General features: G+C 40.3%; 1 protein-coding gene across 4 annotated transcripts; it reads left to right on the top strand.

Moving 5' to 3' along the window:
• Nucleotides 1-29,851: 29,851 nt before the first annotated feature.
• On the top strand, nucleotides 29,852-133,864 carry c20h18orf21 (chromosome 20 C18orf21 homolog). 4 transcript variants are annotated; one of them, XM_059945559.1, is made up of 8 exons: nucleotides 29,886-29,972; nucleotides 54,379-54,954; nucleotides 55,248-55,386; nucleotides 57,502-57,599; nucleotides 64,716-64,738; nucleotides 64,826-65,025; nucleotides 113,480-113,703; nucleotides 127,994-133,863. In XM_059945559.1, the coding sequence occupies exons 3-8, from the start codon at nucleotides 55,354-55,356 to the stop codon at nucleotides 128,145-128,147; spliced, it is 732 nt and encodes a 243-aa protein (XP_059801542.1). In that variant the 5' UTR covers nucleotides 29,886-29,972; nucleotides 54,379-54,954; nucleotides 55,248-55,353; the 3' UTR covers nucleotides 128,148-133,863. The 4 variants fall into 4 exon arrangements, with proteins under 4 accessions (XP_059801543.1, XP_059801542.1, XP_059801540.1 ...); XM_059945557.1 differs by lacking the exon at nucleotides 55,248-55,386 and having other exon boundaries at nucleotides 127,994-133,864; XM_059945558.1 differs by lacking the exon at nucleotides 54,379-54,954.
• Nucleotides 133,865-144,179: the final 10,315 nt, after the last annotated feature.

Below are 144,179 nucleotides of genomic sequence, written 5' to 3'. Positions count from 1 at the left end.
GCAGCCATCAGCTCTTTAAGGTGCAGAAACCTTTTTAATGTATTTAAAAATGTACTTTTTAACGCAGTTGCTTCCTGTAATTCATACTTCCTATGAATATAGTGTTATAGAACATTCAGAGGCATCTCTCATATAGATTTTTATAATGAATCAATAAAAATAAATTGACATTTGATACACTTGCAATTCTCCATCCCTATTTTCTTAACTCTGCACCCTTCCCTAATATGGGGATACCCAATATTCACCAGACAGTTCCTTTATCAAGCCAGTTTGGGTGGATGAAAAGAGCTTAAGGCTTTCAGTAGTGTCATTTCTTACTGAGCTTTTAAAACACAATAAAAAAAAGTATCAATGCTAAAATCCAGCATTATCGCCTAGAGGGAAGCATTGTTCATTTTCAGGTTCAAGTCAAATGGGAATTATTTTAAGAGGTGCATGTGCAACAGCCTACAACATCCTGATGCTGCGATGTTTTTTGAAATGCTCTGAATCTTTCAACTGCATCATTTCCTTTAGGTCTGTGCCAGCATTTTAATGCAATAATAATGACAACAAGATGCCCAACCTGCATCAAGATATATTTTATGAAAGGGTGCTTTGATATTTGCAGATATCTTGTTTGAAATAAACTGATGTTACAGACTCTTCCAGAGTACATTTTGACTTTTCTCATCTAGCAATGTTTAAAGGCAAAGCAACACTGGTTTTGTTCCTTTACTTCCTTCTCTGGGTTAAAGTCTGTTCTGAAAGCGATTTATATCTTTAATGTTCACAGGAAGTCTAATAAGAATGAAACATTTTTACCTGTTATATTGCAGTTTTATAGAATGGTGCACTCCTCCATCACCAGAACTGTGTAATATGTCTTTGTTGCTTCAATGAGGGTCTGATCGTCCCTGTCACCTTGGTAACAGCAAAAATCAAAGGAAAAAAAGAATAAAGCTCCTACCATTCAGAGACTGCCCGTGACTTGTCCTCCTTTACTGCAGCTCGATAACCTTCAAATAGTGACTAGCTGAGATAGTAAGGAAGGGTTAAGTGAACCTGCTTCAGGCTGCAGACAGTTCACACCCAACCTAACTGGTGGCATAACAATGATATTCTATAATACAATCCACAATCTGGAGTATGGCTAATCCCAAAACAGGAAAGGAAAACCAGCCACCATAACAGAGTAATATGACTCTACAAAGCACTCAGGTGGATGAATATATATCACCTCCCAGGTGCAGTACCTTCAGAGACTGCAGCAGCAGCTTCTGACTGAACAAAGCTATTTATAACTCAGAACCCAAATTCTCAGATATGAAACAGTTACGGAATGTAGAGCAGATAAGCGACTTCTGTTGATGGATTTATTTTACAATAATATATAAAAATAAACAAAGAAAGATCCTATGCCAACTTATCCCCAACAGTAAAGACCTACAACAAGGCCCTGAAAAGCACAGACTATTTGCATTTGTCAGGAGCCACCTCTCATTGAAGGCAGACGTGTTGATGAAGGAGTTCACCATCGCTGCCATACCACCATCTGGCCAGCTGAGGACCTCCAACCCAGCCCATAATCTATGTTCAGGCACTCCTCAAATATCCAAATCTTGGTTCCAAAACATGACCTCAATTAGTGGAGTGGACCAGAATCTTTAAAGGGACTATGACAGCAATCCGTAATCCACAGAATTGGAGCGTCTAAACCCCAGAGGCTGCATGGTCGGGTGCCTTGTTCGTGACCCCTCAAATTTGAAAAGGAGAATTTGGGAAGCACTGACAGCCCTGAGTGTCTTTGTCACGTGTATATTGAGAAATACCTCCCAAACTCTGTCAGGCACCGACTGCTAGAGTCTGGTGGCCTTATATTGGCCTGATCAACTAATACCACAGTCTTGGAGTGGAAACAAGTCATTCTCCATCTGGAGACACTGTCTGAGAAAGAATAAATTTCTCTTTAACTGGAAGATAGCATTTTGTAGTATGTAGTTATTATCTATAAATTGCTCATTTTGCTGTCAAATAACTCTTTACAGCAATTTATAGATAATAATGCGTAAAAACTCTGAAGTCAACATCAGGTCAGTCTTTGTAGTTGGAGCTTGGCTCTCATTAAACGGAGTCTATGTCTGTTTATTAATCCTCAGACAGAATTAGGTCTTCACAAGATATTCAAATTACTTTGTTCAGCCACGTGGATGAATGAGCCTATAGCAATGCATACAGAAGACAAGGGTTCATTTCTGAAGGGAAGAAATGAAGATAGGGGAAATTATATTTAGCTTGCACACAACTTGCTCAATCTACAGTATCAGGTAGACCAAGAGAAAGTACTTCCTCTTCTGGGAAGACTACACTCAGGGAACATAAATAAACAATGTTTATTACAAAATCTAATTGGGATTTAGGTTTAAGCAAAGAGTGGTGAGAATGTGGATCATAGAATATAGGACAGTACAGCAGAATGAACTGTCCTTCAGCCCACAATGTTGTTCTGAACCAAATAAATGAGTCATCAAATGGCCAACTAAACTAATCCCTTCTGCTTACACAAAGTCCAGATGTCACAAGAAGTGTAAACATAAATGCTTGTAGGGAAAGAAAGATAAGAACATGGGCAGAAGAGAATAGTGAGGCATGGTGATTGGTTTATATGGAAGACAGCATGAGATTTCTGGGAGCTATCAATATCCCGAAGTTTCACCATAGACCTGTTGGCCAAAGGCTCATGTTCTTTACACCGGGGAAGACTGCTTTATGGACTAAAATTGATTCCACTCACTCAAGCAGGAACTCTCCTAAGCATTCCAGTTTCCACCAAACTTTCCAAAAATGCTGATAGGTTGCTCTAAATTACCCCTAGAGTAGGTGGATCAGGAAGAGTGGGGTAACTGATGGTGATGAGGGAAAGATATTGCAGTGGTGAACCACCCTTCCAGCTGTGCTCTGAAAGGCAACACAGACTTGATGAGCTGAATGGCCTACCCCTGCCTTATAAAAAAAAATGGAAGTGAGAAAAAATCACCATGTGGTTGATTTATAAGCTGAAACGTGACATAATACAAACAATACAGGCGTACCCCGCTTTACGAATGTTTGCTTTATGCCACTTCGCTTTTACAAAAGACCTACCTTAGTAACCTGTTTTCGCGTTACAAAGAGGATTTTTTGCTTTTACGAAAATGTTTCCCATATAAATTAATGGTTCTTCGCTTTACACCATTTTGGCTTAAGAGAGGTTCCATAGGAACGCTCTACCTTTTGTAAAGGGGGGAAACACCTGTACATGTTTTCCTTTGGTGTATATCTTCTATGCATCTTTGCCTAAGCTGAAGCTCCTTTGAGATTCTTCCCCTGAAGCCATGACATGGGTACATAAGAGGACTTGTTCTCAAGTGAGCTGCTTGTAGATGGCCCAGGAAGGTGAATTTAAGCTGTTCTAGACCTAGATAGCCCAGCTTCAGACTGAACCTCGATGGCAGGAGCTTGGACTGGTTGGAATATGCAGGGATACTGATTGGTAAATTGGTAAAATGGTTTATGATTGTCACATGCACTGAGGTACTTTGTAGTGGATGTAGACTATGCACATAATTTCATTACAAAAGTGCTTTGAGCTAGCAGAAGGGAGAACAATAACAAGATGCATAACTAAGTGTTGCAGTTACAGAGAAGGTGCTGTGTATGTAAGGTGCAAGGCCATACATAATGAGTTAGATTGTAAGATCGGGTGTCATGTATTAGGTGACTGTTCAATACTCTTTTAAAAGCAGGAAAGAAGCTGTCCTTGTGCCTGCCAGTATGTGCTTTCAGGTTCTTGTATCTTCTGCCTGATGTGAGAAGGAGGAAGAGAGAATGCCTGTGGTGGGTGGGGTCTATGATTGAATGACAGATGTGCAGTCTTCTGGTCTCTGCTCTATAGTGTCAAGGTTACTCTCTCAAGGACCTGGAGAACAATATGATGGATACTATGATGTCCTGAACCAGGATAGTGGCTCTCCAATTCTGTACTGCATGGAAACTGCAATGCAAGAAATTGTATAAAGTTTGATTCCTCTGGAGTGTTGATGGAGGTATCCACATTGGAAAGGATGGACTGCCCGCTCCATGCCAAGTCTTGTGCCCGATGGATGGTCTTCCATCCTCCTTGGCATTACTTAAAGTCATTGTGTCAGGCTTTCTTGCTCACCAAGCATTGGCTGGACACATTCATCAGACCCTAACAAAGCACTCAGCTCAGTCTCTGCAACAGAACTAGTGTGCAACCTTACTGAGTGATAACAGGCATATGAAGTATCTATTTCCCCCACCTGAGCTCCTACCAAACCATAACCTTCACCCATAGTGCCCGACCAGTTGTAGATGTCTTGTCTCACCTACCTGCAATTGTTTGGCCTGATGGTGAAATATTGAGCCTCTTTATTTTCAGTGAAATAAATTCTTCACTTTCCACTGTTGATTGGGAAGGTGCCACTTCGAAGGGACCTTAAAAGCAAAAAGGATATATTTGGGATGTGCCTTCCTACACCAGCTACAGTTTGTAATGCTGAGGGAATTGAAGGATGGGGATTGAGAGGATGAGCACTAGGACTAAAAATAGAGTGGGGAAAGGGCTGAAACGGGATCATCACAGGGAGGCAGATGAGACTGCAGATGCTAGAATCTGGAACAAAAGATCCCAAAGAAGTGGTATCTGAAGCAAAAGAAAACCAAAATGCTGGAGGAACAGCTGGTTTGTTCTGCAGCACCTGCTCCCGCAAGGAAGAGGGAAGCATATCAGTGGATGGCCTGCACTTTGCTTTGATAATTGTTGAGTGTGTGAACTCTGAGCTGTGGTTACTAGGCTTGTGACTGTGTCAGATATATAAGGTGAAATATATGAATCATAGAGCTCAGTGTTGAATGGTGGAAATGATTGGCAGATGTACAGAGATTGGGGCTTATGGTGCACTTGATTGTTGCTGGGATCATTAACCTCTTGCTGATGCCAATCATATTCTTGAAGTAACAGTAATGACATGTCCCTCCATCTTCACTTGTTCCTTTTGCCACCACTACGCACATCTAGAAGACATCCCACCATTCACAAAGCAATCCACCTCTGCAGATACAGAGCTTCTCCCTTTCTGCTGTACAGTGTCTACAAACCTTCAACTTGCTCTGTCATATTTTTGGCATTGCTCATTGAATCACAGACCAGAAAACTTTAGAAAACAGATTCCCACCTTAGTGCACATCTCCTTTAAGAGGCTTGGGCCGCCTTTAAATAGCTCCAGGCATTGTGACATTAGAGCCTGCTGATAAATGCATTCATGAACAGAATGAGAAGCACTGGCTCTAAGTGGCAATCACTTTAAAGTGTAGGCTGCACCCATTAAGCATGTTGCCTGTGATACATTAACTGGCCACAACGATCCATATCCCTGTTTCTGAGGATTATTCAAAATCTCTCCCTGTGTAACTATGTAATTTAAAGTCATGAAGATTTACACTTCAGGCCCAGGTTTTAATCTGCTATCAATGGATCCAACATCATAACCACATTATATCTTTCATCTGAGGCCACTAAATATTTATACCATATGTTGTTTAAAGTCGGTCATGGTCAAAAGCACATATTGGTGCTACAGGCAATCAAGACTGATTGCATCTCTGGAGAACATGTCTAATTTCACATGTGGAGTTAAAAGCATTACCCATCAGCCAATTTAATTGGTCAGTACAAGTAATACATTATAACATTTTTAAATTTTATCTGTCTTTATTCATTGTCAAAAATAAGATGAGAATCATTGAAAGCTTAATTGGAGTTTTGATGAACAAGAGTGTGGGGGATGTAAGAAGTCACTTTGAATATATTAAAAAATGAGTAGATTTAATGTAGAACTTTTATCGTGCAATTCTCGTTGGATGAATTTAGAATTAGAATTTCATTTGCCTTTCAATGTTTGATTGTTGTTATTAACAGCTGAGAGTGACTGGACATTAATGAGTGCTACGGTAGTGTAGAGGTGAGCACAACACTTTACAGTGCAGGGGACAAGGGTTCAATTCCTGCAGCTGCCTGTAAGAAGATTGTACGTTCTCCCTGTAATTGCATGGGTTTCCACCAGGTGCTCCAATTTCCTCTCACAGTTCAAAGCTCTACTGGTTGGTAGGGTAATAGGTCATTGTAAATCATCACATGATTAGGATTGGATTAAATCGGGGATTGCTCAGTTTAGAGGGCCAGAATGGCCTATTCTGCACTGTATTTCAATAAATATATAGTCCCCACTAGATAATGATTGGAACGCTGATAACAACCACTGTCGTAACTATAATCATTTTCAGTGATGGTAACACCATTTATCAATGATAGTAAGTGCCACTGTTCAGTTTGAATCCAGTTTGATGGAAATCTATAATACTATAAAATTTATATTCTACAAAGCACTTCAACCAGCAAATTACAAAATCGTTAGACATTACCTAGTGCACCTGCAGAGTGAGCTAATGAAAATGTGCTAGACTTAAGCCAATGGGAAAAGAGATAAGGGAACTATAATAAAAGACAAATACACGATGCAAAAATGCATCATATACACATAATCACATACACCATCATTAGTATGAATTATTCATAATCTCGTGACCCTGCTCGAACTTCGATTGCCAAACTGGAAGTCACTTAACTTCTTGTGATAAATGTGACAAAGACCATAGGTGCAGAGTTAGATCCAATGGGATATCTGATGCATGCACAGACAGTTAGGTTGCAAGTTGCTCTGGAATCAGAATTAGGTTTAATTGTACCAGTATATGCCATGTAATTTGTTGCCTTTGTGGCAGAAGTACAATGTAATACATAGTACTAGAGAAAAAAATGTGAATTATAGTAAATATATATAGAATATATTAAATATGCAGGCCAGGCAGCATCAATGGAAAAGAGTAAACAGTCAATGTTAAAACAGGTTTGATGAAGTGTCTTGGCTTGGAACATCAACTCTACTCTTTTCCATAGATGCTGCCTGACCTGCTGAGTTCCTCCAGCATTTTGTGTGCATTGTTTGGATTTCCAGCATCTGCAGATGTTCTTGTGTATATATAAAATAGTTTAATTAAATAAGTAGTGCAAAAATAACAATTAAAAAGCAGTGAGGTTGGGTTCATAGGTTCAATGTTCATTCAGAAATTGGATAGCAGTGGAAAGAAACTGTTCTTGAGTCGCTGAGTGTGTCTTCAGTACTACCTCCCTCCTGATGGTAGCAATGAGAATAGTCTGGATGCCAGTTTAGTGCCTTTGACAGTACAACCTGTGGAATGCAGGGCAGAGTTTTAAAGCCAGTCAACTTGCAATGCTATTGGATGTCAGAGTGATCGTTTTGGAGCTCAACTTACAAATAACACACTCATTTAATCCCCCACAGTTGTATGTGTGTTCTGCTGCAGGGAGGACCTCTCACTTGTTTAATTACAAAGATCATCAACTGTTTGCACGTTAGTTGATGAATTATTTCTATTGGTGGCTGCTATGACTCTACAAATATTTAGCATATCTTGGAGTTCCATAATGTTGCTAATATCTGCAGGAAGTAATATCCCAAGGGCAGGACCTCGTTGACTTCAAGCTTTTGGAGTCATAGAGCTTTATGCATACTTGTTGCTCCTGGGCATTAGTTCATAGTAGGTGCTTGCAGAGATTTTGCAGAAGATGAGAAAAGCAACACGGTCTCTGGGGAATAGGAAGGAGAGACGGAAAGGAGTTTTCAACAGGCATCCACATTGATCCAGAGTGTCCAAGGAGCATCTTTCCCGCCTTAGCTTTGACAAGGGAAAGTACATGAGACATCTACACTTCAAGAATGTAAGTCCAGTTTACAGGGAGTCTTGCACCTGCTATTGAGGACAGTTTAACCAATACAGCGGGAAATGGGGCACAGAGTAGATTTGCAGTTGGTGCAAAGGTGTAGTCAAATATAGAGGAAAAACTAAGTCAACTGGGAGGCAGAACAGATGTGGGTGCGGGTGTTAAAGCACATGAGAGGAACTGAAGACTAAATTGTAATTATTTTAATGCAAGAAACCTTACAAGTAAGATGAAGTTAAGAATGTTGATTAGTGTGTGAGAATATGATATTAATGTAAATAGTAAGATATGATTGAAAGAAGGTCACCACTACCAACTCAACATTTTAGGGCATGGAAGCTTCAGGTGTGATAGGAAGTAAAAGCAGGAAGAGCATTTGTCAGGAGACCATCACTGAAAGAATGAAGGGGGATGTTGATGGCTCTTCAAATGAGGCTGTATTGAAAGAGACGAGAAATAAACAATGGGATGATGTTGTTGTTGGGATTATCTTACAGGCTTCCCAAGATTCAGCCAGAGTAAGAGGAGCAGATGTAGGCAAATCAAAGAGTTAGTGTGAGATTTCAACTTCCTGAAATTGGCTTAGCCTGAAAGGAATTATCCTGTGGATAATTCTACAGGAGAAGCGATTGCACTGGATCTAAATCTAGGGAAGGAAGCTGGGCAGGCAGTTGAAGTGTCTGTTGGTGAGGACTTTGGGGACAGTGACATTATGAGTTTCAAGGGAATTATGGAAAAGGATAAAGGTAGTCTGGAAATTAATGTCCTGAAATTGGGGAAAATAAGATGGGAGCTAGAAAAAGTAGAGTGGGAGCTGCAACATGTGGCTGATGTGATCTACATGGATCTCAGTAACATATTTGACAAGATACTACATGGAAGATGGACCAGAGTGTTAGACCTCATGGGATTCAGAGCAAGTTGGCAAATTAGACTCAACGTTAGCTTAATATGGTTGGGAAGGGCTAAGGGCAATGTAATCCCAATGAATGAGAAGTAATGGGGTTTATGAGGAAAATGGGAATAGACAATAGACAATAGACAATAGGTGCAGAAGTAGACCATTCGGCCCCTCGAGTCTGCACCGCCATTCTGAGATCATGGCTGATCATTCACTATGGGAATTAATGGGACATTAAATTTTTTTAGGGTGCATTAATAAACAGAGGGACCTTGGTGTATGTCCCTATCTCTCAAGCTGACAGCACAGATAAACATGGTGATGAACGACAACAGCCTACAGGATGCTTTCCCTCGTTAGACACTACATACAGTAGAATGCCAGTGTATGGATGCCTTGCAACAGTTTTTAAAAACTTGATTCAGCCACAGCGTGAATACTTTATGCAGTTCTGGTTACCACACTATGGGAAGGATGTGATCGTACTGGGTAGGGTTCAGAAGAGATGGACCAGGATTTGGACTGGAATGGAATGTTTCAGCTTTGAAGAGAGCCTGAAGAGGCTGCATTTGTTTTCTTTGAAGCTGAGAAACCTGATGGGGACTGACAGTGAAGAGGGGCATAGAACAGGGCAGATAGGAAAATTTTACTCAGACAGAAGTCAATCACCAGACTGCATTCACTTAGGGTAAGGGGTAAGACACAGAAAGGGTCTCTGAATTTCTTCACCCAGAGGGTGGTTGGAATCTGGAATACATTGCCTGAGGGGGTGGTGGAGGTAGATAGCATTACATACTTTCAGCAGTTTCTGGAAGGGCAGTTGAATCTCCAAGGCATCAAAGGCTGTGGAACAAGTACTAGTACAGGTGATGAGTGCAGGTGGATATGGTGGATTAAAGGGTCTACTTCTCTGTGCTATAACTCTGCTCAGAAGATCTCTATAATGTACTCGAGTTGTTGGATGTAGATGTGGCAGTGCAGTAAACCTTTGAGTTTGAATCCAAACTAATAGATAATGGAGAGAGTGTTGTCTGAGCATTTTTGAGGCTTGCTGTGAAGCTGGTGGGATTTTTTTTATGATGCTAAAATTTAACAGAGGGCATCTTGAAAAGACTAGTGTAGTAGGGAAACTCAGCTTCAAGTCATACACAGCATCAAGATGGCACACTCTGTGGGACAGTTACCAACTGTTGCTTGAGAAAGGATAGTCATGGATTTGTTTTTGTGTTGGAGAATAAATATAATAGATTCAACCTTCTTGTTATTTATTTTAAGGAAATTTCTGCTCTTCAAACATTGGGGGCTGAATATTGACTTAATGTTATGAGTTTATAAATAAAATACATGATGAGGTGGTGAGTTTTGTTAATATCATCAAGGTACAGCATAAAGCAGAGAAATTAAAAGATGGAAAAGAGAGATCCTGAGGGCATGATACAGGAGTGGGAAAGAAGTCGCTCCTGCCATAGTTTACACTATGCATGGGAAGTGTTGAGGAATTATTCATACTTCAGCATCAGTATTCACCCAAGGCTGCTCCAGAAATGGTATTATACACTCTAATTCATAGACTGCTGCACTTTGTAGTTACCCTCTGACTTAGTATATGCAACATAATGAGAAACACCCCACTCTTCAACAGCTATAATCACTCAGGTATGTATGTGTTATGTACTGTATCCTTTACTTCCTTCTTGTAAGTGGTTCATTAACCCAGCTCTGAAAGGACATTCCCCAAGGCACGATTGTGTCACTTCTATCATTTCCAGTAAAAGTCAGTTTCTGGGGTTCATAAAAAGTTCTGAATGGTATTGGCACATTGTGAGAGTGTGTATTGAATTGAAGGTACAATGAATATACAGAAAAGTAAGCCCTATTTGCAGTTGCTACACACATATACATATATTGAATAAAGTATATTAGTGGAAAAAAGTTATTCTGTGTTGTTGCCATACAGGTATTGGACTGTGACAATCAAGATCCAATCTTTCAAGATTGTTCCCAATGGCCTATATCACCATGACATCTATTCTCTTCTAAAAAAAAACATTAACTTTTTTGAAATCATAAAATGAGCATTAAATTCTCCTTATGGAATAACAGACCAATTCTAAAGTTTTGAAAGAATAAACTGAATTTAACAAATGGGGGAACTACACTAAATGTTAGAAAACCCCACCAGGAAGTTCACATCCTTTTCTAATTGGCATCAAATTCTGTATAATGTTTTGTGTATTTCAAATCAGAGCGGAAACACTCAGGTTGTCATAAGTGCACAACACTGCCCCCTTTAACATCCCAATTTAGTATAGCAAGGAAACAGCGGGAGGAAAATTTCTTCTGATCATTAACAGAAAACATGCACAAGATTGATGGCTGTAGATTACACTTCATGATATATAATTTCATTTCAATTGAATGTTTGGAAGTCAGCACAACTGACAGCTAGGAATCTCTTGTTTTTAGTGCAAGAAACTAAAGATAAATGCCTCCCTTGCTGCATTTATTAAACTACCTTTCCCAGAGAGTCATATATCATAGAAACAGAACCCAGAGCCCACCAAGCCCACAAACATCAAACACATATTTTCCATTAAGCCAACGGTAATCCCACTTTTATTCTCCTGTTGTTACCATGACACCACAGAAGCAGAATCAGGCCATTAGGCCCCCCCCCCCCCGAGTCCACTACACCATTCCATCATGGCCGATCCGTCATCTCTCTCAACCCCATTATCCTGCCTTCTTCCCATAATCTTTGATGCCCTAATTAATCAAAAGCCTATCAACCTCTGCTTTAAATACACCCAATGTCTGCATGGCCATCAGTGTGTCAGTGCCTCCAGTTGAACTCTGCCTTTTTATGGGTTTCTCCCTAGCCGTCAGTCTGGGTTTCTATTGCCATGTGCTCTTGTTTGTTTTCATTCCCCATATGCTCCTGTCCCCGCTGCTGTTCTACTCCAGCCCCTGTATTACTGAGTACTGTACTCTGCCTCTCATCTGTTTCTTATTTTTATTGTTTTTTCTGCCACCTGTGTCTCATTGTGCTCATCTGCCTCTCTGTTTATTGCTCAGTCCTGCGTTTTCACCTGTTTGTTGCCAGATTGTGCCAGTGAGTTTCCCTGATCCTTTCCAGCATTTGTATCTGAACTCTGTCTGAATATTGACTCTGCCTGATTCCTGATTCTGGTTTTTGGATTTCTCTGGAACTTTTGATCTCCACCTGAACTTTGATGCTGACTTTGTTGCCTCTCTGGATTTGCTACTCAAGAAATACCACAGTGCGCACAGTACTTGGTCTACGATTGGGTCCCTGCTTCAAGGTCCTGACAGAGTGGCAATGAATTCCACAGATTCCACCTTCTGATTGAAGAAATATTCCCTCATCCCTGTTCTAAATGGATATCTCTCAATTCTGAGGCTGTGCCCTCTGGTCCTAGACTACCCCACTATAATAAACATCCTTTTCACATCCACTCTATCCAGATTTTTCAATATTCAATAAGTTTCAATGGGATTCTTCTCTCCTACACCCCCCATTCTTCTAAACTCCAGCAAGTATACACCCAGAGCCATGAAACGCTCCTCATCTGTTAACCCCTTCATTCCTGGAATCATTCTTGTGAACCTCCTGGACCCTTTCCAACGCCAGTACATCTTTTCTTAGATCAAGGGCTCAAAACTGCTCACAATACTCCAAGTGCAGTTTGACAAATACCTAATAAAACCTCAGCATTACATCCTTTTTTTAATATTCTAGTCTTCTCAAAATGAATGCTAACATTGCATTTGCCTTCCTTACTACCGACTCAACCTGCAAGTTAATCATTAGGGAATCCTGTACAAGGACTCCAAGTCCCTCTGCGCCTCTGATTTTTGAATGTTCTCCCTATTCAGAAAACAGTCCACTCCTTTATTACTTGTGCCCAAGTGCATGACCATACACTTCCCTACATTATATTCTATCTGCTACTTCTTTGCCCATTCCCCCAATCTGTCTATGTCCTTCTGCAGACACCGTGCTTCCTCAACACTGCCTACCCCTCCACATTCAAATCATTGACATACAATGTGATAACAATGGTCCCGACACCGACTCCTGCGGCACACCATTAGTCACCGGCAGCCAATCAGAATAGGTCCTGCCAATCAGCCGTTCCTCTATCCATGCTAGTACTTTTCCTCTAATACCATGGGGTCTTATATTGTTAAGCAGTCTCATGTGCAGCATCTTGTCAAAGGTCTTCCAAAAACACAGATAAACAACATCCACCAATTCTCCTTTGTCCATCCTGCTTGTTATTTCCTCAATGAATTCCAACAGATTTGACAGGCAAGATTTCCCCTTTAGAAAACCATGCTGACTTTGGCCTATTTTATCATGTGCCTCCAAATACTCCAAAATCTCACCCTTAATATTAGACTCCAAGGTCTTTCCAATCACTGAGGTTGGGCCAACTGTCCTATAATTTCCTTTCTTCTGCCTCCCCCATTCTTAAAGAGTGAAGTGACATTTTCAATATTTCAGTCCTCAGGAAGCATTCCAGAATCTAGTGATTCTTGAAAGGTTTTTACTAGTGCTTCCACAGTCTCTTCAGCTACCTCTTTCAGAATCCTGGGGTGTAGTGCATCTGGTCCAGGTGACTTATCTACCTTCAGACCTTTCAGCTTCCGAAACACCTTCTCCTTAGTAATAGCAATAGCACTTCTGCCCCCGACACTCTCGCATTTCTGGTATTCTGCTCGTGTTTGTCTCCCATTACTACCTCTCCAGTGTCATTTTCCTGTGGTTAAGTATCCACACTGTCTCTCCTTTACTCTTTATATATCCGAAGAAACTTTTTTGCATCCTCTTATATTATTTGCTACCTTACCTTCATATTTTATCTTTTCTCTCCTTATGGCATTTTAGTTGCCCTCTGTTGGTTTTTAAAATTTTCCCAATCCTCTGCCTTCCCACTAATTTTTGCTATATTATATGCACTCTCTTTTGCTTTTATGCTGTCTTTGACTTCCCTTGTCAGTCACAATTGCCTCATCCTCCCGTTAGAATACTTCTTCATCTTTGGGATGTATCTTTCCTGCGCCTTCTGAATTTCTCCCAGAACCACAAGCCATTGCTGTCCTGCCATCATCACTGCTAGTGCTGGGTGAATTCTATCATATTATGATCACTGTCTCCTAAGGATTCTTTTACCTTAAGCTTCATAATCAAATCTGGCTTATTACACAACACCCAATCCAGAATTACCATTTCTGCAGTGAGCTCAACCACAAGCTGCTCTGAAAGCTATTTTATAGAGATTCTACAAATTCCTTCTCTTGGGATCCAACATTAACCTGATTTTCTCAATTTACCTACATATTGAAATCCCCATGATTATCACAACATTGCCCTTTTTTATGCCTTTTCTATCTCATGTGAAGTGGTTCATTTCAGTAGGTCAAATTTGAAGACAGACTATAATATTAATGGTAAGACTTCTGGCGAGATCTTGGGGTCCATGTCCATAGGACACTCAAAGCTGCTGTGCAGGTTGACAGTATTGTTAAGAAGGTGTATGGTGTGTTGGCCTTCATCAACCATGGGACAGAGTTCAAGAGCCATGAGGTAATGTTACAGCTATGTATAAGACCTTAGTTAGACTTCACTTGGAGTACTGTGTTTGGTCTGGTCGCCTCACCAGGATGTGTATACCATAGAGAGAGTGCAGAGGAGATTTACAAGGATGTTGCCTGGATTGGAAAGTGTGCTTTACGAATAGATTCAGTGAACTTGGCCTTTTCTCCTTGGAGCGATGGAGGATGGGAGGTGACATGATAGAGATGATGATGAGAGGCATTGATCATGTGCATAGCCAGAGGCGTTTCCCAGGGCTGTTATCGCTAACATGAAGGGGCGTAGTTTTAAGGTGCTTGGAAGTAGGTACAAGAGGGGATGTCAGAGGTAAGTATTTCATACTGAGAGTGTGAATGGAATGCACTGCCAGCGAAGGTGGTTGAGGTGGATAAAATAGGGTATTTTAAGGGACTCTTAGATAGATACATGGAGAATAGAAAAATAGAGGGATATGGAATAGGGAAATCCTAGACAGTATCTACATGGTTGGCACAATATTGTGGACTGAAGGGCCTGTAATGTGCTGTAGATTTTCTATGTTGTTATTTGTAGCCCACATCCTAACTGCTGTTCAGAGGTCTGTATGTAACTCCCATCAGGGTCTTTTTTACCCCTATTCCATGACTCTACCCACAAGGATTCTACATTTTCCGATCATATGTCATCTCTTTCTAAGTATTTAATTTCATCTTTTGCCAACAGAGCCACTCCAACCCCCTCTGCCTACCTCCCTTGTCATTTCAATAAAAGGTGTATCCTTAGTTATTAAGCTCCCCACTATGATCTTCTTTCAGCTCTTTCAGCCACGAGTCAGAGGTGCCCACAACATCATACCTGCCAATGTACATCTGTGCAACAAGACCACCTACCTTATCTTATATTCTGAGTGCATTCAAATATAGGACTTTCATTCCTGTATTCATCACCGTTTTTGATTTTGGCCCCCTGGTGTATTTTAATTCATCCCCTTGACTGTAGTTTTGCCCTATCAATTGTCTGTCCTTCCTCACACTGCATCTAGTTGTATAACAACTGCCCCATCCTCAGCCCTATACCCCTGCCAGATTAGTTTTAACCCTCCCAACAGCTCTGGGAAACCTGTCCACGAGAATATTGGCCCCCTCAGATTCAGATATAACCTGTCCTTTTTGTACAGGTAATTCCTTCCCCAGACAAAGTCCCAATAATCTGCCAAATCATCTTATTCTTATCTTCTGTGGCACATGACACAGGCAGCAATCCAGAGATTACTCTGTAGGTACTGCTCTTTAGCTTTCTGTCCAACTCCATTTATTCTCTCTTCAGGACCTCCTCCCCTTTCCCACCTATGTTGTTGGTACCAATGTGGACCAAAACATCGGGCTGTTCACTCCACTTCCTTTAAAATGTTGTGAACCCCATCCAAGATATCCCTGACTCTGGCATCTGGGAGGCTACGCCCCATATGGGTGTCTCTTCCATATCCACAGAATCCCCTGTCACTATTGCACTCCCCAGCTCCTCCTTTTCTTTCTGAGCCACAAAGCCAGACTCAGTGCCAGAGACCTTGTCGCTGTGGCTTCACCCTGGTAGGTTGACCCTCCCCTTCCCCAACAGTATCCAAAACAGTAAGTATACTTATTATTGAGGAGAACAAACAGCTGCAGGGGTACTCTGCATTGGCTGCCTATTTCCCTTCCCTCTCCTGACAGTCATCCGGGTACCTGCATCCTGTAACCTAGGGGTGACTACTTCCCTGTAGCTCTTATCTATCACCTCATTTTCCCTTATGGGCCAAAAATCATCACGATGTAGCTCCTGTTCCTTAACATGGTCTCTAAGGAGCTAAAGCTCAAAGCACTTTGTGCAGATGTAGTTATCAAGGGAGACTGAATGTCTCTCAACTTACCCACATCTCACTCAAGAAACATACCATTACCTCGGCATCCACTCCCAGCACACTGGGTATGTACTATTAGAGAAAATAAAACTTCTCGAAACTTTGTAAAATATTTTGTAAAATATTTGTACAATATTTGTAAAATATTGACCCAGAGTTTGCAGTTAGAAATGAATAAACGTTCTCTGATAGTCATTACACTTCCTGGTGTCCACAGAATTATTATGAGATCTTGTCCTGGAATTTGCTGTGACCAAACAGTTGTATCTTGTTGTGGACCACCAGGACCACTTGGCTCCATGTTTTCTAGCTGCTTTGCTCAAAACATGGAAGAAACACCTGAATTCCAGAGATGAAAGGAAAGTGAATTCTTTTGACTTATAGACAGCAATTGTTTCAATTTGCCCCCAAGCAGCCTGAGTAAATCTGAAATCAATGATAATCAAGGCAAAAACTTCCCAGTGATTGGAATTTTTACTTTGCTCGAAGGAAAATGGCTGTCAAGGAGTCATGCAAAAAGAAAATAACTTTCAGCCTACCAAATCCACTCTGACCACAAACACCTATTAACACAAATCCTACACTAATTCTAGTTTATTCTCCCCATATTTTCAATGGAACATATTAGATTCTGAAGGGGAGGTTAAAGTCCTTAAAAGCTGACTCTCTCCAGTGAGACCAACTCTATTCAGAAATTGAAAGTTGCTAGTTTACTTGCAGGAATTTATGAAGGCTGACTAACCAGAGTTGGTGTAGGGCAGTTTAACTACTTCAGAGCCACCCATGTCTCATAAAAGAAGTAGCCTGCAATGAAGCAAAAATGGCAAACTTAATTCCAAGCTGCTTGGACAGTACTTACTGTGCCTTAAGTTCAAATCTACAAAGAAGAAGGAACAACAAAGAGGCAAGGAACTTTGTGCTCTGAGATGTCTTCTGAAGGAAATGTATTGGCAGCTGATGCCTGAAATCTTCACTCGATATGCACAATGTTTTCAACTTGTTTGACCTTAGAGCTAAAATGAAAGTTCTGATCAGAGAACTTGCGTTTTCCAGTATTCATGATGCTGCACTAGAAAACTTCGAAGGTTCAGGAATCATTTTTCCTATACCTGTACAATGCACCCCTTGACATACACTGCCATAGTTATGAAACATTGTGTCATCCTTGGTCAGATTCAACAACACTACACAAGAAATAGAACCGTATGTATTGTTAATTATGGGTACTTTTTGACAGGTAACATTTGTTTTGATGAAAAATTCAATATGTGTATTGCAAAGACAGCCACTAACTTGGAACTATGTAAAATAGGCACGTAAAATAGCAAACTCACCCTTCAATCCAAGATTTCATAAGATATGAATTTAGAAATATCCGATTCAGCAGAACCAGACTGAGCTGGCTTTTATGCTGCACAAAAGCCTCTGTTCATCTTTCCTCATCTAAATCTAATGGGGTATTCCTCTGTCATATGTGTCCAGCTTCCCCTTAAATACATCTACATTATTCATTTATTTCCTTCCTTTGGGAGCAGGTTCTATGTTTTCTCTTGAATTTCCCATTGTATGTCTTCGTGGTGGCCTGTAGTATACATTTACTACAAATGGAAACATTTCCTCTGTGCTCACACTGTCAAAACCTTTAGTCATTTTTGACCTTATAAGGTCATCTCTCTGCCTTCATTTCTCAACACTCATTCTGCTTATCTATTCCTGATAGATAAATACTTGCGTCATTAATATCTTTTTTGTTTTCTCTGCACTCTCTCCAGTTTTTCCACATCCTTTGCTATCTGTGGTTTAATTCTTCCTTGTAGGAAATGAACAGACAGATATTGTTTCGGGCTGACGCTGCCTGACCTGCTGAGTTCCTCCAGCATTTTATATGGTTGCTCTGGATTTCCAGCATCCGCAGAATTTGTCGTGTTTGTGATTTAATATTTACTACATGTTTACCATCCCTTAGTTACCTTTCAATGCCTTCTCTCTGGATATAAAGATGCTAATCGTCAATGTCTGTATTTTCAGAATGCCACTGTATAGCGATGAAAGCTGCCAATACTCAATGACTTTTGCCTTCAATGTCTCTGATATATGTTTGGTAAAAGTTTCTAATAGTTCTCTTCACAGTAACAGTGCCAATTATCCCAGTGCCCATTGAACATGTGCACAGTTGGCAAACTCTGTCTTTCTGGAATTTCCTTATATAACCAGCAATGAAAGTCAGTACAGTATATGAAATAGTCTTGCTGAAGCGGAAAAGCCACCTAAATTAAACCATGTCGACCAATCACATACGCAGATATTGGACAACGCCAGGGTACTTGAGGCACGAGAAAATAGGCTAAAGTCAACCTAGTTTCCTTCAGGAAAACCTTCCCTGACAAATCTATTGGAAGTCTTCAAGGAAGTAAATGGCAGAATAGTGTTAGTAGATTTTTTTTTAACTTGGATTTTCAGAAGGCCTCAGACAAAGTGCTGCACACGAAGCTGCTAAACAAGAGAGCACCCCGTGGCATCACAGGAAAGATACTTCAATAGATCCATCTGGCAGAACCCAAAGAGTTGGAATAAAGGGGGCCTTTTCTGGTTGGCTGTCGGTGGTTCGTGGTGTTCCACAGGAATTCGTTTTTGGGGCCACTTCTTTTCAGGTTATATGTCAATGATTTGGATTATGGAATTGAAGGCTTTGTGGTGAGGTTTGAGAATGATATGAAGGTAGGTGGAGCACCAGGTAGTCTTGAGGAAGCAAAAATGTGAAGAAGGATATGGACAGAGTAGGAAATTGACAAAGTAATGGCAGACAATGTAGGGAAGTGTACGGTCATGCACTTAGGTAGAAGGAATAAAAGCGTAGACTATTTTCTAAATGGGGAGCAAATTCAGAGAAAATGGTGCAAAGGGACTTGGGAGTGCTTGGGAGTTAACCTAAAGGTTAACTTGCAAGTTGAGTTGGAGGTAAGGAAGGCAATTTAAATGTTAGCATTAATTTCGAGAAGCCTAGAATATAAAAGCAAGGATACAATGCTGAGGCTTTATAAGGTATTGATCAGACCACCTTAGAAGTATTGTGAACAGTTTTGGACCCCATATCGAGGAAGGACATGCTAGCATCAAAAAGGGTCCAGAAGAGGCTTACAGAAATGATCCCAGGACTGAAAGGGTTAACGTATGAGGAATGTTTGATGGCTCTGGACCTGTAATCACTGGACTTTAGAAGAATACAAACCTACCAAATATTGAAAGACCTGGACAGAGTGGAAATGGTGAGGACTTTTTCCACATTGGGGGATTCTAGGACCAGAGGGCATGGCTCAGAATAGAAGAATGAGCCTTCAGAACCGAGATTAGGAGGAATTTCTTGAGCCAGTGGGTGATGAATCTATGGAATTCATTGCCAGCAAGTCATTGGGTAGATTTAAAGTGGAGGTTCTTGATTAGTAAGGGCATCAAAGTTTACAGAGAGGAAGTGGGAGAAAGGGGTTGAGAAGGAAAATAAATCAACCATGATCAATTCTGGAGTAGGCTTGATGGGCCAATTGGCCTAATTCTGCTCCTATGTCTTATGTTCTCAGATCATTAGAGAGGATTCTTGGCACAGCAAGAACATTTTACTCGATGAAGTTTAATGTTATGTAAGTTGCATTTGGTGACAGTGATGTGATGGCTGATGCTGTGTGATGTAGACACATATGGCAACAAAAAGTTCAGGGTTTCATTTATTATCGAAAACTGGATCCATATACAACTTCGAAATTTGCCTTCTTCAGGTAGCCATGAAGCAAAGAAAAACATGAAAATCGTTCAGAGAGAAATGAGAACTATCAAACCCCTCCCCCGCACAAAAAAGGACATCCCAGTCATCAACTCCACCTCCCCCTCACTCACCTTGCACAAGACAGAACAGGAACATGAACATCAACCCTCACAAACAACGTCTCCCTCGCACAAATAAAATCAACAGGTTTGGGGCCTCCTCCATGGTGATTGGAGGAGTTGACTCTGGGACTGCAGGAAGTGGTTCTGACAGCTCTGGACACCTTTCTTCTCTGACAATCGACTCTGTTCTTCTCAATTAATCAATGTGTCATCTCCGGCTAAAGTCAGAGTCAATCTCCACTGCGTAGGAGAGTGGTCCAGTTCTGTCCTTAAGCTTTCCAAATACTCAATTTTGATCAGCTCTGTAGTCCCTCATCTGAACTGTTTGTCTAGGAGTGAAACGTCAAATCTCCTTGTTTGAAAAGCCTTCAATTTGTCTCAGCTGCTTGTCCTGCATGCCCCTTCTGATATTGGGTTTGAGGAGATCAAAATATGAATGCAAGAGACAATCCAGGAACAGCATAGCTGGTGGGTTGATGGTTGTGGTGGGTGCTGCATTGCGATATGCAAGGAGGAAATTGGCGAGCTTCTGATTCAGTGTTAGTGTTGTGTGTTCTCTGAAAATGCTCGAAGTGTATTCTTTAGGCTCTGGACAAACCCTTCTGCCAGGCTGTTTGTAGCTGGGTGGTATGGTGCAGATGTAGTATGTCATATTCCATTCATTTTCAGTAATGACTGAAACGATTCCACAACAAACTGTGGTCCATTGTCACTGACTAAGTGTTCTAGAACAGCAGTTTTAAAGAAGAGGCTTCTCAACAAGTCAACAGTGTGCAAGGCTGTAGTGGAGGCTATTGGAAATACTCTTGGCCACATTGTAGCTGCATCCAGTACTACCAAGAAAACTGTGCCCATGAGTGGTCCAGCAAAATCTTCCAGGGAAATGCAGGCCATTCCTCGGGATGGAGAGGTGCTGCTCTTGGCAACTCCGGATGCATTGGCATCCTGAACAGTGCATGCCAAGCTGCTCGACCTGCCGATCTATCCCAGGCCACCAGAGAAAACCACGAGCCACAGCTTTCGTTTTGACCAGCCCTGATGACTGGCATGTAGCTTCTTCAATACTTTAGCTCTGACCTTGGATGTTACAACAACTCTCAATTCCCACATCAGACAACACCCGTCAAGGGCAAGTTCACCCAGGCACTGGTAAAAATGGGGGAAATAGTAAGATAAAGAGCCATTTGTCCAACTTAAGAATGTTGTGTCAGCCATTCAGGTTTGTTTTGGTAATGCATTGTGACATTCTGCCCAGTGGGATGCTATGGAGGATTTGACAGAGCTGGGCAGCATCAGATTTCTAAAAGAAAGTAGTCTTCCTTGGGGTTTTTTTTTGGAGAGGAGGTGTGGAGGAGAGCACAGGGGAAGATTCTTGGAGGATCCCACTCATAGCGGAGACCCTATTGCAAAGAGTGCTTTGTACAGATAAATGGTTTCAAGTGGGAAGTACCAAACTTTTGTTCAGATGTTCTTCAAGAGAAGTTCAACTTGTGGCTGGTGATGGGAGTTCAGTGTTGTGAGTAAAACGATACACCCAACTACTACAGAAGCAAGCTCCAACATTTACATGCACATTTAGACTGGTTTAACTATAAAGGGCCCTTTTTCTTTTCCTTTTCAGTTAGCTGTTTGCTCAAATTGAAATATTTAAAAATATACTTCCACTGTAATTTTATTCTGGTGTATGATCTGTTATTTCCTGGTGAATGATAACTTTGCATGGAGCAGTATCCACCACAGTTCCTGTTCCCTCACTGGAACATTCCAACTTCCCTGTTTGGGTGAACCCAATCATACCTGGATGTGTGTTGCTTATTGAAAGTGACCTTCTCACCACTGAATCTCATGGCTGTTAACGGAGATAGTAAATGAGCGAAGCTTGTTACAAGCCATGAGAGGGTTTACATGCATTAGGGAGAATATGTCAAGAGGATTGTCTTTTGTAAAATTTTCAGGTATTTCCTTTTTCATGGATAAATGGGACAATCTGGCAGCATTTTTATGATTGGTCGTCCTCTTTTTATTTATTTATTACATTTTTAGAGAATTACATAGAAAATGAAATATTAGAATAATGAAAAAAAATTAATATTGACCCCCCCCTTAACCCTCCCCCCTTAAACCCTTATCTAAGAGAGAAAAAAAAAGAAAGAAAAGAGAGAAAGATTGCCTGAATATCGGAGGATCCCCACATACTCGATGGAGTTCAAAATAATTTTAATTTTTATTTTTCCCAATTACTTCGTAATTTTATCTTCAAAGGACCTATATATTTAGTCCTATCTTTTGTAGATATGGGTGCCAAATTTTCAGAAATATATCATATTCATTTCTTAGATTATAAGTAATTTTTTCAAGTGGAATACAACTATATATTTCATTATTCCAATGATCCATAGTTAAATATAAGTCAGATTTCCAAGTATCTGCGATAACTTTTTTGGCTACTGCCAATGCAATTTTTATAAATTTTTTTTGATATTTATTCAATTTAAGTTTTGGTATTGTCCCTTCAATGTCTCCTAATAAAAATAATATTGGGCTATGTGGGAGTTGTACTCCAATTGGTCGTCCTCTTGAATTTGATCTTGTAATTGTGTCTCCAAGAAACAGAGCCTATCTCTGCAGTTGTGGTGCTGCTGTTAGAGGAACACCCTTCTGTGGATTGAAAATGGACACTTGTGGTTGATGATAATGAGGGTTAACTCTTTCCTATAAAGGTACTGGATGAAATGTTTTACATCACAAAACAGACTCAAGGCTCCTCTGTCAATCTGTGTGTAATGTTTCTCTAGAGCAGTAAGGGAACATGTTTCAATGGCTATAGGGTGTCCACTTCCATCACTCATGACATGTAACATGACTATCATAGGGCAAGGTATCACAGGCAAGTTTCACTGGACAACGTACATCATTATGTGTGAGTACAGTGTCTGATGTCACCATTTCCTTTACCTTTCTGAAAGCCAACTCACACTGCTTTATTTATTACCATTTCTTCCCAATCTGTATTAATGAGTTCAAGGGGTGGAACACAGTAGCCTGTTATAGTAATAGACAAATCATGTAAAGGACAACAACTGTAACACGCTCTTTGTAGTTGGGGCATCCAGAACTATTTAAATTTTCTCAGCACATTTGCCTATTCATGTGCAGTGATGGTGTGACCACAGAAAGTAATGCTTGGTTTAAAGAATTCACACTTGTTGCATTGTTCTCTGAGCACATTAACACTGTCTTGAGATTTTGGAGATGTTCCTTGTTATCCTCACAAGTAACAATGATGTCATCCAGGTAACACTGAGTGCCTACGCAGTCCTAAAGCACCTGATCCATAGCTTTCTGTCAGATGCAGGTGCAGATGATACTCCAAACATAAACCTATTATAGTGATAAAGCCCTTTGTGAGTGTTTATGGTGAGAATCACTTTGGACTCTTCTTCCATCTCCATATGTAGGTATACCTCAGCAAAGTCCACCATGCTAATGTGTTTCCATCCAGAAAAGTTTGCAAAGATACCTTCTATCCTAGGCAGAGGGTATTGATCTACCTTCAGTATTGGATTAATGGTGACCTTAAAATCACCACAGATTCTGACAGACCCTTCCTTTTTTGCTACTAGAACCACTGGCATTGCCCATGGGCTCCAATCAGCCTGAGTGGGAGTTCCTTCAGCCACCATGCAATCTAGCTCATTGGCTACTTTATCAAGGATGGGATAAGGAAGCATACAGGCTTTTCAAAACTTGGGTGTAGCATCTTTATTTAACACTGTTATACCCTTGATATATTTGAGATTTCCAATGCCATCTATGAACACAGCTAGTACTTTCCTTAATTCACCTTCAGTTGACTCTATTACAGGAAATGTGGCAAACATTGTGGCATACAGGGAATGGCAGAATGGCAGATGGATCTACAATAAAGTTGTAGTTATCTCAGCCAATCACAACTCCACAATGCTGGCCCTTCTGGTTTTACTGCTGTATTTCACTGTTACAAATGTCATTCCCACAGAACTTATCTTTTCTCCAGTATAACGTCATAGTTGGATACCTGTAAATCTCAAGACTACCCAAACCTGTGCCACTTAGATCATTATCAAATTTTTTGTTAAATCCATACAGATTAATACTCTTTTTGAAACTGCAACTTGACTTTATATCTTATTTCCTCTCCCCTGTGTAGTCCATTTATTTTTGCCTGCATGACATGCTCTTTGTATGTGTACTACTTTGTTGCATTTTCTGCAAGTTCCTTCTTTAATCTTGAGTTTGTGAGCCCCTGCCACAACAGTAACACAATCTGTTCATCTCTTTAGATGTTGTAATTTTGTTCACCCTCACTTTCATTCCTGACTGCAACTGCTTTTTAAAATGTTCATTTGCCAGGTGGTGTCGTAGTGACAACAGTGCCAGACTTCAGAGCAAAGGCTCCCGAGTTTGAATCCAGCTAGCTCCCTTTCATGCCTTCCATCTGTGCTGGGTTGATCGTCGAGCTAGCAACTTGTCCTCATAAAAAACAAGAAGGCCTGCTAAAAAGAAATGCCATCACAACTCCACTTGGAGTTGTGGGCTTTCTTCTTCTTAAAACGTTAAGTGTAGCTTCAGTTAGGAGCCATTTTTGATTGCTTTCTTGTAAGATTCCACAAACTAAATGATCTCTCAGTGCATCACTAAGCCTATCACTGCACTGACAATGCTCAGACAATCTCTTCAATTCAGCCATGTATGCTGAAATGAATTCCCCTTCCTTTTGCTTCTGCTTTTGAAAACTAAAGTATTCTGCAACCAACAATGGTTTCCATTCTAATTGTTTCTGCATTACTTTCACAATATCAGCAAAGCTCATTTTGGCTGGTTTGGTTGGAGCAGTTAAACTTCTAAGCAAACTGTATATTTTTCCAGCCAATGCGCTCAGCAAAACTGACACTCACTCCTCAAAGGCTATTTAATCTGCTTTAAAATACTGCTCAATTCACTCAGTAATACATGAGTCTGTTATCTTTTATGCAATTGAACATGTCTATCTTACCAATATAGCCAACCATTTTTGGTCTTTTATTAAACTTATGATTATCATCACCCTGTACTCACTGTTGACAAACCCATAAACTTGTCTGTTTTGTTAAAGGCTAAAGTCTTGCTGAGCTTCAACAGGTAGGTAGTCATCTCAGATTCAGTTTAAAATGACCTTGTTAGACCATAAGACATAGGAGCAGAATTTGGGCATTTGGCCCATCGAGTCTGCTCTGTCATTCAATCACAGCTGATCCTTTTTCTTCTCCTCAGCCCCACTTATGGTCTATGGTTTTTGTCAGTGTTTATGCCATGAATTTTTGGATTGCACATCTTCCTGAAAGCAAAATCTAAAACTAAATATCAACTTTACCATAACCAATAATGTTGATCGGAATTTAAATGTTTTGTGTTGTTTAGGTCTGGGCTGTAAATTTTCCTTTTTGCGTAATTGAAGAGACCTTCCTACCAGTTGAAATTTTTTATGTATATCGATAGTCCTTTTCCTTGAGATGTGATATAATCTCATTGCACATTTTTTTTCAAAAGAGAGTATAATCAGAGCTTGAAGAACAAGAAATACAATAAATTATTCTGAACATCATGTTCAAAGATGGAAAGAGAATTTTACCTAGATACTTAATACACCTTTAAGTCTAAGCAGTTCATGGGCACCTGATAGCAGTGGACCTAAAACAATCTTTAAATATCCTTCAGTTAATATTCCTGAAGCATAGATTTATGCAGTCTTTAACACATCCTGACAAGTGAGTTATGAATTTTCTGTGACTTAATATATGGACTTTGCAAAAGAGCAAACTGAACTCAATCTGATAAAGCAATAATCTAACATAAGAGAAAAATACATTTTTGTGAAAGTGGTTGTGAAGAGCGTAGCATAGTTTAGGATAGAGGAAATCTAAAGTGATGTTTACAGAGACTTTGAAAGTAGAAATAATGACTGATGATTGTTGCAATATTTCCAAGCATGGGTATGCTTGGAAAGGCAACAGTACAATTTGTCATTTATTAGCTTAAGGACAGATTTTCCAGCACTGCCATAAAATGTTAATGTTGAACTTAGAAAATCATCCTCTGATGCAAATTTGAAGAACATGTCTGTGAGAACACCAGCCTGATTATATAAAACAATGAAAAGAATCTAAAAATACAGAATGTTGTGGAGCAGGAGGTAGGACATGAGCCAGGTTATCAGAAAGGTTTCAATTAGGATCATTATTTTTAACACTTGTTTCATCCTCTCATTTATAAGGCCATGAGATACAGGAGCAGAATTAGGCCATTTGACCTGTTGAGTCTGCTCTGCCACTCAATCATGACTGAGCCTTTTTCCCCTCCTCAGCCCCACTCCCCGACCTTCTCCCATAACCTCTGATGCCATGTCCAATCAAGAGCCTATCAAGTTCTGCCTTAAATATACCCAATGACCTTGCCTCCACATCTGCCTGTGGTAATAAATTCCACAAGTTCATCTAAGAAATTTCTCCACATCTCTCTTTTAAATGGACAACCCTCTATCCTTAGACTATGCCCTTTTGTCTTAGACTCCCCTACACTGGGAAACATCCTTTCCATATCTACCATCTTTAGGCCTTTCAACATTCAAAAGGTTACAATGAATTCACCCCCCCTTCCTTCTAAATTACAGTGAGTGCAGATCCAGAGTCATCAAACATTCCTCATATGATAACCCTTTCATTCCTGGGATTATCCTTGTGAACCTCCTCAGAACCCTCTCCAATGCCAGCACATCTTTTCTTAGAAGTGGAGCCCAAATCTGTTCACAATACTCAAGGTGAGCCTCAGCATCACATCCCTGCTCTTATATTATAGATCTCTTGAAAGGAATGCTAACATTGCATTTGCTTTCCTCACCACCAACTCAACCTGCAAGTTAACCTTTAGGGTGTTCTGCACAAGGATTCCCAAGTCTCTTTGCATCTCAGAGAACAGCCTGCACATTTATTTCTACTACAAAAGTGCATAACCATGCATTTTCCAACACTGTATTTCATTTGTTACTTTCTTGCCCATTCTCCTAATCAGTCTAGGTCCTTCTGCAGCCTATCTGTCTCATCAACACTTCCTGCTCCTCCACCAATCTTCTTATCATCTGCAAACATGGCAACAAAGCAATCTATTCTATCATCTAAATCATTGTTGGACAGCATAAAAAGAAGTGCTCCCAACACTGACCCCTGTGGAACACCACTACTCAGTGGCAGCCAACCAGAAAAGGATCCTTTTATTCCCACTCACTGCTTCCGACCAATCAGCCAACACTCTAACCATGCTGGTAACTTTCCTGTAATAAAATGGGCTCTTAACTTGATAAGCAACCTTATCTGTGGCACCTTGACAAAGGCCTTCTGAAAGTCCAAATATTCAACATCTTCTGCATCCCGTTTATTTATCCTACTCATAATCTCCTCTAAGAATTCCAATAGGTTCATCAGGCAGGATTTTCCCTTAAGGACACCATGCTGACTTTATCCTATCTTGTCCTGTGTCACCAAGTATTCCTTAACAATTGACTCCAAAATCTTCCCAACAACTGAGATCAAGCAAACTGATCTATTATTTCCTTTCTGTTGCCTTCCTCCCTTCTTAAAGAATGGAGTGACATTTGCAATTTTCCAGTCCTCTGGCACTATGCCAGAGTCTAATGATTTTTGAAAGATCATTGCTAATGCCTCCATAATCTCTAAAACTACCTCTTTCAGTACAATCTCCCTATCAAATTTCAAGTTGAACGCAATCATATTGTGATCACTAGTTTCTAAGTGTTCTTTTACCTTCAGCTCCCTAATCGCCTCTAGTTCATTACATAACACCCAATTCAGTATAGCTGGTCCCCAAGTAGGCTCAATGACAAACTGTTCTAAAAGGCCATCTCATAGGCATTCAACAAACTCATTCTCTTGAGATCCATTACCAACCTAATTTTCTCAATCGACGTGCATATTGAAATCTCCCATGACTGTCATAACATTGCCCTTTTGACTCGCCTTTTCTCTTTCCTGTTGTAATCTGTGGTCCACATCCCACCTTCTATTAGGAGGCCTGTTACAGATTGAGTCTGTGGTAAAAAAGGCAAATGCAATATTGATATTTATTTCAAAGGGAATAGAATATAAAAGCAATGAGATAATGCTGAGCCTTTCTAAGACACTAGTCAGGCCACACTTGGAGTATTGTCAACAGTTTTGGGTCCCATATCTCAGAAAGGATGTGTTGTCACTGGAGAGAGTCCAGAGGAGGTTCACAAGGATGATTCCGGGAATGAAGGGGTTGACATATGAGAAGTGTTTGGCAGCTTTGGGCCTGTACTCACTGGAATTTAGAATCATTGGGGATCTCATTGAAACCTATCGAATGTTGAAAGGACTAGATAGGGTCGATGTGGAGAGGATGTTTTCTATGGTGGAAGTATCAAGAGGTCGAGGGCACAGCCTCAATATTGAGGGGCGACCTTTTAGAACAGAGACACAGAGGTTGGAGGTGTTGTGGATAGTGTGGAGGGCTGTTAGAGGTTACAACGGGACATCGATGGGATGCAAAACTGGGCTGAGAAGTGGCAGATGGAGTTCAACCCAGATCAGTGTGAAGTGGTTCATTTTGATAGGTCAAATATGATGGCAGAATTTAGTATTAATAGTAAGACACTTGGCAGTGTGGAGGATCAGAGGGATCTTGGGGTCCGAGTCAATAGGACACTCAAAGCAGCTGCGCGGGTTGACTCTGTGGTTAAGAAGGCGTATGGTGTATTGGCCTTCATCAATTGTGGAATTGAATTTAGGAGCCAAGAGGTAATGTTGCAGCTATATAGGACCCTGGTCAGACCCACTTGGAGTACTGTGCTCAGTTCTGGTCGCCTCACTACAGGAAGGATGTGTAAGCCATAGAAAGGGTGCAGAGGAGATTTATAAGGATGTTGCCTGGATTGGGGAGCTTGCCGTATGAGAATAGGTTGAGTGAACTCAGCCTTTTCTCCTTGGACTGACAGAGGATGAGAGGTAACCTGATAAATGTGTACAAGATGATGGGAGGCATTGATCGTGTGGATAGTCAGAAGCTTTTTCCCAGGGCTGAAGTGGTTGCCACAAGAGGACACAGGTTTAAGGTGCTGGGGAGTATGTACAGAGGAGATGTCAGGGGTAAGTTTTTTACTCGGAGAGTGGTGAGTGCGTGGAATGGGCTGCCGGCAATGGTGGTGGAGGTGGATACGATAGGGTCTTTTAAGAGACTTTTGGATAGGTACATGGAGCTTAGTAAAATAGAGGGCTGTAGGTAAGCCTAGTAATTTCTAAGGTAGGGACATGTTCAGCACAACTTTGTGGGCTGAAGAGCCTGTATTGTGCTATAAGTTTTCTATGTTTTTAATTTGCTTTTTAGCCAGTAGTGAATCTGTGGAATGCTCTGCTAGGGACTGCGGTGAAGGCCAACTCCATGTGTTGATTGTTTCCTGATTGATCAGGGCATCGAGAACGCAAGTGTATGGGGTTGAGCGGGATCCGGGATCAGCCACGATGGGCTGAATGGCCTAATTCTACTCCTGTGTCTCATGGTCGACGCCAGGATTTACTACTCGCGTTACAGAACTTGATCTTCCGCTGATGGGCTGACATTTGGACAGATGCACAGAGCACCGACAGACAACGCTCCCAGCAACGTCATCCCAGCGCGCGAACCCACGCCTGAGCGGACGTCACTCAGTGTGCGCCGCTGAGCGGGAGATTCCGCCTGGAGCCCAGCGTGTTGTGCTGTTGCAGTGGCTGGGTGTCCTGTTCGTTTGGGAACTGGCGAGGTAAGTGAACGAGTAAGTTTGCCAGTAATCGATGCCGTGCCTCTGCGGTTAACGCCTGAAGCAGTCTCATCCTCCCGCTGCCAGGTCAGGACTTCAGGTTAGAGGAGCCTAACAATGGAAGGGTTAGATTGAAGGTGAGTAGGGAACTGAGAGGCAACTTTTCCACACAGAGGGTGGTGGATACATGGAGCGAGCTGTCGGAGAACGTTGAAGCAACAAAACAGCGGAAGAGTTCAGTTCCTCCACGGAGATTACATGGCATCCACGGAGGGAATTAGCCGACGTTTCCACTAATTCTCTGTTGCTCTAGATTGCAGCATCTGGAATCATTGTATCCCCAGAGAGTGCTGTAGAGAGGTACAGTTACGATGATTAAAAGGCATTTGAGCAAGTACTTGGGAAGGAAAGATTCAGAGAAGTATGGCTCAAACGTTGGGACTTGCTTAGGTAGACAACTTGACCTTAATCATTTGAGGGCAACTGGCCTGTTTCTATGTTTTGTAACTGCTGTTTGCATCTGGAGCGGCCCATGCTCTGATCTAAACAGTGTTAGAATTTGAACTTGAGTAATTGAATGGATAACATGCTGCATTGTGTTTTGTTTTGGAAAGTGTGCAGCAGCATTCTTATTTAATATATTTTATTTTTTTCCCTTACAAACAATAAAATACAGCACATCCACAAAAACCAAGACCTTAACAAAATCAAATTAAATATTGAGCAGCAAAAGGGAGAAAAATATAGAGGCAAAAGTAAACATACACAGCAGAGGTGCACCGCACCAAAAAATCTCAGTGCTCACCCTGTAAGAAAGTCCAATACAGGGCCCCATATCCTTTCAAAGATGTCCTCTCTGTCCATAGTCTCAGTCTTTCCAAATGTAAAGTGTTTGCCAGTTCTCTCAGCCGCAGATCGTACGTAGGCACAGAGTCCATTTTCCACATTTGCAGGATTAACTTCTTAGCAATCACCATTCCAAACAATACAGCTATTTTTTCATACTTATTAGCTAAAGATAGGGAACTTGTTGCTCCAAGGATGGCTATGAGCGGGTCCGGTTCCCACCACTTCCCAAAAGCCTCAGAGAAACAGTGAAAAATACTTCTTCAGTATGCATAAAGCTTACAACATGACCAGAATGAATGTGACAAGTTACTGTTCTCAGACTTACATCTATTACAAACTGGTGAAAAATCAGGATAGAAGCTGTGCAACTTTTCTTTAGAATAATGGAGTCTATGTATTGTTTGAAACTATAAGTCTGTCTCTGACATTGACTGAACAATCATGTATACTCTTGAAACACTCATCCCAGACCACCTCTGTCAGTTCCATACCCAATTCATCCACCAATGCCTGTTTAAGACCTGCAGTATTCACCTGAGCTCCATTATGTAGGATCTGATAAAAATAGGGTACGACACTACAAGTAACCGGATGAAATTTATTTATTGCCTCCAGGGACTCATGTTTGTCTAAAACTTCGAAATTAGGTATATATTTCCTAACATAACCTCGAATTTGCAAATATCTAAAAAAAACTAGATGCAGGGATATTGTAAACTGCTTGTAACTGCGCAAATGAGGCAAAGTTTCCATTAATATATAGGTCACCTACACTACAGATGCCACTCTGTTTCCAGGAAGAAAAAACAGTATTGTTCAGGCTAGGCAAAAAGGAATGATGGTCACAAATCGGAGTGTAAATACAAGTCTTTGGGGCCTTAATGTGTAGTTGAATCTGCTTCCAAATTCTTATAGTGATGACAACCACAAAACTGTTACTAAAATGTGACTTATTAACTGCAGTGCGGCTATTAAGGAGAGCTGGTAAGGAAGTCTTCTTACAAAGCACTCGCTCTATGAGTAACCATGCTGGGCACGAGTCTGAGGTAGAGGGTGGGCCTTTTTTCCACCATGCAAGAATGAATAGGTGGGCAGCTCAGTAATACATTTTAAAGTCCGGTAGGTCAAAACCACCTGCTTCCTTGGGCTTTGACAAGTGTTTTTTTAGTAATTCTAATGGCTTTATAATTCCAAATGAAGGGTATAATAATTGAATCCAATTGCTTAAAATATGATAGAGGAATAAGACATGGAATTGACTGGAAAAGATGAAGAAATTGTGGCAGTACAATCATCTTGACTGCGTGAACCCTCCGCAGCAAAGAAATTGGAAGGGTTTTCCAAAAGTCAATATTGCATTTAACCTGCTCAACTTTGCTTTGCCAATTCACTTGCAAAAGGTTACCTGTTTTTTTTTAACCTGGGCATTCTTACATTTATAATTTAAACATTGTTGCATTTATTTATTTCAAAATTAATCTTGCATGTTTGACTTAAAGTTTTGTTGTTTTAAAATTTCATAGAGCTCACCCAGAAGTTTGCAATCTTTGTTAAGTCCTGTGAAATTTTACTTCAGCACCAGAAGATATGTAAATTATTGTGTGCACTATTATCACTTTATATCAGACAACACCATTGCCACTGCAACTTGTACTGTGTGCCAGTGTTCAACTATGAGGTATACTAAGACAATGACTGCTTTTGACTGGATGCTGTCAGAAGATCAACTGATTTACACTTGTTTCTCTATTCACTTAAAGTGTCAGAGTGTTTGGTACTTTTTTTTTAATCTAGTGCTGCACCTTATTGTTTATATTGACATGTGGAAAACCTTGTTGAATACAGGCAGTCCCCGAGTTACGAACGTCCGACTTACGGACAACTTGTACTTCCGAACGGCCTGCCATAAAGCCTATTATATTGAAAATCTGAGTTACTGTAAATACAGTACAATGGGTCGTAGTAACGAACACATGCACTACGTTGTGACGCTCATGAAAACGTTGCGCAGCTTCAGCAGTTTGTCACCTCACGGAAAGCTGTCCCGCCATTTTAAGTCAGATCATGTTACTGTTGACAGTGTGCTGAGTGTGTGACTTTGTATTTGGCTTAAATTTTTCTCGTAATTATTCTTGTAACCATGTCTTCAAAGCGTAAATCCAATGGTGATGCATCAAAGAAAAGTAAAATGATCACGATTGAAAATAAAGTGGAAATAATAAAGCAAATGGAAAGAGGTGATACGCCATTGGTCATTGGAAAAGCATTAGACTACAGTTGGTCAACTATCGGAACAATTTTAAAGGATAAAGTGAGGATAATGGAGCATGTGAAAGGCCCTACCCCGATGAAAGCTACAGTTATTACTAAGCAATGCAGTGGTTTGATTATTGAAATGGAAAGGTTATTTTTAATTTGGTTAGACGATCAAAATCAGCGTAATATTCCTATTAGCCTTACTTTACTGCAAGAAAAGGCTCGAAGCCTTTTCCATGATTTAAAAGCTGCATGTATAGCAAGTGAAGGTGCTTATGATAAAGAATTTGTTGCGAGTAGGGGTTGGTTCAGTCGTTTCCAAGTTAGGGCAAATTTACATAATATTGAAGTGTAAGGTGAAGCAGCGAGTGCCGATGTAAGTGCTGTGAATGATTTTCCTGAAATGTTTAAAAAAAATTATTGAGGAGGGAGGTTATTTGCCAGACCAAATATTTAATGGAGATGAGACTGGCTTATTTTGGAAAAAAATACCTGAAAGGACCTACATTTCAAAAGAGGCAAGAAGTGCACCAGGGCATAAGGCATTGAAGGATAGGCTGACTTTATTGCTGGGGGGTAACGCACCCGGGGATTTCAAGCTCAAGCCTTTGCTTGTGTATCACTCCCTAAATCTGAGGGCACTTTGCCATATCATTAAGGTATCTCTTATTATTTGGAAGGCAAATTCAAAGGTTTGGGTTACGTTTGCCGTCTTTGAAGATTGGTTCTTGAACTATTTTGTTCCTGCTGTTGAACGTTATTGCTTGGCCAAGAAAATTCCTTTCAAGATTCTCCTTGTGCTTGACAACGCATCTGGATATCCAAGCACTTTAGATGACCTTCACCCCAATGTAAAAGTCATATTTTTATCCCCCAACACCACATTGCTACTTCAGCCCATGGATCAGGGAGTCATAACCTCCTTTAAGGTCTATCATTTACGGCGGACCTTCTCACAAGCAGTCAGGGCTACCCAAGATATGTGATGAGCTCAGGGGACTTCTGGAGGGATTATAACATCTATGATGCCATCAAAAATATTGCTGATTCTTGAGATAAAGTGAAGCAGTCAAATATGAAAGTAGTGTGGTTTAAATTGTGCCCCCAGTTTGCGCATGCTTCTCAGGGATTTACAGCTGACCAAAGCCAGGCAAGCTGTGGTTGATATTGGTAATGAACTGCAGTTTGACATCAGTGAAAATGATGTTTCATTTCATTTTTCAATCTTTTCATTGATTTTCAAATAAAGAATATATAAATCAGAGGAGGAGTTTAGCAAACAGATAATGTAAAAGACATAAACAGCAATAATAAAAACAAAGTATATAATGTCATAATCAAATAGATAAAATATTATGCAGTTATATATACAATGGTTAAAAAAAACTACAACTCCTCATAGCAATCATGAAAAAAAGATTGGAAATTTTATTGGTAAAGGAAAAAACCCTACTAAACTGAAACAAAAAAAGAGAAAGAGAAAAAGAAAAAAAAAAGAAAGATTGGGCAGTCCAATTGAGAATAAAATTTAAGAGAGAGAAAAAAACACATCCTTCCAGTCATCTCCGAACCTTCACGGACAAGGATTTCCCCCAAAGAGAATAAAGAAAAATAAATAAAAAAAAATTAAATCATGTGGGAATATTGAATAAAGGGTTGCCAGACTTGTTCAAAATTAAAGGATGTATCAAATGTCTGGCTTCCAATTTTCTCCAAGCTTAGACATAATGACATAATGGAGGAGAGCCAATAGAAAACAGTAGGTGGATTAGATTATTTCCAGTGTAGCAAAATAGCTGTCCTAGCCAGTAAAGTTGAAAAAGCTATCCCCTGTTGGGCGGAAGCAGACACTTTGCTTCCTTCCTCTGGAATAATCCCAAAAATTGCAGGAAGTAGATTAGGTTGAACATCCACATCTATAACTTTAGATAATATTCCAAACACATCCCTCCAAAAATTGTTTAAATTTACACATGACCAAAACATATGGGGTAGAGTAGCGACTTCTGCATTACATCTGTCACAAATAGGGCTTATATTAGGAAAAATATGCGCCAATTTATCATTGGACATATGGGCCCTGTGTACTATCTTAAACTGAATTAAAATATGGCATGCGCAGATAGATGTATTATTGACTAATAAATTTTATTCCATTGTGTAAAGTGAATGTTGTTCAACTTCCCAGCTGCGTTGAACCCTATCATTAGGCGACATGCGGAGCATTCATTAACTGTTTATAAATCCTAGCTATTGACTGTTTTTGAAAAGGTTTAAACTGAAAAATAGCATAAGCCAAATTTAAAGAGCAGGCCGAGGGGTAATTCAGTAAAAAATCACATAAAAAATTCCTAACCTGTAAATATCTGAAAAAATGTGTATTAGAGATATCATATTTATCCATTAACTGTGAAAAAGACATTAAACAGTCTTGTAAAAACAAATCTAAAAAAGTTTTTATTCCCTTAATTTTCCATGTTAAAAAAGCCTTATCCAAAGTTGATAGTTTAAAAAAGAAATTAGAATAATAGACAAATGGTGCAGAAGTAGACCATTTGGCCCCTCGAGTCTGCACCGCCATTCTGAGATCATGGCTGATCATTCACTATCAATACCCAGTCCCTGCCTTGTCCCCATATCCCTTGATTCCCCTATCCATCAGGTATCTATCTAGCTCCTTCTTGAAAGCATCCAGAGAATTGGCCTCCACCGTCTTCTGAGGCAGTGCATTCCACACCTCCACAACTCTCTGGGAGAAGAAGTTTTTCCTCAACTCTGTTTTAAATAACTGACCTCTTATTCTCAATCCATGCCCTCTCCCAACATCTGGAACATATTTCCTGCCTCAATCCTATCAAATCCTTTAATTATCTTAAACATTTCAATCAGATCCCCTCTCAATCTCCTCAGTTCCAGTGTGTACAAGCCCAATCTCTCCAATCTCTCTGCGTAAGACAGCCCTGCCATCCTAGGAATCAACCTAGTGAATCTACGCTGCACTTCCTCAATTGCCAGAATGTCCTTCCTTAAACCTGGAGACCAAAACTGTACACAATATTCCAGGTGTGGTCTCACCAGGGCCCTGTACAAATGCAAAAGGACATCCTTGCTCTTGTACTCAATTCCCCTTGTAACAAAGGCCAACATTCCATTTGCCCTCTTCACTGCCTGTTGCACTTGCTCATTCACCTTCATTGACTGATGAACTAGGTCTCTTTGCATTTCTCCCTTACCTAACTCTACACCGTTCAGACAATACTCTGCCCTCTTGTTCCTGCTTCCAAAGTGGATAACTTCACATTTATTCTCATTGAATGACATCTGCCAAGTATCTGCCCACTCACCCAGCCTATCCAAGTCTCCCTGTATTCTCCTAACGTCCTCTTCGCATGTCACACTGCCACCCAGTTTAGTATCGTCAGCAAACTTGCTGATATAGTTTTCAATGCCCTCATCTAAATCGTTGACATAAATCGTAAAGAGCTGTGGTCCCAATACAGAGCCCTGTGGTACCCCACTAGTCACCTCCAGCCAGTCCGAGAAACACCCATTTACTGCTACCCTTTGCTTTCTATCTGCCAACCAGTTTTCTATCCATGTTGAAACCCTGCCCCCAATGCCATGAGCTCTGATTTTACTCACCAATCTCCTATGTGGCACCTTATCGAAATCCTTCTGAAAATCTAGGTACACTACATCCACTGGCTTACCCTCGTCTAACATCCTTGTTACACTCTCAAAAAACTCCAACAGATTAGGCAAGCATGATTTGCCCTTGGTAAATCCATGCTGGCTCGGCCTAATCCTATTACTGCCATCAAGATATTCTACTATTTCATCCTTAATAATGGACTCAAGCATCTTCCCCACGACTGACGTTAGGCTCCGTTTTCTCCTTCCCTCCCTTCTTGAAAAGTGGGATAACATTAGCCACTCTCCAATCTTCAGGAACCGATCCTGAATCTAAGGAACATTGGAAAATGATTACCAATGCATCTGCAATTTCCTGAGCCACCTCTTTTAGAACCCTCGGATGCAGACCATCTGGACCCGGGGATTTATTAGCCTTCAGTCCTATCAGTCTACTCATCACAGTTTCTTTCCTAATGTCAATCTGTTTCAATTCCTCTGATATCTTATGACCCTGGCCCATCCATACATCTGGGAGATTGCTTGTGTCCTCCCTGGTGAAGACAGATCTAAAGTACGCATTAAATTCTGTTGCCATTTCCCTGTTTCCCATAACAATTTCTCCCAATTCATTCTTCAAGGGGCCAACATTGTTCTTAACTATCTTCTTTCTCTTCACATAGCTAAAAAAGCTTTCGCTATCCCCTTTTATATTCCTGGCTAGACTGAGCTCATACCTGATTTTTTCTCTCCGTATTGCTTTTTTAGTTAAGATCTGCTGTTCCTTAAAACTTTCCCAATCATCTGTATTCCCACTCATCTTAGCCCTGTCATACTTCCTTTTCTTTAATGCTCTACAATCTCTGACTTCCTTTGTCAACCACTGTGGCCCCTTCCCCCTCTTTGAATCCTTCCTTCTCATTGGAATGAACTGCTTTTGCATCTTTTGTATTATCCCCAAGAATATCTGCCACTGCTGATCCACTGTCTTTCCTGCCAGGGCATCCGCCCATTTAACTTTGGCCAGCTCTTCCCTCATGGCTCCGTAGTCTCCTTTATTTAATTGCAACACTAACACCTCTGATCTGCCCTTATCCCTCTCAAATTGTAGATAAAAACTTATCATGTTATGATCACTACTTCCTAATGGCTCCTTTACTTTAAGATCACTTATCAATTCCTGTTCATTACACATCAAGTCCAAAATAGCCTCGTTCCTGGTTGGCTCAAGCACAAGCTGTTCCAAAAATACATCCCTTAGACACTCCACAAACTCCCTATCCTGGGGTCCAGCACCTATCTGATTCTCCCAGTTCACCTGCATGTTGAAATCTCCCATAACGACTGCATTACCTTTAGCACATGCCAATGTTAACTCCCTAATCAACTTGCACCCAATATCCATGCTACTGTTTGGGGGCCTGTACACAACACCCATTAGGGTCTTTTTACCCTTACTGTTCCTCAGCTCAATCCACACAGACTCTACTTCCCCTGTTCCTAAGTCACCCCTTGCTAAGGACTGAATCTCATTTCTCACCAACAGGGCCACCCCACCCCCTCTTCCCATATTTCTGTCTACAATAGCACGTATACCCTAGTACACTCAATTCCCAGGCCTGATTCTCTTGCAGCCATGTCTCTGTTATCCCAACAATATCGTAGTTCCCCATTTTCATCTGAGCTTCAAGCTCATCTGTCTTATTTCTGACACTATGCACATTCAGGTATAGAATTCTTAGCCCATTCCTCCTCTCTTTGCTTAAAACACTGTCTGTTGTACCTAACCCAGCTCCTTGAACTTCCATCGGGCTAATTGCACCTTGAATTTTGATGACCTTCTCAAGATCACCCAAACCTTCTACACATTTAACCCCATGCTCTTTCTGACCAACCCTCTGTACATGTAACTTTTCCAACACATGTTCTGTCTCACATTTCTCCTTTACACAATTAATATTTGGTAATATTTTAGTAATAAATATTACTAGAAAGTAGAAAATTATTTAATTAAAAAAATCTACAAAATTGAAACCAAATTTTTAAAGTATGTTTAACAATAGGGTTGAGAGCTTGTCTACCTGTTCTGGAGAGCGAAAACGGAAGAGGAGCTCCTAATGAAGAAGCTAACGAAAACCCATTACTGAATTTTCCTCCAGCTGTAACCATGAAGGCCGATCTTGGTCGTCTATATCATAAATCCAAAAAGTAATATAATGAATATTAATTGCCCAATAATAAAATCTAAAGTTTGGTAAAGCCAGTCCTCCATCTTTTTTTGATTTTTGCAATAAAAGTTTATTCACTCTAGAGCTTTTATTATTCCAAACATAAGATAAAATCAGAGAATCTATTTTATCAAAAAATGTTTTTGGAACAAAAGAGGGAACTGCTTGAAATATATATAAAAATTTCGGTAGAATAACCATATTTATAGCATTTATTCGACCTATCAATGATATCGACATAGGTGACCATTTGGAAAGTGCCTGTTGGGTATATTCAACTAAAGGGAAGAAATTATACCTATATAGGTCTTTAAAACTTTTAGTAATTTTGATACCAAGGTAAGTAAAATGGTTTTTGGCAATATTAAAAGTTATTTGATCATAATAATCAGAATAATTATTAATAGGAAATAAATTCACTTTTATGTAAATTAAATTTATATCCAGAAAAAATACCAAATTCCATAAATATAGATAACATAAAAGGAATAGATTTCCTAGGATTTGAAATGTAAACTAATAAATCATCTGCGTATAACAAAACCTTATGTAATTTATCCCCTCTCCTAATACCCCGCACAGAATTAGAATCCCTAAGAGCAATAGCAAGTGGTTCTAAAGCCAAATTAAATAATAAAGGACTAAGGGGACAACCCTGACAGGTACCTCTATATTATCTAAAATAAGGAGTCTTTTGTTTATTAGTTAGAACCGCAACTACCGGGGCATGATAAATCAATTTAATCCAGGAAATAAATCCTGGACCAAATTAAACCTCTTCAAATCCTGAAATAGATAAGGCCACTCCACCCTATCAAAGGCTTTCTCTGCATCTAAAGATACAGTACATTCAGATTCTTTGGCTGAGGGGGAATAAATGATATTTAACAATCTTTGAATATTAAAATGTGAGTACCTATTTTTTATAAATCCTGTTTGATCGTTTGAGATAACATTAGGCAAGATATTCTCAAGCCTATTTGCTAGAATCTTAAAGAGGATTTTAAAATCTACATTCAGTAAAGAAATAGGTCTATAGGATACACATTCCAGTGGGACTTTTCCTTTTTTTGGAATCAATTAAATTAATGCCTCATAAAAAGTTTTAGGAGGGTTCCCAGAGGATGTAGAATCGGTAAACGTTTGATGAAGATGTGCTATAAACATTTCATGAAAAGTCTTGAAAAATTCCTAATTGCATAGAGGATATAGCCTTGGCTATCTCCTCTTGTTTAATAGATGCATCTAACATATCGACATCTTGAATCAGAATTTGAGATATGTTTAACCTTTGCAAAAATCTATTCATAATAATAGTGCTATCAGAGAATTCAGATTTATAAAGAGAATAAAAGTCCATAAATATCTCCTTAATATCATAAGGATCTAAAGTTTCTGTTCTATCTGGTCGGCGAATTTTTAAAATCTGTCTTCTGACCATCCCAGCCTTTAACTGACCAGCTAAAACTTTAGCAGACTTTTCCCCATATATATATAAAATAAACTTCTAGATTAAAAAATTTGCTGTTCAATGGGAAAGGTCAGAAGCAAATCATACTGTGATTGAAGTTCGACCCTTTCTTTATATAGTTCTTCAGTAGGTTTAACCGAATACGTTTTATCTATCTGTTTAATGTTATTAATAAGCTCTGACAATTCCGCTTTAGCTTTTTTTCTCAAGGCTGCTGAATATGAGATTATCTGTCCCCTAAGAAAAGATTTCAACTTGTCCCATATAACCAGATTTGACATTCCTTCAGTCGTATTAAATTAAAAATATATAGAAATTTGCTCCTTAATAAAATTAACAAAAGCTGGATCCTGTAACAATATGGGGTTCAGTCTCCACTGTGAGATTTTCAAAAATCTATCCGAAAGCTTAAGGGTTAGTTTTAAAGGTGCGTGATCTGAGAAAACAATGATGTCATACGCACATTCAACAACGGAATTTAATAGACATGTATCTAAAAAAAAGTAATCAATTCGAGAATACTTGTGATGGACATGTGAGAAAAAAGAGAAAGCTTTATCATTGGGGTGTTTATATCTCCAAATATCGACAAGGCCATATTCTAATAAAAAAAAGAGTTAATACAAGCTGCCACTTTATAAGGAAGTGACGGATTGGTTGATGACCTGTCAATTGCTGGGTTTAAGCAACAATTAAAGTCACCACCCATGATCAGTTTATATTCATTGAGATTCGGTAACTCAGAAAAAGTTTCTGAAAAAAATCAGAATGATCTACATTAGGTGCGTATACACACACCAGAGCTACCTTTTGCTCTCACAGTAAACCAGTAACAATTAAATATCTTCCATTCGAATCAGTAGTAGTATTAAAATGTACAAAAGGGATTTTGGGACTAAGAAATATAGAAACGCCTCTTATTTTACTATCCAACAGCGAGTGAAATAGAGATCCTTTCCAGAAGAGGAAAAATCTGTCCTCATCCTGTTTTCGTATATGATTTTCTTGCGCAAAAATAATATCTGCATTGTGTTTTTAATTTCTTAAAAATATTTTTATGCTTAATGGGGTGGTTAACACAGTTCCAATTCCAAGAAATTATATTGATTTTATTAACATTCATGTTTAAAATTGAATTTAATATTATATAAAAGGAATGTTACACAAGTACAGATTAAACCAAAAGGCGCAGGTACAACCAGAAGGAGTGATGCATTTAGGAAAGAGAAATCCATCAAAAGAATTGCCCAATCAAGAAAAGAACCTACTCTGATAGACCCCTCCCCCCCCGCCTCCCAAAAGATAAGAATTAAGGAATCGATAGGTTGATCCCATGCTAACTAATAACGCTTAACCCTGTTCTCCATCTTGCAGCTCCGTATATTAAAATAAAGCAAAAATCCCACGGAAGATAGCCATAATAAAAGGCACATACAGAATTCAACTACTATAATGTTATGTCTAACATTAATAAAAACATAATCAACAACGGCCGTCTTACAATCAGCTAAAGTAGCTTAAACACACATTCAAAAAAAGGAATAAATTGGAGCAAATAATATTACAAACAATATTCATTCTCTCGAAAAAGAAAAGTAAATGAATGTATATATAAAAGACCTAAAACTATAAGTATTGAAACAGATAAAAGAAATAAAAAGATTAATACACAACAGGTCCTACACAGACCATTAAATTACAATACTATAGAGGTTCCCTACAAAACAGTTATATATGTACTAATTATTAATAAGGTAAATAAAATTAAATCAGCCACGTCCCATACCAAAGAATGAAAAGGTATAGAATGTACTTAGAAGATCCAGAAACAACTCATACAGCAAATATTTCAAAATTGCCTATTGAGTAATCGGAATAACTTTAATATTTTATTCAGTAGACTTAACTTCAAGGTTTTTAATATACTCCCATCCCTCCTGAGGAGAGTAGATTCTCAGTGACTGAGATTTTTCAGGAAAAATGATCAGCTTTGCTAGAAAGCGAAGGGAGGGATTTAAATCTAATTTATACATTTCACTCATAACTTCTCTATTTCTTTCTTTCGGCAAAGATTTTGGGAGGATAGTCTTCGACTATACGAATCTGTGTTGAATTAAAGAATAATTTCCGCTTCTTTCTTGGTTCTTGAGGAATAGCTTCTTTAGTCGTATAATAATGCAAAGAAAGTACAACTGCTCGAGGATGTAATTCGGATGAACGCCGAGAAAATGGAATTCTGTGAGCTCTGTCAATTAAGGGGCTAGCTTTAAGGGTCTTATTGAAAAGTGAGTACAACATATCTGAAAAGAATTTTAACAGATCGCCAGCTTCAGTATTTGATGTTGTAGAGTTGCTCGACTCCCATGCCGAAGAACTGGCCAATGAAGACCTTATGGAACTAGAGCAGCAGATGAGAGCGTTTGAGAAAAAAGAAGACTGTGACCTGGGAACACCGGAACCGAAAAAGTTAGCTGAAACCTTTCGTCTCATTGAAGCAGGGATGGCAAGGTTAGAGGAGCAAGATCCTAATACAGAGAGGTTCACCACAGTTTACCATGCAGTAACCGAGAACCTCAGTTGCTACAAGGCCATTTATGACAAAAAAAAGAAAACCTCCCTTGATGTCTACTTCAAGAAATTGACTCCAGTAGTAAACCTGCCCAGCAGAATTAAAACCTGACTCTCCAGCACCTGGTCCATCATAATGTTACCTCTAAAATGCCCCTTCCAGTATGCAAGACATCGATGCAACCATATGTAGTTACTTTTATTATTGCGGTATTATTATGTACAGTACTGTATTATTATGTTTAAGATGTTTTAGTGTACGTCACCGCCCCCACTTGTCCCATTTAACCTGTCGCAGTGCGGTGGATTTTAGGACCTGGGGCAGCTCAGGTCTCATCACCTGCGGTGTACAGTACGTACTGTACTGTATCTGTTCCATTGACAGAAAACGATCACGGTTGAAAATTCAGGTGGAAATAATGAAGCAATTGGAAAGAGGTGAGATGCATTCGGTCATTGGAAAAGCGTTAGGCTGCAGTCGGTCACTGATCAGAACAATTTTAAAAGATAAAGTGAGAATAATGGAGCATGTGAAAGGCCCTGCCCCAATTAAAGCTACAGTTACTACTAAGCAACGTAGTGGTTTAGTTATTGAAATACATACTGTGTGTTTCTTATGTGTTTTATATGCATAGAAAGGTAAAATATATACTATATACCAAGACAAATGTTTGACTAACTGACACTAAATAATACCGGATGTACCTATTCCGACTTGCGTATAAATCCGATTTAAAGACGGGCTCAGGACCGGAACTCGTACGTAACCCGGGGACTGCCTATATTTTAAAAACAACACAGTCAGCTTAAGAACCAGTGGGTTGAGTAGCACTGGGAGAAGGAAAGGAGTTCTCAGTGTTTTGATTTCTTCCTTTACTCCTGGCACTTTCCCACACCCCGCAGCAGATGTAGCACTTGTCCTTACAGTTCCTCTCTCTTCATCCAGAGGCCTAAGTCAGTCAGACTTGGGTAACTGTTTTGCAGAACACCTATGCTCAGTTTGCAATGCCACCTCGAGCTTCCAGTGCAGGTCATTTTGACTGCTCTCTCCACACTGAACTCTCTGTCCATTCTTTGCCTTCTCTACCACCAGACTGAAGCACAATGCAGACTGGAGGAGTAACACCTACCTAATGACCAATTTTAGGTAAACTCTCTCTCTTCACCCCCCCCCCCCCATCTCCTTTTAACCCTGTGGTCCTTTTTTTTGCTCTTTCTCCCTCTTCCACCTATTTCTTTAACAGATCCCTACCTGGTTCCAACTGTTGTTAATCTCTCCCTTAATCTTATTGTTTCCATTCTCACTTCTAGTACTGGTGTTCCTACTTATCTCACCAGCAGCTCTCGCCATCGTTATACTCCCCTTCCCTCATTTTTCTCCATCTTTTTTCTTTTTTCCTCTCTCTTTGCATTCATCCATCATTCACCTACACAGTTTTCCAACTCCCATCTCTTCTACCTGGCACTAACTACCTATCATCTTACACCCCTCCTCAGTTGACCTATCTTCCTTTCTTGCCACTCCCCACCCCCTTGTTCCACCCATCTCAACTCTTCACTCTCAGTCTTGATGCAGTTTTAATAGTGACAGCTCCCCTCCTCTCTGCTGCTTGACCCCTTCCCCAACCCCAACTGAGTTCCTCCAGTAGATTGTTTTTCCCCAGATTCCAGGTTCCGCACACTAATGCGCCTCTTTGAAATTGTATAAATTGCATTAGGTAATCCTGTGTGCACCTCCATCTGAAGTTCATGAGGTAATGGGTCCATTAATGTTTGTTGATTTTGTTTTAATGAGTGCTTAACTCATCATCATCATCATCATCATCATCATCATCATCATCATCATCATCGTATGTGTCATGACATTGGCGATCTTAGTCGTTTCTAGCACATTTTCTACAGAAGTGGTTTGCCATTGCCACCTTCTGGTCAGTGTCTTTGCAAGACAGGTGACCCCAGCCATTATTATTACTCTTCAGAGATGATCTGCCTGGCATAACCAGAACTTGTAAGACAGTCATATATCACTTGGTCCCATAGATTCACTGACCTATGAGGGGCTAAAAGTTTTTAGGTAGAGACATCTCCAGCCCACCACCACTTAACTATTAGCTCCAAAAGCTCTTTTATTCCTTCCCTGCTCAGAATCAGGTTTAGAAACATAGAAAACATACAGCACAATACAGGCCCTTTGGCCCACAAAGCTGTGCCGAACATGTCCCTATCTTGGAACTACCTTGGCTTTATCCATAGCCTTCTACTTTTCTAAGCTCCATGTAGCCATCCAGGAGTCTCTTTAAAAGACCCTGTCATTTCCGCCTCCACTACCAGCGCCGGCAGCCCATTCCTCACACTCACCACTCTCTGCATTTAAAAAAAATCTTGCCCCTGACATCTCCTCCACACTGCCAAGAGTCTTACCATTAATGCTATATTCTACCATCACATTTGACCTACCAAAATGACCCACCTCACACTTATCTGGGTTGAACTCCATCTGCCACTTTCAGCCAAGTTTTGCATCCTATCAATGTTCCGTTGTAACCTCTGACAGCCCTCTACACTATTCACAACACCTCCAACCTTCGTGTTGTCAGCAAACTTACTAACCCATCCCTCCACTTCCTCATCCAGGTCATTTTTAAAAATCACAAAGAGCAGGGATCCCAGAACAGATCCCTGAGGCACACCACTGGTCACCAGCCTCCCCGCAGAATATTACCCATCTACAACCACTCTTTGCCTTCTGTGGGCAAGCCGGTTCTGGATCCACAAAGCAATGTCCCCTTGGATCCCATGCCTCCTTAGGTTTATTATGACGTTTGTTATCTTGAGGCAGTATTACAGTGTAAACATTACTGTAAGTTATAAGTTTTGCAGAAAAAATAGGACAGTGTTCATGGACTGTTGAGAAATCTGATATCAGTATAGCTGATAAAAGGATGTGGGAATTGTGTGTTTTGTCTAATCTTATTTTTAAGGGAATTTTTTTTGTCATATAAGATTTTAGGCATGAGATAAAGGGATAGATAAAGGATTATCTGGATTTTCCAAAGTTACTGTAAGGGGTTTTGAATAAATAGCAACAGGGTTTGGGGAATGAGGAATGGTTACCGGAACAACAGACTCCAGAGCGGGGTTCCCAAACTTTTTTTAATGCTGTGGACCCTTACTGAAGGTTATATTGCACTCAGGTTGGGATCCCTACTCCAGACCAATTCAGCAGCTTGTTGCTGCTGACTTCAGTATCTGCAGTCTCCTGAATGGATACAGGATTGACTGAAGAACAGACTGCTGAGTAAAAATTAAAAAACCTTTTTTCAGTTTGGCACATTTATCAGTGGGAGGCTTTTAGATGAAAGGACATGATGTACCAGCCTGGATATTTGTTGATCTGGGTGCTTATGCAAATTACATGCAAGTTGAGGACGTGCTGGTAGAGGGCAGACTTTGTTAACAAAGTATGCTCTCACTGGTTAAGTTTAAATGTGATTTGCCAGGTGGTGGTGGTGGGAGATGGTAGGCAAGAGTGAAATGAGGTGGGAGTCCTTTGCTGCCGGCACGGCTATGCCAGCAAGGTCAGGGTCTGTTTCTCGAAGTTGCCTTTGATACAAAGCTGAGTGGGAAAGTAGTTGTGAACAGGATAAAGAAATGAGGGATATAAGAAAACTGCTTAAAGAACTGAGTAAGATTGGTGTAAGTGCAGAGCCATGTAGGAAAAATATGATTTGGACTTCGATCAGAGGAATTACAAAGCACGTATGCTTTTAAATTATTTAATTCTACACTCCATCCACTCCAACGCTGCTACATTTTACATCAGGGAGAGGACAAAATTACACAGTTAACCCCAATGTGGAATAACTCAACAAACTTCTCTATATTTGTACTCCCTTATAACAAGTCATTTATCTTCATAGTTTCTTTACATACCAATATCTTAAACTGGCTGAAAATATCAAATATATTTTCAGGGTCAAATAAGATTGGTCTAGTAATAAATATAATTAATGCATTAAAATTATTAATTTGTGATCTAGATTATTCATTCCTGCTGTCAGTAATTAATTGACAGTGTGGTATTAAATAACTTGTATTGAATATGCAAGCACAGAAAGTTGACAAACAGCACTTTTCAGCTTCTAATCGACTGGCCAGGAGAAGGATTGTAGCATCATGTTGTGGAGTAAAATAAGAATGAACCAAAATAAGACTGAGTAACCAAATATACTTCCATTTTAATGAAATGGTAAGTTCACTTCAGAGTATACATTTTGTTGACATCACAAAAAGAAAAATAAAAGAAACACTAAAGGTACAGATTTATAATTGTATCCAACATAAAAATGTCCAAGTCTACTCAGTGGATCATTAACAAATATTGAGAGTTGTTTGAAAGTTTAGTCTAATACTGTATTTCAACATGTTATAGACGGTGCTTTAAAATGAGTAGTTCAGGGCTGCAGGTTCAGAAGTGGTTTATGAGCTGATATTCTGGTTATTCAAAAGAGTTTTAATGTTGGGTGCACGTACACTGGGCTTAATTCTATTCGTATGAAGAACAGGCAGCACAATTACTACATCAAAAGAGTGCAATAAAAGGAAGTATAACAGTGTGCAGTATAACAATGTACATTAACTCAATAGGATATCTTAATGTTCAAAATCAATTTATTATTAAACTATGTACCGTACTGTACAAAAGTCTTGGGCATCCTTGATTTTTTTAAATATGCATTTTATTTTTGTTGTGTTTTTTCTGCATTAGTGTATGAGTAGAAAAGAGCAAATCTTAGATTTCCAAACATTCATTTTCCAAAAAATTAAATGTTAAGAGTAATATTTGGTATTTTGTTAGGGTTGGAGTTGAATGAAATAAACTGATGAACTGAAATGAAAATGGGTATAGAAGGAATCAAACTGGGAAAGAACAATCAATCTAAGGGTGTGCCAGTTTAACCTTCATATCATCAATTCTTATACCATGGCAAGAATGAGCACAGTAACAAGACACAAGGTGGCCATCCTGCAACAGTAAGGACTCTCCCAAACGGAAACTCTGAAGAAGCACAAAGAAGAGGGCAAGGTTGAGGATCAGAAGCACAATGGTTGGCCATGGAAACAGCGCAGCAGATGAGAGATTGGTCAAATTGGTGTCCCTTCTAAATTGGATGAAATCCAGCACTGCTGTCAACTTTAGACTCACTGGAATCCAAGTACACCCTTCTACAGTCTGGTAAGGTCTTGTCAGAAATGGTCTTCATGGAAGAGTTCCGGGGGTGGAGTTTCAAGATGGCGACGTAAACATCTGCCTTTAGGCGCTCTTCATTTTTTCAACTATAATCACCCCTTAATTAAATCTTTTCGAATTTAATCACATGGGTTGATACTTTTGATTAACTTTTTCTTCCTAAAATAATATTTGATCTAATCTCGACAAACTTAAAATGGCTACAAGCAAGAAATCGTCTAAGGAACCTGTATCCATCGACGCAATCTCTACTCTTTTGGACGCTAAACTGGATATTAAACTTTCGAGTCTGGAAGGCAGATTGGATGGTAGATTGGGAAGCAGACTGACAAGTTTGGAAAATAAACTTACCAGGAAAATATCCGAACTTGAAGAAGCTGATAGATTGCTTGAAATTAAACTTCACTCGCAGGCATCGGACATTCAGCGGCATGAAGATAAGATCGCGACTCTTGAAAAATCCATTTGTGCAAAAGTACGTACAATTGAAGCGTTGGAGAAGAAGGTAGAGTCGAATGCTAAAACTATGGATCAGTATAAGTTTAAAATTACTGATCTCGAAAATCGATCTCGTAGACAGAATTTGCGTATCATCGGGTTTCCCGAAAAAGTTGAGTCCGGTGATTTAACTGAATTTTTCTCTAAATTACTATGGGAAACTTTCAGTGCTGAAGGTTTGCAAGCTAAACCTGTTATCGATGGTGTTCACAGAGTTGCGAGATTTTCGGCTCTGTCTGATAAACCACGAGCGGTGATTGTTCGCCTTCATTATCCTCGGGAGAAAGAGCTTTTAATTCGATTAGCTCGTAAAAAAGGCATGATTTCTTATAACACCAATTCATTTCGAATTGTTGAAGATTATTCTTATGATGTAATGAAATCAAGAATCGCTTTTAAACCAGTGATGGCAGAGATTTATTCGATTGGCCTTAAACAAGCTTTAATGTATCCAGCGAAGCTCAGAATTACATTAAACGACAACAGTCAGCAATTTTTCAAAACACCGGAAGAAGCGAAGAAATTTGTTGAAGAATATAGATCTTCTAGTGCAACTTGAACTATGTGTCATGTTGAAGATTCCTCGGAGAGAGGGTGCCATCTCATTTTAAGTAACCTACGAAGTTGGGTTATAACTTTCTATCCCGTTCTACGGGTCTGGCTCTTATTTTTCACTATTATCACTGTTTTATGGATGCTTTCTTAACTTTTATAATATTTTTTTAATTTTTTCTGTTTCAGATATATACATCTATATCTTGTAATAATGATTTATTTTTTTCAAGATGTCGTTTCTTCTTCCCATAAGACTCTGCTTTTTATAAACATTTATTTGTTTGCCTGTACTTAGAAATGGGACGAATGTTTTGATTTTTTTTTAGTTTTTTTTATATATATTGTAGTGTTTATTGAATCTTTTTTGATCCTATTTTGGTATTTTTTTTTATTATTAAACTTTTTTAATAGATTGTTGAATCTACATTTATATTTTGTAAGATGGCTTTTTCAAAATGTCGTTTCTTCTTCCCATAAGTCTTTGCTTTTGAAATGTCATCTTTCTTGCATTTATATATGAAATTTTTTTAAAGGTATATTACACTCTTAAATTTTGATGTTTATTTTTTTTGTTAAAGATTGTTTGTTTTATTATATTAGTTTTCTCATTCTGATTGACATATATTTTCTTTTTGCAACCCTATATTTAAATATGGGTGTTACATAGTTTTTTTTAAAAAACTTTTTATGGAGCTGCCATCTTGAAATGGGGGTAAGGTTAGTGTTAGATTATGCGCCTGCCGCTTGGCTTTTCTTCGAAGGGTGGGGGGGGGGTGGGGATCTTTTTTCACGCTTTTGCGTTTTTTTCTGCTTTTAGTTTATGGGCCAACTTTAAATTATTAATATTGTTAAGGTGTCATGTTCTCCGGTTGCTCCTGAATCTATTTTCCTTTTTCCTAAATTATGGGTTATGTGTCTTTTTAACCTATTATGATATACACAACTAATATTGGCATGATGGATAACTCTATTAATTTTATCTCTTGGAATACTAATGGTTTAAATCATCCGATTAAACGTAAAAAAATATTTAAGGTATTCCATAGATTGAATGCTAATATTATTTTTGCACAGGAAACCCATATTAGGAGGGAGGATAATCAACGTTTTTTTAGGTTCTGAAAGGGTCAACAATTTCATTCGAATTGTACCGCTAAAATTAGGGGTGTGTCTATTTTTATAGACCCCTCAATTTTGTTTACACATCACGAAATTATTTCTGATCCACAGGGCAGATTTTTGTTGATAACTGGTTCACTTTTCAATCGGAAAGTGGTTCTAGTTAATATTTATGCCCCAAATTTTGACTGCCCTGAATTTTTTAAACGTTTATTTACTTCCCTTCCTAATCTGAATGAATATATGTTGATAATGGGTGGAGATTTTAATTGTTGTTTGAATCCTTTGATGGATAGATCTAAACCTATTCGAACTCTTCCGAATAGATCAGCCTTACTTATTAATTCTTTTATGGTTGATTCGGGAATTACAGAAATATGGCGGTTTTTGAACCCTAAAGATAAAGAATTTTCATTTTTTTCACATGTATATCATAGTTATTCTAGAATTGATTACTTTCTTATTGATCATCGGTTATTAATGGATGTTATTGATTGTAAATATGATTCTATTACTATTTCGGATCATGCACCTTTGAAGTTATCTATTAAGATTCCGGACTTTTTCAATAATGTTAGATCTTGGAGACTTAATGTTACTCTGCTTCAAGACCCAGAATTTGTCACCTATATAAAACAGCAAATTGATTTGTTTTTCTCAACAAACTATACTGAAGAAATTGACAGAGGAATACTTTGGGACTCTTTTAAGGCTTTTATCTGTGGACAAATTATTTCGTATTCCGCTGGTAAAAGGAAACAAAGATATTTAGATATTGCTTTATTAGTGGATAAAATTAAGGAAATTGATAAGATTTATTCCGTGACTCCTACCATAGAACTTTATAAGAAGAGAGTTGAGCTTCAAATGGAACATAGTTTATTATTATCTTCTTCAATTGAAAATCAATTAATTAGGACTAGAGCTCAATTCTATATTCACAGTGATCAAACTGGTAAACTGTTAGCTAATCAATTAAAAGCTATTTCGACCAGGCGACAAATTATTAAAATTCGTAAACAAGATGGTAATTTAACCACTGTTCATAAAGAAATCAATAATACTTTTCAAGATTTTTATAAATCTTTATATCAATCAGAATTTGATGGTGATCTGTCCATGATGGATAATTTTTTTAACAATTTGAATATTCCTAAACTGATTGGTGAAGATCGTAGCTTGTTTGATGCTCCTATCTCTATGGCCGAAATAGGTGAGGCTGTCTCATCAATGAATTCAGGGAAAGCTCCTGGCCCTGATGGTTATATTGTAGAATTTTTCAAAACTTTTTCTTCTTTGCTTTCCCCTTGGTTATGTGAAATCTTTAACGATGCATTTGCTAAGAAGAGATTACCTCAGTCTTTTTATTTTACTATCTCTCTAATTCTTAAAAAAGATAAAGATCCTACTTTATGTACATCTTATCGCCCTATATCATTATTAAATGTAGATTCTAAGATTCTTACAAAAATTTTAGCCACTAGATTAGAAAAGGTATTACCACAGATTATTTCAGAAGATCAAACTGGTTTCATTAAGAATCGGTATTCTTTTTTTAATGTTAGAAAATTGATTAATATAATTCATACTTCATCACCCACAGTCCCAGAATGTGTTATCTCATTAGATGCTGAAAAAGCCTTTGATAGAGTTGAATGGACATATTTATTTAATGCATTGAGAAATTTTAATTTTAGTCCTAATTTTATATCATGGATTAAACTAATATACTATAAACCTGTTGCTTCTGTTCTTACAAATAATTATAGATCCTCCTTTTTTCAATTATCTCGTGGTACGAGACAAGGTTGTCCTTTAAGTCCTTTATTATTTAATATTGCGTTAGAACCTTTAGCCATTGCTATTCGTGAATCTCCTAATATTTTTGGTATTACTCGTAATGAGAAATTATATAAATTATCACTCTATGCTGATGATTTGCTGTTATATATTTCTGATCTTGATAGATCTATTCCCACTATTTTATCCTTGTTGGCTCAATTTGGTAGTTTTTCTAGTTATAAATTAAACTTAGAGAAGAGTGAATTATTCCCTTTAAATGCGCAAACTTTATTGAATGACAGGATTCCATTTAAAGTTGTTACTGATAATTTTACCTATTTAGGTATAAAAATTACCAAGAAATATAAAGATTTATTTAGACTGAATTTTTTACCTATGCTTCTTCAAATACAACATCTTACTACAAGATGGTCTCCCTTATTCTTATCATTAGTTGGTCGGATTAATGCTATTAAAATGATGATTTTACCGAAATTTTTATATTTATTTCAAGCCTTACCAATTTTTATTCCTAAATCCTTTTTTGACAACATTGATTCAAAAATTTCCTCATTTGTGTGGCAAAACAAAAACCCCAGGTTAAGTAAAAGGCAATTACAAAAATCTAAAAAAGATGGTGGTTTAGCTTTGCCTAACTTTAGATTTTATTATTGGGCGAATAATATTCGTAACCTAACGTATTGGAAATTAGATTTGGACTCATTATTGTGTCCGCAGTGGGTAAATTTGGAATGCAATGAAGTAAAGGGATATTCTTTATTCTCTGTTCTTGGTTCTTCTCTTCCTGCTGATTTAGTTAAATTTAATAAACAGATATCTAATCCTGTTATTAAACACACATTACGAATTTGGTTTCAATTTCGGAAATTTTTTACTTTGAAAAACTTTGTGCTTGATAGCCCTATTTTATTTAATTTTTTCTTTAAACCTTCCTTGACAGATCAAGCCTTTAGCATATGGAAAAGGAAAGGTATAAAATGTTTTCGTGACCTTTTTTTTGAAGGTACTTTGATGTCTTTTGACCAACTTTCCAATAAATTTAAATTACCTAAATCTAATTTCTTCAGATATTTACAAATCAGAAATTTTTTACATAAAGTTTTACCATCTTTTCCCAACTCAACTTCAACGGATTTCTCAGATTTGATTTTTACCTTAAATCCTTGTCAGAAGGGATTAGTTGCTTTTATTTACAACATGATTATGAAGATACAACCAGAGATGTCTGATAGAATTAAACAACAATGGGAAAAAGAACTTCGATACAATATACCAACAGATAAATGGGAAAAAATTTTACAAATGGTTAATTCTTCTTCTATATGTGCTAAACATGCTTTAATACAATTTAAAATTGTACATAGAGCTTATATGTCTAAAGATAAACTTGCTCGATTTTATTCTCATATTAACCCTCAATGTGATAGATGTCATTCAGAAGTGGCTTCACTGACCCATATGTTTTGGTCATGTCCTACTTTACATAACTATTGGAAGGACATATTCGTTACCATTTCCTCAATTTGGAACATCGATTTACAACCTAACTTTATTACTGCAATCTTTGGTATACCAAATGAGGATGGTAATCAGTTTTCTCCTTCAATCAGACGAATGATTGCTTTTGTAACATTAATGGCCAGAAGGTCTATATTACAAAATTGGAAAGAAGTAAACCCTCCTACCACGTCTCAGTGGCTTTTTCAAACTATTTCTTATCTGAGTTTGGAAAAAATTAGGAGCACTATTTTTGACTCGTCAATTAAATTTGAAGAAACTTGGGGACCGTTCATCCGACATTTTCATATGAATTAATTTGGCCTTTCCCAGACCTTCTCTTTGTTTATTCTTGTTCAGGTATGGAGTTCCGGAGTTCTTTGACACTATCATATACTTATAAACTGTTATTATTGCCCATGTTAGTTTTAGTTTAGTGTTTGTTTCATATATATATTTTCTTTCACACATTTCTAATTTTTTTTTCTTTTTCTTTTGATGATTAGTTTTGTTTGTTTTCATATATAATTATATAGACTTGATTGATTAATGTACTTTTTTGTTGTTGATGTTTAATAGGATATCATTATCCTATTATTAATGTAATCTTAAGTCTATTGTATTCATAACCTATTCATTATTATGTTATGTTTTTTTTATATTTATATGAAACTCAATAAAAAGATTGAAAAAGAAAGGAAGAGTTCCTGCCAAAAAGCCATTCCTCTGAAGTTTAAACAAAGCCCAGAGCCTCACCTCTGCATAAAAACACAAGGACTGGGGTGCTGAACAATGGCAGCAAGTGCTCTGGACTGATGAGTCAAAGTTTGAATTCTTTAGCTCAAGTGGAAGACAATTTGTCTGTAGGAGAGCTGGAGAGTGCTACATGGATGAGTGTCTGCAGCCAACAGTGAAGCACAGTGGAGGTTTCCTGCAGGTTTGGGGCTGCATTTCTGCAAGTGGAGTTAGTGATCTGGTCAGAATTAATGGAATCCTCAATGGAGAGTACAAGCAGATTCTCATCCATCACACAATACCAGCAGGGAAATACCTGATTGGTCCCAACTTCATACTGCAGCAGTACAATGACCCCAAACACACGTACAAGGTCATAAAGAACTATGACCTTGTGTGAAAAGAAAAATGAAATTCTGCTGTAGAATGGCCTCCACAGAGCCCTGGTCTCAACATCGAGGCTATCTGGGACTACCTGGAGAGACAGGTGCAAGTGAGACCACCAGAGTCTGCAGAAGAACTTTGGTAAGTTCTCCAAGATGCTTGGAACAACCTACCAGTCAATTTTCTTATAAAACTGCACAGCAGTTTACCTGAGAGAACTGATGTAGTTTTAAAGGCAGAGTAGCCACAACAAATATTGATTTGATTTACTTTCTTACTATTTAATGCTCTTTATAGTAAATATTTTGATATTTGGAAACTTTTCATTATTTTTGAAAGCATCTTCACTTTACAGAATTTTTTAACAAGTGCCTAAGGCTCGCACAGTATCATGTATGTCACCATGTACTATCGTGAGATTCATTTTCTTTCAGGCATTCACTGTAGAATAAAGAAATCCGATAGACTCAATGAAAACTACACACAGACTGACAAGCGCCTGAAGAAAACAAACTGCAATAACAAAAGAGAAAACAAATAATGAATAGTAGTGAGAACAGGAGTAGTGAGAAAGTGAGTTCATAGGCTGTGTTCAGTGATCAATTCTTTGCTGAAGTGAGTAAAGTTATCCATGTTGATGGTTCAAGGGTAATATTGTTCCTGAACCTGATGGTACGGGACCCAAAGCTCCTGCCCCACATTCCTGATGGGGGCAGTGAGAAAGGAGCATGGCCTGGGTGATGGGTGCTGCTTTTTTGTGGTAACACACTTTGCAGATGTGCTCAGTGGTTGGGTGGGCTTTACCGGCAATGGTCTGGGCTGTATCCAACTCTTCTTGGCAGCTTTTCCATTCTGGCCATTCCATACCTTTCTGGTAATTAATAGTAATTCATAATAGCTGCTAATTGCAATCTAATGATTTAATGATTGCAATTAGCAGTTTTGAGACATTTAAAGCTGAACAAGTGATATAAGTTGTGAAATAATCTTTGCTCACATTAGATTCATATTACCCCACTTTCAAATTGTTCGTGATCGTTCTTCGCCTAAGGTTAGTGCAAGTTGACTCTTGTGTAGTAATTTTTTTTTAAAAACTGATTCATTAACCTACACAAATTCTGAAAGGGTTGAATGTGATTTGCATGTAATAAAAGGAGAAGAGTCTGGACTTGTGGAACTTGTCTGTGGAGGTTGGTTGCAAGAGTTGACTTCCTCATTGCTTTCCAACCACAAACACACCCTTTACCAGTGCTGGGAAGTGTGTTGCAAGTTCTTGGTTGTGAAACAGTAATGTACAATAAAACTGATAAATGACTCTGAAGTCTGATGGTTTGATGGGTGCCACAGGGCTCGGTATTGGGACCACAGCTGTTTACGATTTACATCAACGATTTAGATGAAGGCATTGAGAATAACATCAAGTTTGCTGATGATACTAAGCTGGGTGGCAGTGTGACATGTGATGAGGATGTTAGGAGAATTCAGGGTGACTTGGATAGGCTGGGTGAGTGGGCAGATGACGTTTAATGTGAATAAGTGTGAGGTTATCCACTTTAGGAGTAAGAACAGGAAGGCAGATTATTACCTGAACGGTGTAGAGTTGGGTAAGGGAGAAATACAAAGAGATCTAGGAGTCCTTGTTCATCAGACACTGAAGGTGAATGAGCAAGTGCAGCAGGCAGTGAAGAAGGCTAATGAAATGTTGACCTTTATTACAAAGGGAATTGAGTACAAGAGCAAGGAAATCCTCTTGCATTTGTGCAGTGCCCAGGTGAGACCACACCTGGAGAATTGTGTACAGTTTTGGTCTCCAGGGTTAAGGAAGGACATCCTGGCTGTAGAGGAAGTGCAGCGTAAATTCACGAGGTTAATTCCTGGGATGTCCGGACTGTCTTCTGCAGAGAGGTTAGAGAGACTGGGCTTGTACATGCTGAAATTAAGGAGATTGAGAGGGGATCTGATTGAAACATAAGATTATTAAGGGATTGGACAAGATAGAGGCAGGAAATATGTTCCAGATGCTGGGAGAGTCCAGTACCAGAGGGCATGGTTTGAGAATAAGGGATAGGTCATTTAGGACAGAGTTAAGGAAAAACTTCTTCTCCCAGAGAGTTGTGGGGGTCTGGAATGCACTGCCTTGGAAGGCAGTGGAGGCCAGTTCTCTGGATGGTTTCAAGAAGGAGCTAGATGGGTATCTTATGGATAGGGGAATCAAGGGATATGGGGACAAGGCAGGAACCGGGTATTGATAGTAGATGATCAGCCATGATCTCAGAATGGCGGTGCAGGCTCGAAGGGCCGAATGGTCTGCTTCTGCACCTATTGTCTATTGAAATCATGAATTTGAACCAGGGCGTATGGGGTGTCTGGCTGGAGATGGATTTCTCTCCTGTGGATTTGGGGTCAAGAATGCCAGCGTCAGGCAAAATTTCTCACTTTTGAAGCAAACTGTATCCTACGTGTGGACATTTTGGTCAGATTGGAAATCAAGGATAAAAGCCATTTCTTTGCATGGCTATAACAAAGCTGCAACTACTGGTTCCAGGCCAAATACAGTGGTGTTGCAAGGAGGTTCAGTCCCTTGTTATTGGCTCTTGTTACATTTTCTTGTTTCTCATTGTTTTCTTGAGCTTGGTGTCTAAATAAACTTGAGATTAAATAACTGATGCTTATTAACTCTCCCTTTAGCTCCCTGTGATAATGGACAATTTAAAAAGGCTGCAGTTTCTCAAGAATTCAGCTTTTCAGCTGAAGGAGACATGCCCAGCAGTAGCAAGCTTCCTCTTGTAAGTAATGCATTTTTTTATTCACCTTCATTTCCAGCTACTGTTTTCCTGAAACTGATCCGTTTATTTTAATGTGGTGAAAAGTGCCTCCGCATCCAGCACATAATTCTGTGTATCTTCTGCCATCTCCAAAGGGATCCCACCACCAAGCACATCTTTCCCACCCAGCCCCCCACCCCCTTCTTGGGATCGCTCCCAACTGACTCCCTTGTCCATTTCTCCCTCTCCACTGATCTCCCTCCTAGCACTTATCCTTGCAGTGGAACAAGTGCTACACTTGGCCCTACATCACCTCCCTCACTACCATTCATGGCCCCAAACAGTCCTTCCAGGTGAGGCGATACTTCAGCTGTGAGTCTGTTGGGGTCATTTACTATATTTGGTGCTCCCAGTGTTGCCTCTTGTATATTGGTAAGACCTGACACAGATTAGGAGACTACTTCACCAAGCACCTAAGCTCTCCGCCAGAAAATGCAGGATCTCCCAGTGGCCACCCACTTTAACTCCACTTCCCAGTCCCATTCTGACATGTTAATCCATGGCCTCTTCTACTGTCATGGTGAAGCCACACTCAGGTTGGAGGAGCAACACCTTGTAATCCATCTGGGAGGCCTCCAACCTGATGGGCATGAACAGTGATTTCTCGAACTTCCAATAATGGCCCTCCTTGCCTGTCCAGCGCCTCTGTCTGGGGCTGTTCCCCCCCCCCCCGCCCTTTCTTTATTCCATGGCCTTCTGTCTTCATCTGTTAGATTCCCCCTTCTACAGCCCTTTATCTCTTTTACCAATCAACTCCCCAGCTCTTTATTTCACCCCTTTCCCCCCCCCCACCGCCCCCATCCTAGTTTCACCTATCACCTTGTGTTTCTCCCTCTCATCCCCTGATTGACTCTGACTCCCCATCATTTTTTCTCCAGACCTGCTTAAGGGTTTTGGCCCAAAACGTCGACTGTACTCTTTTCCCATAGGTGCTGCCTGGCCTGCTGATTTCCTCCAGCATTTTGTGTGTGTTGCGTAAACTAAATCTCAGCTATTTTAATGGTAGTTATTTAAAACCCAATGATAAAATAGTTTCTGGCAAAATCCTGATCATATAGGCAGGAGAATGGAAGCATTTTTTTTCCATTCGAGAGGAGAACTTCCATAACTCAAAGATATTGTTCACTGCACTGCTTAGGCACTTAACTGCAATCCATTTTAAACACCTTGCTTTTTTGTCAGAGACTGTGTTGAGGAATTTTTTTCTATCTGACCTGAAGGGGACTTTTGAGCATTACTGGGGCTTATGATTAAATTATCTCTGATTATTTAAGCTGATTTTCTCTTTTTGCTAAGATTAAACAATCTTGCCATTTGTTTGTTCTGGGTATTAAAGAAATTGAAACCTTCAATTGCCCCTGAAAAAAGAAACTTAATTCCGTTCCTATTCTCATTCATTATTCTTTTTCCTTTTGGCGTTGGGGTGAAATGAAAGCCTATGGTTATGTGAGATGCTGATCACATAACTTCTAAAATTACTATTTCCTTGAAGGGTAAGGAGGAATTTAATAGAATGATTGTAAATTACTGCTCATTTCTGTTCAGGTAAATTGCTCTTTTCATTTTATTTATTATATTTTGTATCAAAATGCTGAAACCTTGATTTCATCAAGGTTTTCTAAAGCAACTATTTTTAATCATGGAGTCTCTGAAGCAGATGGTCCTCAGATTTCTGTGAATTTGTTAGTATCTGTGTAATATTGCAACACACATTCTGTGGTTACGGTGCCTTTATTTTCACCTGGCTGGCTAACTGCGTCATCCCATGGTCTGCGCATGTGCTGTATGGACAGTGAATTCCAAAAAATGCCATTATTAGAAGTCACCAGGAGATGGTCAATGTGTGGAGAGGAACTTGGAGAAGGTGTCTCTATAGCAGAAGCTTCTGGTAGCATTACATTACATCTAGATTTCCTAGAGCATGTTAATATCTTGAGCTGTCTCAGGAGGATATAATTGATCGTCAGCTCTCTGTACATAATCAGAGAAGCCATAATACCAGAACAAAAATTCAATGCTTTAAGCCAAATACATTAATGTTTGCAATAAGCTTGTAAATCATGATTCAAAACTAAAAAAAAATACTACTTTACTGTACCAAACTCAAGTTGCAGTGTCTTTTGTAGAATTTTAAAAAAATCCAAATAGCCAAAGAAAGGATATAGTACAACATTCAGTAGTTTAAATATGGCAAAACATAAATCCAGTCCCTGTGAAATTGCCCTATTTTGTGCTGTTGGGACAGTTCAGCAGAGGCCCCACAGCTTGCTCTCTAATTCCAGTTACCAATTTAGACTTTTGACTTCTGGGCTTTCCTTGTTGGGGATGAAAATTGGTAAATTTTGTGGGTTGTTTTAAATTTTAACCCACATTTTTTTCCAAAATTGAGATTTGCATTTATTTAGTATACTTCATGACCTTGGATATCCCAAAATCAATTGCATTCTTGAATGTAGCTGCTGTTGTAATGTAGAGCAACACAGAAACCAATTCAAAATTACACAGCCAGCTACAAATAATCCATGAGCACACAGCCTACAGCTATAAGCCAAACAATGCATCAAGCTTGTAAGTCATACCCAACCTCTGCTGTCACAGTAGATTTGTGAGGGGCAAAAATAGAAATATCGTTTATTCGCCCACAGTGGTTGTGGAATTGTCTTAACAGATTGGAGGTGAAAATCTTTTCAAATTGGTCAGTGCTGTGTAAGAATGCTATAACATTTTTCTTTGAATACTAGTTATAGGGCCATGCAGTTATCAAACTACTCACTGGCTCTCCGGGGAAGTTGGTAGACATTAGAAAGTGTGATAATTTATTTACTTCTCAAATGTGCCCTAGGAACATAAGAAACAGGAGCAGGGGTCGGCCATCTGACCCATCAAGCCTGCTTCGCCATTCAGTAAGATCATGGCTGATCTGGCCATGGATTCATCTCCACTTATCTGCCTTTTCCCCATAACCCTCAATTTTCCTACTATGCAAAAATCTATCCAGCCTTGTCCTAAATATGTTTTCTGAGGTAGCCTCCACTGTTTCATTGGGTAGAGAATTCCACAAGCATAATCAGCATCTTAACATTCATGTTCACATTGAAGATGAAGTAGAAAATTGGATGCAAAAAAAAGTTTTTAAGTTCAGAGTAACTTTTATTATCAAAGTGCATATGTCACCATATACTATCCTGAGATTCATTTTCTTGTGGGCGTACTCAACAGATCTATAGAATAGTGACTATATAACAGGATCTCCTGCAGCCCACAGAACGTCACCAATGATCGCTGGCGCCACCTTATATAAAGGATTTCTAATTGAAGAAACCATCATGGCTATAAGATGCATTAGAAGGCCCATCGACTGAAGCAATATTGATTGTAACAGGTTAAGAGCATATTGTAGATCTCCAGATATTCCATGGGAGATTAATGAGCATATCAAGGGCAGTAATGAATTTCAATTAGCCTAATATTAAGTAGAAAATAGAGTGCAGAGTGTTTCTAAATTACATTCAGTAGAACCTTAGCTAGTATGCAGCAGGAGTAAAGGCAGGGTGGGTGCAATTCTGGAAATCAGCAAAAGAAGATGTATGGGTGGAGCGCAAGTGTCGTTATGAAATAAAATATAAAATATGGAAATCAAAGAGATGGCATGAATCCGAATCAAGTTTATTATCAACATTTCTGAGGATATATCCTGGGCCCCACATATCAATGCAGCTACAGAGGCTATATTTCATTTGGAGTTCAAAGAGAACTGGTATGTCACAAAGACGCTCATAAATTTCTACAGATGTACTATAACTGGCTGTATCACTTTCTGGTATGCAGAGGGGGGCTACTGCACAGGATTGAAATAGGCTGCAGAAATTGTAACTGGTGTCAGCTCCATCATGGGCACTAGCCTCCATAGTATCTGAGACATGCCTCAAAAAGGTGGCCTTCATCATTAAGGACCCCCATCACCCTGGACATGCCCTCTTCTCACTGCTACCAGCAAGGAAGAGACAGACAGATATACTTTATTGATCTTGAGGGAAATTGGGTTTCATTACAGTCGCACCAACCAAGATTGGTGTAGAAATATAGCAATGTAAAACCATAAATAATTAAATAATAAGTAAATTATTCCAAGTGGAAATAGTCCAGGACCAGCCTATTGGCTCAGGGTGTCTGACACTCCGAGGGAGGAGTTGTAAAGTTTGATGGCCACAGGCAGGAATGATTTCCTACAACGCTCAGTGTTGCATCTCGGTGGAATGAGTCTCTGGCTGAACGTACTCCTGTGCCTAACCAGTACATTATGTAGTGGATGGGAGTCATTGTCCAAGATGGCATGCAACTTGGACAGCGTCCTCTTTTCAGACACCACCATCAGAGAGTCCAGTTCCACCCCCACAACATCACTGGCCTTATGAATGAGTTTGTTGGTTCTGTTGGTGTCTGCTACCCTCAGCCTGCTGCCCCAGCACACAACAGCAAACATGATAGCACTGGCCACCACAGACTTGTAGAACATCCCCAGCTTCGTCTGGCAGATGTTAAAGGACCTCAGTCTCCTCAGGAAGTAGAGATGGCTCTGACCCTTCTTGTAGACAGCCAGTGTTCTTTGACCAGTCCAGTTTATTGTCAATTCATATCCCCAGGTATTTGTGATCCTCCACCATGTCTACACTGACTCTTTGGATGGAAACGGGTCACTGGTGCCTTAGCTCTCCTCAGGTCCACCACCAGCTCCTTAGTCTTTTTCACATGAAGCTGCAGATGATTCTGCTCGCACCATGTGACAAAGTTTCCCACAGTAGCCCTGTAGTCTGCCTCATCTTCCTTGCTGATGCATCCAACTATGGCAGAGTCATCAGAAAACTTCTGAAGATGGCAAGACCCTGTGCAGTAGTTGAAGTCCGAGGTGTAAGAACCTGAAGGCACTCACTCAATGATTCAGTAACAGCTTCTTGCCCTCTGCCATCTGATTTCTGAATGGACATTGAACCCATGAACACTATCTCACTACTTATTTTGCACTAATTTAATGTACCTTGATGTGGGTGTGGTGTGTGTATGTATATATCTTGAAGCTGTGACATCTGGACTGGGAGAATGGCTCCAACAAATCCCAGAAGCAACATCTGTGATCTTGGTCCAGAAGAGCGCAATTCAAGGACCGGCGATGATACTGCACTGGACTGTCAAGCTCCCAGGCCTCTGTAGAGGACGAGAGATTGAGGGAAAAATACACACGCGCACCACCCATAAGGGGTGAGGGGAAAAACTAAGTAGTGCAAAAGAGGAAAGGTGAGGTAATGTTTATGGATCATTTAGAAAACTGGTGGTGGAGGGGACAAAGCTGTTTCTTTATTGTGAGATGTGAATATTCAAGCTTCTGTCCCAGCAACACAGTCGTAGTAATGAGAAGAGGGCAGTTCCAGTTGATGAGGATTCCTTGTGAAGGATGCTGCTTTCTTTGAGGCACCATCTCTTGAAGATGTCCTCGATTCTGGAAGAGTTGTGCCTGTGATAGAGCTGGCTGAGTTGACAATCCTCTGCAACTGCTTTTAATGTATGAAATAACATTGGTACATACAATAAAATGCATAAGAAATCAAAATGAAATAAACTCAGTGACAGAAAGTAAACTGTAAGGGTCTTTTCATGACGAAGCCCACTAATGGTGTTCCTCAGAACTCACTGTAAGTTAGTGTTTTAGACAAATGTTCAAAGATACTTCTATGGTAACATTTGAAAGGTAATCCAAAAATTGATGATATAATTGAACAGGAATGTTTGACCGTATCCATTAAGAGTACTGCTGCTACTTGCTACTAGGTGCCCCGGAGATGTATACATTCAATACACTCAAAAACTTCTATAGTTGTATGGTGGAGAGCATTCTGACAGGCTGCATCACTGTCTGGTATGGAAGGGCTACTGCACAGGACCGAAAGAAGCTGCAGAAAGTTGTGTATCTAGTCAGCTCCATCTTGGGTACTAGCATACAAACTACTCAGTGAGCGGTGTCTCAGAAAAGCAGCATCCATTTTTTAGGACCTCCAGCACCCAGAGCATGTCTTTTTCTCACTGTTACCATCAGGTAGGAGATACAGAAGCCTGAAGGCACACAGTCAGCGATTCATGAACAGCTTCTTCCCCTCTGCCATCCAATTCCTAAATGGACGTTGAATCTTTGGACACTACCTCACTTTTTTAAAATATACAGTATTTCTGTTTTTGCAAGTTTTAAAAAATCTATTCAACATATGTAATTGATTTACTTGTTTATTGATTATTATTGTTGTTATTTTTTCTCTCTGCCAGATTATGTATTGCATTCAGCTGTTGCTGCTAAGTTAACAAATTTCACGTCACGTGATACTAAACCTGATTCTAATTCTGAAACCTGATTCTGATTGTCAGTGAGGAGGAAAACAAGTTTGGGAAGATAATTTGCTCATTTTGGGCAGTAAAGTGGAACTTCATCTGTGGAAGTACGAGACAATTCATTTGGGGAGGTTTAACAATGGTTGATTGTGTATTGTTGAAATGGATTGCATGGAAACTAAGAAGTGATCTTAATTGTTCCATTGTGCAAAACCACACATCCTTGCATAATCTGGTTTGGTAACATTGACGAAATATTTTTTAAAGTACTGGGGTAATTACTTTGTTCTTTGGAATAATTCCGGGAAATTCTTACATCCATTTGAGTGCCCAAGTACCCCAATGATATAGCTATAATTTTGTAGCCCTCCAATACTACACTAGTGTCAGTGCTAATTGTATTTAAATCCTTTGAAATAGGACTTGTCTGAATAAGGTAACTGTGAAATCAGGAGTACGTCCAGCCGAGGAACTGATGATATTGAGCACTTTCAATGATACCAGTTTTACCTTTTCCCTTTGTTTTCTTGTCAGCAAAGAAACCATTTTACCAGAGGTGTAACATTTGTATAAATTAGATCTTTGAATTTTAGTGATCTGTTCATGATCTGTTTTGCATAATTATCATAACACCATTTCTGTAAACTATCATTTTAAGATGTGTAATAATTGTAATCATATTTTTCACTTCTTTCCCTTCAGATGGACACACAGTTGTATTCCAGGTCAGTATAAAACAATATACCTACTACATTGCTTGGTTTCATGCAGTTTTTGAACCATTTTTTATTGATCCTTTGTTTATCCTCCAGATGGGAAAATTAAGTCCAGTGGAGTGTGTAAGCACTGCTTTCAGATCCTTCATCCTGAAAACCATCGAGTGCATCTGAAACCCAAAAAAAAGATAACGACACAGACAAGGAAGCTACTACAACATAAGGCAGCCAATTGGAAACTTACCCTCAAACAGCTACGGAAGCTATGGAAATATGAGAAGTCCCAAAACAAATTGGTGAGATCTGTGACAACTTTTCAGCCACTATATATCTAGTTTTGTTTTTCCCTTTTTGTTGTATATGGAGGTTCATCACGAGAGAGAGTTGGATCCCAGATGTTGGCAATTCTGAATTTGTACAGCTAAGTAAGTAAATTAGGACATGTAAAGATCTTGATTCAGGACTTTGTGCAAAATAGTTGTTGTATGGGTTAAATATCCTAAAATTGGATGTTTCTTGCAGTGAATTTAGTCCTCCTGTGGGATTGTATTAAACTTGAGCTTTATGGTGACAAGTGTCATTTCAGTTCATGTTGTTGACTTTTCTCATTTATGGAATACTTTTTCATTAGAAGGGTGGCTGTGTTGTTCTTGTCTTGGGTTCTACTACACTGATTATCTCTTTGAGAGGAATTACAGAGCTACAGTACCTGGGAGATGCCAGTCAAATGACAGAAAATGTTCATTCCATCAAAGCTCCTGTTTTTTTTGCAATATCTTGCAACTACTCGTGTTTGAAGTATGGAAGGATGAGGAAGGGGCTGATAGTTGGTCTATAGTTGGCCTGCTGGTGGAAACTGGTGCCAGCTGTGGGCTATTGCAGCCTTGAAGTGTGATTTCATTTCTTGACCACGTGTTATCTAAACTGGGGCCCAATCACTAATCGAACTTCAGTTCTATGATTTACTATGCAATGTACTAATTGGGTTCCTACAGATGTGCTTTAGAATGTGTGGGAATCAGGCTTAATATCATTCGCATATATTTGCGTACAATACATAAACATACCTATGAATTATATAAATATTTTAAAACTATGTTAAACAAGTAGTACAAAAAGAGCAAAAATAATAGTGTATAGCGTTCATAAGTTCATTTTTCATTCAGAAATCTGGTGGAGGAGAAGAAGCTGTTACTGAAACATTTTTTTTCAGACTACTGTACCTCCTCCTTGACGGTAGTAATGAAAAGAGGTCATCTCCTGGGTAATGGGGGTCCTTAATGATGAATGCCACCTTTTTGAGTCATCACCTTTTGAAGATGTCCTGAATGCTGGGGAGGCTAGTGCTCATGATGGAGCTGACTGAGTTTACAACTTTCTGCAGCTTTTTCTGATCCTGTGCTGTGGCAGCTCCATACCAGACTGTGATGTTCAATCAATTTGAGATTTGCTTCGGTGATGTATCAATTCTCCTCAAACTCAGAATGAAATATTAGCTGCTGTCACGCAGCCTTCAATTGCATCCATATGTTGGGCCCAGGATAGATCCTCAGAGATGTTGACACTCAGGATCTTAACTGCTCACCCTTTCCCCATCTGATGCCTTTGAGGACTAGTGTGTGTTCCCTCGATTTAGCCTTCCTGAAAATCCACAATCAACTCCTTAGCCTTGCTGGTGTTGAGTGCAAGGTGATTGTTGCAGCTCTATTCAAACAGCTGATCTATCTAGCTCCTTTGCACCTCCTCGTCATCATCTGAAATTCTGCCAACAGCAGTTGTGCCATTTCCCTAAATTTGTAGATAGCATTTGAGCTGTGCCTAGACACACAGTTGTGGATGTACAGAGAGTAAAGCAGTGGGCTGAGCATGTGTTGTTGATGGCCAGCAAGGAGGAGATATTATTTCCAATCTGTACTGACTGTGCTTTCCTGGTGGGGAAATCAAGGATCTGGTGGTTGCAGAGGCCTAGATTTTGGAGCTTGTTGATTAGTACAGAAGGTATGATTGCATTGGACACTGAGCTCTAATCCATAAATAGCAGTTTGACATGGGAACTATTATTATACAGGCGATCCAAGGCTGAGTGGAGAGCCAGTGAGATTGCATCCGCTGTAGACCTATTGTGGTGATCAGCAAATTGCAGCATTCCAGGTCCTTCCGTAGGCATGAGCTGATTCTTGCTATGACCAACCTCTCAGAGCAGTAGATGTGAGTGTCACTGTGCGATGGTCATTGAAGCAACTTGCCCTGGTCTTGACTATCGCTCTTTTGAAGCGGATGGAAACCTCCAACCTCAGCACAGAGAAGAAGCAAGTGAAAAAATGAGGGCATTTGGGGAAATGGTTGTGACATTCTTAGGAACACTTTCCCAGTTCTCTCACGAGTCCTTCTTTCAGTATCTTTGTTCTGTCTTCCCCATCACTCTGTAGATAACCTTTTTTAAGTTTCATAGTGTAATAGGGCTTTTGAGCAGCTCATTTGGAACAATATTTATATAATACAATTTTGTTTAAATCACTGCTATTGTAGATGTAAATATATAATAATGGCAGATAAATATATTTCAGAATCTGAATGCCCAGACAGTGATTGAAGCCAGTTTGTTGCAGCAGTTAAATGAGTTTTCTTAAGGTTGTTATAGCTGGGGGTGATGGTGGGGATAAGCTCCCACTCCCTATTAAATATTCCCAAAGCTGTGCCTCTCATAGTCCAGCTCCTAGCCTTCATGTGTAGCTTGGCTATTAAGCCCGGCAGAACAACTTGTACTGAGAGGAGAAAGGGCAAAGGTGGCTTACTGGCACCTTAAAACCAGTCACTTCAGGCAGATGAGGTTCAGTACGTCAGCCGTGGTTGGTAGCTCATCTTGGAGAAAGTAAGCTCTAATCTCAAGCCTCCTCTGCCTTGCGGCTATACCCACTCATGGGGAAGGCTTTGGTAGTAAACCATGAGGGGAAAAATCTGGAGCTGTAGTCCCTAAGGCTTGAGTTCAGTGCTTGCTGGTAACTCTTGTGATGCTGCTGGTGCCAAACTGTGTCAGTCTCTGCCATTCCTTTGGATTCATCGGCTGTGTGGAGAGGGGAGGCCTGCTACATGGACAACAGCTTGCTCTCCATATCGTGCTGTCCTGCGTGTCTCATAGCCAGCTGGGACGCAAGGTAAGTTTGCTGATCACTAGACTAGTTGCTCCATGCCATCTGGTAAAACGTTAAATGCATACCAAATGCCAGAGACCAAAGTACATTGGTGTACAAATTGATATACATGGTACCTCAGATTAGCAAAAGAACTGTTAAAGCAAGCATTGTCCTGGTGATGGCATAGGAAAACAAAGCTTCCCGGTTGTTCAATTTAAATATATACAAAATTGTTGACATGTAATCGGAAGACATGAAGACTGTGTATAGTGAGCCATATGAAAATAGTTAAAGTGTTATGAAGTTGTAGTTACAAGATTGACTGTATAAATTGGCTGGCTTTCCCTGGAACAGCAAAAGCTAAGGGTATTTGTTAACATTTAAGTGGAGCATTTTAAGAGTAGGACAAAGAACTGGCATGACAAAAGTAGACCATAAGATATAGGAGTAGAAGTGGGCCATTTGGCCCATGGAGTCAGCTCCATTCATGGGCTGGTCCAGTTCTTCCAGTCATCCCCATACAGTGATGCCCTTGCTAATTTATCTCTGCCTTAAGTACACCCAGTGACTTGGCCTCCGCAGCCGCTTGTGGCACAAATTCCTCTGACTTACGTAATTTCTTCACATCTCAGTTCTAAATGGACGTCCTTCAATCCTGAGTTGTGCCCTCTTGTCCTAGAATCCCCTACTATAGGAAATAACTTTGCTGTATCTAATCTGAATTGGAATGTTTCTATGAGATTCCCCCCCACCTCATTTTCTTGAACTCCAGGGAATACAGCCCAAGAGCTGCCAGATGTTCCTGATACGGTAACCCTTTCATTCCTGGAATCATTCTCGTGAATCTTCTCTGAACCCTCTCCAATGTCAATATATCCTTTCTAAAATAAGGAACCCAAAACTGCACATAATACTGCAAGTGTAGTCTCATGAGTGCCTTATAGAGCCGCAATATTACATCCCTGCTCTTATATTCAATACCTCTAGAAATGAATGCCAACATTGCATTCACCTTCTTCACAACCAACTTAACCTGAAGGTTAACCTTTTAGGGTACCTTGCACAAGGGCTCCCAAGTCCCTTTGCATCTCTGCATTTTGAATTCACTCCCCATCTAAATAATAATAATAACTACCTGTTTATTTCTTCCACCAAAGTGCATGAGCATACACTTTCCAACATTGTATTTCATTTGTCACTTCTTTGCCCATTCCTCTAAACTATCTAAGTCTCTCTGCAGACTCTGTTTCCTCAACACTACCTGCTCCTCCACTTATCTTTGTATCATTGGCACAAATCCATTAATACTGTAGACCAAATCATTGACATGCATTGTAAAAAGCAGTGGGCCCAACACCGACCCCTGTGGAACTCCACTGGTAACCGACAGCCAGCCAGAATACGATCCCTTTATTTCCACTGTTTTCTGCCAACCAGCCAGTGCTCCACCCTGCTAGTAATTTCCCTGTAATTCCATGGGCTGTTATCTTGCTAAGCAGCCTCATGTGCGAGACCTTGTCAAAGACCTTCTGAAAATCCAAGTACACCACATCTTTGTCTACCCTGCTTGTAAATTCCTCAAAGAATTGCAGAAGGTTTCCCAGACAGGATTTTCCTTTCAGGAAACCATGCTGACTTTGGCCTATCTTGTCATGTGCCTCCAGGTAGTCTGTAATTTCATCCCTAACAATCGATTCCAATAACTTCCCAACCAGTAGGCAGTGTTATAAGCAGTGTTGATGGCAGAAGCATCCAAGTGCAAAATTATGGCATGAATGTCAAGGCAGACAAATTTGATGTCATCCACTTTGAATCTAAGGGGAAACATTAGAGTACTTTATATCTGGTGAAGCCCAAGGTGTGGTGGGAGTTCTGTTGTCTTGGGTTTCAAGCAGAGAATGAAATGCAAAGAAAATCAGAAAGAATGGTTAAATGCTGGCCTCCAGTTGGAGAATTAATACTGTTTAACTGAGGTCCAAGTTCAATATTATATAAAGTACTTTAAGCACTAGAATCTGTTTATCAATGATAAATAGGAATAAATTGTCAATTTACTAGAATAATATCTGGTTTCTAAATATAAACTGAGGGACAATTACACAAACAAAGTTTGTATTCCCTGGAACCTGGGTGAGAACCGATTAGATTCGATTAGTTTAAGGAACTGATTCAGTGGATGGAAGAAGGTACATCTGATGATTCAGGAACCTTGGGCAGTGGTTTGTTGCTCATCAAAATTTAGAGTTAATGAAACTAAATAACAAGGGTATGTGGGCGTCAAAAAGATAACAGCGAGCCCTTGAAATTTTCTGTTGCAAACAAATATGAATAGCTTTTCCTTTAAAACAATTACTTTAATATTAAATCACTTTACGTCAAATACGTTCACAGGTCACAGGATTCAAAATCCTATGTTTTGATGAAAAGCAACAGCTAATATTTGTCCCCTGCTATGAAAAATATAATTCTCATCTGATTGTGATAGAACAGAGAAGACCAATAACATTGAAGCAAGGTATCTAGATGTCCAAACGTTTATTCTGGAGTGCAATAATTGAGCTCTGTAGTGGGGATTTTTGAAAGACAACAATTGCTGAATGTTTTGGGACATAACCCTCTTAACAATGCATTTATGGTAGTCCTGGTATTAACTAAATTTAAATATGTAAATATATGCCAGTAGTGCTTTAGAACTGATGCCATTTATTATCAGATTTACATTATTTTCATCCTTTATAATCTCAAAATAATTTGGTATTTTTGTGTATTCCAATTGCTACAAGATAGGTAATCTACCCAACTCCATGGCCACATCCCACGCAAATTTGTTTGGATTTGAAGATTGTGCCACAAATCTAAATGGTCTTTGAGCATTGAAGAGCTTGGAATACTTCTTGCAATTTGGTCAGGGTCAACCATGGATGTTGTGTCCCAGCAGTCTAGTTGATACACAAGCAAGGGCGGTGAAATATGGAGAGCAAGCTGTTGCCCCTCTCCATGTAGTTGAAGGAATGGTAGAGACCGATGTAGATTGGCACCTGAGGTGTGACAGGAGTTGCCAGCCAGCATTAAATTCAACAAAGGGCTGTTTTAGGAATTCCAAATGCAGATTTTTTCCTTGGGATTCACTCCTGAAGCCCTCCCCTTGCATGGGTATAGCTGCAAGGCATTGGAGGGTTGAGATAATAGTTAATAGACAATAGGTGCAGAAGTAGACCATTCGGCCCCTCGAGTCTGCACCGTCATTCTGAGATCATGGCTGATCATTCACTATCAATACCCAGTCCCTGCCTTGTCCCCATATCCCTTGATTCCCCTATCCATCAGATATCTATCTAGCTCCTTCTTGAAAGCATCCAGAGAATTGGCCTCCACCGTCTTCCGAGGCAGTGCATTCCACACCTCCACAACTCTCTGGGAGAAGAAGCTCTTCCTCAACTCTGTTTTAAATAACTGACCTCTTATTCTCAATCCATGCCCTCTGGTACTGGACTCTCACAACATCTGGAACATATTTCCTGCCTCAATCCTATCAAATCCTTTAATTATCTTAAACGTTTCAATCAGATCCCCTCTCAATCTCCTCAATTCCAGTGTGTACAAGCCCAATCTCTCCAATCTCTCTGCATAAGACAGCCCTGCCATCCCAGGAATCAACCTAGTGAATCTACGCTGCACTTCCTCAATTGCCAGAATGTCCTTCCTTAAACCTGGAGACCAAAACTGTACACAATATTCCAGGTGTGGTCTCACCAGGGCCCTGTACAAATGCAAAAGGACATCCTTGCTCTTGTACTCAATTCCCCTTGTAACAAAGGCCAACATTCCACTTGCCCTCTTCACTGCCTGTTGCACTTGCTCATTCACCTTCATTGACTGGTGAACTAGGACTCCTAGGTCTCTTTGCATTTCTCCCTTACCTAACTCTACACCATTCAGACAATACTCTGCCCTCTTGTTCCTGCTTCCAAAGTGGATAACTTCACATTTATTCACATTGAATGACATCTGCCAAGTATCTGCCCACTCACCCAGCCTATCCAAGTCTCCCTGTATTCTCCAAACGTCCTCTTCGCATGTCACACTGCCACCCAGTTTAGTATCGTCAGCAAACTTGCTGATATAGTTTCCAATGCCCTCATCTAAATTGTTGACATAAATCGTAAAGAGCTGTGGTCCCAGTACAGAGCCCTGTGGTACCCCACTAGTCACCTCCAGCCAGTCCGAGAAACACCCATTCACTGCTACCCTTTGCTTTCTATCTTCCAACCAGTTTTCTATCCATGTTGAAACCCTGCCCCTAATGCCATGAGCTCTGATTTTACTCACCAATCTCCTATGTGGCACCTTATCGAATGCCTTCTGAAAATCTAGGTACACAACATCCACTGGCTTACCCTCGTCTAACATCCTTGTTACACCCTCAAAAACTCCAACAGATTAGGCAAGCATGATTTGCCCTTGGTAAATCCATGCTGGCTCGGCCTAATCCTATTTCTGCCATCAAGATGTGCCACTATTTCGTCCTTAATAATGGACTCAAGCATCTTCCCCACGACTGACGTTAGGCTAACAGGGCGATAGTTCTCCGTTTTCTCCTTCCCTCCCTTCTTGAAAAGTGGGATAACATTAGCCACTCTCCAACCTTCAGGAACCAATCCTGAATCTAAGGAACATTAAAAAATGATTACCAATGCATCTGCAATTTCCTGAGCCACCTCTATTAGAACCCTCAGATGCAGACCATCTGGACCCGGAGATTTATTAGCCTTCAGTCCTACCAGTCTACTCATCACAGTTTCTTTCCTAATGTCAATCTGTCTGATATCAGATCAGAGCATTTCTTCTAGATGAACTGCCAGCGATGGCCTTTGAGCCCCATCTGTCCGAAGTGACTTTTCTAAGGCACAGTGATTTGCCTTTCCTATCAGTAGAAACAGTTCCGTTGTGCTTAATAGCTAAGCCACACATGAAGGCCAGGAGCTAGACTTGGTTGTCAGACGGACATATGTGTCGGGGAGCACTTCGGGGCCAGTGATCACAGTACCATTAGTTTCAAGATAATTATGGAGAAGGTTAGGACTGGACCCAAGGTTGAGATTTTTGATTGGAGAAAGGCTAACTTTGAGGAGATGCGAAAGGATTTAGAAGGAGTGGATTGGGACAATTTGTTTTATGGGAAGGATGTAATAGAGAAATGGAGGTCATTTAAAGGTGAAATTTTGAGGGTACAGAATCTTTATGTTCCTGTTAGGTTGAAAGGAAAGGTTAAAAGTTTGAGAGCGCTGTGGTTTTCAAGGGATATTGGAAACTTGGTTTGGGAAAAGAGGGAGATCTATAATAAATATAGGCAGCATGGAGTAAATGAGGTGCTCGAGGAATACAGGTGCCTGTAAAAAGAATCTTAAAGAAATTAGAAAAGCTAAAAGAAGATACGAGGTTGCTTTGGCAAGTAAGGTAAAAATAAATCCGGAGGGTTTCTACAGTTATACTAATAGCAAAAGGATAGTGAGGGATAAAATTGGTCCCTTAGAGAATCAGAATGGACAGCTATGTGTGGAACCAAAAGAGATGCGGGAGATTTTGAACCATTTCTTTTCTTCGGTATTCACTAAGGAGAAGGATATTGAATTGTGTAAGGTAAGGGAAACAAGTAGGGAAGTTATGTAAACTGTGACAATTAAAGAGGAGGAAGTACTGGCACTTGTCGTGGTTTCTCGTGCCCCACAAATGACTAGGAGACGCAGAAGATTCTTCAAGAAGGGTTAAACTTTAATTTTAACAAAGCTGAGACAGTCATTGAACTAGTCGCTGATTGCCCACCGATCCTTGGACATAGCATGTTTTATAGCAATCTCCTGGTTTAGTTGCATTAGCATATGCAATCGGTCTATAGTTGTGTACTGCACGTACATCCGCCACTATTGTTTCTACCCATTGACTTAATCATGTTCTAATCTACATCTCTTAGCTACCTTTCATTAACACACCATTGTCTTCTACATTCTTACTATTTCATTCTCCTACTAAATTGGGTACATGCATAGCAAATGGCAAACTCAGATTACATAATTTACATCTCTTAACTTTCTCTTATTAAGACAACATTGTCTTCTACATTCTTAGGATTTCGTGACAATCATGTTCTAATCTACATCTCTTAGCTACCTTTCATTAACACACCATTGTCTTCTACATTCTTAGGATTTCATTCTCTAGCAAATAGCAAGTTGCAACTTTTATACTCCAATACACTTTTAAGGAATATAAAAGTGGATAAATCTCCGGTCCTGACAGGATATTCCCTAGGACCTTGAGGGAAGTTGGTGTAGAAATAACAGGGGCTCTGACAGAAATATTCAAATGTCATTAGAAATGGGGATGGTGCTGGGGGATTGGCGTATTGCTCATGTGGTTCCATTGTTTAAAAAAGGTTATAAGAGTAAACCTAGCAATTACAGGCCTGTCAGTTTGACATCAGTGGTGGGTAAATTAATAGTAAGTATTTCTAGAGATGGTATATATAATTATCTGGATAGACAGGGTCTGATTAGGAATAATCAGCATAGATTTGTGCGTGGAAGGTCATGTTTGACAAATCTTACTGAATTTTTTGAAGAGGTTTCGAGGAAAGTTGACGAGGGTAAAGCAGTGGATGTTGTCTATATGGACTTCAGTAAGGCCTTTGACAAGGTTCCGCATGGAAGGTTAGTTAGGAAGGTTCAATCGTTAGGTATTAATATTGAAGTAGTAAAATGGATTCAACGGTGGCTAGGTGGGAATTGCCAGAGAGTACTGGTGGATAACTGTTTGTCAGCTTGGAGGCCGGTGACTAGTGGTGTGCCTCAGGGATCTGTATTGGGTCCAATGTTGTTTGTCATATACATTAATGATCTGGATGATGGTGTGGTAAATTGGATTAGTAAGTATGCAGATGATACTAAGGTACGTGGCATTGTGGATAATGAAGTAGGTTTTCAAAGTTTGCAGAGAGATTTAGGCCAGTTAGAAGAGTGGGCTGAATGATGGCAGATGGCGTTTAATGCTGATAAGTGTGAGGTGCTACATATTGAAGAATGCAGTAGAACAGAGTGATCTAAGAATAATGGTGCATCGTTCCTTGAAGGTGGAATCTTATGTGGATAGGGTGGTGAAGAAAGCTTTTTGTACGTTGGCCTTTATAAATCAGAGCATTGAGTATAGGAGTTGGGATGTAATGTTAAAATTACATGGTAAGGCCGAATTTGGAGTATTGTGTACAGTTCTGGTCACCGAATTATAGGAAAGATATCAACAAAATAAAGAGTACAGAGAAGATTTACTAGAATGTTACCTGGGTTTCAGCAACTAAGTTACAGGGAAAGACTGAACAAGTTAGGTCTTTTTTCTTTGGAGTGTAGAAGGTTGAGGGGGAACTTGATAGAGGTATTTAAAATAATGAAGGGGATAGATCAAGTTGACGTGGATAGGCTTTTTCCATTGAGAGTAGGTGAGATTCAAACAAGAGGACATGAGTTGAGAGTTAGGGGGCAAAAGTTTAAGGGTAACACGAGGGGGAATTTCTTTACTCAGAGTGGTAGCTGTGTGGAATGAGCTTCTAGTAGAAGTGGTAGAGGCAGGTTCAGTATTGTCATTTAAAGTAAAATTGGATAGGTATATGGACAGGAAAGGAATGAAGCATTATGGGCTGAGTGCAGGCCAGTGGGACAAGGTGAGTGTAAGCGCTGGCACAGACTAGGAGGGCCGAAATGGCCTGTTTCCATGCTGTAATTGTTATATAGTTATATGGTTAAGTTGTTTGAGACACTGGCCATTTGGAGGGTTTAATGGGTAGTTGGAGCTTATTCCCCCCCTACCACCCCCAGTTATAAGAACCTTAAGGACCATTCTTACCAAAAAGAACTGAGATTTTCTAGGAGATTGATTTTGGTTGACATTTCCAACATCTTCAGTTTTTTTTAAATTTTCACTTCTTAAAGAAAATAGAGATTGAAGGTAAGTGGTTATAATTTTATCTTTGAATTTTTGTGAAGATTATGTACCTTAACTATTTTCAGTTAAAAGATCAGATTTGCCTTCCACTTGGTAGGCATCTTCAACTCTCAAAATGTGATGGTTAAACTTCAGATTTTGCTTGCTCTGCCTTAACATCATCGAGGAATGAATTTTGATGTTGTTAATTGGTAAAGTAAGTCAACGATGCTACTTGGAATTTCTGAGCAGCTTGTAATCTGGAGTGGTCTGCTATAAAATAACTTCTTTTTTTTAGTATTTAACTGTCACACAGTTCTTGGGTTCTTTTTTATATTGTACTCAACTGAGGAGGTGATTCAATACCATAACCCCTCTTAAGAATTGCTTTCAGGTAGCGCTAATTAAAGTCATTGATATCTTTCTATTTGTTTTCCCTCTTAATCTAAAATTGCTGTATGTTGTGCTGGCCAAAATCAGAAGCATAATTAATGGAAGTGCATTTACTGCCAAAGTCAGACTGAATCAGACTAGACTAATCAGATAAAATTTGACATGTAAATATAATTTGCTAAGGCAGTGCACTCAACTGTACTGAAACTGTAAGGTTACATTTGTAAACATTAATTTCATTGACAGTTCTTAATGAATTTTGCTCAGCGTGAGAGTTGTTTGCTCAGTAAATTGATTTTTATTCCTGATTTAAGTTGTAAGTTGCTCCCCCTAAATGCAGCCAAGATATTTTATTTTAAGGTTCTATTAAATACACTGACAACTTTGAAAGAAAATGTTGTGTTGAAATTGTGCATCTGTAGCCATCATGCATGTGATTCAGACTGTCAGACCTCATTACCATTGTTAACCTTCACACTTATTAAGCACATTTTTATTCATGCATGAGGTGAGGATGGCCATTTAATGGCCATCCCTAATTGATCTTTAACTAAAAAGCTAATGCTTCAGATTCTTTGTTTTATGGGGTTGGTTATTTCAGGATTTTGAAATAGCAGTCATTTAAAATAAAAGTGTACTTCATGCCAGAATGCTGCATGATTTGGAAAGCTTCTTGCTGTTTTTATTCTTCTTGCCAGTAGAGATAATGGGTTTAGAAATTGCTGAAGAAGCCTGGTTTCTGCAGTTCATTTTGTAGATGTAGTATGGTGTCCTATTCAGATTCAGTTTATTGTCATTTATAAACTACAAATACAATGCAGTTAAAAAATGAGACAACGTTCTCTGGAATGATATCACGAAAAAGCACAAAACAGACCACACAAGAAAATCCACATTACGTTTGGTAATCCCCAATCCAGAGTCTGGAGAGGCTGCTGTGTATCGATATCGCGTTACCATCTTAGCATGTTCCGGAAAGGAACTACAAACCCATCAGACAAACCTAAAGCTACAAGACCTACACAAAACCATATAGTTATATATAGTTATAGTTAACACATAGTTTCAACAGTGCAAAGCAATACCATAATCTGATAAAGAGCAGAGTTTAAAGAGTTAAAGAGTTTAAAAGAAAGTCTCAAAGTCCCGACAGCCCATCATCTCATGCAGATTGTAGAAGGAAGAAAAACTCTTCCTGCCATGAATCTCCAGCGCTGCAGCTTGCCGATACAGCACTTTGAGAGAGAGCCCTGACCACAGCCAACTCCGAGTCCGTCCGAAAACTTCGAGCCTCCGACCAGCCCTCCGACACCGAGCATCATCTCTGCCAAGCGCTTCAACCCCGGCACCGGCCACTAAGCAACAGGCAAAGCCAAGGATTCGGGGTCTTCCTCCCGGAGATTTTTCCAATCGCACAGCAGCAGTGGCAGCAAAACAGGCATGTCAGAAGTTTCACCAGATGTTCCTCCGTGCTTCACATGTCCGTCTTCATCAAATCAGGATAGTACACGGCTCTCTACTTGACAGATTACAGATATTCATTCCAAAGTGGCCGCAACAAGCTGGAACTCCAAAGCAACACACACAAAATACTGGAGGAACTCAGCAGGACAGGCAGCATCTACAGAAATGAATAGTCAATGTTTTTGGTAGAGACCCTTCTTCAGGACTGACAAGGAAGGGGGAAGATGCCAGAATAAAAAGGTTAGTGGAAGGAGAGCAGTCTAGCTGGAAGGTGATAGGTGAAGCCAGGTGTGTGGGAAAGGTCAAGGGCTGGAGAAGAAGGAATCTGATAGGAGAGAAGAATGGACAGTAGGAGAAAGGGAAAGAGGAGGGGACCGGGGGGGAAATAAAAGATCTGAGTGGAGAATAGAGGAGGGGAGGTAGAATTTGTTTACTGGGAGGTGAAATCAATGTTCATGCCATCAGGTTGGAAGGTACCCAGATAGAATATAAATTGTTGCTCCACCCCCTTGAGTGTGGCCTCATCTTGGCACATGTCAGAATGGGAAATGGGAATCTGAATTAAAATGTTTGGTTACCGGGAAGTCCCACTTGCGGCAAATGGAGCAGAGGTACTTGAAGAAGGTCTGTCGTAAATTGCCCACCTTTTTATTCTGGCACTTTCCCTCTGCCTCCTCACTCTTGAAGAAACGTTTTGGCCTGAAATGTCAACTGTTTACTCATTTTCGTAGATGTTACCTGACCTGCATTCCCCCAGTATGGAAGCAACATACTTGGTCACTTTGTCTTATAACAACAAAAGATAAATCAAAGAATATTGAAATACTTGGAGTGACTTGATTTTCTCTGTAATTGGGGGTGGGGGGGGGGGAAATAAGGGCGTCTATATGTATAAAAATAGTTTAGTTCATATGGGTGCCCTGATTTCCCCTGTAATCTTTAGTCCTGTCAAAAAAATCAAAGGAAAATGGCTTTTTGACTAAATCTTCAGAGGACATGAATGTAGTTGGGTGACCTGATTTGAGTATTAGAAGCTTGCTAACATTTTGCTCTTGAGGTCCACAAAAGAATAACTACCTGGTTCAGTAAGTTTGGTACACATCCAGCCATAACATGTTGTTGATTTTTCATAGCACTTGAGCATAGTTTGCTTTTTTTTAGTAGTGCACTACAGTGAGCAACAAACAATATGCTGGAAAGTCACCTGGTCAGACAGCATCTCTGGAGGGAAACATGTTTTTTGGTCCGCCAGGTCCCTCCAGCATTTTGTTTGTTACTCCAGATTTCTGCATCTGCAGCTTTTTAGTATTGTTGTCATGGATTAACTGGGCTCTGAAAACTTGCACTCATTCCTCATTCATACTTTATTTTACTTGTGCACAAGGAGAACGACAGGGAACTTGTTACCACAATGTTCTGAGGTCTGAACAGAGAAAATGCTGTTTTTATACATACTTGACTAGCAGTTAATGGATTTTGGTTAAGTGGTAAATTGTGTATGTTTGAATTCTTTACTTGCAAGATTAATCACCATTCAAAATGCACCTGTGGGGTCAATAGAAACTACAAGCTCATTACTAATAATTTGAAGTTAAAAGTAATTTTCCTTTATTTGGTGGTGTGTTCCTTGAATTGCTTATCTGATCTCTGTAAGGGATCTTTAGCAGCCCCCTGCTGAGTGAAGAGAAGTTTTCCTGGGCTGTCTGCACTCTATCTGCAATCTACCCTAGCCTGGACATCGTGTTAACTCTTGCCTTGCTGCAACGTCCACAATAATGATTTTTTATTGTTACATGCACCAAGATCAATTAGAAGAAACTTGTTTTGCATACTGTTTATTCAAATTAAATCACTACACAGTTTATTGAGCCAGAATAAAGTGTAAAAGCTGCCGATTAAGTGCAGGATCAGAAAGGAGAAAGTGAATTCCAGAGTTAATCTTATTATTCAAAAGGTCCATTCCAGACTTTGTCTCTACATTAGACCCTTTGCAAGTTGAGATAAATGATCTGATCTGTTTATCCTAATATAGGTTAGGGACGAAAGTTAATAAGGCCAGCAATGGAACTCCTAAAATACTATTTTTGGAGCTTTTGTATCTGCTTCATTTAGAAGATGGAAGCTTGCACATTCAAGACTTGAATGGCACTGAATATACAACCTAGTGACTTGAAGCAATATTACTGCCAGTTGGTTGCCAGCTTAATGGAGATGCTAGGTGGTCATTAGATTTTTTTTTCACACTGAGCTCCCTTATTTGTAAACATTTATTTGCTCATTTTACTTGCTTGCATTCACTCTATCTATACCCATCATAATTTTATACACCTCTGTCAAAGGTATATAAAATTATGATGGGTATAGATAGAGTGAATTCAAGCAGGCTTTTTCCATTGAGGCTTGGGGGAAAAAAAACAGAGGACATGGGTTAAGGGTGAAGGGGGAAAAGTTTAAAGGGAACATTGAGGGGCTTCTTCATTCAGAGTAGTGGGAGTGTGGAATGAGCTGGCAGTTGAAGTGGTGAATGCGGGCTCACTTTTAATATTTAAGAAAAACTTGGACAGGTACATGGATGAGAGGGGTATGGAGGGATGTGGTCTAGGTGCAGGTCAGTGGGACTAGGCAGAAAAATGGCTCGGCATAGCCAAGAAGGGTCAAAAGGTCTGTTTCTGTGCTATAATGTTCTGTGGTAAAAGATGGCTGGTGGTCTTCTGAATTCAGGAGAACAAAGGAGTAATGCTTTTGATTCAGCGTTGAAGTATGTGATGCTGGAAAGCTAGGAGAAGTGGAGATCTGAAAGGGCGTACAAAGATCACGTGTAAAAGTTTTAAGAGTTAGGATTTATAACTAGTCCTAGGATACAATGGGGAGAAGGTTGTTCTATTACTGCCCTTAGGACAGTCTGAAATGATGCATGTAGTTTTCAGCTACATACCTTGGAAAGGAAATAGTGGCCTGAATAGGATGCAGCACAGTTTCACAAGAATGTTAATAGGGCCACAAACTTTAGACTTTGACAGATTAGGTGAACCACATTTGTATTTGGAGGAATATAGAAACAATGATTTGATGGAATATTAGGGTTTTTAGTATTGATAGTGAATGGGAACAGTGGTGAAGGTGTCATTGATGGCAAGATGTGGCCTTGAAATTGCCTGGTCTTTTCAGGGTAAAATGGGAACTGATTCTCATGTAAAGTCTGATGGGAGAGTGGAAAGTGACTCAAAAAGATGATAGCACAGTTTTAATGCTGGTTAAGTAGATAGCACAAAGAGCAAAAGATTGATATCCACAAAATGCCGGAGGAACACAGCAAGTCAGACAACATCTATGGAAATGAATAAGCAGTCAGTGTTTCAAGGTGAGGTACTCCTTCGGTACTAGAAAAGAAGGGGGAAGGCACCGGAATAAAATGGTGGGGGGTGTAATGTTGGGGTCCCTTATTGTGTCTGATGCTCCCAATGCAGCCTCATCATTGGAGAGATCTGACATAAATTGGGGGACTGTTTTGTTAAGTACCTCTGCTCCATCTGCCAAACCTAGTGGCCAACCATTTTAATTCATAGCCCCATTCCCATTCTGACATGTCGGTCCATGGTGTTTTTTTGTCAGGGAGAGGCCACACTCAGGGTGGAGGAGCAACACCTTATTCTCTCTAGGTAGTCTCCAGCCTGATGGCTTCAACATCAGCTTCTCCTTCCCTTTTCTTTTGTCTCCCCATTTTGCCTGCTACCTCTTCTCTTCACCTGCCTACCCCTCCTGATGGTGCCTCTCCTTCTCCCCCTCTCAAATGGTTCTGTACGTGTGTGTGACTCTCCCCCTCTGTGTTTCTGCCCTCCACCTTTTGCAGAATCCCTTGTGCTTAAAGTTTGATATCTGACAAGTATGGAAAGTGAATGTTTAATCCCATCATAAGATATAGTGTTGCTTTGTAAATTCGAATTTAACCTTGGTTTTGCTTGGCGTTTGTTCTGGATTCAAAAACTCAGATTAGTAGGTGACAGAGTTAATTTGGTTGTCATCCGGTAAATGCAGTGTGGATGAGGTATTGCTGTGCATCTCCATGTCAGCATTGCTAGAAGCACTGTTCTTATCGAGACAAAATCCTACCTTCACTATTATGGTGTCACAGAATTAGAATGCAGGGAAACGGGCTGCTTGGCCCAGTTTGTCCATGCCAACCAAACTGTCTACCTGAGCTCGTCCTGCTTCTCTATTCTTTGACTCGTATATCTCCAAATCTTTCCTATCCATTGTAAATTGGGTTTCTTTGTTTTTGTGGCTGCCTGTAAGGAGACAAATCTCAAGGTTGTATATCACATACTTACTTTGATAATAAAAGTACTTGAACTTTAATGCTAGAGAAATGACCAGATTTAGAATTTAATTAAATCTTACATCTATCCCACAACGTGAAGGAGTAAAAATCTTTGTGTTATGACCCACTTGCAATGTACAGACATGTGAATTTAGAAGTCTAATGGCTTGTAGAAAGAAGCTGTCCCGTAGCCTGTTGGTGCTGGCTGCAGTAGCGTTATCAGACGGAAGCAGCTGAAATGGTTTATGGTTGGGGTGACTGGTGCCCCCGATAATCTTCCAGGCCTCTTTTATGCACCTCCTGCTATAAATGACCTCAATGGAGGGAAGTTCACATCCACAGATGCGCTGGGCTGTCCCTACCACCCTCTGCAGTGCCCAGCGATCAAGGTTGGTGCAGTTCCTGTACCAGGCGGTGATACAGCCAGTCAGGATGCTCTGAATGGTGCCCTGTAGAAGGTCTTGAGGATTTGGGGGCCCATGCCGAACTTCAGTTGCCTGAGGTAGAATTGAAATTGAAACTCAGGAGTCCTCCACTATCCTTTTGGTGGACTGTAATGAAACCAATAGAAAGAGGAGGCTCTAAAAGCAGCTCTGTCCTCTGTGGCCAAGCATGAGTATGAAGTCGAGGTTGAAACATATGTAGTAACATTCAACCAGCAGGTCTGAGTGGATGATCCATCTCTCAATGAGATCCTCACCATCACAACAGCCACAATGCAGTCATCTGATTTACTTCATCTACTATTGTCGTGGTTTCTCGTGCCCCAGAAATGACCAAGAGAAGCAGAAGATTCTTCAAGAAGGGTTAAACTTTAATTTGCAAATCAAAGCTGAGACAGTCATTGAGCTAGTCGCTGATTGCCCACCGATCCTTTGGACACAGCATTTTTTATAGCAATCTCCTGGTCCAGTTTCACATGTACCACACGTATGTCCCATTGACTTAATCATGTTCTAATCTACATCTCTTAGCTGCCTCTCATTAATACACCATTGTCTTCTACATTCTTAAGATTTCGTTCTCCTACTAAATTGGGTACATGCATAGCAAATAGCAATCTCAGAACTGAGCAAAATAATAGCAAACTCAGAACTGACCAATGTTCTAATCTACATCTCTTTAGCTACCTCTCATTAACACACCATTGTCTTCTACATTCCTAGGATTTCATTTTGGTTACATGCACATAGCAAACTGACTACATAGTTTTGGTTACACAGCAAATAATGTATACTCCATAATATTTTTATACTCCAATACTATCAAGGAACAGCTGACAACACAATAAGCTGGTATAATTAGAACACCAGCCATCTGCCCAAAATATGTTAAGTTGTCCAACTATAATGTATCCTCTATACGTTATGTAACTATAATATATCCCCTATAATCTCTCCCTCTCCCAGTGTAGAGTGCCCTCCTGCCTTAAAGCATCCACCATTGTTCTGGTAACTAAAGAGACTAAGGTAACATGTCTGAACAACTGGCGTCCTGTCACACTCAGCTCAATAAGCAAATTGAGGCTGGTCGAGGACTACATCTTCTGCAAGCTACCACCCACATTGGACCCCCTACAATTCGCCTACTGACACAGCTGATTGATGAATGACACTATGTCCTTGCATATCTGAAGAAGAGGAATGCTTATGTGAGAATGCTGTTCTTGGACTACAGTTCAGCATTTAACACGATTTAACGACTAGAAGCTCTGAAACCACAGCCTTCACCCTGCCTTGTGTAGCTGGATCCTGGACTTCCTGTCAGATCGCCAGCAGGTAGTAAGAGTGAACTCCCTCACCTCTGCCCCTCTGACTCTAAACACAGCTGCTCCTCAGGGTTATGTACTAGGTCCCCTTCTTTAATCTCTGTGTATCTGTGACTGGCGCCACCCACAGCTCCAACCTGCTAATTAAATTTGCTGGTGACACTATCCTGATTGGCTAATCTCAAATAATAATGAGGCAGCCTACAGAGAATTCATTACCCTGACCCAGTGGTGTCAAGCAAACAACTTCTCTCTCTATGTCACAAAAACAAAGGAGCTGGTTGTGGGACCACAGGAGGAATGAAGGCAGGCTCACCCCTATTGTCCTCAGTAGATCTGGGGTTGAGAGGGTGAACAGCTTTAAGTTCCTTGGCATAAAAATCATCAAGGATTTCACGTGATCTGTACATATCGGCTGTGTGGTGAAAAAGGCACAACAGCGCCTCTTTCACTTCAGGCGGTTGAAGAAGTTTGGTACAGGCCCCCAAATTCTAAGAACTTTCTATAGGGGCACAATTGAGAGCATCCTAACTGGCTGCATCATTGCCTGGTATGGGAACTGTACTTCCCTGAATCACGGGACTGCAGAAAATGGTGTGGACAGCCCAGTGCATCTGTAGATGTGAACTTCCCACTATTCAGGACATTTACAAAGACAGGTATGCAGAAAGGGCCCAAAGGATCATCGGGGACCCAAGTCAGCCCAACCACAAACTTGTAGTTGCTACCATCTGGGAAATGGTACCATAGCATAAAAGCCAGGACCAACAGGTTCTGGGACAGCTTCTTCCACCAGGCCATCAGACTGCTTAATTCATGCTGATGCAACTGTCTTCTATGTTATATTGACTATCCTGTTGTACGTTGTGGCGACACATTTCCTAGCGTATCCGAACTGACTCACAATTAGATAGCCTACGGGGGTTTGCGAGCACAGAGCTTTGGAGCCTCTGCGCCATGGGGGGCCGGTTGACAGAGGCTTAAAAGTGAGGCTGAAGTTTTCGAATAAAGTTTTTTCCTTTGACTGCAGTTACCGACTCCGTGTCGTAATTTTAGCGCTGCGTGTAGCATACCGCTACAATTGGTGACCCCGACGGTCCAAACGATTTTTGGACCAGAAATGACCGACGCCGCCTCTGTTCATGCGGTTTCGTTGAAACTGCCAGGTTTCTGGACACAGCGCCCGGACCTATGGTTCCAGCAAGCCGAAGCCCAATTCCACGTTCGCCAGATCACCTCAGAAGACACCCGCTACTACTACGTGGTGAGTTCCCTCGACCAGGACACAGCGGCCCAGGTCGCGGAGTTCGTGCAGTCGCCCCCGGCAGACGGCAAGTACACGGAATTCAAAGCCCTACTCCTCAGGACTTTCGGACTCTCACAGCGCGAGCGGGCTGCCCGTTTACTGCACCTGGATGGCTTGGGCGACAGACCTCCATCGGCTTTAATGAATGAGATGTTGTCTCTCGCCGGCGAACACACACCCTGCCTCATGTTTGAGCAGGCATTCCTGGAGCAGCTGCCCGAGGACATCCACCTGCTGCTGTCCGACGCGGATTTCATTGACCCCCGGAAGGTGGCAGTCCGGGCGGACTTGCTGTGGAACGCCAAAAAGGTGAGCGGGGCGTCCATCGCACGGATCTCCCAGCCCCGCTCCCGGCAGCAAACCAGTCCAGGCCCGGCCGCAGAGCCCGCCAACCCCCGGCCCAATGAACACTGGTGCTTCTACCACCAGCGGTGGGGTGCAGAAGCCCGCCGTTGTCGCCCGCCCTGCGAGTTCCCGGGAAACGCCAGGGCCAGCCGCTGCTGATGGCTACGGCGGCTGGCCATCGGGATAGCCTCCTGTATGTGTGGGATAGAAGGTCGGGACGCCGGTTTTTGGTCGATACTGGGGCTGAGATCAGCGTTTTACCTCCGACAAGTTACGACACCCGCAGCAGAGCACCGGGTCCCCCCCTGAGGGCCGTGAATGGCAGCACCGTAAGGACCTATGGCACCCGCCAGGTGCAGCTACTGTTCGGCTCCAGCCAGTTCACGTGGGACTTCACACTGGCCGCCTTAGCCCAACCGCTTCTGGGTGCGGATTTTTTGCAGGCTCACAGCCTGCTGGTTGACCTGCCCAGGAAGAGACTGGTACACGCCGAGACCTTTCAGACGTTCTCCCTGGTTGCAGCCCAGTTGCCGGCCCCTCACCTCGGCTCCATCACGCTGTCCGACAACGACTTCACCAGGGTCCTGGCGGAGTTCCCATCGGTTCTGGCACCGCAGTTCACAGCAGCCATGCCCAGGTACGGCGTACAGCACCACATCCCGACCCAGGGACCACCCCTCCATGCCCGTGCTCGGCGGCTTCCCCCGGACAAGCTCCGACTGGCGAAGGAGGAGTTCCAGAGGATGGAGGAATTGGGGATCAACCGGCGGTCCGACAGCCCATGGGCTTCCCCCCTGCACATGGTGCCCAGAGCGACGGGGGGCTGGAGACCGTGCGGCGACTACCGCAGGCTGAACGAGGCTACCACACCGGACCGCTACTCTGTGCCGCACATTCAGGACTTTGCGGCCAACCTGCACGGCACACGGATCTTCTCCAAGGTAGATCTCGTCCGGGGATACCATCAAATCCCGATGCATCCTGACGACGTCCCCAAAACGGCTCTCATCACCCCATTCGGCCTTTTCGAGTTCCTCCGCATGCCGTTCGGCCTGAAGAATGCCGCACAGACGTTCCAGCGGTTAATGGACGCGGTGGGACGGGACCTGGATTTCGCGTTCATCTATTTGGATGACATCCTCATAGCCAGCGGCAGTCGTCAGGAGCATCTGTCCCACCTCCGTCAACTCTGCGCCCGACTGAGTGAGTACGGTCTTACAATCAACCCTGCCAAATGCCAGTTCGGACTCGATACCATTGACTTCCTGGGCCACAGAATTACTAAAGACGGGGCAACCCCTCTGCCCGCTAAGGTAGATGCTTCCCCCGACCCACCACGATCAAAGGCCTTCAGGAATTCGTAGGTATGGTCAATTTCTACCGCAGCTTCCTCCCTTCAGCTGCCCGGATCATGCCCCCCCTGTTCGCCCTGATGTCGGGTCCGAGCAAGGACATTACCTGGGACGAGGAGTCCGCCGCCGCTTTCGTTCAAACGAAGGAAGCTTTGGCGGACGCCGCAATGCTAGTACATCCCAGAATGGACACCCCTACTGCCCTCACAGTGGACGCATCCAACACGGCAGTCGGTGGGGTGCTGGAGCAACTCATCGCAGGTCGCTGGCAACCCCTGGCGTTTTTCAGCAAACACCTGCGACCACCCGAGCTTAAGTACAGTGCTTTTGACCGGGAACTGTTGGCGCTCTACCTGGCAATCCGGCATTTCAGGTACTTCCTAGAAGGTCGGCCCTTCACCGCGTTCACGGACCACAAACCGCTTACCTTTGCGTTTACGAAAGCATCCGACCCCTGGTCATCCGGCCAGCAACGCCACCTGTCCTACATCTCTGAATACACGACGGATGTCCGGCACGTCTCGGGTAAGGACAATGTTGTGGCGGATGCGCTCTCTCGCCCTACCGTTCATGCCCTTTCCCAAGGGGTAGACTTTGAGGCGCTGGCAGAGGCACAGCAGGCGGATGAGGAGATTCCGAGTTACAGGACCGCAGTCTCCGGTCTGCAGCTCCAGGACCTCCCCGTGGGCCCGGGTGAGAGGACCCTACTCTGTGACGTCGCCACCGGCCAGCCCCGTCCGGTCGTCCCAACAGCATGGCGGCGTCGCGTTTTCGACTCCATTCATAACTTGACGCATCCCTCCATCCGGACAACTGTCCGAATGGTTTCCAGCAGGTTCGTTTGGCATGGACTCCGCAAACAGGTCAGTGAATGGGCCAGAACGTGCATGCACTGCCAGACGGCCAAGGTGCAGCGGCACACCAAAGCCCCACCGCAGCAGTTCCATCCCGCCCACCGGCGTTTCGACCACATTCATGTGGATATCGTGGGCCCCCTGCCAGTGTCGCGCAGAGCGCGTTACCTCCTGACTATCGTGGCCAGAGGCGGTCCCGCTCACCGACACCACCTCCGAATCTTGCGCCCGAGCCCTGATCGCCACCTGGATATCTCGCTTTGGTGTACCAGCCCACATTACCTCCGACAGAGGCGCCCAGTTCACCTCCAGCCTGTGGTCAGCTATGGCCAGCCTTTTGGGGACTCAGCTGCACCACACAACTGCCTACCATCCACAGTCGAACGGGCTAGTGGAGCGTTTCCACCGTCACCTGAAGTCGGCCCTCATGGCCCGCCTGCGAGGAGCCAACTGGGCGGACGAGCTTCCCTGGGTCCTACTCGGCATCCGCACGGCGCCCAAGGACGACCTGCACGCCTCGTCGGCCGAGTTGGTATACGGCGCGCCCCTGGTCGTCCCCGGGGAGTTCCTACCAGCCCCAAGGGGGCAAGAGGAAGAACCCGCAGCAGTCCTGGGCAGACTTCGCGAGAAGCTCGGTAACCTGGCCCCCATACCCACTTCACAGCATGGGCGGCACCCGACCTGCGTACCCAAAGACCTACAGAACTGTAAGTTTGTGTTTGTACGAAGGGGCGGGCATCGGCCACCGCTGCAGCGGCCATACGAGGGGCCGTTTATGGTGCTCCGGAACAACGGGTCCACGTTCGTGCTGGACTTTGGGGGGAAGGAGGAGGTTTTCATGGTGGACCGCCTCAAGCCGGCCCATGTGGACCTGGCGCAACCGGCCGAGTTTCCGGCGCCTCGGCGCAGAGGCCGACCTCCCAAGCAGGTTCTGGCCCAGACTGTGGACATTGGGGGGTGTATCGCCGGTTCTGGGGGGGGGTTATGTGGCGACACATTTCCTAGCGTATCCGAACCGACTCACAATTAGATAGCCTACAGGGGTTTGCGAGCACAGAGCTTTGGAGCCTCTGCGCCGTGGGGGGCCGGTTGACAGAGGCTTAAAAGTGAGGCTGAAGTTTTCGAATAAAGTTTTTTCCTTCGACTGCAGTTACCGACTCCGTGTCGTAATTTTAGCGCTGCGTGTAGCATACCGCTACAACGTAATATTTATTATAAATTACTATAAGTTGCGCATTTAGACGGAGATGTAATGTAAGGATTTTTACTCCTTGTATATGAAGGATGTAGGTAATAAAATCAATTCAATTTGATTCAGTAAAATGCAGGGCAAATCCAATCTTGCGAACAAGTTTACTCTTGAACTTCAGCTAAGTGTTATCAAACAGCACCTGCACTCCAATACCCTACTACTTATTTACTGCCTCTTATGCTCGTGACACTTAGGGTAGCAATGAAGTTATTTTTTGACCAGTCAGGGTTGTTAGCCCTGAGCTGAACCCCTGAACACGGAGGACCAGGTACCATTCTTAGTGTGGCCTCTACCCTTTGACCTATTTGACACGGGTGATCCTACCAAGAATCAAAATACAAGGCCCTGACTCCAAGCAGCATAACTTTTTGTGTTATTGAGGTTCCAAGCCCTAACCATAGATGAAATAGTTGAATTTAAGGTGAGAATGACCAGCCTTGATATAAAGGCAGTTGTTGAGCTGTTGACTGAGTGCTCTGGTAAAACTGAAGTGAGTGGGCTTGAAGGGTGCAACGCTCCATTGGCTAGAATATAGCCAAAATAAATGCTTGAGGGACTTCACTGCAGGAATTCCTCAGTCTCCCAGGGCAGCCATCTTCACTAGGCACTAGAATTACTACAGCACAGTACAGGCCCTTTGGCCCTCTGTTGCATATATATTTTCCTTAAAAAAGAAGTACTAAACCCACACTATCCCGTAACCCTCTATTTTTCTTTCATCCATGTGCCCGTCCAAGAGGCTCTTAAAAACCCCAAATGTTTTAACCTCCACCGCTATCCCTGGCAAGTCATTCCAGGCACCCACAACACTCTGTGTATATAAAACAAAACCTTATCCCTGGTGTCTCCCCTAAACTTCATTCCTTTAACTTTGTACATATGGCCTCTGGTGTTTGCTATTCGTGCTCTGGGAAACAGGTACTGACTATCCACCCGATCTATGCCTCTCATAATCTTGTAGACCTCTATCGTCCCCTCTCATTCTTCTACACTCCAAAGAGAAAAGTCCCAGCTCTGCTAACCTTGCCTCATAAGACTTGTTTTCCAATCCAGGCAACATCATGGTAAATCTCCTCTGCACCCACTCCATAGCTTCCACATCCTTCCTATAATGAGGTGACCAGAACTGAACACAATACTCTTAAGTGCAGTCTCACCAGAGATTTGTAGAGTTGCGACATGACCTCTCCACTCATGAACTCAATCCTCCTATTAATGAAGCCGAGCATCCCATAGGCCTCCTTAACTATCCTATCAACTTGTGCAGCGACCTTGAGGGATGTATGGATTTGAACCCCAAGGTCCCTTTGTTCATCCACACTCTTAAGTAACTGACCATTAATCCTGTTCTCAGCCTTCTGTTTTGTCCTTCCAAAATGCATCACCTCACACTTGTCCGGATTGAACTCCATCTGCCACTTTTCTACCCAACTCTGCAGCCTGTCTATATCCTCTTGTAACCTTCAACAACCTACAGCTGCTTCCACAACTCCTCCAATCTTTGTGTCATCTGCAAACTTCCTTCCGCCTCTACATCCAGGTCATTTATAAAAGTCACAAAGAGCAGCGGTCCCAGGACAGATCCCTGCAGCACTCCACTAATCACCGACCTCCAGGCAGAATACTTGCCTTCCACTACTACCTGCTTTCTTCCTGTAAGCCAATTTTTTCATCCAAACAGCCAAGGTTCCACTGATTCCATGCCTCAAGACTTTCTGGATGAGTCTCTCGTGGGAGACCTTGTCAAATGCCTTGCTAAAATCCACGTGGACCACATCTACCACCCTACCCTCATCAATTTCTTTTGTTACCTCTTCAAAAAAATCAATTAGGGTCGTGAGGCACGACCTTCATTTCACAAAGCAATGTTAACTATCCTTGATTAGACTGTACTTCTCCAAATGCTCACAGATCCTATCCGTAAGAATCCTTTCCAATAGTTTGCAGACCACTGACATAAGACTCATCGGTCAATAGTTCCCATGATTCTCCCCATTACCTTTTTTAAACAAGGGAACTACATTTGCCATTCTCCAATCCTCCAGCACCTCCCCTACAGCCAAAGAGGATTCAAAGATCATAGCTACTGTTCCAGTGATCTCTTCTCTCACTTCCCATAGCAACCTGGGGTCTATCACGTCCGGCCCTGAGGATTTATCAATCTTGATGTTTTTTAAGAAGATCTAACACTTCTTCCTTAATCTCAACATTGTCCAGCACACAGGCCTGTTCTATTTCAACCTCACCCTGATCAAGGTCCTTTTCACTTGTGAATACTGAAACAAAGTATTCATTTAGGACCTCCTCACCCTCCTCCACATACACATAGAACGCCTTGGGGTTCTCCTTAATCCTATATGCCAAGGCCTGCTCATGCCCTCTTTGAGCTGTCCTAAGTCCTTTCTTAAGCTCCTTCCTGGCTACCCTATATTCCTCAGGAGCCCTTCCTGTTTCTTATATGCTTCCTCCTTCCTCTTGACGAGTTGCCTCACATGTTTCGCCAGCCACGGTTCCCTTTTCCTACCATTTTTTCCTTGTCTCAGTGGGACATAGAACATAGAAAATAGGTGCAGGAGTAGGCCATTCGGCCCTTTGAGCCTGCACCGCCATTCAGTATGATCACGGCTGATCATCCAACTCAGAACCCTGTACCTGCTTTCTCTCCATATCCCCTGATCCCTTTAGCCACAAGGGCCATATCTAACTTAACCTATTCTGAACAAGTGGTCCCTAAACTTCCTCCACATTACTTCTGTGCTTTCACCCTTGAACAGCTGTTTCCAATTTGCAGCTAGTTCCAGTTTCAGCTGGACAGCTATGTAAAACTAAAGCCACAAGAGCAGACCACTAGCTCCATTGGTACAACCCCAACAATGTTCAAGAATATTGATACAGTTCAGAATGAAGTAGCCTGCTTGATTGGCAACACTATCTTAAGTTTATTGTTGTTACTGATGTGTTGTAGCTACTGTGTGCACAATCAAAATCATGGAGTCTTGTACTTGTAAGACCACTTCAACAGCATGTCCAAAACTTCTACCACTATCAACAAGATTGGTGAGGCTGCAAGAACAGATACTTCGGCCACCTACCAATTTCCCTTTACATTGCACACCAAAGTTAAAATAGTGGATTCAGCCCAGTACATCAAGGGTAAAATCCTCCCCACCATTGAGCACATCTGCATGAAATGTTGCTTCCATCAAAGATCTTCACTACCCAGGCCATGCTCTTTCCTCACCATCAGGTTCAAGAACAGTTACTGCCCCTCAATCATCAGGCTCTTGAACAAAAGGAGATAACCACACATTTAAGGACTCATGCTCATTATTTATTGCTATTTATTTAGATCTTCATTTTGTACAGTTTGTAGTCCATTAAACCTGCTTTCAGTTACTGTTCTATAGATTTGATAAGTATGCCCGCAGAAAAAGAAACTCAGGGTTGTATGTTGTGACATGTATGTACTCTGTTAATAATTTTTATTTTGACTGAAATATTGGCCTTGCAATGAATTTCCAATGTGGTCCTTATTGGAATTCTGTAAATGGAATAAGAGGAACATCTAATACACAGAAACCTGCTTCCTGAATAAATATCTGGTGTCAGGCAGAATGGTGTTGGAGAAAGGAGTTTGGTTCAGAGGGTGCTGGTACCTGAGGTGGAGAAAGCTTTGCACAAGGGCAGAACCAGTATTCTGCTAGATTGAATAAATCTGGCTCAAGCTAATGCTTTGAGCAGTGGAAACTTGGGTGGAGAGGAGTGTAAGAGTTCAGACTAGGGCGAAATGTAGAAAATTCAAATAAAAGAATGGGGAAATAGTGCTGTTAAAATGTAGTGGTCAGCACAGTTTAACAAGGGGTAATGTGAAGTGTATGTGAAGATATTTATGCAATACTTGAGAGTTTAATTTAAATAAAAAATTCTTTAAATCTATGCTCTCTATGTGGTATTATGATACTAGTCCAGTGATGCTTAATAAATCCTGACTATATAGGATAGCTTAGATAATTGATTCACTGATAATGTGTTTAGGGACTGATCTTGTTGTGCATTAATATATAATTCCTTCATGTGACAGCTGTACATTAAATTGTTTAGTATGTACGCTGCATAGAGCTTATTACACATGATTTATCAGCATCAAGTTGTCTGATTTTTTTTTCGTCCTGCGTCAGTGTACAAGCATTGTCTTTGTGGCTGATTGGATAGTGATCAAGAGAGGAAACAAGACTGATGAGGCACAATATGTCACACATCTTTGGCACCAAAGGAGTCCATCTGTTTCTAGAAATGCTCAAACATGGTAGGCTTATTCAGAAAGTCAGAAGGCATGGGATCGAGGGAAGTTTGGCCAAGGTGATTCAGAATTGGCTTGCCTGCAGAAAGCAGAGGCTTGTGTTGGAGGGAGTACATTCGGATTGGAAGGTTGTGACTAGTGGTGTCCCACAAGGATCGGTTCTAGGACCTCTACTTCTCATGATTTTTATTAACGGCCTGGATGTGGGGGTAGAAGCGTGGGTTGGCAAGTTTGCAGATGACACAAAGGTTGCTGGTGTTGTGGATAGTGTAAAGGATTGTCAAAGATTGCAGAGAGACATTGATAGGATGCAGAAGTGGGCTGAGAAGTGGCAGATGGAGTTCAATCCGGAGAAGTGTGAGGTGATACACTTTGGAAGGACAAACTCCAAGGCAGAGTACAAAGTAAATGGCAGGATGCTTGGTAGTGTGGAGGAGCAGAGGGATCTGGGGATACATGTCCACAGATCCCTGAAAGTTGCCTCACAGGTAGATAGGGTAGTTAAGAAAGCTTATGGAGTGTTAGCTTTCATAAGTCAAGGGCTAGAGTTTAAGAGTTGCGAGGTAATGATACAGCTCTATAAAACTCTGGTTAGGCCACACTTGTGTCCAGTTCTGGTTGCCTTAGTAAAGGAAGGATGTGGAAGCATTGGAAATGGTACAGAGGAGATTTACCAGGATGCTGCCTGGTTTAGAGGGTATGCATTATGATCAGAGATTAAGGGAGCTAGGGCTTTACTCTTTGGAGAGGAGGATGAGAGGAGACATGATAGCAGTATACAAGATATTAAGAGGAATCGATAGAGTGGACAACCAGCGTCTCTTCCCCAGGGCACCACTGCTCATTACAAGAGGACATGGCTTTAAGGTAAGGGGTGGGAAGTTCAAGGGGGATATTAGAGGAAGGTTTTTTTTTCACTCAGAGTGGTTGGTGCGTGGAATGCACTGTCTGAGTCAGTGGGGGAGGCAGATACACTGGTGAAATTTAAGAGACTACTTAAGGTATATGGAGGGATTGAAGTTGGGGGAGTTATATGGGAGGCAGGGTTTAAGGGTTGGCATGACATTATGGGTCAAAGGGCCTGTACTGTGCTGTACTATTCTATGTTCACTAGAAGGTTGAAAGAAGAGGTGCCATTTTCTGGTTTCCCTGCTCTACTCCGCCCCCTCACTTCAACTTAAAGAATTCTCTCAATTTGGTCTGTGCTGTGGTGAAGGTGGGATCACAGTTTTTTAAAAAAGGAAGTGGGTCAGGGATTGCAGACTGGTTGGGAAATCTAACAGTGCTTAGATCAGGGTAACGCAGAGCATGTGTGTGAGTCACAGGATGAAGATAAGTTGTTGACTCACCTATTTGGCATTCCAGTGGTAGTAAAACTGGTTGCCCCAGTATAGACCCATACCACATAGTTGTTAATCATTACAAACAGTGTCGTCAAAAGACCTAGAAAAGTGCTGTCTCAGTTGTACCTCTTCTTGGGCTATGGAGAATGTATGGGATCTTGGAGAATGTATGGGATCTTGGAGAATGTATGGGATCTTGGGCTATGGAGAATGTATGGGATCTGAGGTGGCAAATGAACTGAAAATGTGAAGCTCTTTAGGCTGCTCTCATGAAGTAGTTGAAGGGATGGCTGGATAGTTTAATGTGTTATACAACGGGTTGCCAATAGAGAGGTTCCAAGTTATGCTCAAAGTTTACTTGAAGTGCAACATTTTTACTGGGTCCTGGGACTATCACTCAAAATGGTGAAGGACCGCCTATGGAAATATTGCATTAATCTGCCACCTATGCAGAGTTTCTGTATGATCCTGATGTATTGCATCAATGTCCTCAATACCATCCCAATTGCTTCTCCTCTATTTTGAGTGGAAATTCTTTGAGAATAAATATTGAGCACCTCTTAGAATCACTGTCTCGTGGTCTGTTGTGTAATATAGTGCAAGCAGTGCCATGCAATTACATTTCTCGCCACTGTTTTTTTTCATATCTTTCTCTTTTCTTCACCTTCATCTCTTATGCATTTTCTCTTTTGTCTACAATGTCATTCGCCAGTCTTCTCTGTCCTCATACAAATTAATCCTGTGTGAATTGGCCTAGCAGATGAACGTAATTGAGTTTGCTGTGCTCTAAAGTGCTATTAAAATTGCTATGTATTGTTGCATAACTGGCAACAATATCTGCTTCTACTGACTCAAAGTTAGCTCTCAAAGTATTTCAAGCACAGCCCAGGTTAGGAATTTAATGCTATTAAATATTTTATAAAATGGGTGCTTCTGCATTATGTAAGTGTAGTCAGCTGAGAGAACAATAATTCATGTAAGTGCTTTCTATGCCTTAAAACCAGAAAATTGTTCCAGCACCAAGCATGAATAAATATATTAATGTTTCAAAAAATCAGGGTCATTTTGGATCTTATGTGTAATGCATGTTCACCTTCACATGAAAGGGCATTTGGGGAAGAGTGAGCATAATGTAAAATGTTGTAATGTTTGCAAGTGGTAGAATTCAATGTAAAATTTAGGGTCTTTGTTCCCAAGAAATAAAGGTTGGCTGCGTTTGATTGGGAGGACAGATTGAAATGTAAAATGGTGGGTCGATAATGGATCACATTGAACAGTTTTGTTCAAGCTTGGAAGAAAAACTGAGCTTTAATAGGTACAAAAAAGAAAAAGATTAGCAAAGCTGAAGAAAAGGAAATGATAAAGAAATGGCAGAGGGATTAAACAATTACTTTTGTCTGTCTTCAGAGAGGAAAATATGCAAAGCCTGCTGGGTATATTAGATAATCATGGATTTAGTGTGAGCAAGGAACTAAATACTAGTCAAAAAAACTAGAGAAGATGGTGAGTCTGAAAGTTGATAACTCTCAAGAATCTGATCATCTGTCCCCTAGATTTATTCAGAATGTGCATTTTCAATAGCCGAATGCTCCAGTTGTTTTCAGAAGGCATTTGGTAAGGTCCCACATAGGAGATTGGTGGGTAAAATCAAAGCTCATGGCATTGGGGGGAAGACATTGACATGGATAGAAAACTGGTTGGCAGATAGAAAGCAAAGGGCAGCAGTGAATGGGTGTTTCTCAGAATGGCAGGTGGTGACTAGTGGGGTGCCACAGGGTGCGGTATTGGGACCACAGCTGTTTATGATTTACGTCAACGATTTAGATGAAGGCATTGAGAATAACATCAGCAAGTTTGCTGATAATACTAAGCTGGGTGGCAGTGTGACATGTGATGAGGATGTTAGGAGAATTCAGGGTGACTTAGATAGGCTGGGTGAGTGGGCAGATGATGTTTAATGTGAATAAGTGTGAGGTTATCCACTTTAGGAGTAAGAACAGGAAGGCTGATTATTATCTGAACGGTGTAGAGTTGGGTAAGGGAGAAATACAAAGAGATCTAGGAGTCCTTGTTCATCAGACACTGAAGGTGAATGAGCAAGTGCAGCAGGCAGTGAAGAAGGCTAATGAAATGTTGGCCTTTATTACAAAGGGAATTGAGTACAAGAGCAAGGAAATCCTCTTGCATTTGTGCAGAGCCCAGGTGAGACCACACCTGGAGAATTGTGTACAGTTTTGGTCTCCAGGGTTAAGGAAGGACATCCTGGCTGTAGAGGAAGTGCAGCGTAAATTCACGAGGTTAATTCCTGGGATGTCCGGACTGTCTTCTGCAGAGAGGTTAGAGAGACTGGGCTTGTACATGCTGAAATTAAGGAGATTGAGAGGGGATCTGATTGAAACATAAGATTATTAAGGGATTGGACAAGATAGAGGCAGGAAATATGTTCCAGATGCTGGGAGAGTCCAGTACCAGAGGGCATGGTTTGAGAATAAGGGATAGGTCATTTAGGACAGAGTTAAGGAAAAACTTCTTCTCCCAGAGAGTTGTGGGGGTGTGGAATGCACTGCCTCAGAAGGCAGTGGAAGCCAATTCTCTGGATGCTTTCAAGAAGGAGCTAGATAGGTATCTTATGGATAGGGGAATCAAGGGACATGGGGACAAGGCAGGAACCGGGTATTGATAGTAGATGATCAGCCATGATCTCAGAATGGTGGTGCAGGCTCAAAGGGCCAAATGGTCTACTTCATAATTTAGCAGTATGTAGATCTTAGAATTGTTCCCTTGGATACCCAGGTAAAAAACTGTGACAAAGTATTTAACAAAGGGAAGAAAGAGAGAAAAAACAGGAAATGACTGATTTGTCAATATGATAGTAATGGTGGGGAAAAGGGCTGAATCTATAATGAATAACAAAAACCATGAAAAGAATAATAGGGGTGAGCAGCATCAGTTAAGAAAGGTAAATCATTTTTGACTAATCGGCTGTAGTTTCAAGATGTGACTAATAGAATAGATAAGGAGCTGGAGGATGTGATACATTTGTATTTTTGACATCCCACACAGGAGGTTGATCAAGGTTTGAGCACATGGAATCAAGAGTATTATATTGATAAGATAGAAAAGTAGTTATCAGACAAAACCGAAGGTTGGAGCAAATGGATCTCACTCAACTTGCCAGGCTGTAATTATTGGAACATCAGGGGTATCGGTTTCTGGGCTCTAGCTATTCACATGCTTTGTCAATGTTAAGGAAGAGGGATACATTTTGAAGTTTGCTGATGAAATTGGTTTGTTACTGTCACCATACTGAGATACAATGAAAAGCTTGTCTTTGTGTACTGTTTATACAGATCAAATATTATACTGTGCATTGGGGTAGTACATAACACAAAATACAGTCGGCCCTCCTTATCCGCGGATTCGGCATGCGTGGATTCAACCAACCGCAGATCAGGAAAACCCGGAAGTTCTCTCCAGCACTCGTTATTTGAGCATGTACAGACTATTTTTTCTTGTCATTATTCCCTAAACCAGGGGTCGGCACCGTTTACCACTGAAAGAGCCAATATGGACCCATTTCCCACAGAAAAGAAAACACTGGGAGCCACAAAACCCGTTTGACATTTAAAATGAAATAACACTGCATACAATGGGTTTTTTTGCCTTTATGCTATGTATAAACAAACTATAATGTGTTGCATTTATGAAATTGATGAACTCCTGCAGAGAAAACGAAATTACATTTCTGCATGCAACAAAAACATTTTGAACTCCGAAAAAAAGACGTTGGGTTGAAGGTTACTCCATAGTTAGCCTACCTTGGATCGAAGAATTAAAAGAAAGCGCGCACTGGCGGGTATCAGGCATTGGCAGTGGTGATGTATATTAATAGCTATAAAAAACACGTAGCGGTGTGCTACACGCAGCACTAAAATAAAGACACTGCAGTCAAAGGTAACTTTATTCGAACTAAACAGCCTTGCTTTAAAGCCTCCCTCAACCTGTCCCCGTGGGCGCGGATGCTCCAAAAGACACGTACTCACAAACCCCCTTAGGCTATCTCCCTTAGCCGGAACGGTGGCTAATTGTGAGCTGGTTCGGATGTGCCAGGAAATGGGGTCTCCACGACGTTTTTAGATTGTACAAGATCACCATAATCTTCAAATTTCGAATTACATTTCAAAAACTAACAAACCACGGGGAGCCGCAGCACAGAGATGAAAGAGCTGTATGCGGCTCCGGAGCCGCGGGTTGCCAACCCCTGCCCTAAACAATACAGTATAACAACTATTTACATAGCATTTACATTGTTTTAGGTATTATAAATAACATGGAAATGAATTAAAAGTACAGGCAGTCCCCGGGTTATGAATGAGTTCCATTCCTGAGTCTGTCTTTAAGTCGGATTTGAAGTCGGAACAGGTACATCCGGTATTATTTAGCGTCAGTTAGTCAAATGTTTTTCTTAGTATATAGTACATATTTTACCTTTCTATGCATATAATACACTTAAGAAACATACGTATTTCAAGAATTAAACCACTTCATTGCTTGGTAATAATTGTAGCTTTCATCGGGGTGGGGCCTTTCAAATGCTCCATTAAAATTTTTCTGATTGCTTTATTACTTCCACCTTATTTTCAATTGTGATTATTTTCATGAACAGAAACACTGCGGATTCAGGGCTACGCTGGGTCCTTATGTCCACCACACTGAACATGTTAAATAAAGTCTGGGGTTCTGCTGGGTCCTAAAGACCACTGAACTGATTCAGGTTAAATAAGGGACTTGAGCATCCGCGTTTTTTGGTATCTGCGGGGGGGTCTCGGAACCAATCCCCCGCAGATAAGGAGAGCCGACTGTAAAGTGTAACAGCTACTGAGCATGTGCAGATAAGCAAGATGCAAGGTCTTATAGATTGTGAGGTTGAGCCCATTTCATCATACTAAGGAATGAGAATATCCAGGGTGGTGAGATTTTTGATTATGCTATCTGCTTTACTGAGGAGGTGAGAAGTTGAGGCTGGTGTCCATGATGCGCTGAGCTGAGTCCGCAGCTATCTGCTCTTTCTTGCAGTCATGACTGGAGGAGTTGCCATTCAATAAAATGCTTTCTCTGGTACATTAGTAAAAATTGAAAAGGATAGACAGGGTCATGACATTTAAATTTTGTTTGCTTTTTTAGAAATTCAATGGGAAATGGCCCTTTCTACCCAGCCAGTAGCCCACCTAATCATAGAAACATAGAAAACCTACAGAACAATACAGGCCCTTTGGCCCACAAAGTTGTGCTGAACATGTCCCTACGTCAGAAATTACTAGGCTTACCTGTAGCGCTCTATTTTACTAAGCTCCATGTACTTATCTAAAAGTCTCTTAAAAAGACCCTAATGTATCCACCTCCACCACTGTTGCCGGCAGCCCATTCCACGCACTCACCACTCTGAGTAAAAAAAACTTACCCCTGACATCTCCTCTGTACCTACTCCCCAGCACAAGAGCACCTCTGTCCTCTTGTGGCAACCATTTCAGCCCTGAGAAAAAGCCTCTGACTATCCACACAATTAATGCCTTTCATCATCTTGTACACCTCTACCAAGTCACCTCTCATCCTCCGTCGCTCCAAGGTGAAAAGGCCGAGTTCACTCAAACTTTTCTCTTAAGGCATGCTCCACAATCCAGGCAACATCCTTGTAAATCTCCAATGCACCCTTTCTATGGCTTCCATATCCTTCCTGTAGTGAGGCAACCAGAACTGAGCGCAGTACTCCCAAGTGGGTCTGACCAGGGCCCTATATAGCTGCAGCATTATCTCTCGGCTACTAAATTCAATTCCATGATTGATGAAGGCCAATACACCATACGCCTTCTTAACCAGAGTCAACCTGCGCAGCTACTTTGAATGGCCTGTGGACTTGGACCCCAAGATCTCTCTGGTCCTCCACACTGCCAAGAGTTTTACCATTAATACTATATTCTGTCATCATATTTGACCTACCAAAATGAACCACTTCACACTTATCTGGGTTGAACATCTGCCACTTCTCAGCCCAATTTTGCATCCTATCAGTGTCCCGCTGTAACCTCTGTCAGCCCTCCACACTATCCACAACACCTCTAACCTTTGTGTCATAGCAAACTTATTAACTCATCCCTCCACTTCCTCATCCAGATCATTTATAAAATTCCCAAAGTGTAGGGGTCCCAGAACAGATCCCTGAGGCACACCACTGGTCACCAGCCTCCATGCAGAATATGACCTGTCTGCAACCACTCTTTGCCTTCTGTGGGCAAGCCAGTTCAGGATCCACAAAGCAATGTCCCCTTGGATCCCATACCTCCTTACTTTCTCAATAAGCCTTGCAGGACAGTTTACAGTGACCAATTAATCTACTAACCAGTACATCTTTGGAACATGGGAGGCAACCCAGACCACCTGGGTGAAACCCATATGTTCACAGGGAGATCATACAAACTCCTTAACAGAAAGCATCAGAATTGAACTCTAAATTCCTACACACCAAGCTGTAATACTGTCACTCTAAATGCTATGCTACTGTAGCAACTCTTTTGCCTCCTTTGGATAGAGATACGTGGTAGGCTTTCTTGGTTGTGGCATCTATATGGTTGGTCCAAGACAGGCTATTGCTGCTGGCTACTACAGTGGGTAGGATTATGATTATGGATGAGGATGCAAAGTGACTTCAAGGGGACAAGGATAAGCCAAGTGATAGTGTGAACATTGCAGGTAGAACATAACATTGGAAAATGTAAACTCTTTGAACATAAGAGTCGTTGTTAAGTGGTGAGTGATCAGAGGGTATTAATTTTCAAATATGTAGGTACAGCTGTACAAAAGTCACTGAAGGACAACAAGTAAGTGCAGTGGGAAATTTGGAGACAAATTGCGTGTTAATTGATGCAAGTGATTAAGAAAGATGGTACTTACCACAGAGGTGTACAGCAGTGATTGATTAGACTGGCTCCAAGGATGGTATGATCAACGGAGCTTGCGTGAATGGGACTGCAGTTTCCAAGTGTTTAGAACGATGAGTAATTGTTAAATTGTTTTAATATTGTCACTGAGGTACCATTTTTTTTTAAAAACTTGCATCCAGTTCTTATTGATCAATGCATTACAAAAGCCCATTGTGGTGGTATAAGGTAAAATGATAAACATGCAGAATAAAGTGTTGCAATTACAGATAAACCACTGAATATGGAGGTGATAAGGTATGAGGTCAAGAGTCCATCTTAATGTAGTAAGGGACTGTTCAATAGCCTTATCATTGCAAGGTAGAACATCTCATTAAGCATTCTGCTGGAAGAGAGAATGTCTGGAGTGTATGGGGTCTTTGATGCTGGTTACTTCAAGGAAATATAGACAGTCCATGAACTTTTCCAAAGCTTCCTGCAGTTTTTTGCTGTTGGTGTAACATGAACAAATCACCGCAGAAATGCAGCTGGTAGATGTAAAGTAGTTTTTTATTTGGGACACGTGCAGACAGCCTTTGGAATCATCTGAGAGAGACTCCCAGATCCAACATTGCAGCACTTTTTATATTTTAAAAATCAAAGGTAACAGGACAAATCTTATTATAATGCCCCCATAATGCTTCTTTTGAGTTGCATGTAGTTTTCAAATTCCTCGGTCTTCCCACCAGATGAGTGTGAATTACTGTGGTCTCTGAGCTGTATTCATGCAATGGAATGTGATTGAATTCATGCATATGCAGATACCTCAATCATTTGGATATCTCCTGATCTACAATTTGCTATTCCGAGCTGCATTTTGAATTCAATCCACAATCCATATTCTGTTGAAATTGAATTAATATTTGCTGTATTGCATCTCCAAACTATGCCTTAACCCTGTCACAGGGTGAGCAGTTATTATACAAAGCCAAGGTGCATCTGGATGGGATGCTTTCTTGGCTGTGGTATCTAATTGGTAGGACATGGACAGGCTATTGGTAATGTTCACTCCTGGGAGTTTGAAGGTCTCAGCTGCTGGTGGAAACAGGAGCACTGTCCCCGTTCCTGAAGTCAATGACCAACTCCTTTGTTTTGCTGACATTGAGGAAGAGGTGGTTGTTATGACACCATGTCATTAGGCTCTGCATCTTCTTCCTGTACTCTGCTATTTGAGATTCAGCCCACTACAGTAGTATCATCCACAAATGTGTACATAGAGTTGGAGTAGAATCCGGCCACAGTCATGAGTATATAATGAGTAGAGTAGAGGGCTAAGGAAGCAGCCTTGTGGGACATCAGTGGTGAGAGTAATTGTGATAGATGTTGCTCCCAAGCCTTGCTGATTGTGGTGTGTTGGTCAGGAAGTCAAAGACCTATTTGTAAAGGGAGGTATTGAGTCCCACGTTTAGGAGTTTGTCATGAGTTTGCCTGGGATTATAGTATTGAAAGTGCAGCTCTAGTCAATAATCAGTACTCTCTAATGTAGGTATCTTTACTGTCCAGATTCCCTGGAGATGTGTAGGGCTTTAGAGCTGCTTTAGTTGTTGGTGAATTAGTGGGTTGAGGTTGGAGTTGATGTATGCCATGACTAGCCTTTCGAAGCACTTCATAATGGTGGATGTTAGAGCCACCAGGCAGTAGTCATGTTATCTTGTTTTTCTTGGGTACGAGGACAATGGTGGTCTTAAAGCAGGTATGAACTGCAGATTGAGGGTAGAAGTGTTTGCAAATACTCCACTGAATGACCTGTGTTTGATAAAATTTTTCAAGCATCTTGACAGGCTTGATGCATGAATTTTTTAAAATCCTAACTGAAAAACCCATTTGGGACTGCACATAATGGAGGATCTCTCCTGGTCTCTCAACACCACCTCTGGTTGAGAAAGCACAGCAATATGTCCACTTTCTGAGGAGCTGAAGTGAGAAAGGCTTCTTTCTTGCTCCCATTCTAACCAATTTTTGCAAGAGCACCATTGAGAGTGACCTGGCCAGCTGCGTCACCATTTGGTACGGGAATTGAAAGACATCTGACTGCAAGTCCCTGCAAAGGGTTGTGAGGACTGCTGAGATGATTATTGAGGTCTGTCTTTTCATCCATTAGAGATATTCTACCACTAAGTGATATTGTCATTTAAAGTCAAAATGGCTAAGCATATGGACAGGAAAGGAATGGAGGGTTATGGGCTGAGTGCGGGTCGGTGGGATTAGGTGAGGGTAAGCGTTCGGCAGGGACTAGAAAGGCTGAGATGGCCTGTTTCCATGTTGTAATTGTTATATGGTTATATTTATCGTGATTGCTGTATACATAGGGTCTGGAGTATTGTCAGTGATCCTTCTTGTCCATCAGACACGCTTTTGACCCTCTACCATCAGACAAGGGGCACCATAGCATTAAGACAAGAACTGTTAGGATGGGAAATGGCTTCTTTCCTTTGGCTGCAAGACTACCGAACTCCCTGCCACTACCCGGGTCTTATGATGTTTGAAGCACCAGTACTGTTACACTGTTTACCTTTTTAACCTGTGTCGTAAATGCACCTTATTATCTGTGGTAATATTACTTTGTTTTGTGCGTGTGTGTGCAAGTTACATGTACTGTGTTGTGTGTGCATCTTGGTCTGGAGGACCATTGTTTCCTTTGGTGATATACACATGTACGGTTGAATGATAATAAATGGAACTTGACTTGATTATTTCCAGTTTTAGAAAATTGAAATAGTGGTATAAATTTATTTTAGCATGATAGGTAAATATTCAAATATGTACAGAAAAAGCACAGTAAATGGCATCAGATGAAAATTTACATGACAGTCAGATAGTACTAACTGCACTCGTAAACAGATCATTAAATCCACTTGCCCTACTTTCTGCAGCAGATTATCAAGACTTCAGTATCCCTCGGGTAGGGATCATCATGTTGCTATAACATTAGTTGCTGTGAGCCTGTTCATTTGAAATGATTTTTTTTGTGTGATTCTTCTCACCCTCTTGCCTGCAAACCCACTCCTCCCCAATGTAGCCCTCACCCCAATCCTTTGTATTACAAATTACACCCTAGCCATGAATGACTATGGTGATACATAATTGTCACCTAGTGTAAATCTGCTCAAGGTTGATTTGCTGCATGGTTCTTTGTATGTGTGCGTGTCTCCAGTAATTAGGATACAGACCATCGTGAATAAATTGTTGACCCTCCCTCATTGCAGGGTATTGGTTAAAAATTCTGTGTAAAATATGACAGTGGCTACAATGAGCCCCACCCCATATCAGTACTCCAGTCTCTCTAGAAGCTGGTGCGTTTATCTGTTCTTGTCAGAACCAATGTTCAGTACAATTCGGCTCTACAGCTTGAAAATCATAAATGCTAAGTACCTTATGTTATGGCCGCATTTGTGTCGGTGAGTATTGAGTTTTTAAATTGAACTGTTTCGTTCTTTACTATTACCTGTAGACAGGTTTTTAATAACGCAATCTCAGCTGTAACTAATTAACAAGATACTAAATTGAAATGTATATTTTAAAATCCCTTCGATGTTGTGTGAAAAGGCTTTAAGATCCTTTTCAAGTGATTACAAATGAAAATGTGCTGTTCTGTTTTGGAAAACAGAATTGCACTGACCTTCAGATTTAAGCATGCAGTGCACGCCTGTTCATCCAGAGAAACCTAGTGGGTTTAGATAACAAGAAGGCATCAAAGAGTTTGACAGGATGTCGCAACCATGCTGTGCTCAATAAATTCTTAGCCACAAATAATAATCTCCCACCAGGAGTATTTGTATGCAGTCGCATTTGATTAGTCCTTTAGATTTGTGCATTTTTTTAATTTAATCTCTGCATTATATGTTGTCTCCAAGGCCATTTAATGAATTCAGTATATTTATAGTCGTAACCTAGATACTTTTATTCATTTGACAATGAGTTTTATAACTGATCCTGCTCTATAGCAATGTATTATTTGTTACTGTGACATCTGTTATTTGGTATGCATGCTGCACACAGCTTATTAACAATTCTTCCTCAGAGTCGTGGTGTACCCAATCCACTTTACTACAGGTGAGGGGAGAGTAAGATAGAATCTTCAAATGTATTTGATGCAAACAAGCCATTCACTTCATCAAAATTGCGTGGGCATTTATCTCCCATTGTACTGCAATAGCTCCATATCCTTTGATTTTTCCCTCTTATAAACATTTGTTGTTTAGAAATGGTCGTTCCTTCCACAACAATTTGTGATGAGAAATTCATGCAGTAATTGTTAATGATGCGGCACGGACTAGATAGGCCAAATGGCCTGTTCTTCGCTGTACGTTTCTATGACTCTGACTCTAATTGTCTTTTCTCTGTCAAAACATAACTTATTCCAAAAAGACAGACAATTACATGCTTTCATGCTTTCTGTTCACTTGCATGCTTTCTGTTCACTTTTGAGCTGGTGCACTAAACAAATCCTACCTCATTGTGTTATGAGTAACTGATTTGACTTATGCAACATTTTGTAGGCTGGGCTTGCAGCTGCATTGGGCTATTAACAAATGGTAAAGGTCAGTAAGTTCCAAAATACATTGCCATCTTTGTATATGCATTGATAACATTTCAACAAGCTACTGCTTGAATATGTTACCTGACGTTAGTCATAAATGTTACCGTTTCCACATTTCCAACAGTTTCTCACTGTATCAGGATATTGACCAGTCCCAGGTGCTTTGAGGCCAAGTTGTAATGTTCTCACTTCCATCTCCTTGCGCACTCTCACTGAGATGGTTCATTTCCCACAGATCCTGAGACTTCTATCTCTTTTATCTTTATACCATGTAAACTCAATTTAGCCAATCCTTTTGTGTGTTTTCTTGGAGTTCATGAAAATTTTCTTTCATACACTTGAACTATCAGATGCTGCGATTGAATGTGGAGGATGTTGAACCATTGTGTGGTTGCTGCCTCACTGATAATTAGGCTGCTTCTTCCTGTGCTCCCTATATTCACAACAGCCTATTTTCTTCCATAGCTTAAATTTATGTAACTCCTTTTTTTTTGAAAAAGGAACTCTTATCTATGTTTTATGATGTAATTTTTTGCTTCAGGGACACTGTTAAAAGAATTGGTCATATTTCTCGAATGTTGCAGGAAGCACCTGTGTCTCTAAAATTTTCCTCTCAGCCATTATCAGCAACAACAAATTAATGCGTCATTCACTCATTGATGTTTGTGAGACTGTCCTGTGTATATACTTGTGTACTTCTGATTCAATCAGGAATGTAATGTTGAGTAGTATTTGGTTTGGAAGCCCTGAAATAATAGTACAAATGGCTGTTCTCACTATGACATCATAAGGTCAGATTTTATCTTCAATAACAGCACAAAGCCAGTGAATTGTAAATTAACAATATATAATTGGGCATCTGCAGTTCCTAGCTCTAATAATGCTGATAAGTGTTCACTTAAGTGTTTAATGGTGATGAGCTGCTTTTCACAATTAAAGATTTTAGAACTTGGGTTTTGGAGAAGAATTGAATGGTTGCATGAAGAACGTTAAATTTTACCAGTGTTAATCTGCCTCATACAAGCATTCCAGTTTCACTTATATTTTCCACTCGTAGGATGCGGGTGTTTATCAGCAAGACCAGTATCTTATGTCTGCTGTTAGAGATGCCCCAAGAGAAAGTGGCAGCGAGCTGTTTTCTGGTGTGGCAGCAGTTGACTAGGTGTACTTTCATAAGTGCAATCATAAAAACCTGATCAGATTTCCTGCTTTGCCATTGAACGAGATTTTGCTTTACTATCCAACTCTCTCCTTTTTCTTATGTACTCTGTGGTTCAAAATTCTAGTGTGTTTGTGTGTGTAAATATTCAGGGCAGCTTGCTAGAATATTCCAAAGATTATACTTTTGAAGAAAATTCTTTTTCTAAAATGGCTGACTTCTTGTCCTAAGGTTACGTCTGGTATTACATGCTTCAATCAGGCATCTAGACTGACAAGCCCTCAAAAAAAAAATCTACCTTAAATGAGCTCATCTCTAATTTCTCCACAGAACATAGTCTCTTCATGGAACAGATATCCCAAACCTAAAATCAGTCAACCTTTGTTTCAGTTGCCTCTAGGTTAAATGTGCACTTTGATGAATGTGAAGCCCTTTACAATGCTCCAAATGTGGTGATTTCAAATCTTAAGTATCATGTATACATCAAAACATACAGTGAAATGTATTAACAACCTGCACATCCAAGGCTGTGCTGGGAGCCAATATAACATGCCCATAACGCTCAGCCAAACAATACAGAACACAACAAACAGCAAAGCAAGCCCCACTCCTCCCTCCCACTCACACATACACAGTACTTTAATCTCTAGTCTCCAACTTTCAGCAGACTCTGACTAACAGACTTCAGCTTTCCCAATGGACTTGCAGAGATTTGCAGACTGTACTCTCTATAGAAGTTGGTTTAACAGGAAAGAGAGGAATAGTCCATCTCCATTTTCAGGTTAATGACCTTTCATCAAATGCGAAACTGTTAGAAATCAAGCCTATTTTTAAATTATTTGATTTTTAACTTTTCTTAGTTCCAGTGAAATGACACTTGAGATGTTACCTGTTTATCTCCGCAGATGCTGCTTGAATTGCTGGGTATTTACAATATTCTGTTTTTATTTCAGCTTTTCAGAGTCTGCAGATTTTTGATTTTCTTGTTCTTGTACTTGTATCCCAATAATAGAAGGTATTGTTCTACTCATCTTTATAATTTTTGTTGTAGAGGCATGTTACATTAGTGGCTTCAGACTTTTGACAGAGAAATTAAGGGGCAGTATTTATTCATATGTTTGAATGGGGTCTAACCTGTATTTGATGGTGCTTGTAATAAAGCACGTGAACTTGCCAGATAGTAATGAAGAAACCGTGGTAAGGTACAATAGTATATCTAGTCATTGATACACATTGCGACTATGGTGAGCATAGTATTTTTGAAGATGATGAATAGGTACTAATCAAATGATGGCATTGCTATAGGTGGTGTGTTGTTTAAGCTGCACCTATTCAGCAAGTGAAAGCCATTCTCTAACATTCTTGACTCTGTTGTAAACAGTGGAAGTCGGGAGTCAAAGGTCACAGAATACTCAGACCCATTCTTGTAAGCAGAATTTTTATATAGCTGGTCCAATTAAGTTTATTGTTTGGTGTTCCAAGATAATGGTGGGAAATTTGCTGTTAATATTTTCATGTGTCATTGAAAGGTGATTAGATTCCTGTTGATGTTGATTGCATGGCAGTTGTAAGGTGTAAATGTTCTGTGCCATTTAATCGGCCCCAAGCATGGATGTCGTCCAAATTTTATTATGTGCAGGCGCTGACTACTTCATAATCCAACAAATGATAAAATGAACACATTGCAGTCAGTAAAAATCCCCCTTTTGATATTAGGATGGAAGGGTGAAAATTATGTAAGTTGGCACTTTGGAAAAACATACATAAATATCATGGGGCTGGCTATGAAGTTACCCTGCAGCAACCTCTACTATCTTCTTGTGTCTCCCTATGTTTTCACCAATTGAGATTATTTCCCTTAAATCTCATTGACTTTAATTTCTCTGGGATCTTGTGACCACATTGAGCCCAAGATATTGAAGTAGCATTTAATGGTCACTTCAACCTCCTGTCTGGTATCCAGCTGTTTTGTTGACAGGTCTAGATTGAGTATTAGTGGCAGAATGCAAACCAATCATTTCTAAAAGTGGAATTGGAAGTGCTGCATAATAGCATTGTTATCAGTACCCTCAGTGACTGTGGACTGATGGGGTAGTAATTGACCAGGTTAGATTTGTCCGGTACATAGTGTAGAGGAGGTGAGGGCAGCTCTCCCACATTGTTGGAAAGGTGCCAGTGTTATAGCTGTACTGTAACAGCTTGACTTGCGGCATGTCTGGTTCAGCCAGCCAGAATGCGACCAGAACAGTGACCTTCAATATCTGCTGCAATCAGGTTTTTGGTAGCAAGGTGTGTATTAAATAACTAGAGGCTGGTTTGTTTAAGTCTTAAGATCCTGGGAGAATGTCAAATTCATTATCTTGTCACTTTTGTGAAAAGTTGATTACAAATACCAGCTTCATCTTTTGACCTCACTTGATGGCCTCTACTGTGAAAGGAGATGTTTATGGAGCCGTAGCCTCTCACTAGTTGTTTATTAGTACATTCTCATTGACCTGGTGGTGGAGGAATTGTAAAGCTTTCATCTGAGCTTTTGGTTGCTGTATTAACTAAATGACCTCTGTGTGGTCCTGTTATAGCATAATTGTGTTGGTATCACATTTTCAAGAATGCTTGATACTGCTCTTGATTTACTCTCCTGTTCTCATTGAACCAGTTTTGGTCATCTTCCTTGATTATAATGGTAAAGTGAGACCTATGCTAGATCATGTGGATACAAACTATGTGAATTACAGTTTTGCTGCTGTGGGACTCTATCATTTCACAGTTCTCCAGGCTTTAGTTCTTTGATCTGTCTTAACTTTATCCCATATACCATGGTAGTAATATCATATAACATGAGGCAAGGCTTCTTATTCACTAAGACTGTTTGATGCTCTGTTCTACCTATTGGTATGCACAGATCTATGTGCCACAGCTAACACTGGACAATTCAACACGTACAAAATGCTGGAGGAACTCAGCAGGTCAGGCAGCATCCGTGGAACTGACCTGCTGAGTTCCTCCAGCGTGTTGTATGTGTTGATTTGACCACAGCATCTGCAGTGTACTTAGTGTAACACTGGACAATAATTTTTTCAGAAGTGTTGCTTCCTCAGATTTTTTTTAATGATAGACCACTTGAAACTGAACACAAACATAATTTTGGACTATTTGTATCGCATAGGAATTTGGAGAGACAAGAATTTTTTATTGAATATAATGCATTTAATTGAATGACGGTGCTGATGTTTGTAATACTTCAGCGAAGCTAAAAATGGTTTGTTGATCATTTTTATTTGTTCTTAGAGTTTGATTCTTCTTGCTTAAGCACTGATGGATTCCAGTTGCCCTGCTAATGTCTCTATGACCGCAACGTCCCGGTGAAACCTTTCACCATGCTTGTCAGTGACAGCACCAAGATTTGCAGCAAAGATGTCTAAGTGGGAATGCAGAAAACAAATCTTCAGTGACATGTTGCACTTCATGCTTGAAGCATGTTGTCAACCAGCTGCATGTAGTTTGGTGCTCTGTAGTTTACAAGAAATTTTCAAAAACATTCTTGAATGTCTTCTGTGCAATTTTCTCCGGTCCAACTAGAATTTCTTTGTATTGCCTATCATTGATGACCTGTTTGATTTGTGAACCAGCAAAATGCCTTCCTTAATCTTGGCATCAGCTATTCTGGGAAACATCTATATTAAATATCGAAATCCTTCATGGAAATTTATAGCGTTTCTAAACCCTGTCCTGCCATGCAGCATAAGTGTGTTTAGGCATGCCCGGATAAGATAGAAAACTTTTCAGCTTACATTGTGGGCAACATTTTAATTGACTTAAATTATGAATTGAAATAACAAATATAAGTGATTTCAAAATCAATAGGGAAATTTCATGGTGATTTTCATATCAGCAGCCCAAAATCCATAGGATACACCCAAAAGTGTTCAGGAAGCAAGTTCTTTGTTGTCCAGTGTAATCTGCTGAGGTGCAGTCTTTTCTGTTTGCAGAACTTGTAGGAACACTGCCTCAAAGCTGCCCTTAGCAATAAAGGTTTGAAGTCCCCACCTTGAGTAAATTCAGTGTACTTCCTGCTACATGTACAGTGTGTACTAACTGACGGGCAGTAATCAGGAGAGGAGTTTCTTGTTGATAGAAAGGACTGTAGGCATTTGAATCTTGATCACAGAAAATGGAACATGGGAAGCATTGTGGATCAAGTAGCATCTGGAGCAGAGTTTCAATCTGAAACCTTGATGTACACCTTAGGTCTCCACAGATGCTGCTTCACTTGCTGAGTTCTTCTTGTTGATATTATTTGCAGTGATACCATATGACTTAATTGAGTCTTAAATGACGTTGAGAACTGAGCCACTCCTTACTGTGCTTCCAATGTGTGCAAAATACACCAGTAATGTTGGTGTATGGTTTTGTGATACATTTCTGACACTGTCATTTCACTAATCTGTTACAATAAATTCTCAGATGAGGTCATCATTGAAATTGAGTGGGCCCACATTCCTTCTGTCTGAACCTGGTGTCTCAGTCAGGGCCAAATCATCCTTTTGTAATTTTAGTTGTTCCACTTCAAAGTAGTTCATGTAGCAATGGCTGCAGTGTCATTTCAGAAGCACTTTAAGAATTAATTTTTTTGTTGGAATTGCCTGTGGGCCAGACTGCATAAGAATAGCTGATTAGAATTTTGCAATTATCTTACAACTTAAAAGATTTTATCTTGTAGTGGCACTAGTTTTCTTTTTTGCCTTCAAGCCACCAGCTGCAACTACTCTCAATAGGCCCATACACTTACTGGGAAGCAAATGTTTAGGAGCAAAAGCAATTCCAATAGATAGTTCCTTGAAAACATGTAAGGATTAAAGTTCTGACTTCACTATTGGAAAGCTGCATTCCAAGGGAACCCCTGCAAGAACAGCTCACCGTTGTAAGTACAGAATTATTGCCAAGTATTGTGCACGACCAGAAGTGTAATGTTTGTTGTTCAGCAGTTAGAAAGACTTCCCTACAAATATGCTGAGGTTGCCCATTGTGTCCAGTGCTCCCGATGCGGCCTCTTCTGTATTGAGACCTGTCGTAAATTGAGGGACCATTTCACCGAGCACTTTCACACCATCTGCCACAAGTTGGAATTTCTAGTGGCCAAACGTTTTAATTCCCATTCCCGTTCCAATATGTCAATCCCTGGTCTCCTCTTGTGCTAAGAGGAGGCCACCTTCAGGGTGGAGGAGTAATACCTTGTATTCCATCTTGGTGGCCTCCAACCTGAATATTGATTTCTCCCTCCAGTAAACAAATTTCACAACTTCCTCTATTCCCCACTCTGACTATTACTCACCTGCCTATTATTTCCCTCTTGGTCCCTCCTCCTTTCCTTTCTCCTATTGTCTGCTCTCCTCTCCTATCAGATTCTTTCTTCTCTAGCCCTTGACCTTTCCTACCCACCTGGCTTCACCTATCACCTTCTAGCTCTCCTCCTTCCCTTCCCACTTCCCACCCCCACCTTTTTATTCTGGCATCTCTCCCCCCCCCCCCCCAGTCCTGAAGAAGGATCTCAGCCCAGAACGTCAACTGTTTATTGATATCCATAGATGATCCCTGACCTGCTGAGTTCCTCCAGCATTTTTTGTGTGTTGGTTTGGATTTCCAGCATCTGTAGACTTTCTCATGTTTAGAAAATAAATGTTGTTTTAATGTAACAGCATACCATGGAACCTTATAGAAGTAAATGAATAAAGTACAAGGTACATCTTATAAACACTATACTGCCGAGAAGGAGGCCATTTGGCCCATTTTATTCACGCAGGCATATAGCCCACCAATCCCATTAAACCCATTCCCCCTCACACACCAACATCTTTTTGAATCTTTTACTGATGATCTATACTAAGGGGAAATTTACAACAGTCATTTAATCTATAAGCACATCTTTGGGACGTGGGAAGAAACTGGAGTACTCAGGAAACCCACACAGTTGCAGATAAAATGTGTGAATGCCACTGTGATGATGCCTGAGCACAGGATCGAACACGAGTCCTTGGAGCTGTCTGGCAGCACTTATGAGCAGTGCCGCTATGCTGTCTAGATGTTACAGCTAATGGAGAAAAATAAAATTTACTTTTCAAGAATTTTAGAATTCCTTGGATGAACTGGCTACTTGCTTCTCATGGTTTTTTTATTAAAATTGCTTGGAGGACCCTTGTCATTTACTCAGAAATCACTTGCATTCAATTTTGACCCTGAACAGATATTGTGCTAACAATATTTTTTTCAATCCCTGCAGTTGGTTACATGCTATACATGTAAGGAAACATCAAGATTTAATGGAGCAAAAAGAAGATCTCTGGCTGTAAGGCCCCACATCCCAAGAAGCTTAACCAAGAATAAAAGTGACATAAAGACACTTGAAGGAAGAAGGATGCCCCAGTCCACTGAGAAAGCAACCAAATATTCCCCGCTTGTGAATAAATTGAGTTCAGAAATCAAGAGTCCAGCTACAACCCCACGGTATTTATACTATTTATTTCAATTTCATTTCCTCATGATTTATATCTAGGTCTTAACTGTAATAGGGATTTCATGAGGTGAACCAGTATCCTGAGGAAATTGGGTGTTTAAAATTTCTCTTCTACGATTTTCTGGATTCAATCTAAAACCCTTTACCCTTAATTCTTTCATGTGTGGTCAAATCGCAGAATATCATATGGCTATGAAACAAAACTAAGCACAGAAATAACAATGTTAAGCTATATAAGATCTTGGAGATATTTCAAAACCTATTTGTGTTTTTTTTAATTTTAGCATTTTGTCTTCATAAGCTACATAGATGCATGTTGTAGACCCCTGGGATTTGAATGAGCACAAATCTATGTAGGTTAGAAGTTCAGAGACTGAAAAAGAGAGCACTGAAGTAGTCAAATTTAGATGCCACAGTTTCAGCAGCTGGTGAACTGAGCCTGGTGGTCTGAACCTGTTGAACCTGGTGTTACTAAGACGGAAAAGGCAATGTTACTCTTGGTTCAATCAGCTCCTGGTATGGAACATAGAATAGTACTGCACATTATGGGAGGGCTTGTCAAAGATCTGAGTTGATGCAACAAAAAGCAGTGGCTTTAGTATTTTCTTTGTTTAATTCAAGGAAATGTTTGGTCCTCCTGTAGTGTCTAAATGACATACAATGTATATGACAAACAAAAATTGCTGGAGTGCTCCAGTGAGATGTTTGAAGGAACTGAATGCCATCAGTGTACATGTGGAACCTGGAGGATTTTAACAACTTTATTAAGGGATAGACAACCAAATTACTTAAAGTGACATTTCAAAGGTAACTGGGTGAATCTGGGCAGAAAAAACATTGCAGTTGATTATCTGGTTCCAACAAAGTGAAACCAACCAAGGAGAAGTGTTATTGTACAGCCTTCAACTTTGCAAAGTATGTTATTTGTAACATTCAGAGCCATTTCCAAATAGGGACAATAAGGGATGAAAATCCAAAACTTTAGCAATTTAGAGTAAATCTAACTTCTAAGCTTTCAGCCTTCATTCCAGTTATTAGTACTTCACACCAGCAGGTTCTATTCTCAGGCTGTAGAGAGCATGGTAGTGTTTGTATGTGTGTCACTATAGACTGGATCTATAACCCTCCTACCCCACACCCTTCACCCAGTACTTCTCCCCAAGAGCTGCTATTGACTTGTTCATACTGCAGCTATCACTAGAGAAGGAGTTCACTGGCCTTGTACACTGTAGTGAGAATGTGAGTAGAAATCTATACTAAAGTAAATACTCAGACTTTTACATTTTCCAATGGCAGCAGCACAAGGTGGTGTGCAGTCTAGTCCTTTTAACTAACAACAGCAAACTGATAGAAGTGAGGTGAGTGTAACGAGGAGAGAAATTAAAAAGGGGAAGATCAAAGGGCTAAATGAGGCAAATTGATAGTGATATGGGTAAAGCTGGCAATCAACAAGGCTGTAGTGGAAATGAGAGTGTACCATCAGGATGAGCATGATGTGCAATTATTGCTGTAAAATGCCACTTCGAACTAATCCATTGGAGAAGAACGGTGCCAAGTTTAGTTCATTAAAGAGGGTGATTACCAGGATTTATGATTTTGAAGAAGTCTTTCTGTGAAAAGAGAGCTTGCCAAACAGGTTATCAAGTGATCCTTGATGAATGTGTGAGAGGGCTTTGGTAAAGTTAGGTTTGTAAGAAGCTAGATGTCAATGTTTAGATTTAAAGTATATTAATAATGAAGACAAGTTAGTGTAGGAGGCAGTCATTTGGCAAGTTAACTTTGAACCAGCTCTATATAATAGAATCCAGCTGGTCCTCCTTTCTGCTCTCTTCTCCAGAGTCCTCAAGTTCTTGTCCAGCTCAATGTTGAATACAGTAATTAGAATAATCACCATTATAGGAAACATAAAAATTATGAGCAGGAGTTGGCCACCTGGCCAGTTGATCCTGCTGTGCCATTCAATAAAATCATGGCTGGTCTGTATCATCTCTAAAACCAGTATGTCTTTGCTCAAGTACTATAAGGAGACTAGAAAACACAAGACTTTGGTGTGGCCTCACCAGTATGCTGTGGAGTTACAGTTTAACTTTTTGTTCTGAAATTCAATCTCTCTATGCAGTGAAGGTCAACATTCCACTTGCCTGCTTGATAACCTGTGGTACCTGCAGAACAATCTTTTGTGATTCATTCACAACCACTCCCAACCGCATGATGGAAGTTTTCACCATTTAAACAATCTGATCTATTTTTTCCTTCCAAAGTGGATGATTTTGCATTTACTCCATCTGCCAGACCTTTGTCCACTCACTTAATCTATCTATATCTCTTTGCAGACTTTCTGCATGCTCTGTACAATTTGCTTTTTCATTCAATTTAGTGTCAACAGCAAAAGCTACACTCCTTACCCCTCTTCTAGATCATTAATATATATACAGAACAGTTGTAGGGCTAGCACAGTTCCTCTCGACCTACTTTCTGTATTCATCATGGTTACAAATTCTTCTCTCAGAACGACTTGCAACTCCCCCAAACCTAGGAGAGCCACTTTAGCATCTTCAGTCTATATACATAATTAAAATCCCTCATTCCTTTCTTTCTTTTTCAATCTTTTTATTAAATTTCATATATAAAAAAAAACAACACATAATAATGAATAGATTACAGATTCAATAAACTTGAGATTACATTAGTAATAGGATAATAATATCCTATTAAAACATCCATCAACAAAAGGTACATAAATCCATCAAGTCTATATAAATATATATGAAAAAAAAACAAAAATAATCATCAAAAAAAGAAAAAAAAAATTGAGATTATATATGAGAAAAAATATATATTAAAAAAAATACTAAACTATAACTAACATGGGCAATAATAGTACTTTATAAATATATGAAGGTGTTAAGAAAAGAACTCCGGAACTCCATACCTGAACAAGGATAAGTAGAGAAAAGGATCTGAAATAGGCCAAATTAATTCATATGAAAGTGTCGAATAAATGGTCCCCAGGTTTCTTCAAATTTAATTGAAGAATCAAAGATAGTGCTTCTGATTTTTTCCAAACTCAAATAAGAAATAGTTTGGGAGAACCACTGAAATATAGTAGGAGGATTTACTTCTTTCCAGTTTTGTAATATAGACCTTCTGGCCATTAATGTTACAAAGGCAATCATTCGTCTGATTGAAGGGGAAAGCTGATTGCCATCTTCATTTGGTATACCGAAAATTGCAGTAATAAAATGGGGTTGTAAATCGATATTCCATACTGAGGAAATGACATCAAAAATGTCCTTCCAATAGTTATGTAAAGTGGGACATGTCCAAAACATGTGAGTCAATGAAGCCACTTCTAAGTGACATCTGTCACATTGAGGATTAATATGCGAATAAAATCGGGCAAGCTTATCTTTAGACATATAAGCTCTATGTACAATTTTAAATTGTATTAAAGCATGTTTAGCACAAATAGAGGAGGAATTAACCATTTGTAAAATTTTTTCCCATTTATCTGTTGATATATTACATCGAAGTTCTTTTTCCCATTCTTGTCTAATTCTATCCGATATTTCTGGCTGTATCTTCATAATCATGTTATAAATAAAAGCTACTAATCCCTTCTGACAAGGATTAAAAGTAAAAATCAAATCTGAAAAATCCGATGGAGTTGAATTAGGAAAAGATGGAAGAATTTTATGTAAGAAATTTCTAATTTGTAAGTATCTAAAAAAATTAGATTTAGGTAATTCAAATTTGTTGGATAGTTGATCAAAAGACATCAAAGTACCTTCAAAAAAAAGATCACGAAAACATTTTATACCTTTCCTTTTCCATATACTAAAAGCTTGATCTGTCAATGAAGGTTTAAAAAAAAAATTACATAAAATAGGGCTGTCCAGAGCAAAGTTTTTCAGATTAAAAAATTTGCGAAATTGAAACCAAATTCGTAGTGTATGTTTAACAACAGGGTTAGATATCTGTTTATTGAATTTGGCTAAATCAATAGGAAGAAAAGAACCAAGAACGGAAAATATAGAATATCCCTTAACCTCACTACATTCCAAATTTACCCACTGTGGGCACACAGGTGAATCCAGATCTAGTTTCCAGTACATTAGGTTACGAATATTATTCGCCCAATAATAAAATCTAAAGTTAGGTAAAGCTAGACCACCATCTTTTTTAGACTTTTGTAATTGCCTTTTGCTTAACCTAGGATTTTTATTTTGCCACACAAATGAGGAAATTTTTGAATCAATATTATCAAAAAAAGATTTAGGAATAAAAATTGGTAAAGCTTGGAATAAATATAAAAATTTCGGTAAAATCATCATTTTAATAGCATTAATCCGACCAACTAATGATAAAAATAAGGGAGACCATCTTGTAGTAAGTTGCTGAATTTGATGAAGCATAGGTAAAAAATTCAGTCCAAATAAATCTTTATATTTCTTGGTGATTTTTATACCTAAATAGATAAAGTTATCAGTAACAACTTTAAATGGCATCCTATCACTCAATAAAGTTTGCGCGTTTAAAGGGAATAACTCACTCTTATCTAAGTTTAACTTATAACCAGAAAAGCTACCAAATTGAGCCAACAAGGATAAAATAGCAGGAATAGACCTACTAGGATTAGAAATATATAACAACAAATCATCAGCATAAAGCGATAATTTGTATAACTTCTCATTACGGGTAATACCAAAAATATTAGGAGACTCACGAATAGCAATAGCTAAAGGTTCTAATGCAATATTAAATAATAAAGGACTTAAAGGACAACCTTGTCTCGTACCACGAGATAATTGAAAAAAAGAGGATCTATAATTATTTGTAAGAACAGAAGCAACAGGTTTATAATATATTAATTTAATCCATGATATAAAATTAGGACTAAAATTAAAGTTTCTCAATGCATTAAATAAATATGTCCATTCAACTCTATCAAAGGCTTTTTCAGCATCTAATGAGATAACACATTCTGGGGTTGTAGGTGATGAAGTATAAATTATGTTAATCAATTTTCTAATATTAAAAAAGGAATACCGATTCCTAATAAAACCAGTTTGATCTTCTGAAATAATCTGTGGTAATACCTTTTCTAATCTAATGGCTAAAATTTTTGTAAGAATCTTAGAGTCTACATTTAATAATGATATAGGGCGATAAGATGCACATAAAGTAGGATCTTTATCTTTTTTAAGAATTAGAGAGATAGTAGCTTCATAAAACGATTGAGGTAATCTCTTCTTAACAAACGCATCATTAAAGATTTCACATAGCCAAGGAGAAAGCAATAAAGAAAAAGTTTTAAAAAATTCTACAATAAAACCATCAGGATCAGGAGCTTTCCCTGAATTCATTGATGAGATAGCCTCTCTTATTTCATCCATAGAAATAGGAGCATCAAGCAAGCTACAATCTTCATCTATCAGTTTAGGAATATTCAAGTTATTAAAAAAATTATCCATCGTAAACCGGTCACCGTCAAATTCTGATTGATATAAAGATTTATAAAAATCTTGAAAAGTGTTATTGATTTCTTTATAATCAGTAGTTAAATTACCGTCTTGTTTACGAATTTTAATAATTTGTCGCTTAGTCGAAATAGCTTTTAATTGATTAGCTAACAATTTACCAGTTCGATCACTATGAATATAAAATTGAGCCCTAGTCTTAATTAATTGATTCTCAATTGAGGAAGATAATAATAAACTATGTTCCATTTGAAGCTCAACTCTCTTCTTATAAAGTTCTTTGGTAGGAGTAACGGAATAAATCTTATCAATTTCTTTAATTTTATCCACCAATAAAGCTATATCTGAATATCTTTGTTTTCTTTTACCAGCGGAATATGAAATAATTTGTCCACGAATAAAAGCCTTGAAAGAGTCCCAAAGTATTCCTTTGTCAATCTCTTCATTATAGTTTGTTGAAAAAAATAAGTCAATTTGTTGTTTTATGAAGGTAATAAATTCTGGATCTTGAAGCAAAGTAGCATTAAGTCTCCAAGATCTAGTATTGATAGAAGAGTCCGGAATCTTAATAGATAACTTCAAAGGCGCATGATCCGAAATAGCAATAGAATCGTATTTACAATCAATAACATCTGTTAATAAACGATGATCAATAAGGAAATAATCAATTCTAGAATAACTATGATATACATGTGAAAAAAATGAAAATTCTTTAGGGTTCAAAAACCGCCATATTTCAGTAATTCCAGAATCAACCATAAAAGAATTAATAAGTAAAGCTGATCTATTCGGAAGAGTTCGAATAGGTTTAGATCTATCCATCGAAGGATTCAAACAACAATTAAAGTCTCCACCCATAATCAACATATATTCATTCAAATTAGGAAGAGAAGTAAATAAACGTTTAAAAAATTCAGGACAATCAAAGTTTGGAGCATAAATATTAACTAAAACAACTTTCCGATTAAAAAGTGAACCAGTTATCAACAAAAATCTACCCTGTGGATCAGAAATAATTTCATAATGTGTAAACGAAATTGAGGCGTCTATAAAAATAGACACACCCCTAATTTTAGCGGTACAATTTGAGTGAAATTGTTGACCTTTCCAGAACCTAAAAAAACGTTGATTATCCTCCCTCCTAATATGGGTCTCCTGTGCAAAAATAATATTAGCGTTCAATCTATGGAATACTTTAAATATTTTTTTACGTTTAATCGGATGATTTAAACCATTAGTATTCCACGAGATAAAGTTAATAGATTTATCCATCATACCAATATTAATTGTGTGTATCATAAAAGGTTAAAAAGACACATAACCCACAATTTAGGAAGAAGGAAAATTGATTCAGGAGCAACCGGAGATCCTGACACCTCAACAATATTAACAATTTAAAGTCAGCCCATAAACTAAAAGCAAAAAAATAAAAAGCAAAAGCATGAAAAAAGATCCCTCCCCCCTCCCCCCACCCTTTGAAAGAAAGCCAAGCGGCAGGCGCATAAACTAATACTAATATTACCCCCATTTCAAGATGGCAGCTCCATAAGAAAATTTTTTAAGAAAAAACTATATAACACCCTAATTAAAATATAGAGTTGCAAAAAAAAAAAAATATATATATATATATACCTACATATATATATATATACATACACATACACACACATATCAGACAAGTCAAAAAAAAACTAAAATAGTAAAACCAGAAAAATCATTAATAAAAAAAAATGAACATTAAAGTTTAAAAATGTGATACACCTTTAAAAAAGAAATTCCATATTCAGATACAAAGATGACGTTTCACAAGCCAAGACTTATGGGAAGAAGAAACGACATTTTGAGAAAGCCATATTACAAAATATGAATATAAATTCAGCAATCTAATAAGAAAATTTAGTAAAAAAATGTTATCAAAATAGAATTTTTTTTTAAAAAAAAAGGATTTAATAGACACTACAACATATATAAAAAAAAAGACTAAAAAAAAGAATTCAAAACCTTTGTTCCATTTCTAAATACAGGCAAGCAAATAAACGCTTATAAAAAGTAAAGACTTATGGGAAGAAGAAACGACATTTTGAAAAAATAATTCATTATTACAAAATACAAACGTGTATAAAGAAGGATATTATAAAAATTAAAACAGCATCTATAAGCAATAATAATAGTAGTAAAAAAAAAGACCCAGACCCATAGTTCAAAATAAAAAGTTATAACCCAACTTCCAGGGTTAAAACTTAAAATGAAATGGCATCCTCTCTCCAAAAAAAAATCTTCAATGTAACTCATAGTTCAAGTTGCACTAGAGGATCGATATTCTTCAACAAATTTCTTCGCTTCTTCAGGAGTGTTAAAAAAGTGTAGACTGTTGTCGGGCAGCACCATTCTAAGCTTCGCTGGATACATTAAAGCTTGTTTAAATCCAATCGAATGAATCTCTGCCATCACTGGTTTAAAAGCGATCCTGGCTTTCATTACTTCATACGAATAGTCTTCAACAATTCGAAATGAGTAATTTTTGAAGGAGATCATACCTTTTTTACGAGCTAACTGAATTAGAAGCTCTTTCTCACGAGGATAATGAAGGCGAACAATCACCGCTCGTGGTTTATCAGACACAGACGAAAGCCTCGCAACTCTGTGAGCGCGGTCGATAACAGGTTCATTTTTCAAACCTTCACCACCGAAAATTTCCCACAGTAATTTAGAGAAAAATTCAGTTAAATCACCGGACTCAACTTTTTCGGGAATTCCGATGATGCGCAAATTCTGTCTGCGAGAACGATTTTCAAGATCAGTAATTTTAAACTTATACTGATCTAAAGTTTTAGCAGTCGACTCTATCTTCTTCTCTAACACTTCAATTGTACGTGCTTTTTCACAAATTGATTGTTCAAGAGTCGTGATCTTATTTCCAAGCTGCTGAACCACTAACGCCTGCGACTGAAACTTAGTTTCAAGCGATTTAACAACTCCTTCAAAATCGGATATTTTCGTAGTAATCCTCCTTTCCAAACTTAACAGTTTACTGTCCAATTTACCTTCTAGTCTGCCTTCCAGACCCGCAAATTTAGCATCCAGTTTATTGTCCAATTTGCCTTACATACCCGCAAATTTAACATCCAGTTTAATGTCCAAAAGACCAGAAATTGCGTCGATGGATACAGGATCCTTAGCCGATTTCTTACTTGTAGCCATTTTAGGTTTGACAAGATTAGATCAACTATTATTTTAGGAAAAAAGGGTCAATCAAAGGTAGCAACTCATATGATTAAGTTCGAAAAGATCTAATTAAAGGGTGATTATAGTTAAAAAAATAAAGAGCGCCTAAAAGGCAGATGCTTACGTCGCCATCTTGAAACTCCACCCCTAAAATCCCTCATTCCTAAATCATTAATTCACTGTACATGCTACTTAATGCAAAAATGGTTTGTCAGAATTGTGGTTTCATTATCAAAAGTTCATTGCTACAACAGGAGATTCCTCATAAAATATGTCCTTTCACGCCATCTCAATACAACTGTAAAAAGCATGATGTTGACCAAAAAGTTGGCTGAGAATTGCTGATAATTGTATTGATACTTTTTGAAACAGAGGATTGAGTAAAAGCTAATTCCCCTTTAACAACAATGTGCATGTAAATAACAGAATTGTACAAAGACAATCCAGGTGGACATGTAGACAACCTGTCCAGCGCCAGAGAGAAAGAGAATGGGAGGTAATTGGCTGAAGAAGTGCTTTGGAAGACATGATGTTGAGAACTGGAAGGATAAGATAGAAAATACAAGAGCAGCCACTAATGGGCTAATACAACATTAGAAGGTAGTGATATAAATGTGTTACAAATGCGCAGGAGAGAGGCACAGCAGTAAAGCAATGTAATTTGTGTGTGAAGTATGAATCACTGAGTCATTTGGGTCAGCAAGGGTGGGTGGTGACTTGGTGGGAATTTGAACTGAGCTGTAGAGGCTGTAAAGCAGTCATTCAGAAATTGTCCCCTGCCTGGCCTGATTTGTTCTTATGGTACATTTCTGGCATATTGATAATTCTAGTGATCATGCTTGAAAATGTAATCATTGTAAAACAATTTCAGAATTAGTAAATGTTTTTGGGGAAATTAATTATGTACTGAAAGTTGTCATCTTGGTCAATATGATTAAGTCTAGATAAAGATTGGGAGCCAAACCTAATTTGAATGGAAACTGACCTACAGTTTCATTTAAATGGCCAGTTCCAAATCAAATCAAAGTTTAATTATCATTCAACCATACATGAATACAGCAGAACAAAACAGCATTCCTCTGAGGCCAAGTTGCAAATTGTACATAGAACCTTGGCTGTTTGGATAAAAAAAATTGGCTTAAAGGAAGAAAGCAGAGGGTAGCTATGGAAGGAAAGTATTCTGCCTGGAGGTCGGTGACTAGTGGAGTGCCGCAGGGATCTGTCCTGGGACCCCTGCTATTTGTGATTTTTATAAATGACCTGGATGTAGAGGCGGAAGGATGGGTGAGTAAGTTTGCAGATGACACAAAGATTGGAGGAGTTGTGAATGAAGCTGAAGTTTGTTGAAGGTTACAAGAGGATATAGGCAGGCTGCAGAGTTGGGCAGAAAAATGGCAGATGGAGTTCAATCCAGACAAGTGTGAGGTGATGCATTTTGGAAGGACAAACCAGAAGACTGAGTACAGGATTAATGGTCAGTTACTTAAGAGTGTGGATGAACAAAGGGATCTTGGGGTTCAAATCCATACATCCCTCAAGGTCGCTGAACAGGTTGATAGGGTAGTTAAGAAGGCCTATGGGATGCTAGGCTTCATTAACAGGGGGATTGAGTTCAAGAGTAGAGAGGTCATGTCGCAACTCTACAAATCTCTGGTGAGACTGCACTTAAAGTATTGTGTTCAATTCTGGTCACCTCATTATAGGAAGGATGTGGAAGCTATGGAGAGGGTGCAGAGAAGATTTACCAGGATGTTGCCTGGTTTGGAGAACAAGTCATATGAGGCAAGGTTAGCAGAGCTGGGACTTTTCGCTTTGAAGCGTAGAAGAATTGAGAGGGGACTTGATAGAGGTCTACAAGATTATGAGAGGCATAGATAGGGTGGATAGTCAGTACCTGTTTCCCAGGGCACCAATAGCAAACACCAGAGACCATATGTACAAAATTAGGGGAGGGAAGTTTAGGGGAGACATCAGGGGTAAGTTTTTTTACACAGAGGGTTGTGAGTGCCTGGAATGACTTGCCAGGGATGGAGGTGGAGGCTAAAACATTAGGGGTATTTAAGAGCTTCTTGGACAGGCACATGGATGAAAGAAAAATGGAGGGTTATGGGGTAGTGTGGGTTTAGTACTTTTTTTTAAGGATTATATGAGTCGGCACAACATGGAGGGCAGAAGGACCTGTACTGTGCTGTAGTGTTCTATGGTTCTATAGCAATTCCACATAGTGAGCATAAAACAGTCACACAAAAAAAAATATGTATATAGCCCAAGTGTCTGAGTAGCATGTCCTGCAAATTGATGGTGCAATTCCTGGCACTACACAGACATATGTAATCCGGTCTGTCATTCCACTGATCAAACACTGAAGGGCAGCAGTGATGGAAGAGGCCAACCCCCAACTAAGCCTAGATGCCATGCAACACTGCCTTTGACGTCTCCTCTCCTGGACTACAGCAACAAGCCCACAGCTTGAGGCCTTGTCCTCACTACAACCAAGGGTACGCAACTTCTCCGCCACCAGTTGTGTCACCAAACAAGGGAAACAATCTTGCAACAGCTTACATTATCAATGTCTAACAGGGTCTTGACAGGGACAAGAGAAATATCCAAGACAATTACCCACTGTTACACTGCCTGCCACCTTCACGCACCAATGCTGATGCCTTCCTGTAGCAGGCAGCAACATGGTCTTCACCCAGTTAGCTCAGAGATGCACGTTTCTGATTACCTAACCATTTTGCATACAATGCAGTTCTGTGGTAATAAAATTGTACTATACCATAATGTGCCTGTCTTGTATTCTGTTTCCTGGTTAATGAAGACTAGCATCTTGTATGCTCTTTTTACCACCCTAAATGGTAATTGGTTTACGTGTAATAACACACACTTTTGCTTAGATGCCATCCAGATAAATCATCGCATACATGCATACATTGAGTAGTACAAAAGAACATTAACAGAATGTAGAATTTCATGTTCCAGTTAAAGAGGAAGTGAAGTGCAGGTAGACAGAGCAATGGCCATGACAAGGTACATTGAAAGATTGAGTTGTGTAACTTATTAAGCTGTCCATTGGAAGGCTGTAACAGTGGGATAGAAGCTGTTCTTGAGTCTGGTGGTATGTGTTCTCAAGCATCTATCTACCTTTGCTGCAACCACAAGGTCCCAGCTAGCAAGTAATATCAAAGTGGGTAGTAGAAGTTTTTCCAAGTATGTTTTTAAAAAAAAGAGAGAAATGAGGGGATATAGGACTGCTAGAAAAAGAGGCAGGAGAAATAATAATGGGGGACAAGGAGATGGCTGATGAACTAAGTGAGTTTCTTACATCACTGTTCACTGTGGAAGATGCTAGCAGTATGCCTGATGTTGTAGTGTGCGAAGGAAGAGAAGTGGATGAAGTTACTGTTACAAGAGAGAAGGTGCTCAAAAGTGCAAGACTTCAAGGTACGTAAGTCACCTGGACCAGAGGAACTGCACCCTAAGGTTCTGAAAAAGGCAGCATTAGAGATTGTGGTGGCGTTAGATTTTAAATTAGAGTCTGGCATGGTGCCAGAGGACTGGAAAATTGCAAATGTTATTCCATTCTTTAAGAAAGGAGGTAGGCCACAGAAAGGAAGTTATAGACCAGTTAGCCTGACCTCAGTGGTTGGGAAGATGTTGGAGTCAGTTGTTATGGATGAGGTGATGGAGTACTTGGTGACACAGGAGAAGATAGTACTAAGTCAGCATGGTTTCCTTCAGGGAAAATCCTGCCTGACGAACCTGTTGGAATTCTTTGAGGTGATTACAAGTAGGATAGATAAAGGGGATGAAATGGATGTTGTATATTCAGACTTTCAGAAGGCCTTTGACAAGGTGCCACACATGAGGTTGCTTATCAAGTTAAGAGTATTACAGGAAAGTTACTAACATGGTTAGAGCATTGGCTGATTGGTGGGAGGCAGTGAGTGGGAATAAAATGATCCTTTTCTGGTTGGCTGCCAGTGACTAGTAGTTTTCCATAGGGGTCGGTGTTGGGACAACTCTTTTCATGCTTTATATAAATGATTTAGATGATGGAATAGATGGCATTGTTGCCAAGTTTGCAGATATACGAAGATTGGAGGAGGGGCAGGTAATGTTGAGGAAACAGGTAGAATGCAGGAGGACTTGGACAGATTAGAAGAATGAGCAAGAAAGTGGCAAATGAAATGCAATGTTGGGAAATGCATGGTCATGCACTTTCGTAGTAGAAGTCAGTGTGCGGACTATTTTCTAAACGGGGAGAAAATCTAGGAATCTGAGATGCAGAGGGACTTGGGAGCCCTTGTGCAGAACACCCTGAAGGTTAACTTGCAGGTTGAGTTGGTGGTGAAGAAGGCAAATGCCATGTTAGCATTTATTTGAAGAGGTCTAGAACACAAGAGCAAGGATGTGATGCTGAGGCTTTTTAAGGCACTGGTGAGGCCTCACCTTGAGTATTATGAACAGTTTTGGGCCCCTCATGTTGGAAAAGATGTGCTGGAATTGGAGAGGGTCCAGAGGAGGTTCACAAGGATGATTCCAGAAATGAAAGGGTTATCATGCGAGGAGCATTTGATGTCTCTGGGTCTGTACTTGCTGGAATTCAGAAGGGTGAGGAGGGTTCTCATTGAAACCTTTCAAATGTTGAGAAGATGTGGAAAGGATGTTTCTCATTTTGGGAGAGTCTAGACAAGAGGGCACAGCCGCTGGATAGAGGGGCGCCCTTTTAAAATAGAGATGCAGAGAAATTTCTTAAGCCAAATGGCAGTAAATTTGTGGAATTTGTTGCCACATGCAGCTGTGGAGGCCAGGTTGTTGGGTGTATTTAAGGCAGAGGTTGATGTGATCTTGATTGGACATGGCATCAAAGGTTATGGGGAGAAGACCAGGAACTGGGTTTGAGGAGGAGAAAGAGATTGAATGGCGGAGCAGACTCAATGGGCCAGATGGCCTAATTCTGCTCCTATGTCTTATGGTCCCTAGCATTCATTGTGTATGTCCTTCTATGACTTCAGCTTCACAAATACATGTTAGAAAAATAGAAAGGGAGTTTAGAAGTAGCTTCAGTCATTAAGTTATGGGGGGGGGGGGGGGTTCTAAAAATGTAAGACAGGTGAGGGCAGGAGTTCTCACATTTCAGTAAGTACCCATGTGGATACTTGCAGTGTTATAATGTACGGGTATGGAAACCAAGAGCTGGGTAAGTGGAACTAACAAAGTCCATCTTTAGTCAGCATTTGCTTGGGCAGATTTGGGGAGCAAGGTATATAATGTGGTCAGTGTAAACACATCATAATCAGTATGTGACAGTGTAGAATGCAGCATTTATTTATGCAGAATGATTATCATAACAGATAAAAGTTAAGAGTGAAAGAGTGATATTTTAAGTGAAATACCCAGCATCCTTTTCTCTTCGCGTATATGTTGGTGGTCAACAAACAATATTTCTTAATTTCTAATTTTGGTCTGTAGAATTTAGTGCACGTGATCAGAAATGTTGTTTACCTCAAATGTAAATGGTTATCTAGTGCATTAATATTACTGTTTCTAACTTCCACATTTATTTTTCTAGGACATCTGTTTCTACACCATCTACATCTTCACCATCATTGAAATCAGTTAAAGGAAAGAAGCTGCAATGCTCTCGTCTTAAGATGCTTTTGAATTCTGAGCAGAAACAGCAGAGCACAAAGGCTTCTCTGAAAGATTTCCTGTCTTCAGTGTAAAATGCAATGATGCGATATTTTTAAAATATGGCCTAGATTTCGGCTACACAAGAGAAAATATAATTGAGGGGAGATGGACTGATTGTCAGTATGTATAATCATTTGGATGTACAGCCTTAGTTTTGTGCCAATTGAGTTTTGTAGTATTGTCATAAAATAGATTTTGCTGTTTACAGATGAACTTCTGGAAACATTACAAGAGCAAGCATGTTGGAGCTCTGTGCTACAGTGCAAATGTGGAACTGCAGATTACCCAAAAGCATGTGTGCAGTCTGGTGTACGATAAGCTGATCTGCCATCTGGTTATTTCAGAAACATACTGCTGTTTGCAGGATGATGCAAACACTTGTAGATATTGAAGTTCCAGATAAATGGTTACAGTAACAAATATATATTTAACCAAATACTGCTTTCAGTTTTGTCTCTGCTTAAGTCTTAAAGGATGAGTTTTACTTTCTTAATATTTTAATCTTATGCATGATTCTATAGTGTTTTTCATCTCTCCCTGAAACCATTCTTTAAGCAGAGGCTGCAGGTGGGAAAGATCAGACAAGATGCATGAGTGTCTGGTCAGCTGGGAGATAAATATGAGCAAGGAGAAGAGAGAAGTAAGAAGGTCAGGAGAGGTGGACTAGGAAAAGGGTTTTAATTGTGCTGAAAGAAAATATTATTCATATTTGCCAGTTGGGTTGCTTGAAGGGTGATGATATACTTACAGATTATGTATAAAATACTCTCAATTCCTTGTGATTAAAATGTAGATTTGAAGAAGCACAACTGCAGTTTGATGATGCTTCATATGAGAACACAATGTAAGGCCACTGGGCCTTTTGTCTGCCCAGTAATTCAATATGATTATGGCTGATCTCTGCTGGCCTCAGCTCCTTTATCTTTCTGTCTCCACCTTAAATATATCTAATGATCTGACCTTCATTTCCCTCTAAGGCAGAAAATTCCTCTGTTCCTTCGTGACCTCCCGTGACTGAAAACATCTATCCTGTCAATACGTATTAACAGCTTGAGATTAGATTTATTTATTACACGTATATCAAAGCACAGTGAAATGCATCATTTTTAACAACCAGCCCACAAATGTTGCCACACATTCTGGCACCACCATCGCAAGCCCACAAAGTTACTCAGAAACACACGAGCAGCTTAAAGCACCCACCCACCCTCTCACACCTTCAGAAAGGCCTCAAACCCATTGGGCAAGATGCCTCTAGCCCTTCCTCCAACTTTAACTCTACCCAGCACACCAATCACAAGTTGCATGGACCTCCTTTCCTGATGAACTGTGCCCTCGTGACTATTCTGGGCCTCTACCTTTAAGCTTTGCCTCCAGACTTTGCTGATTTGATCTTCAAGCCTTGACTTCCAGTCTTCCCCAAACCTCCAACCCTAGTGCCCACTAGCCCTTGTGATTCCCACCCATACCTGGGACCTGCTGCCTTTACAGACTTCCTGCCTGGGTCCAGTTTCTGACCAGGTGAACTATCTTCTCAGAGTCTGCATCACATCTTCTGGGATCACTGAAATTCAACATCGGAGCACTTTGACCTGGATTTTAATTCCTGCCCAAATTTGCTACCCTTGACCACTAACTTCCTCTCATTCCTGTTTCTAAACCCTAACCTGACCCTATGTCTTAAATGTCACTGCTTATTCTTGTATATTCCAAGGAGTATAGACCCAAACTGTCTAGCCTTTCTTGACAAACCAGCCCTTTCATCCCAGGAACTAGCCAGGTAGGTCTCCTTTGAACTGCCTCCAGTGCTATGATATCCTCTTTTGTTAAGGGGACCAAAATAGTGCACAGTTTTCCAGGTATGGTCTCATCATGACCCAGTACAACTGTAACAAATCCCTGTTTGTAAACTTCAAACCCTTCATGATTTAAGAAACAACATGCCATTTGCCTTAATTATTTGTTGGACATGTCTGATAACTTTTTGATTTGTGCACTTAAACCCTCTGAACTTCACACATCTGCAATCTCTTTTCATTTGGGTAATCCACCTCTTGATTCTTTTTCCCCAAGTACTTAGGCTTTCATTAGACTTCGTTTGCCAGGTTTTCAACAGCTAACTCAATCTACCCTGCAGACGTTATTGTCTTCCTAATGACATGCCTTCCTCTTATGTTTGTATCATCATCATCAGATGTGGAAACATAACATTTTGTTCCATTCTCCAAGTCACTATTGTAACTAGCAAATAGTTGATTTCCAAAAGCTGATCCCCGGAGCAGGGTACCAGTGATATCCTTCCAGCCTCAAAAAGATCTGCTGGTGATCACTCCTCTCCTCTCTTCCCCCCCCCTCCACAGGTCCCCCCTCCCCACACAGGCCACCCCCCCTCCCCCAGGCCCTCCCTCCTCTGTGCGCACCTCCCCTCCAGGCCCTCTCACACCCCCAGGCTCCCTGCTCTCCGTGAACACCTCCCCACCCTCTCTGCACAGGCCGCCCCTCTCCATGCACACACTCAGCACTCCCCCCCCCCCCCCCCCCCATCCTCGTGCTCTCTTTTCCCTAAGTGTTCTGTGCCATGCAGTCCTGGAAATCAACTGGATGAGTTGAAGATGATGCAAATTGCGGCCTTCATTCCCATTGGTACCATATAAAGTGAAAATTATTACCATATAAGTAAAAAAAAATCATTTCAATAGCAAATGCCATTCTTTTTCCCTTCCTCCAAATTGTGTACTCCTGTTGTTGAAAATGGCCATGATTAAAAGAATCATAAGTGAAAGACTGAAGTAGAAATTAAACTGAAAGCAAGTGAGTAGCCTGTCATGTGAACCTGAGAATCAGTCTGGTACAGTTTCCTTAGACAGTGTTCTCCTGAGCAAAGGGGAAAGAACCCATCTGCAGAAACAGATTATCAGCAGAACGTATTGTGATAGAGCGATGATCACATTGTAAGAAGTGACAGTCTGGTGCTGCTCGGTTTGGAACTGACTATATGTTTTGAGAAATAAAATATTTCTCTAGGTTGTGGCACGACATAAGAAAAGGCAATTTGCATCGTTTATCCTTCACTACCCATCTGAGCAGTCTTGTTTTGTGATTAACATTGGTATAACAAATCTACCACAACTCCCACCTCCTTTGTGATTCTACTGGGCAGGCCTGTTTTTCACTCTAGCCCAGTTATCAGTGACAGGGATGTGGAAAATCTCTTTCTATAATTATTAGATATGTTTAATAGGCTTTGACAAAGTCCCTTGTTCATTTCTTGTAAAACAAAAAGTAAAAGCTTGATTTTTTTCTGGACTTCATCTTCAGTTTTTGTGGAAGGAGAGCTGAGTTACTGAACTCAGCTTACTGAACTTAAAGAATGGACTACTTTGGTTGTTTTCGGCTTTCCCAAAATGATTATGACATTACTATTTGCAGATAATGTTGTCTTGTTGGTGAATTACCTGAGAAATGATGAAATTTACCCATTTTCTTGGTCAAAGAATTAAGCAACAAAATATTTAAAAAGGGTCTGCATGCATGAAAAGGGTGTTTATGATGTATTAAATGCTAAAATTGTTAATGTAATTTCAGTGAGCTTTTTAAAAACAAAGGCCTGCTCAACTGTAAAATTAAACTCCTATCTGATTGTTGCCATAAATGTAACATTTTAATATGCTTTTTGTATATATCAATATTTCAAACTAAATTTGCAAATCATTCCAAACTGAATGAAATAATGAGCCAAGCAAAACCCCCATGTTGTACCAGAACACATATTAGATGTAACCCAATATATGCAGGCTGGTCCCTTCAAGTTAAGTGGCCTTTCTCCGAAAGGGAGATGGTCATCATAAATTAACACTGCTAACTTCCAGTTAACCATACACTTACTTATTTATTCATTAATTCATTCATCAACAAGACATTGGTTCACTTAAGAAAGACGGGAAATATCTGGGCAGCCTTAATATTTCAGGGTTTTTATATCCCTGCCATGTACAGCCTATTCTTTTAATATATACATCAAATCCTGGTTCATCAAAGACTCAATTCAAAGGTTACTGGAAGTAATGCTAAAACTTCAGAATTCTTGATACTTGAATCTTTCTAAATAAAGTATTTCAGATATTATACCACTAGCTCCTTCCTGTGAATTTCTGCATCTATGTAATTTATTTATTTAAAATAGATTTAGCTGTTCATCAGAATTGAAATATTTATAACTTGTAAATGAAAGTGGAGAACACTAGTAGAACAAATATGATAGTAAGAGTCCTGTCATCTTTCTTACTTCATGATTGTTTGTTATGACACTAATTGGGGTTACTATCACAATCAGCATCACAGAATGGAAGGAGGCCTTGTGACCCATTGACTCCACATTGGTTGTTTGTAAGAACAATCCAGGTAAAAAGAATTAATGATCAGACTAACTCATATAGCAGCGCAGAAGAGACTCTGGAGAGTCGATTTAAACCAAACACAACTGAAGTGAAACAAGTTCAGGTGTAGCTCCAATATTATGATTTGATAGAAGTTAGTAATGAGAAAGATATCATACTGATGTACTTTCTGGAAGTACTGTGGAGAATGTTAATCATCTGTATTTTCTCAGGATGGTCTATGGAACATATCCACAAGTTTGAAACAGTGGGGGATCTGAAGTAGCTTGAAAGTAGGACTTTAGAAGCTGAGTGTAGAGGGGCGACAATGTTTGGATGTAGTGAAACGTCTATTATACTGAGGAGAAAACTGGATACATGGAGGTGCTGAGGATTCACTGGAGTAGCTCAGGGTAATACAGGGATCTGATGATTTTTTTTGAGATAGTCTTAAGATTCTATTGAAATCCATGGGGGAGAAATAAGTGTAATGTGTGAAGATGCCCAAGAGAGTCCAGTTTTATTGAGAAACTTTCGATGTGCTGGGCATGGTCTGGTCAAACTGAACAAATGAAGTGCAGTGTAGAGTTTAGAGACTGGGAACATGAGGGAAGGCCAGCTTGCAGTGCGGAGGGCCACTCAGTATCATGAGGATCTGGGAATACTGAGATACAGGCAAAGTTCTGACAATATAATAGAGAACTTGGATAATAAGGGTAGAATGCATGTAGAGCACAGGACCAGTTATCAGAGGGTCTGCAGGATCTGGTGTATGTGATCATTGATTATACTGAAGAGGATCTGGAGGGGCTAGCAAACACCCTAGTGCCACTGGGGAGGTAAAGTGCCATTTAAGGGATTCTATAAACAGTGAGGGTGGTCTGGCAAACATGAAAACTGGGGGTGCTGTTAAGGAACTAGAACATCTAGAGAGTTTGTACATGTGATACGGAGGCACTGGGCTACGTCTGGAGGCATCACAGAGGTCCAGCCATTATTGAGACTCCACTGAAGGCATGTTAAAGAAGCAGACTGACCTGGGAGGATCTGGAGATCAGGGAAAGGTCTGAAGACTAGCAAGAATCTGACAATATTATCTGGGAAGATGGAGGAACTTAAATTGGTGACTTCTCAGTGTCATGGCAAAGGCTCTATCACTAAATATCAGAAGACAATTTTTCTTATATAGCCTCCATTTCAAAGGATAGGGGGCCAGGACTAATCAGAAACTCAAAAAGCCAATGTAAAAAGTGCAGATTGTCTCATGTACTGTCATTCTAATCCCGACCTCTGTTGAGAAACACTATGACCACTTCGCACCGCAATGGATTTTTGTTTTTCTTGTATTTATTTGTATAATTTATATATTTTTTTAAAAAATGGATCTAGAGCTTTCCTTGTGTATAAGACAAATAAATTCTTCTTAGGCTTCCAGCTCTTGATGGTTTTTCACTTGCCTCTACGAGGAGGAAGTTCACCACAATATTCATCGCTTTAAGTCATTGCATAAAGAGAAGACAAGGCTTCTTTGTTCCTCAGCCTTCCTTCTGAGATGCCGGGCATACCTGTACCCAGCTGGAAGCCCAAGAAGAGCTTACTCATTACTCATTTATGTTAATTTGTTTTTCTGAATGTTGTTTGTCAGCTGCTGCTGCAATTGGGTTTTCTCTCATTGCATCTGTGCACACACACACTGTGCCTATGACAGTAAATTGGACTTTGAGATGTGTTACTGGCAGCACTGCTGTACCATGAACCCGGCACAAACCCCTATCCCACCTACTGGCAGTGCCACAAATCTAGAGCAAACCACCAAATTTCTGGTGAATATTAATAGGCACAAAGGAGAGAATAGGTTACACGAAATAAGGGCGAGAATGGGATTAACAGGTATCCTCTCAGTGTGTGTACTCCTGATGAGCTTCCACGTCGTGAAATGTTGATGGCCCTGTGAGAAGAGGGTAGAAACTAACAACAAAGTTCAAGTTCACTATTTCAGTTTTGTTTTTTAATGCAATCTGTGTTGGAATTATTTTTACTGAAATGCCTATGTTTCTATCTTTACAAGCTTGTTAAATTTTTCAGTGAGGCATTGTGGTTGGGTTAAAAGAAGTAGATGCGGGTTGTAATCGAAAGCAGGTAACGCCAGGCTTACAGGTTAAAAACAATGCTCGTGTACCTTTGAGTCCACATCTTCAGGAGACTCAGCTGTCTGTACATAATAACAATGCAGTTACAGGGATTAGGGTTAATCCCTTGGAGCCCCTACTAATTGAATTGGAACATAAATACAATGCAGCATAGAACAGTACCGTTATAAAAAATAGGCCCTTTGACCTAACAATGTCTGTGCCAAACATGATGCCAAATTAAACAAAAGTCTCTTCTGCACAAGAGTAATTCGTGGCCCTCCATTCCATGCAGACTTCTAATTGTCACCATCATATCTACTGCAGTTACTCCTGCCCCGACGGCCTGTTCCACACACCTACCACTTTCTGTGTATATAAAGCAGACTTGTATAAAGCAACTTTAAACTTTTCACCTCTCACCTAGAATTTGGCATTTCCTGGAGAGAGGGGAAGAGATTCTAGCTACTCCATCTGTCCCTCCCAAAATTTTGAGTTATAGAATAACAACTGACTTGTTGAGAAGATAGTCAAGTAGAAAGAAAAAAATATATGGTTGATCAGGAATTAGACTAATTGATACTCTATTGTTCCTATCTCAGTCATTCCCTTGGGATTGAGTATGACTTGTTTTCACTCGTGTTGTGGCTGATGGGACCACTGTGGGATCTGAAAATGCTGGGAAAGGAGGTTCTTCAGGGACATGTATGGGCTGCTTTAGTGGTAGAACCTAGTAAAGGTGAAGATTGGCACAGCATCATGTACAAGATGTAAGATGGAGGTGAATTTCTATGCACAGCCTAACTTGATAAATGTTCCATGCTCCCTCCTGATCTATACAGGCAAAGGCTTTTGTGAAAACTAAAAAAGTTACATGCCTGTGTATTTTCTTATAGCATTGAAGGAGATTGAGTCTGCGCCAATTCCTACAATATTCCCCCCATCAGATATTCTCCCTACATTCCCACAAGCCTCCCTTAAGAGTCTACTTCTGAGCTACACACTTGGGGCAAGTCGCATGTTGATACTTGCTCCTTATTCTTGGAGTTGTTGAATGGTGCAGATCATAAAGCCATTAAGATGTAGAAGCAGAATTAGGCCATTTTGCCCATCCAGTCTGCTCCACCATTTCATTGTGGCTGATCAGTTTCTCTCTCAGCCCCAACCCTCCTGCCTTATCTTTAATGTCCAGACTAATCAAGAACCTATCAACCTCTGCTTTGAATATATACAATAATTTGGCCACAGCCATCTGTGGTAATGAATTCAACAGATTCACCAAACTCTGGCTAAAGAAATTCTTCCTCATCTCCATTAAGAATGGATTCCCTTCTATTCTGGGGCTGTGACCCCTCTGGTCCTAGACTCCCCACCACAGGAAACATTTCAATAAGACTCCCCCCTCCTAAAGAATTCCAGTGAGTACAGGCCCAGAGCTCTCAATCAGTCCTCAAAAGATAACCCTTTCATTCCTGGAATGATTCTCATGAACTACCTCTGAACTTTCCCCAAAGCCAGCACATTTTTTCTTCAATAAGAGGCCCAGAACCATAACACCGTAAGGTATAGGAGCAGTATTATGCCATTTCATCACAGCTGACCCATTTCCCTCTCAGTCTGCATCTCTTACCTCACCCTGTATCACTTCATGCCCTGACTAATCATGGATCTATCGACCTCAGCCTAAATATACCCAATGATTTGGCCTCCACAGCCAATTGTGGCAACAAAATCCACAGGTTCACCACTCTCTGGATAAAGAGATTCCTCTTCATCTCCATTCTAAAAGGACACCTCTATCCTGAGGCTGTGAGCTTTGCTCTTAGACTCAACCATCCTAGGAAACATTCTCTCCACATCCTCGCTACAAAGGCATTTCACCATTCAATAGGTTTCAATGAGGTCACCCTCATTCTTCTGAATTCCAGTGAGTATAGGCCCAAAGCCATCAAACACTCTAAATATGAAAACCTTTCAATCCTGGAATCAATTTTTGTGAACCTCCTTTGAACCATCCCTGATCTTTTCTTAGATGAGGGGCCCAAAACTGCTCACAATACTCCAAGTGAGACCTCACCAGTGCTTTAGAAAGCCTCAACATTATATTCTTGCTCTTATATTCTAATCCTCATGAAATTAATGTTAATATCACATTTACCTTCCTCACCAGACTCAACCTGCAAATTAACCTTTAGGGAATCCTACACAGGATTCCCAAGCCCCTTTGTGCTTCAGATTTTTGAATTTCTCTCCATTTATAAAATGTATTTCTCCTACCAAAGTGCATGACCATACACTTACTGACACTGCATTCCACCTATTCCATCTGACACTTCTTTGCCCAATCTCCTAATCAGTCTAAATCCTTCTGTAGCTTCTCTACTTCCTTAAAACTACCAGCCCCTCCACCTATCTTCATATTGTCTGTAAACTTTTCAACAAAGCCATCAATTCCATTATCCAAATCATTGACTTAAAATATAAAAATCATCAGTCCCAAGACAGACCCCAATGGAAAACTAATAGTACTGGCAGCCAACTAGAAAGGGTTCTCTTTATTCCCACTCTTTGTCTCCTGCCAATCAGTCACTGCTTCAACCATGCTAGTATCATTCCTGAAATACCAGGGGCTCTTAACTTGTTAAGTAGCCTTATGTGTGGCTTATTAAATGCCTTCTGAAAATCCAAGTCCAAAACATCCATCGGTTCTCCTTTGTCTATCCTGTTTGGCATTTCTTCAAAAAATACCAACAGGTTTGTCAGGCAAGAATTTCCCTTGAGGAAACAATGATGGCCTGAAACCTCAACCTGAACAATTGATTCCAACATCTTCCCAACCAGTGAGGTCAGGCTAACTGGCCTGTAATTTCCTTCCTTCTGACTCCCTACCTTCTTGAAGAATGGAGTGCCGTGTGCAATTTTCCAGTCCTCTGGGACCATTCCAGAATCAATTGTTGAAAGATTGTTACTAATGGCACCACAATCTTTTCTGCCATCACTTTCAGAACACTGGGGTGTTTAGAATCTCGTCCTGGTGACTTAACTACCTCAGATCTTTCAATATCCCAAGAGCTTTCTCCCTAGTAATGGCCGCTTCACACACTTCTGCCCCCTGACACTCTCACAGTTCCAGCATACTGCTAGTGTCTTCCAGAGTGGAAACTGAAGCAAAATTTGTGTGCCATTTCCTTGACCCCATTACTACCTCTCTAGCATTATTTTCTGGTGATCCAATATCCATTCTTGCCTCTCGTTTACACTTAATGTATCTGAAGAAATTTTTGATATCCTCTTCAATATTATTGTCTAGCTTACTTTCATATTCCATCTTTTCCTTAATGACCTTTTTTGTTGTGTTCTGTTTTTTTTCTTAATTTCTCTATCCTTTAACTTACCACTAATTTTTACTGTATTATATGCCCCTTCCCTGGCTTTTATGCTGGATTTGACTTCCCTTGTTAGCCATGGTTGTATCATTTTGCCTTTAAAATGCTTCTTCCTCTTTGGGGTGTATATATGTTCTGTATTGCTTCCAGGAATTCCAGCCATTGTTGCTCTGCCATCATCCCTGCCAGTGCTCTTTTCCAATCAATTTTGGCCAGGTCCTTTCTCATACCTCTGTAATTCCCTTTACTCTTCAGTAATACTGATAGATCTCAAATTTCAGGATGAATTCTATCATAATGGTTCCTTTACTTTAATCTCATCAATCAATTCTGGTTCATTGGACAACACCCAATCAAGAATAGCTGATCCCCTAGTGGTCTCAATGACAAGCTGCGCCAAAAAAACCATCTGGTAGGTACTCTGGAATTTCCCCCCCCAACCCCCCCGAGATTCCAGCACCAATCTGATTTTCCCAATCTGCTTATTGAAATCCCCCATGACTGTTGTCACACTGGCTTTTTGGCGAGCATTTTCTATCTCCTGTTGCAATTTGTAGTCCACATTCTTACTACTGTTTGGGGGTCCGTATATAACTCCCATCAGGGTCTTTATCTTTGCAGGTCCTTAGCTCTACTCACAACAATTCAACATCTTTCCAATGATTTGATTTCATTTTTTACCAACATGCTACCACATGCCTGTCCTTTCAATACCATGTGTATCCTTGGATGTTAAGCTCCCAGCTATAATCTTTCAGCCATGATTCAGTGACACTCACAAAACTATACATATCCATCTGTAACTATGCTACAAGTTCATCTACTTTATTCATATACTGTGTCCATTCAAGTATAACAACTTCAGTCCTGTATTCACCCTTTTCGATTCTGACTGCCTTTTACATCCTGTTAACTGCAACTTTGCCCTAACATTAGCCTCTTCTTGCTAGGAGTCTCACCACATATTGCCTCCGTTTGAAACCCAACTGGCTCATCTTCAGCACTATCACTCCAGTTACCATCCTCCTGTTAAATTAGTTTGAACCCTCCTGAACAACTCTAGCAAACCTGCCAGCTAGGGTATTGATGCCCTTCAGGTTTTCATGTAACCCGTCCCTTTTGTACAGGTCATATATTCCCCGAAGAGATCCCAATTTATTCAAAAATCTGAACCCCTGCCCTCTGAACCAGTTCAACACCCTCACATTCACCTGCCAAGCCATTCTATTCTTGCCCTCATTGGCATGTGGCATGTACAACAATCAAGAAATTACTACCCTGGAGGTCCTATTTTTCAGTTTTCTACCTAGCTATCTAAAATCTCTCTTCAGGACTTTCTCACCTTTTCTATCTATGTCATCGGTGCCGATATGTACCAAGACTTCTGGATGCTTACCTGCCCCCTTGAGAATGCTGTGGACCTGATCCGAGTCATCCCTGGTCACTAGGGAAGCAACATACCATCCAGATGTCTCTATCGCACCCACGAAATCTTGTCTCTGTTTCTCTGACTATGGGATCTCCAATCAACACTGCAGGCCTCTTCATCTTTCTGCTCTTCTGAGTCAGGCTCAGTGCCAGAGACCCAGTCACTGTGGCTCCCCCGGTAGGTAGTCCCCCTGAATAGTATCTAAAGTTATATACTTATCGTGAGGGAATGGCCACAGGTGTACTCTGCACTGGCTGTGTATTTTCCTTCCTTCTTCTGACAGTCACCTAGTTATCTGTCTCCTACAACTTTGTAGCTTATGTCTGTCACCTCTTCGTTCTCCTATATGATTCCTTAATACATTCTCTGAGGAGCTGCAGCTTCGTGCACCTGTGCAGATGTGGTTATTTGGGAGAATGGAGTTTTCCAGACTTCCCACATCTCACACACAGTATAAAACAATGCCCCTGGAGCTATTCTCACTACACATAAATGCCCTAACAGATCAGGAATGAAGAATTAAGAACAAAAAGGGAAGCTTACTCGATAGTTTACCTCGCCCAAGCCTAAGGAGCCAAAGCCACTCCCAACAATGGCCTCTCCTCTTGCACTTGCATTTTTTTTTTGTTTGCCCTTTATAATGAATCCCACTCAGTGATTGAACGCAGTCCAACTCCAAAAAACTACTGTGAAGTTCTGCCTTTGTGATCTTCAGTGTGGACCCGATTGAAGAGGTAGCTCTCTTCATGGTAGTATAAATTTGCTGATGACTCAACTAATGTTGCAGAATTTCAGAAGGTGATGAGAAGACGATCAAGAGTAAGATATATCAGCTAATTAGAAAATCTACAGCACAATACAGGCCCTTCGGTCCACAAAGCTGTGCCAAACACGTCCTTACTACGAAACTACCTAGGTTTACCCATAGCCGTCTATTTTTTCTAAGCTCCATGTATCCGTCCAGGAATCTCTTAAAAGACCCTATCATTTCCACCTCCAGCACTGCTGCCGGCAGCCTATTCCATGCACTCACCACTCTCTGCGTAAAAAACTTATCCCTGACATCTCCTCCGTACCTACTTCCAACCACCTTAAAACTGTGCCCTCTAGTGCTAGCCATTTCAGCCCTGAGAAAAAGCCTCTGACTATCCACATGATCAATGCCTCTCGTTATCTTGTACACCTCTGTCAGGTCACCTCTCATCCTCCGTCGCTCCAAGGGGAAAAGGCCGAGTTCACTCAACCTATTCTCATAAGGCATGTTTTCCCCAACCCATGCAACATCCTTGTAAATCTCTTCTGCACCCTTTCTATGGTTTCCATGTCCTTCCTGTAGTGACGTGACCAGAATTGAGCACAGTACTCCAAGTGGGGTCTGACCAGGGTTCTATATAGCTGCAACATTACCTCTCAGCTCCAAAACTCAATCCCAAATGCATGCCTTCTTAACCACAGAGTCAACCTGCATAGCAGCATCGAGTGTCCTATGGACTCGGACCCCAAGATTCCTCTGATCCTCCACACTGCCAAGAGTCTTACCATTAATACTATATTCTGCCATCATATTTGACCTATCAAAATGAACCACTTCACACTGATCTGGGTTGAACCCCATCTGCCATTTCTCAGCCCAGTTTTGCATCCTATCAATGTCCCGCTGTAACCTCTAACTGTCCTCCACACTATCCACAATGCACAAAGCACTCTTTGCCTTCTGTGGGCAAGCCAGTTCTGGATCCACAAAGCAATGCCTACAGATGTACCATGGAGAGCATTCGAACTGCCTGTGTCACCATCTGGTATGGGAGGGAGGTGCACCACACACAATCGAAATAAACTTGAGAAAGTTGTTAAGTCAGTGAGCACCAGCCTCCATCAACATCCAGGACACCTTCAAGGAGCCTCAAAAAAGTTGGCATCCATCACTTATGACTCCTATCATCCAGGCCATGCTCTCTTCTCATCTCTTCTCCATGTAAGGACCATGCTCTCTTCTCGTGCTCCTTACCATCAGCAAAGAGGTACAGGAGACTGTACGGGACACTCTCAATCATTCAGGAACAGTTTCTTCCCCCTGCCATCCAATTTCTGAATAGACACTGAACCCATGAACACTACCCCACTACTTTTTTTTGCGCTACTTATTTCATTTTAAGAATTTTTTTATTGATACATCATAATCTACAGCTATAAAATGATACAAAACTTCAACAAGTTGATATATGTACAATTAATAAAGCTGAAGAAGAAAACTTATCAAAAAAGATAATATATGATATTGAAAAAATTTTATAAAGAGAAGTAAAAAAGAGAACCCCAACTTACTAAAAAAAAACCCACTAACTACAAGAGAAGGAAAAAGAAAAAAGAATAAAAAGAAAAAAACCATTAGGAATCAACTCCCAGAGCAATACGTCTTACCATCATCTATATATATATATATATAAGAAGAATCATCAACCACCAATTCATGTTTATATAAAATAAAATAAAATTGGAAGGAAACCATGTAAATTAATTCAAATTAAAAGAGCCTCAACTTCTCTCAAAATCAAATCGAGGATCAAAATTTCTACTAATTTTTTCCAAACTAAGACATAACGTTACTTGAGAAAACCATTGAATTAATGTAGGGTCAGAGGTATCTTTCTATTTTAATAAAATAGCCCTTCTTGCCAACATTGTTGGCAAGAATTTATTGCCAATAATTTATTTTTACTACAAAAATATAACCTCTCACTAAAGATTAAACAATATTGGGAGAGAGAACTTAATATGACCTTCGTTAATGAAGATTGGTTGCAAGTTCTGAAAATGGTCAATTCTTCTTCGCTGTTTAATTCAATTTAAAATTGCTCACCATTATTATTTAACAAAGGAGAGACTATCCAAAATATTTCCTAACATAGACAATTACTGCAATAGGTGTAAAACTGAAGTAGCCACTTTGTCACATATGTTCTGGTCATGTTCTTCATTAAAATCCTTTTGGAAATTTTTATTTTCTACAATTTCTAAAGCTCTGAAAATTAATTTACAACCCAATACGTTGACTGTTCTATTTGGAATAGTTCCGCATCATATTCAGGGTATTTCATCTTTTTTGCACTACTTATTTAACTATATATATATTTACTATAATTCCCAGTTTCTATTATTATGTATGGCAATAAGACCATAAGATACAGATGCAGAATTAGGCCATTTGTCCCATCATGTCTGCTCTACCATTTATTTCATCTTGGCTGATCCAATTTTCCTCTCAGCCCCAATCTCCTGCCTTCTCCCCTGTCCCTTCATGCCCTGCCAAATCACGAATCCATCAACCTCTACCTCAAATAGACATAAAGATTTGGCCTCTATGGCTGCCTGTAGCAAAGAATGCCACAGAATCACCTCTGACGAAAGAAACTCCTCCTCATCGCCATTCTAAAAGCACATGCCTTCTATTCCACAGGCCCAGCCACCAAACACAAGCTATTAAATCCTGGAATCATTTTTGTGAATCTCCTTTGAACCCTCCAGTTTCAGTGCATGCTTTCTAAGAGGCCCCAAACCTGTTCACAATGCTCCAAGTGAGGCCTCACCAGTGCTTTATAAAGTTTCAAAATTACATCCTTGCTTGTAAATTCTAGTCCTCTTGAAATGTGTGTTAATGACATATTTGTCTTCCTTATCACAGACTCAACCTGCAAATTAACCTTTAGGCAATCCTGCACAATGACCCTCAAGTCCCAATGTATTTTTTTGTATTTTCTCTCCATTTAGAAAAAAATTACCCTTTAATTTCTTCTACCAAAGTGCATGACCATACACTACTTTATCCATGTTAGAATCTTCCCTGTAATATCATGGCTCGTAGCTTGTTAAGCAGTCTCAACTTGTAAAAGGCCTTCTAAAAATCCAAGTATACAACAAGAAACCAATTCTTCTTTGTCTCTGATACTTGTTATTTCTTCAAAGAATCCCAACAAATTTTTTAGGTAAGGTTTTCTCTTGAGGAAACCATGCTAACTATAGCCTATTTTATCATGTGCTTTCACATGATGAGACCTCATCCTTAATAATTGACTCCAACAGCTTCTGAACCACTGGGGTCAGACTAACTGGCCTACAGTTTCCTTTCTTCTGTCTCTCACCCTTCTTGAAGAGTGGAGTGACATTTGCAATTTTCCAGTCTTTCAGAATCATTCCAAAATCTAGTGATTCTTGAAAGATCATTAATGCCTCCATGATTTCTTCAGCCAACTCTTTCAGAATTCTGGATGTACACCATCTGGCCCAGGTGACTTATCTTCCTTCAAACCTTTCAGTTTCCCAAGAACATTCTCTCTACTTTGGTTACTTCACACTCTTTGTGCCCCTGACATCTGGAACTTCCACCATACTGCTAGTGTCTTCCAAGATGCGAAATACTTATTCAATTCATCCACCATTTCATTGTCCCCATGACTACCTCTCCAGCATCATTTTCCAGCCATCTGATATCCACTCTCACCTCACTTTTACACTTTATGTATCTGAAGAAACTTTCGATATCCTCTATTTGCCAGTTTACTTTTGTATTCCATCTTTACCTTCATTTTTAAAGTTGCCTTCTGTTCATTTTTAAAAGCTTCCCAATCCTCTAACTTCCCACTAATTTCTTCTCCATTATATGCCCTCTCTTTGGCTTTTATGTTGGCTTTGACCTCTTTTGTCATACTTCCTTTAGAATACTTTTTCCTCTTTGGGATATATATAT

Source organism: Hypanus sabinus, chromosome 20 (genome assembly GCF_030144855.1).
Source record: "Hypanus sabinus isolate sHypSab1 chromosome 20, sHypSab1.hap1, whole genome shotgun sequence".
NCBI lineage: Eukaryota > Metazoa > Chordata > Chondrichthyes > Myliobatiformes > Dasyatidae > Hypanus > Hypanus sabinus.
The sequence above is the reverse complement of the archived record's forward strand: the minus strand, read 5'-3'. Positions and strand labels throughout refer to the sequence as shown.

What these genes read in the sequence shown, in the direction of transcription:
- c20h18orf21 (XM_059945557.1), top strand. Translation starts at nt 54,838, where the DNA reads ATGAAATTCTGCTGTAGAATGGCCTCCACAGAGCCCTGGTCTCAACAT. An exon ending in GCAGTAGCAAGCTTCCTCTT is followed by an intron (nt 57,600 to 64,715) that starts GTAAGTAATGCA and finishes CTTTCCCTTCAG; the next exon opens with ATGGACACACAGTTGTATTC. An exon ending in AGTCCAGCTACAACCCCACG is followed by an intron (nt 113,704 to 127,993) that starts GTATTTATACTA and finishes TTATTTTTCTAG; the next exon opens with GACATCTGTTTCTACACCAT.